The 144,179-nt window shown below is 41.3% G+C and overlaps 1 protein-coding gene across 2 annotated transcripts; it reads left to right on the forward strand.

The window, feature by feature from the left end:
• Nucleotides 1-9,574: 9,574 nt before the first annotated feature.
• Dipk2b (divergent protein kinase domain 2B) lies at nt 9,575-76,255 on the forward strand. 2 transcript variants are annotated; one of them, XR_006068048.2, is made up of 6 exons: nt 9,575-9,959; nt 21,729-21,993; nt 56,588-56,761; nt 59,634-59,922; nt 61,042-61,591; nt 66,038-76,255. XR_006068048.2 is itself a non-coding variant. In XM_006993933.4 (5 exons), the coding sequence occupies exons 1-5, from the start codon at nt 9,724-9,726 to the stop codon at nt 61,380-61,382; spliced, it is 1,305 nt and encodes a 434-aa protein (XP_006993995.1). In that variant the 5' UTR covers nt 9,575-9,723; the 3' UTR covers nt 61,383-76,255. The 2 variants fall into 2 exon arrangements, 1 of the variants encoding a protein (XP_006993995.1); XM_006993933.4 differs by having other exon boundaries at nt 61,042-76,255.
• The last annotated feature ends 67,924 nt before the right edge of the window (nt 76,256-144,179 follow it).

A 144,179-nucleotide genomic window follows, 5' to 3' on the forward strand; every position in this document is an offset into this window, starting at 1 on the left:
CTGATCAAGCTAGTGTAGCTTGTGCCTATTCTGATGGGAATGGCTTGTTCCTGGGTGATAGAAGTCCACTGGGGTTGAGAGGCAGCATCCAGTAGTGGGGCTATGATGAGCTGGGCTACCATGGGCTGTAGGAAAGGTCTTGGGATACAGAATCTAGGGAGTGGGGCAGTTTCACTGGCAGGTAGGTCACTCACTGGTTCTGACGGGTGTGGCCTGCCCCTAAGTGGTGGAAGTCCCCTGGGGTTAAGGGTAGCCCCAGCAGTGGAGCCAGGAATGATCTCAGTCAGTGTAGGCTGGCAGAAGAGTCTTAGGGGGCAGAATACAGAAAAGGTGGATCACTCACCAGTTCTGAGTGATGTGGCCTGAGCCTGAGTGGCAGAAGTCCACCAGGGTTGGGAGCAGGGCTCAGCGTTGAGGGCATGGCAAGGGGACAGGATGACATGGGCAGGGAGAAAGGTCTTGGGAGCAGAATCCAGGGAGGAGGCTGCTCCACTGACAAGCAGATTACTCACAGGTTGTGCCTGGTGTAGCCTACACCTGAGTGGCAGAAGTCTGTTGGGGTTGTAGGCAGGACCCAGCAGCAGAGCCAGCAAGGTGCTGGGATGCAGTGGGCAGGGGAAAGGGTCCCAGGGAACAGCCTGATGCAGTTTTATTTGATTGTTTCTTTCATTTCTAGAACTTCTGCTTGGTTCTTTTTCAGTATTGCAATTCCCTCTGTATTTTATTTTTAACTTTGTTCAGTTTACTTTTGTTTCATTCACTGTGAAGATTGTCTTGTCAAGTCCTTGAATCAATTTTCTAAATTCATTCATATGTTTATTTGAGTCTTCCACATGGCCCTCAAAGCAGGATTCTGGAATATTTCTCAGACAGATCAACTATCCTGATATTTTCGAATTCCATTAGAGGGGAATTGGAAGGTTAGGAATATGACCAAGGTTGAGAGCAGCACAACTCTATAAATATTTAGAAAATATTTTTGACATGACCATTTGATGAAACAACAGTAATATGTCACCACCCACCACCACCATGGCCTATGACCTCCTCATTCATAGGCTTTTGACTATGTTTATATTACCATACATAAAATCTCTCCTTCAAATCCAACTAGAAAGTTGTTGGTGACCTCAAAAAATATTATGCTACTATTATGCCAGTGGTCATATCTTGCCTCACAAGTTGTTATTGTAATATTTATGGTTTACTGCTGGGAAGACCATGCAGCCTATATAGCACCTTCTAGTTCTATGAAAGGTAGCCATCAGGGAGTTTCTTGGTCAGTTGAGGTTGCTTTCTCTATGTCCTATAAACAATGTGAATTGTGTTTTCAGCAATATGGTCTTACCATTTAGTTACAGTGAGTAACCAAGAACAATGAAAATAGCCTATGTTGTTTGGGTACCGTTGGAGGCCTTCCCACCAATAATTCATAAAAAGATATCCCATGTCTGACACTGAGACTTTAATAATATGTATCTTTTGGAAGCAGCATTGTCTATCCATGCAGGGTACCTCTGTTCAAACCCTTCTTTAATATACTATTTTTAAAATTAGCTTTAAAACTACTGGATTTTAATAAGGTGTCTCCATACACCCTTAGCTTTGCCTAACCCACCATCTATCTCCTTTCTTCATCCCTTGTTCCCATCCCTACTTAAACATATAGTATCCACACCCCTATATTTCACATCACCTATATTCTACTATACCTCATAATATATTTTAACTTTGATTGCAAAATCATGGGTTTCCATACAGCCTTTTCATATACCCTTCAGTTTAGTTAGGCCTTCTTCCACTTCCTTTTTGCCCTATACCCTACCTCCCTTCATGACTGAACCTTTTCTCTCTTTTCTATCATTTTACCTATATTTTATTACCTCCCCTTCTTTACTATGCCTTCCCCCAATGACTCATTTTTATTTTCCTTCTTCCACATATACTTCAAGATAAACATACAAAACAAATATTCAAATCTTGGCTCCACATATGAGGGAGAACATGTACAATTCTAGCCCTAGGTGACCTCAATCACTATCATTTTTTCATGTTCTATCCAATTACCTGTAAGTTTCATTTTTCTTTACAACTGAATAATATTTCATTGTGCATATGTATCACATTTTTCTTATCCATTCATTAATTGATAGACATCTGTGTTGACTCGATTTCCTGACTATTATGAGCAAAGCAGCAATGAGCATAGATGTGTGAGTATCTCTGCAGTAAGATATAGTATTTTGTGAAAATGCCAGCAGTGGTATAGCTTGGTCATAAGGTAGTTCTATTTCTAGGTTTTGAGAACCCTCCAGATAAATTTCCTAAGTTGCTGAACTCATTTATACCCCTACCAACAGTGTATAAGGAGTCTCCTTTCCATATATCCATGACAATATTGATTACCATTTGTATTCCTAATGATTGCTATTCTGACCAACTCTTATATTTGAAACCAAAAAAGTTGAACTCATAGAACCAGAGAGTAGAATGGTAGTTGCCAAAAGGAGAAGTACTTCAGAAGACAATGGGGAGATATTTCTCAAATGATACAAAAATGCTGTTTATTATTTTACAACATGATTATAGTAGATAACAATATATCATTTTTAATTGCTAAGACAGATCTTTTATTTTATTTTATTTTTCTTTATTAAGAAATTTTCTACTCACTCTTCATGCTATCCACAGACCCCCCCTCCTCCCTCCTCCCTCCTCCCCCCAGCCCTCTTTCCCAAGCCACCTCACATCCCCCATCCCCCAAATCGAGGTCTCCCATGGGGAGTCGGCAGAGCCCCGCACACTGAGCCTAGGCAAGTCCAAGCCCCTTCCCACTGCACCAAGGCTGTGTAAGGTGTCACACCACAGACACCGGATTCCCAGAAGCCTGCCCATGCACCAGGGACCCAATCCCCCTGCCTTGGTGCCCACCAAACAGTTTAAGCCAAACAGCATCTTCCATGTCCAGAGGGCCTAGTCCAGTCCCATGGGGGCTCCACAGCCACCAGTCCACAGTTCATGGGTTTCCACTAGTGTGGTCCATCATCTCTGCACATCTTCCCATCATGATCTCAATGTCCTTTGCCTGCAGTATCTCTCCTCTCTCTCATCAATTGGATTCCTGGAACTCAGCCTGGTGCCTGGCCGTGGATCTCTGCATCTGCCTCCATCAGTCACTGGACAAAGGCTCTATGATGACAGTTAGGTTATTTTCTAGGCTGGTCACCAGAGTAGACAGGTCTAGGCACCCTCTGGACCACTGCCAGCAGACCAAGGTGGGGTCAACCTTGTGGATTCCTGAGAGCCTCCCCAGCACCCTGCCTCTTCCTATTCCCATGATGGCTAAGACAGATCTTATGAGTTCTTACTGAATATGATGAATAGTCTGGTTAATAGAAGAATTCATACTTCATACGTGAATAGAAAGAAAACATGTTTGTTTATTATACTGCAAAGATAGTAGCAGTCATGACAGTAACAGAAGAACCAGCTTGAGATTATGAGTAGACAGGATCTCCATTTTGGAGGAGTTCTAATATGGTTAGGGTGGGTCACTTTGTGTTCAGTTCCTCTGCATGTAATGACTGCCATGAAAATGAAGGCAGTCCAGATTGGTAAGTGTTAGGTCTTGAGAGGGTAGAGAGATTGCATGTAACTTCCTGTCATGTGATTCTCACCATGCAAATGAGGGTAGCTCTATGATAGTCCATTGAATCTAAAACTTTTGGTCAGCCATTCTTCTGCTCTACATTTCCAATGTTGGAGTGAGTGAAAGACTCATGGATTTTTAAGGATGCTTTCTGAACCAGCCTTCTATTGGGAACCTCTTCCGTTTCTAATCTCTTGATGATGGCCTTCCTTCCACAAAGTATATAGTAACTATCTTGGTTTAGTCTTCTCTCAGTGTATACATATTTTGAAACACTATATCACACCAATAAATATATACAATTATTTATCAATTTAAATGTATAAGTTGTAAATACAATAGCATTTACAGGATTAGGAGTCTGCCAAGAATAAAACACTAACTTTTTTAATTAAAAAAACATCTTGTAACTAAGTGAAGAGAAATGAGGTGTTCAAGGATTTGCAGACAACATAAGAAAGAAATTGATTCTCTTTGAAAACTGAGAGAAAAGGCAGGGAGGTATACATATTTAACCTAGACCCTAGCAAAACTCTGCAAGGTCTTTGGTGATACAGACTAGAATGTTCTAAAATATATTTGGAAAGCCAGGTAAACTAGAGGAGTTGACAGACTTTTGAAAAAGAACAAAGTAGGAAGAATCACTCTACAGAGTTTCAATATTTATCACATAATTATAGCAATTATTATTAGTGTGATATCAACAGATAAACACATAGCTCAATAGAACACAGGCCCAGGCACAGCCACTTACAAGTACAGACAACTAAATTTTTATAAATGTGCAAAAGCAGTATCAATAGAGAAAGGACCTTTTCAATAGATGGTGATAGAATCACTGGACATCCACTAGCACAAATACAAACCTTGCCCTATGGGGTAAAATGAACTAAAAATACATTATAAGTTTAAATATATAAACATACATGAAATATATTAGAAGGCTCAGGATAAAATCTTTAGAACACAGTAGCAGAGCAAGTTTAGGTATAGGGTATTTGGGGATCATTTGTTTGTGGCAGTAGTAGTTAACAATTTGTGAGATTTTGGAAATCAAGTTCACCAATTTTGGCTATTGGTATGTATAAAAGCTAAGCTAATAAAATAAAATCTAAGTCCGTGGAAGAGAGGGGGGTCGCAAAGTGGAACACTGTGCAAGTGTATTCCTATACATTTCAAGGGGAAGTTGAGAGTGAAAGTGAGCTGTGGGACTGAAAGTGGAAACTGAGAGATACAGTAGTGGGCCTGCAGTCTGGCTGCAAGGTGAGAGAAAGTCAGGAAGGAGCAGAAGATAAGGGAGGGCTCCACATGGGTCCACAGGCCACAGGGGCCAGAGTCACATGGGGAATAAAGTGGGCTAGAGCTGAAGCAGTGGGTCTCCCAGACTGCTGGGAAAGGGGAGAGAGAAAGAGAAGAGATGTCAATGTGGGTGCAAGAGGCTACAGGAGACGGACAAGCACACATATGCCCACATAGATGGTAACACAGGGCAGAGGGAAGCATCAGCTGAAGAATTGGACTCTAGAAGTTGGAATCAAATTTATAGACAAATGATTTGTACATACTTTATTGACAGTTAGATCAGTAGATGCTGCAAGGGAGAACAGGCATGTTGTGGGCACGAAGCAACTGGCCTCTCCAGCTGACTCCCATGTTGTAACAAATGTAAGGATGGGACATTTGTGCAGTTTAGGGTGGGAGAACAGACAGAAAAAAAGAGAACAGATCTGTTGCAGATGGATGAAATCCCAGCATGGCCAGAACAAATGCCAGGAAAGCCTAGTGAGTAAAAAGGCAAAGTGGGTACTTTTTGGCAGGCCCTGACAAGATGTACCACTAAGAGAACACACCAGGAACAACAGAGTTGGTGCAAGAGGTTTGTTGGGGGATGGGGAGAGTGAAAGAGTGAAAGACCATCTTGGAGTAGAGGGTGGAGGCATGAGAGAGGCAGGTAGGCAGACAGAGGGAAGAGAGAGGGGTGGGTGTGCAGAGCTCAAAAATCCTGGATAAGGGAGTTCAAACCATTTGTCATATGGTGTGAGACAGTCCCAATTTGGATAAATTTCATAGTAGACACCCCAGGGATGACTGAGGATCAGGTTTAGACTCAGAGTTGCCCATTTCTAAGCCTGTACCAGAGACTGATGACCAGGATGGGTCATCCCCCATGAGAGCCTGGGTTGAGTGGTGGGTGTGGGGTAGCCTTTGCCTAGGATACCTCTCCCCACAAAAGTTCCATGGAACAAAGATGGCCTTTGCTCCAGAAACAGATCAGAATTGCCCTAACATGGCAGGAACCCCAAAGGTCTTGACCCAGAAGGGGTCTTACCCAAGAATAGGTACCCAGACCTCTGTAGGCAGTGGCTTGGAAATGGATAATTTACCCCAAGTCAAAAGTTGATCCTGTCTGGCAGAGAGGGAAATAAAAGAGGAGTGGCCTCCTACATGGCCAGGCTCAACTCCTCCCTGGTTTTGGCACCAAAATAATAGGTTGTCTGTACCCTGATAATCGGTTTCTCTGCCAACCCAGTAAGTCGGATCAAACCAAACTAAAAGGAAAAGATCAGGTTTATTCTGAGCAAAGCAACTCCTGGGTGAGTCCTGCAGCCCTCAGAGATTGGGACGGGGGAAGGGACAAAAATCACATGGCCAAACTAAAGGAGGGTGCTCACATACCCTGTAGTCAAAAGGTGATCACGTGTCCTCCATAAGCTGGGTTTGTGCCCCATTATAACACTTTAGGTAGGGGTTTGATCACTGACAACTTCAGGGGAGGATCTCACCAAGCAGAACTGGGCTTTTTGGAGATTCTCTGAGAGGGCAGGTTTTGGAGAGGCAAGAATGGAGCAGGAGTTTGGAGGTTCCAGCCAAATACACAGGACTCAACAGAATTCTTTTCTTTTTTTGACAGTTAATTTTATGGACATGTGCTTGCAACACCACCATAATTATTGGGAGATGAGAGAATAACTTACAGATGTTCCTTCTCTCCTTCCACCATGTTGTTTCTGGGGATCAAATTCAGATTTGGAAATAAGAATCTTTACCCACTGAGCCATCTCACTGGCCCTGACTTTAGCAGAATTCTTAACCAAAAAAATGTAATTGAAAGGCCATGAGACTGGAGACACTCTAGCACTTTAAATTCCTACATGAACATAAGAAAGCCTAATGCAAGCAGTCAGTTGAAATCAGAAACTATACCAACCAGAAGCTGGGTGTAGGGGTCACACTGCTGTAGTCCCAGAATTTAGAAGTCTATGCAGAAAGATTGTGAGTTCCAGACCATCCTTCGCTATATAGTGAGACCCTATTTCAAACAGAAGGAACAGGGAGGGAGGGAGGGAGGGAGGGAGGGAGGGAGGGAGGGAGGGAGGGAAGGAGGGAGGGAGGGAGGGATTAGGGAAGGAGGGAGGGTAGCAAACGGAGCCACCAATTAACTTTTAGGTAATATGCCACCTGAGAGAAAATATTCACAAGCCACTTTTTAGAGAGCTTTCCATTGCCATGACAAATACATAAGAAAACCAATTTATAAAGAAAAAAAAAAGGTTTATTTCTGTGTAGCATTGGGGGGGGTTTCAGTACATGGTTGAAAGACTCAACTGGAGTCTGTTGTGAGGCAACACGTCACAGCAGGAAGCACGCAGTAGAAGAATATCTCATAATTGCAAAGCAAAGAAAGAATGGTGAAGAGACCCATGGGCCAGGCCTGCAAGGACCTCCTACTAGGCCCACCTCTAAAAGTTTCTATAACCTTCCAACAGCACCACAGGCTGAAGAACAAGACTTTAACACATCTGTCTAGATCCAAACTATAGCATCACATAGCCACCAAAGACCTAAGATCTAGAATGTGTTTTTGAAATCTCAAAAAATAATAATAGGAACAGGGAATTCATTGGGTAACTTGACACACAAGAATAATGATCTGAGTACGGCTCTCTGGATCCCATGTAAAAACTGGACACCATGGCACATGCTTGTGATCCCAGTATTCCTATAAATACTGGGAGGTAGAGATATGAGAAGCCCCTAAACCTTAGAGGCCAGGTAGTCTGCAATAGGAGAAGCATGGCAAAACAAGAGAGATTCTACCTCAACAAGACAGAACACCCAAAAGCTGTCCTCTGACCTCTACATGCATACTGTGGCACAGAACATGTAACATTGTATGTACATATACACAAAAATAAATGAACACATTTTTTAAATCAACAATAAATAACAAACATGATCAGACATTTCACCAAAAACACAAAGATAGCTAATAAGTACACGTTTAATCCCTAGAGAGCTGCCCTTAGCCTGTCTCATTACTGTTTAACCAAACTGTTCACTTCCCTGATACCATCCCCAACGCCTCTCACGTTCCTTTTCCCCTGCCCCAGTCCTGTCCTCCTACACACAGTAGCCTAGCAAAGTACTCCCAACCCTTGTGCAAAGTCAGGCAACCTGATTTGGTCCTCACAGACTATTCCCATCTACACTATGCTGTGAACCTCATCTTAGTATCCAGAGGAAGCCAATCCTGGACACTTAAATTGTCCCAAGTCAGGCAGCAGCTGATAAATGAGGCAAGGTGGTAAAGAAAAGAAGGGCTTTCAGCCCTACAAAGAGGGCTAAACACGGCTGGGTACAGCAGGGTTCTTTCCGCTACTGCCCTCATCAAGCTGCAGAGGCCACAGGCTTCTTCCCCCTCTCTTGTTCTCAAATCAGCAAGAAATGGACTAATCTGGGGTTTTCTATTCTGTAAGCAGCAAAAAGCTTTTAAATGAGTGTTAAATGTGCTGTTGCTTAATGGCCAGCAAACTAACCTCTAGTTATTTCACTATGGAATTTGGTAAAAGTCAGGGAGTATGGCTGGTTAAGTGCAGAACAAATTATCCACTTCAGAGAAGGGAAAAGTTAGTGTGGGGTGGTGGTGGTGGTGGTGGTGGTGTGTGTGTGTGTGTGTTTGTGTTTGTGTGTTAAACTCTGTGTATGTATGTGTTATGGAGTTTGTGTTGTGGGGTGTATGTATATGTGGTATGAGGTCATGAGGGGGTGTGGGGGGAGATGTGGGGTTGTGTGTGTATGTGTGCTATGGAGGATGGGAGTAGGGGTGTGGTGTGTGTGTATTAAACTCTGTGTGCGTGTTATCGGGTTTGTTGTGAAATATATGTGCTGTGAGATATGTATGTGTGTTTGATGTGGGTGGTACCTGTATAAGAACTGGGAAAAGGAGTGTGGTGTGTGTGTATCTCTGTGTATATGTGTGTGTTGTGGAGTGTTTTTTATGTGTGTGTTGTGTGGTTATATGTATATGTGATATAAGGTGTATGTGAGATGTGGAGTGGTGTGCGGGTTGTGGGATAGGGATTTGGGATACAATGCGTGTGTTTGTGTGTGTGTGTGTTGTGGCATTTATTTTGTAAGATGTTATATGTGTGTGTGTAGTGCATATATATGTGGTGTGAAGTATGTGTATATGATGTGTGATGGAGTAGGGTGGGATAGAATGTATGTGTATGTTGATGGAGGTATGTAAGGGGTGGGTGGGTGGGTGTGGTGTGTGTGTGTGTGTGTGTGTGTGTGTGTGTGTGTGTGTGTGTGTGTGTGTGTTCCACAGGGACAGATGTACCCAGAATGGAAACAGTGGAGGGTGGAGGCCTTCAGGATTCTTTGAAACTCCCAGGTGGAACCTAGGTCCTACACACATCCTGCATGGACTTTTCCTGCCCAGCTGGGATATCCTGTGTTTGTCGAAAGGACTACACAGGGAAGCCGTAACCATTGTCCTTCCTGAAATCTGCTCGTGTACACCTCCCCAGACTGAGGCAGCCGCCCCAAGCAGAGGAAGAGTGACTTTGGAAATGCGTTATCAGCATCCTCCATGGATTTCCTCCCCTCCTGCCCAGCCCCATTAGCTGCTAGCTCCTCAGCATCCTCAGACAGAAACCTCAGAGGCTGGGATAGGGTCATCATCCTGAGGCCGGTTGCTTTGGACAGTTTCCTTTCTGGTCAGGCCTGGCCTCTTTTTGTGCAGCTCTGAGTGTACTGCTGAACACTACAGCTGCAGCACAGAGAGCAGGATGGAGTTCTTAGCTGGAGCAGAGACTGCCGCCTTCAACCAGCGCTGGCCAGTTCGGCTGCTGCTGTGGGTCTCAGCCCTAAGCTGTTCTTTCTCCTCGCCAGCCATTCTCCCTCCTTCTCTGATACCCCGAGTCAGAAGCAGCTACACTCTGGGAAGGACGTTCCTCGGTCTTGACAAATGCAATGCCTGCATCGGGACATCCATTTGTAAGAAGTTCTTTAAAGAAGAAATAAGGTCAGAATTGCCATCAAATAACTCTGAGGAGCAATTTGAGCTTCTCTTAGTGTGAAGATATCTAATTTATGGGTTGGAACTAGAGGAAGGCATTTAACAGTGGTAATGACTTGACATAGGAGGGTAAGAGTGGAAGCCAAATTCCAGCCCTAAATGCTAAAGTCGAAGTTTCCTTTTGAAATTGAAAGCTGAAAATTCTTTTCTATGACTGGAGTAGCGTGAGACTGTTAAGGTTTCCTACTCAATCTTCATGATGGGAAGAATAAAATATATAGAAAGCAGACATTTTAAACCATCTCGATCCTGGGTGTTGACAGTTTGCACCCATTATTCAGATACTAAGCAGATATGGCAGAATTAAGGGACTTGCCCAAGGTAAGCCTGGGATACAAACAAAGACAGTTCGCTCCAATATTTCAGAGCCTGTTTTCTGTTGTGTGATACTGATCTGAGGAAAATCAGAGTTTAGTTCACTGTGATGAACGTGGGTCTCACCAAAAAATGGCATTCATGCCTATTAGCACACAGTCATGGAGCGTTTAACGAGGCTAGGAACCAGCAGAGACCAAGTGGGAACAGCCACCACAACTTTGCTCTTTTCTTCTAGGTGGTCAGGAGAAGAGACATTACAAATAATAGTGAGGTTTGGTCTGATGCAGGCCAGAGTACAGGAGTGCCAGACAAGGGACACTGATTACAGAGAGAGATTTCCTGGGGAGAGGATCCTGAGCAAGGTCTTACAGGATAGACTGGGGGTTTGGGGAAGGGGAAGGCAGAGAGGCTTTCTAAACAAGGGTGGAAGTATGGGAAGAGATGAAAGGTGCTGTGGCTGAAGCCCTGGATATAGGTGGATATGGACAGAGACGCCTGGAATGACATGTGAGATACAGTCCCTTGAACGCTAGGCCAAGAAATGGGGAACTTAGCTCAGGAAGCAGTGGCTCCTAGTTTTTTCAGCACCAAAGACCTTTTGTTCTACACTCTTTCTCCCCGCCCCCCGCCCAAAAAAAAACCTAACCTTCTGCCTGTAAGATTCTGTGACCAAACAAAAGATATAAGCAAGGATGAAAGGATATGCAATCTCTCTATTAGCCAAAGATACCTGTGATTGTTACACTAAATTACAAAAAAGAGACAGTAAACAGAAAAGTTCAATCAAAAATATTTAACTTTTTTTTCTATTTTTTGTTTTTTATTACTACATATTCATTATACAAAATAATGGGCTTCCTTATGACATTTTCATTATTATGTGCCTTAATGATATTTACCCCATTACTTTTTCTTGCTCCCCCTTTTCCCAATACCTTTTCTCTTCTCAAATAGTCCCTCTTTATTTTCATTTTATATATTTAAAAGAATGTAGCTTCTACATATGAGAAAAATGTGACATTTGTTTTCTGAGTCTACCTTATTTCATTTAATATGATGATCTTCAATTTCATCCATTTTCCTAAAGATGATATCATTTTGTTATTCTTTATGGATGAATAAAATGTGTGTGTGTGTATGTGTGTGTGTGTGTGTGTGTGTGTGTGTGTGTGTGTGTGTGTGTGTGTGAAACAGAAAACATTAAACTTCATTTTTATGTTACTTTATTTCATGTATATGAATGTTTTGCCTGCATGTGTGTCTGTGCATCAAATGCATGGCTGGTACTTGAGGAAGCCAAAGCATGGTGTCAAATGCCCTGGGACTGGAGTTACAGACAGTTGTGGCTGCTGGGACGCTAACCTGGGTCCACTGGAAAAGTGTTCTTAACCCCTGAGGTATCTCTCTAGATCTATTAAACTTCTTTTTAAGAAGTTTTAGGGAGTTTATGTGAACTTTTGCTATTAAGGATTTTTGGTTTCTCTTTTGTTCTTCCTGGTGATTAAACCCCAGGGCCTTTCAAACGCCAGCCAAGTATTCTACCACTAAACTATTTTTCCAGCCCTCTCTATCAAGCCTTTTGTAAACACTTCGTGAAGGTTGCAAAGTTGAATGACCCCTAATTAAGACTGCTCTGTTGCAGACAATAGGGAAGATGTTAAGCTGGGAGATAAAAATCCATGTTTCAGGGGGATCTCACAGGAAGCCATAGGCAGGGTGGCCTGGGGTTGCTCTGAGGCACTAAAGAACCAGAAGAGAGGTCACTTCAGACAAAAGAGGGAGGAAAGGAGACATCTGGATTCAGCTCTGTGTTCATTTTGCTAACTGACACAATGTGAAAGAAAGTAATATAAATATGGAGATGTTGAATTTGAACTCAGAAATTCTCACCTAGGAAGTGGAGTGCAAAGAACAAAGAATATAGTGAAGTATGCTGATTACTCAGAGAAAGGAGCGGTGAGGATATAGATCTAGTTTAAGCTGGAAAAGAAAGAAACTGCAAGATTCCAATAAGGAGCTCTAGGCTCTCATTCTCCTTCATCAAGTTTAAGATGTTTTTCTTGCAACGCTGTTTCACACAGGAAAACATCAAACAGGGCAGGTCCATGAGGTTACAGCACTCTATGCTGAGAATGCTTAACCTCAACATAAAGGGGCAGAGAGGACCTAAGGTTATGGACCTACTTATCATCTGTCTCACTACCTTAGAAATAATTTTCTTTTATTATAAGCACAGTAGTTACTTATTTCAGAAATATTAAGAAAAATTCAAAATAAAAATCATATATAATTCATTCTCAAGTAGGTTAGAGAGATGGATCCATGGATAAAGTGCTTGCTGTGAACTTGGATTCGCAGCATCCACACAAAAATTGGACATGGCTATGTGGGCTTGTAACTCCAGAACTGGCAAGTGGTAACAGATGGATCCCTAGAGGCTCTATTAAAAAATAAATAAAATGTAAAAATAAAAAAGCATAATCTTAGTATTGGGAAGGCAGAGAGGGGCAGGATCCTAAAGCTCATTGACCAGTTAGCCTCGGTGAACCAGAAAGCTCCAGCTGTCTCAAAAAAGAAAATGGGGAGTGATTAAGAAAGGCACCTGACATCAACCTCTGACCTTCACACATACATACAAACAGGAGCATCTGCACCCAAATATGCATGTGCACAAACACACACACACATACACATACACACACACACACACACACACACAAACATCCAATCATTCTTATATATTCTTTAGGGACTTTAATAGTATGTGAAGAATATTTGTTCACATGATTAATATTCCACATAATCTGATTTTTAAAAGCTTCATGATATTGAGTTCCATCAAACAACTATAATATATTTAACTAACCAACAACCATGAGACAATGGGATTTTTTTTCACTTTTCATCATTATAAACAGTGATGTGTCAAACATTACTGCACCAAGATCTTGTGCATCTCTTATTAATTCCCTGTGACAAACTCTTAAATATGGTATATTTGGATGAAAAAAACTAATTTTTAGGATTATATGTGTATATATACATTTTTATATCTTTAAATGAGTAATTGTAACTACAAAGATCATTTCTTACACATTCACAAATATTTGTTTTGATATTACTAATAATAATATATTAAATTATATATATTATTACATATATTAATACTACATAATAATACACTAGAGAAAATAATACATGTATATTGTATAAGCTAGATCTATTAATATTTGTCCATATTATGTATGCAAGGGGGAGGGTACTTAGTGACAGTGTTTTAGAAATATTGACAGAGACCCAAAAAATGTGATTTGTGCAAGGGTCAACAGTGACTTGGTAAGACAAAGCAAGTTTATAAGGGGAACAGCAGATAGTGGGCCTAGAAAGATCATAGTGAAGTATGTTAAGTAACATGACTATATCCTAAGAGTTTTGGAAATTTAATTTTGTGTGGTCTATTTATTTATGGAATATATATTATTAATATCAATCTTTCTTTAGCTTGAATTTCCTCCAAGCTTTTTTTCCAATCTGATTTTTTCGGATTTACTGGCCCTTTGTGTTTCTTCTTTGTTAAGCTGCAAGTTCACGTCTTTTACATGTCTCTGTCTGTCTCTGTCTCTCTCTCTCTCTGTCTTTCTGCCTCTGTCTTTCTGTCTCTGTCTCTGTCTCTGTCTCTGTCTCTGTCTCTCTGTCTCTCTGTCTCTCTCTCTCTCTCTCTCTCTCTCTCTTTCTCCTCTCCCCTCTCTCTCCCTCCCTCCATCTTTTGCTTGCTTGCTTTGGTGCTGAGGATGGAACCAGGGCTCATGGCATACTCAGAACATGTTCTATCTCCAAATATTATGGCCTCCCTCTCCTCTACCTCTCCTGGGGTAGTTGTTCATCTTGGTCTTTTTTTTTATTTTATAATTTATTTAATTTTACATATCAGCCACGGATTCCCTTCTTCCCCCCTCCCCCCCCACCCCGCCTTCCTCCCAGTCCACCCCACATTCCCATCTCCTCCAGGGCAAAGACTCCCCTGGGGATTGAGTTCAACCTGGTAGATTCAGTCCAGGCAGGTCCAGTCCCCTCCTCCCAGGCCGAGCCAAGTGTCCCTGCATAAGCCCCAGGTTCCAAACAGCCAGCTCATGCACTGAGGACAGGTCCAGGTCCCACTGCCTGGATGCCTCCCAAACAGATCAAGCTAATCAACTGTCTGACTTATCCAGAGGACCTGATCCAGTTGGGGGCTCCTCAGCCATTGGTGCATAGTTCATGTGTTTCCATTCGTTTGGCTATTTGTCCCTGTGCTGTTTCCAACCTTGGTCTCAACAATTCTCGCTCATATATACTCTCCTCTTTCTCGCCAATTGGACTCCTGGAGCTCCACCTGGGGCCTGGCTGTGGATCTCTGCATCTGGTTTCCTCAGTCATTGGATGGGGTTGTTGTCTTATTGTTGTGGCTAGAACTTCAAGTACTATATAGAATAAGTATGGGGAGAGCAGACAGCCTTGCCCTGTTCCTGATTTCAGTAGAATTGCTGTGAGTTTCTCTCCATTTAATTTGATGTTGGCTGTTGGCTTGCTGTAAATTGCCTTTATTATTTTTAGGTATGCTCCCTGTATTCCTGATCGCTCCAAGAACTTTATCATGAAGGGGTATTGGATTTTGTCAAATGCCTTTTCTGCATCTAGTAAGATGATCATGTGTTTTTTTTTTTTCTTTGAGTTTGTTTATATGGTGTATTACATTGATGGACTTTCGTATGTTGCATCCCTGGGATGAAGCCTACTTGATCATGGTGGATAATTGTTTTGATGTGTTCTTGGAGTCTGTTTGCCAGTATTTTATTGAGTATTTTTGCATCAATGTTCATGAGGGAGATCAGTCTGTAGTTCTCTTTCTTTGTTGTATCCTTGTTTGGTTTAGGAATCAGGGTAAGTGTAGCCTCATAGAAGGAGTTTGGTAATGTTCCTTCTGTTTCTATTATGTGGAACAATTTAAAGAGTATTGGTATTAACTCTTCTTTGAAGATCTGGTAGAATTCTGTGCTGAAACCATCTGGTCCTGGGCTTTTTTTGGTTGGGAGACATTTAATGACTGATTCTATTTCCTTAAGGGTTATTGGACTATTTAAATAGTTTATCTGGTCTTGATTTAACTTAGGTATGTGATAACTATCCAGAAAATTATCCATTTCTTTTAGGTTTTCCAGTTTTGTGGAGTAGAGGTTTTTGAAGTATAACATGATGATTCTCTGGATTTCCTCATTGTCTGTAGTTATGTCCCCCTTTTCATTTCTGATTTTGTTAATTTGGATGCTCTCTCTCTCTCTCTCTCTGTATTTTGGTTAGTTTGGATAAGGGCTTGTCTATCTTGCTGATTTTCTCAAAGAACCAACTCTTTGTTTCATTAATTTTTTGTATTGTTCTCTTTGTTTCTGTTTTATTGGTTTCAGCTCTCAATTTTATTATTTCCTGCCATCTATTCCTCCTGGGGGAGTTTGCTTCTTCTTGTTCTAGAGCTTTCAGGTGTGCTGTTAAGTCACTAGTGTGAGATTTCTCCAACTTCTTTATGTGGGCATTTAGTGCTATGAATTTCCCTCTTAGCACTGCTTTCATAGTGTCCCATAAGTTTGGGTATGTGGTATCTTCATTTTTGTTGATCTCTAGGAAGTCTTTAATTTCTTTCTTTATTTCTTCCTTAACCCATTGGTGATTCAGTTGAGCTCTATTCAGTTTCCATGAGATTGCAAGTTTTCCATAGTTTTTGTTGTTGTTGAAATCTAACTTTAAACCATGGTGGTCTGATAGAACACAGGAGGTTATTCCAATTGTTTTGTATCTATTGAGATTTGCTTTGTGGCCAAGTATGTGGTCAATTTTAGAGAAGGTTCCATGGGGTGCTGAGAAGAAGGTATATCCTTTTTTGTTAGGATGGAATGTTCTGTAGATATTGATTAAGTCCATTTGAGTCATGACATCAGTTAAGTCCTTTATTTCTCTGTTATGTTTAGTTTTGGGAGATCTGTCCAGTGATGAAAGTGGGGTGTTGAGGTCTCCCACTATTAATGTGTGGGGTTTTATATGTGGTTTAAGCTTTAGTAATGTTTCTTTTACATATGTGGGTGCCCTTGTGTTTGGGGCATAAATGTTCAGAATCGAAACTTCATCTTGGTGGATCTTTCCTGTGATGAGTATGTAATGCCCTTCTTGATCTCTTTTGATTGATTTTAGTTTGAAGTCTATTTTGCCAGATATCAGTATGGCTACACCACCTTGCTTCTTAAGACCATTTGATTGGAAAGTCTTTTCCCAGCCTTTTATTCTGAGGTAGTGTCTATCTTTGAATTTGAGGTGTGTTTCTTGTATACAGCAGAAAGATGGATCCTGCTTTTGTATCCATTCTGTTTGCCTGTGTCTTTCTATAGGTGAATTAAGTCCATTGATATTAAGGGATATTAATGACCAGTGATTGTTCATTCCTGTTATTTTTTGGTGGTGGTGTGTGAGTACTTCTCTTCTTTGGGGTTTACTGCTGTGGCATTATCTATTGCCTGTGTTTTCGAGGGTGTATCTGACTTCCTTAGGTTGGAATTTTCCTTCTAGTGTTTTCTGTAGCGCTGGGTTTGTGGATAAGTATTGTTTAAATCTGGCTTTGTCTTGGAATGTCTTGTTCATTCCATCTATGATGATTGGAAGTTTTGCTGCATATATTAGACTAGGCTGGCATCCATGGTCTCTTAGTGTCTGCATTACATCTGTCCAGGTCCTTCTGGCTTTCAAAGTCTCCATTGAGAAATTGGGTGTTATTCTGATGGGTTTTCCTTTATAAGTCACTTTGCTTTTATCCTTTGCTGCTCTTAATATTCTTTCTTTATTCTGTAGGTTTTAATTGTTTAATTATTATGTGGCGAAGGGACTTTTTTTGGGGGTCTAGTCTGTTTGGTGTTTATAGGCTTCTTGTATCTTCATAGGCATTTCCTTCTTTAAGTTGGGAAAATTTTCTTCTATGATCTTGTTGAATATATTTTCTGTGCCTTTGAGTTGGTATTCTTTTCCTTCCTCTATCCCTATTATTCGTAGGTTTGGTCTTTTCATAGTGTCCCAAACTTCTTGAACATTTTGGGTCATGACTTTGTTGGCTTTAGTGTTTTCTTTGACTGATGAATCTATTTCTTCTACTGTATCTTCAATGCCAGAGATCCTCTCTTCCATCTCTTGCATTCTGTCTGTTATACTTGCATCTCAAGTTCCCGTTCATTTACTCAGATTTTCTATTTCCAGCATTCTCTCTGTTTGTGTCTTCTTCATTTTTTCTATTTCCCTTTTCAGGTCTTGGACTGTTCCCTTCACCTGTTTCATTGCTTTTTCATGATTTTCTTTCAGGGATTTATTGTTTTCTTCTGCTTTATTTGTCCTTTCCTCTAGTTTTTTATAGTGTTCTTTCCATTTTTGTTTGTCTTTTCTTCTATATAAGCCTCTACCCTCTTCATGATGTTATTCATAAGGTTGCTTTCTTCTGCTTCTTCCATTTTGTGATGTTCAGGTCTAGATGTTGGAGGAGGGCTAGGTTCTGGTTATGATGTATTGCTCTTCATTTTGTTGTATGTACTTCTGCCTTGACGTCTGTCCATCTCCTTGTGGATTCGTTCTTGGTCTTTTGGGCACACTTGGTCCAGACAGAGCTGACAGATTCAGGAAGCCTCTCTCTCTTGTCCAGATGGGAGACCCGGAGGCAGGTTGGGAGCTGGGGGCTGGTCTCTAAGTCTCAGGAAGTGGCTGGAGTCTCAGGCAGATGGGTGTGGGGGCAGGGCATGGAGATTACAGGGTCTGCCGGGGATCTTGGAGAAGGGGAACCTTCCTGGTGGGGGTGGAGGGCATCCTGCTCAATGGCCAGAACCTGGGGCCAAGTTGGGCAGGTCTTCCCCGGAATGACTGGTGCCCAGGGATGGGATCTAGGGGCAGACCTCTCTGGGTCTGAGCCCAGGCACTCACCTCTTGTCCAGATGGGAGGTCCGGGGCCCATCTTGGTCTTGTTTATCTCCTCTCCAAACATTCTTCTGTTTTTAAAAATAATTCTCATTGTGCCTCAGGAGAAAGCCCATCTCAGACTCTCATAAACCTGAGTGCAATTCTCTATCCTGGTCTTTCTATGTACGTTCCTGATCCTCATTCAGGACTGCACAATGCTAGGATGCAAATGACAGACAAGCTTCCCAGGCTAGCTGAATGAACTCAAGATCCACAACTGACAAATGAATATACTTTGCCATCTTTGTTTTATCTGTCCTTTGTAAGGATGCTTCTCATACTCAACCACTGACTATTGAAAATTGGAATGTGGCCCAGCAGTGGTAGCACACACCTTCAATCCCAGCACTTGGGAGGTAGAGGCAGGTGGAGCTCTGAGTTTGAGGCCAGCCTTGTCTACAGAGTGAGTTCCAGGAGAGCCAGGGCTACACAGGGAAACCCTGTCTCAAAAAAAAGTTGGAATGTATTCTGACCAATTTTGCTGTTCAGTCTGTGTTGACTTTTGCATTCTACATTAAAAAAAAAAAATATGTTGTAGGAAACTAGGAAATTAAGTGGGCCTGACTGACATGCTCCTTCTACTGAAAATATACTTAGACAAAAAACTCTGTAGGATCCCACCAACCAGGAGGGCCTACTAGGATCTGCTTGGCACATATTGTATATGCAAGGGGAAGGAGTACTTAGTGGCAGTATTTTAGAAATATTAACAGAGGACCCCCCAAAAATGTGGTTTACACAAAAGTCAACAGTGACTTGATAAGACCAAAGCAAGTTTATAAGGAGACAGTGGGCCTATAAAGATCATAGTGAACTGTGTTAAGTAACATGACTATATCCTAAAAAGCTTTGGAAAGGTGCTGTATGGTTTAAGGGTTCAGTGTGGTGTAGAGATGTATAAAAGAGAGAAGAGAGGCAAGACGCATTCTGAGAGGCATATATGACCAGGACCCCTCCTAGGGGTTCTTGGGCCCTTACCAGGACTGATTAATTATGGCATCCTCCTGACTACATGTAATTGACGTAACATCCTTAATCCCTACTCCCAAACCCTTAAAGAATGTTCAGACAACTCTTACTGACTAGTGATGGGCTTGCCAGAAAACAAATGATAAGTTAGGTTTTGTTTTTGTTTTTTGCCTTCCCTTCTCCCTTGCCTTTTCTTTGTCCCCTTCACAAAAGATTTGGCATCTCTTCCTCTGCTCGGTGCAGGCGGTGTCTGTGTCTGAGAGTGCCTCTCTTGTTCTAATTTTTAGTCTTGATTCACTAGGAGTTCTTGGTTAAATTGGTGCTGTTGGGCTGTTTCTTCAGGGGCAGCTAATCTCATCGGTGAAGTATATACTTATGATTCTGGTGATCTGGTTTGGTGGCTGGGCAGTGCCTTCTTCTGTGTTCCCAGGTCACGTTTTGTTCATTCATCAACTCCTCAGCTGATCTTGTTTCCTCAGACTTCAAACTGTAGGGATCTGAATCCTCTCCCAGATGGATTTCAGCTGAGCAGGGTAGTCTCACCAACACCTCCAAGTTGTTGGGTTTCACAGGATCAGCAGCTGGGCCCTGGGTTGGCCTCAGACTGAGTGTTCAAATTCGTTCTGGTTCCGTCCCATGGAGATAGCTTCTTTCCTGGGTGTTGGGATTAAAGGCGTCCCTGTTCCAAGCTCTTGATTAAGAGCTTGTTTTCACTAGCTCTTCAGCGGGTAATAGCTCTGTTTGTGGTCTTTATTGCAACTGTGTTTCAGCTGCCGCCTGCTGGGCCTGCCTGCCTCTGTGCTGGGCCTGTCTGCCTCTGCTGGGCCTGCCTGCCTCTGCGGGCCACCGCCAGGTGTACCTGCTTCTGCGGGCTGCCACCAGGCCTACCTGTCTCTGCCGGCCACCGCCGGGCCTACCTGCCTCTGCCTACCACTGCCACCGTACCTGTCTACCTTTGCGGGCCACCGCCAGGCCTGTTTGTCTTTGCCGGCTGCCACCAAGCGTACCTGCCTCTGCGGGCTGCCGCCGGGCCTGTCTGTCTCTGTGGCAAGATTCTTAAACAAAACCACTTGGGCCTGCATCCATTGCAATTTGCATCCTTGCACTGCAGAAACAGTTTGCTGGCAGCACTTTCCCAACTCTAAGAAGCTGGAGCTCTAATGCAAAAAGGACTCAGAAACTTGGGATCTCCAGCTATTGTTCCTTGACCTTGACCTTTTGTCCTTGAAATTTTTCTGTGGCTTGCCTTGCTATCAAAATACTAACAATGAACTGATGGTGTTAGGTAGCATACACAAGGCCTTGAGATTCCTCCCAGGCACTACAATTAACAAACAAACAAATAATAAATAAATCAGTGGAAAACTTGTAATCTCTTTGAGCAAAGATGAATTATATGAGTAAGAAAACAAAACAATATACAGTTTGGGACTCATCAAAATGCTAATTCACAGAAAATATACCTGCTAAAACTCATTACCATGGCCTGTCCAATAGTGTTCAATAACAAGAATATAAAACTCCCACTTAAGTTCAGTATTTGATATAGTCTGATTTTCACTTGCAATATGACCTTCAGTTAATAATAATGAAGGCAAACTTTTTTTGAGTAATTTTTTCAGACATAAATCAAAAGCAGATTCGACATTCTTCCCTAATGGAAATGTCAGCACACAGCTGGAGAGGTGGCTCTGCTAGAAAGGGTAACCATGGAGCCTAGGAAATCAGCAGATGACAATAGGCCAGTGCCTGTCCCCTGAGGAGGATTAAAAGCGGATCGAGCCATAGTGCACTGTCACCTACCTACTAGAGCCAGATGGCTTCAGATTTGATGGACATGAAGCAGCCATGGGTGCCTGAAATTTGCTTCATGCTGATGGCTTAAATCAATGTTGATGGGGCTCTTTGGGGGTGGAGTAGTCTCTCAAATTCAGGCCCTAGAGCCTCTTGGAGAACTATGTTTCCAGGACCCAGGCATTGGTCAAAGTTAGAGTGGTTTGGACAACTAGAGTATGTAAAGGGTGGATTTGGGGTTTTACACCTCTGATTGTCAACACTGCATTCAATTTTGAGCAAGATGCTTAAGCTCTATAAGCCTCAGTTTCTGCACCAGTAAGGTAAGAGTAGGGCATGAAAAGAAGCAAAAGTGCAAAGCTATTGTCTTTAAATGGGGTTGAAGTTCAAAGAGCCACAGTTGACCCTTCTATACATTGTGGGGAAAGAACAGTTTCTGTGTGACTTCTTTTGACATCATATATACACTTCGGAGTTTGTCCAAACACAGATAATCCTCTTGTAAAAGGAGTTTGGAGTAAATCAAAGGAAATGGTCAGACAGGCTGTTGTTCCATCTCCCTGCCCCTCCACCCTGCTGGCTTCTGGCTCAGAGGCTTATATCCTATGCTTCCCACAGGTTTGACAACTCAATGGCTTCCCACTTGGGATTGCCTCCTCAGGACTTGCCTTCTTATGCTGCCAATTACTCAGATGATTCTAAAACCTGGCGCCCTGTGGAGATTTCTCGACTGGTCAGCAAGTACCAAAGTGAGATCTCTGACAGGAGAATCTGTGCCTCTGCATCAGCTCCGAAGACCTGCAGCATTGAGCGCATCCTGCGGAAAACAGGAAGGTTCCAAAAGTGGCTGCAGGCCAAACGACTCACACCTGACCTGGTGCAGGTGAGTGTGGGCCTTGGGTATATGGGAGGTGGCAAGAGAGATCCACTCATACCTCGGAGTTCAGTCCAACACAGTAGTTCTCAATCTGTGGGTCATGACCCCTTTGGGGGTTGAATGACCTTTTCGTAGGAGTCACCTAAGGCAATCAGAAAACCCAGATATTTATATTATGATTCTTAACAGTAGCAAAATTACAGTTATGAAGTAGCAACAAAATAATCTTATGGTTGGGGGTCACCACAACATGAGGAACATTAGAGGGTTGCAGCATTAGGAAACTTGAGAACAACTGGTCTAAGAAAAAGTTGTGGTCTATCTAAAGTGTGACAAAATAATCATAAAACAGAGTAGCTTGTGACAAGACAGGAACATGAATATTTGCTTGTAAAGCTCTGTCCTATTGTCACCTACCACTCCCTTCTGTGATTCTCAGTGATTATTTGATAAATAGTCCCTAGCTGTCACCTTTGAGCTGAAGGATGACCCTTACCAGTGCACTCCCCTGACAGGGTTAAAATAATCTGCATCTTTCCCCCTGGATACCTTCCCAACCCCCAGGTGCTGTGAACCTCTGTCTATATAAGCTCCCATGTAAAGGCCAGGCATGGTGGCATGTGCCAGTAATCCCAGTACTCAAGAGGAAAAGGCAGGAGGAGCATGCCACAATTTGGAGGCCAGTCTAAGCAACACAGTGAGCCTGTCACATACACACACACACACACACACACACACACACACACACACCATTGACTCTGCTCTACTCTTTTAGGAACCCTGACTAGTACATGTGGAAACTGTTTTGAAATCAGGTGTCAGGAAGAGTACAGTGTTGGTCTTAAAGCCACCATCTGACACTGGATAAAGCTGAGCTTTCCAAAGTTGTACTTCTCCCCTGCCTTCCTGTTAACATGTTCCTACTGAGGTACACAGTCCCTTGAGGCAAGACTATTTCCATTTGGAAACTAGGAAACATAGCAAAAGAAGGAAGTTCATAGTGTAGAAGCTACATTCCAAAGTCTGTGGGTATCTCTACTATCACCACAGCCAGTAGGGTAACAAATCTGATCCCAGGTAAGCAAGAAAGTAGTTTGGTTCAACACTCAATCTCATGTGCACAAGAAAGCTTAAGATATGGCTACATTGATAGATACTCTTTGTAAAGTACATGACATCTTCCAGAAAGATATGTCTTATATATTGACAAGCTCATGTCTTGGCCACATAGTGGAAAAGTCACCACACTATTAATCATGTCTGCTCCCAGCCTTCTGGGTGGAAAACAGGTTATGTATCTCTCGATTTAAAGAGACAACCCTGTGTGTTTAACATTCCTGGTTCCTCTAGTGCTTGTTTGTGAGCACAAGAACCTCCATACCTCCCACAAAAGTCATTATAATGTGGCTAGATGGGCCTTGGACTCTAGATCAATGTGGTTCTCAACCTCCCTAATGCTGCAACTCTTTAATACAGTTCTTCATGTTGGGGTGACCCCCAACCATAAAAGTATTTCATTGCTACTTCATAACTGTAATTTTGCTACTATTACGAATTGTAATGTAAATATCTGATATATGACCTCAATGGGGTCACAACTCACGTGTTGAGAACCACTGCTCTAGACTAAGGTAAACTCTTTTCCCCTTGTGTTCTAGACACTTCCATAAAAACAAGACTGTAGTGTTGATGTATGTGGACACCAAGGCATAGGCCAGAGACCCATGGGACATGAAAACTGTGCTTGAATCTCAGATCTGCCACTAAAAGCTGTGGTGGAATGAGAAGAAACATAGTCCCAGGAAGAATTGTGTGCTTCTGGTTCTCATTCATATAGTCAACAAGTTTCAACAACTGTGCTGCAGCTGCAGATTTGGAGATGAATCACAAACAACTTCCTCTCCTAGGAGTGTTTGGCTCAGTAGTGGAGACAGATAAGACCACAAACTACCAACTCTTTCATGTTGTGATGACACTTTCTATGGGGACAAGGGACAGACTACTGATTTGAGTCTTTTGTTCACTGAGCAGTGGCCTTGAATTTAAGTCTTAGACTTGTACCACTCCACTTTGACATTCCTGCTGAAAAGTGGGGTAGAAGGAGGGCTTCTGGATAAGCTCAAAATTCCTCCAGGCCCTGACATTCTTCAACTTTTGTGGCTCTGCTGTGCTTACTTCACAGACAGACCTGACATCTACTGTCACCAAGTGCTGATCTGGGCTTGGATTTTCTAGTTTCTAAAATGGCAGTACATGCTCCTTGTTCTGCCTGATTGCTTCATCCTAATATGTTTAGAGATAGGAAATGTTTTAGAAAAAGCCCATCACTATAGAAATACATGTGGCATTTTGGTAAGAAGTGAGCCCCTTCCTTTTATTTATTATGAAAAATTCTTCTCTATCTGTTTTTCATTGTGTATTTGACATGTAGCTTACAAGTTTCTCTTCTTATATCTTACCAACACTCAATAAGACAGCCCAAACCATAGCTATATTCACTTTTCCTCAGCCCTCCCCTAACCCATCTTTTCATCCCCACCAGACTTTCTCCTTCCCTATTATAAAATAGAAAAAACATCAACAACTACTATAAATTCAGGGCAAACCTCATTGTTTTTCTATTCACAAAGATCAGAGTCCTCACTACTCTTTGCTGGCAGCATCTTCTCCCTTCCTTGCCATACTTTTTCCCAGAGACTCTTTGCTCTTGGAGTCTACAAACCATCTGCCCTTGGATGTCTTGCTACTCTTTTCTACTCCCAGGACTCATCTGACTATCACCCTCAGGCCTGTTCTTTGCTTTATCAAAACTTAGTTTCAAATAGATCCTTCTCTACTAACACTGGAGGGGAAAAAAGCATCACCTAGCCTAACCCAGGAGAATTGAAAACCAGACTTTAAAACAGTATCATAGTAAATATTCATAAGAGTGCTACTTATCATAGCCAAATGGTGGGAACAGCCCAAACGTTCATCAACTGATGGACGGCTAAGTAAAATATGTTGTATCCAGACCATGAACTACTTATCAGTCAGCCTTAACAAGGGAAAAAGTACCGATTCACACCACCACACAGATACACCTTGAAAACATGCTCCATAAAATAGGCCAGACACCAGAGGGCAAGTATGATTCTATTTATAGGAAATGGGCTCAGCAGGCAAATGAAAAGAGACAAAAAAAAAATTAGTGGTTGATATGATCTAAGAATAGGAGAGAATTCAGAGTGAGTATTGTTGGGATAGAGTTCCTTTGTGGATGAACAGATTCTAGAACGAGGTATTGATGATGTTTTCATAGCTTTGTGAATGTACTTAAAACCCATCAAATTGTATAGTTTAAAATAACTAAAGTGGCCAGGCACTGTGGTACATGCCTGTAGTCCCAGCATTTGGGAAGGTGAGGCAGGAGGCTGGCAAGTTTGAAACCATTCTGCCCTACATAGTGAGACCTTTTATCAAAAGAATCAATAGTTAAAGTGTTAAACTTCATGTTATATGAATTTTTTTCTCTGTATGTGGTTTTTCAAGACAGGATTTCTCTGTGTAACAGGGCTAATGAAAAGCTCCTGCAAACTGTGGTTAAATATGATTCTCTGTTCATTGGATGTGACTTCCCTCAGGGTCCTGTCTCTGTCTTTCATGCTCACTGAACATGAAACTGGATGAGAAAACATATCTTTAAGTGGAAATGGCAGGTCACTGCCTTCTGATTTGTTTGATTCTTTAAAAAAAGATTTATGGTGGTGTTGCACACCTTTAATCTGAGCACTTGGGATGCAGAGGCAGGTGAATCTCAGTGTGTTCTAGGCCAGCCAGGTCTACAGAGTGAGTTCCAGGACAGTGAAAACTACACAGAGAAACCCTGTCTCGAAAAATAATAAAATAAATAATAAAAACATTTATGTTATTTATTTTATGTATATGAACACTCTATCTGAATGTACAACCTGTCATCAGAAGAGGGCACCAGATCCCACCATGTGATTTCTGGAAATTCGAGAAATTCCATCTCTCCAGGCCTGAGTCTTTTAATTTTTTCCTACATGCATATATCAGTAGGAGATTGGGTTCCTGTATATTGATGTGTGATACTGCAGGCATGGGGTGGGTGGTAGTGGCGTGTGGCATCCAAATCCCGTGTGCCTGTGGGGCCAGCAACGGAAGCTCCATGCCATCCAGATCCCTTTTATTTCACTTTGTGTTTTATTTAAAAAGAAAAGGAGCCAGGCAGCGTTGGCACACGCCTTTAATCCCAGCACTCATGTGGGAGGCAGAGGCAGGCAGATATGTACGTGTTCCAGGCCATCCTGATCTACAGAGTGAGTTCCAGAACAGCCAAGACTACACAGAGAAATCCTGTCTTGAAGAAGAAAGGAAGGAAGGAAGGAAGAAAGGAAGGAAGGAAGGAAGGAAGGAAGGAAGGAAGGAAGGAAGGAAGGAAGGAAGGAAGGAAGGAAGGGAGAGACTCACTTTGCCATCAGCATCTGGGCATCTTCTCATACTACCCTAAGTCCCAACACCACCAGAACTTTCTCTGTTCTGTATACTGTAATGAATCCCTGTGTACACACACACTGCTGAGATCAGAACCCTAGACTAGCTCAGGTTCCCAAACCAACATCTGTAGCTTCATCTCATCCCCAGGCCAGATTCCCTTTGCTTTTATTAATTTTTGTCTTTATTAATGCCGGGTTAGTTAATTATTTTAATTTTAATTTTTTTAATTGTGTAGGGAGGCCAGAGGCTTTGGATTCTATGGAGAAGAAAGAGAGAGAGAGAGAGAGAGAGAGAGAGAGAGAGAGAGAGAGAGAGAGAGAGAGAAAAGAAAGAAAGAAGGAAGGAAGGAAGGAAGGAAGGAAGGAAGGAAGGAAGGAAGAAAGAAAGAAAGAAAGAAAGAAAGAAAGAAAGAAAGAAAGAAAGAAAGAAAGAAAGAAAGAAAGAAAGAAAGAGAGAGAAAGAAAGTTAACTGGGCTTAGCTGTTCTGAAACTCGCTTTGTAGACCAGACTGGCCTGGAACTCACAGAGATCTACCTGCTTCTGCCTCCCAAGTGCTGGGATTAAAGGTGTGTACCACCACACCTGGCTGTGAACTTTTTTTTAATGTTATGTGAGCTTTAGCTCAGTAATAAATGGAAGTATGATGGGAATGAGCATGATCAAAGAACATTGTGTCCAAGTATGAATATGTCCTTGTTAAACTCAGTGCTAGGTACACTGAATGTATGCCAATAAAAAAAGGAAGAAGGAGTCATTAAAATACTAGCCTATCTTGTGACTCCATTCTTTTAGAGCCATGTGACAGAAAGCTAACCTCCTAAGCCAAAATTATAATAGCAAAAGCATTTCACTATTAGCACTCCAGGAAACAATTTGAGTACAAAGTCAATAGTGTAATTCTCTGGCATAACAATAACAATAGTGTTTTGTTAACTGTCTCAGATGTTCCTAATATTGCCAACCTTCTGTATTAGTGTACTCCATTTCTGTGGATTCTACCAATCACAGATGCAAAATAATCTGTGTTACTCACTTGTAGTCCTAGTTACTTTGGAGGCTGAAGCAGAAGAATCCCTGCAATTCAAACCAGTCTATGCAACATAGTGAGAAACCACCTAAAAACAATCTAAAATGAAAGTGTCTGTATTAACAGTAGGCATACTTTCTTTCTTTTTGTCTTTCCCTAAGCAATATACTGTAACAATTTGTATATGATTTAGGTTATTGTAAGTCATCTAGAGATGATTCAAATGTTGGAGTAGATGAGCCTAGACTCAACACAAATGCTCCAGCATTTTCTATAAATAATCAAGTATTGTGGAAGATCATAAACCCAACCACATACCCATCCATTCTTATCCTATAGGCCAGATACAGCCCCAGAATCCTTCTCACCAGCATTCCAATCAAGCAGCCTCTGTCCCTAATCTCATCCAGAATAAGATTTGACTGAACATCTCTTCCCTGATTTTCTGACAATACATCAGGTGTAAAGTCTTCACTTCTGGTTGGGAAATCCTGTCTATACTAATGTGGGACATCTATGGACCAAATGGGGAGCTATATGGGATGGATTGGAAGGAGACATACCTCATCTTTCAATTGACACCAAATAGCCCAGAGCCAGCTCAGCTTACCTGAAAAACTAGCCCTGGCATTCTGTCAGTGTTAAGCTGCCCACACCAACCCCCATTTCCTCAAGAGCCACTTTCTAACAGTGACCTAGACCAGACCCCTTAAATGTGTGTGTGTGTGTGTGTGTGTGTGTGTGTGTGTGTGTGTGTGTGTGTGTGTAAGAGAAAGACAGAGAGACAGGGAGACAGAGAAAGAGAGAATGTACATTTGTATGTGTTAGTATGTTTGGGGAAGGTAGAAAAAGGCCACAATAAACTAACAGGCCTTGTTCAGAGAACTGACAAGGCAAAAGAAAGGGAAGGAAAAATTACAGAAATGGAAGTGAATTGAGCCAAGGAGTGATCCAGCTGGCATAGATCTGTACACTGTGTCTAGTTTATTAATAAAGTCGGCATGGGTGAAAAGCGCAGTGGTCATGATCACAGGCAGAGTCTGGAGTCAGGGGCTCCCCTCCTGCAGGGCCAAGTACAGCTCTGTCATAAGGACACTCCCTGGAGCCACAGAATATTTACAGCAGAAGCTGCCAAAGATGGTGGCAGGACCAAGAATCAAGAGGAAGTTGAAAATCAAGGGCATGTGTGGCTGTGTGTGCCCAGTGCTTACAGTAATTAAACCGTGGCTTTTCTGCATTGATCTGATGGAAATATCCCACAGCCTAAATTGCTATTCCCCGAACAGCAACGTAGCCAAGAACACCACACTGTTTTTCACGATTCGCTTGTTTGTAAAACTACAAAGAAGGCTTCGTCTGTTGTTATGCCAAGTGCAAAGAAGCAAACACCCCAGTCAGCCAGGGGTTGGAGAAGGAAAAGCACTTACCCTCCATCGTGTCTGCCTTCCTTCAAGAACCATCTAATCTGTCTGGAACATGGTCCTAAATGCAGGTGGGGAAAGCTCCAAGGAGAATGGGCTAGATGGACGAGAAGCTTTTTGACCACTAGATGGCAATATAGAGTCTTTCAACCGCTTTGTTTAAACCAGGACTGCGGGCAATTTTATTTCCTAGTTTCCATTATTTCTTTGAATAGACAAAATCGGGGAAATAAGCAAACTCACCAAAATTCAGTTTAGTCATTAAATCAAAATATAGGCTTATATGTAACTTATGAACAAGGTAAATTCATTTTTGCTTAAATTTAGCTCAAAAATACCTAAGGGGTGTTTACAGGAACTGGAAGGACACTGGGAGGGAACTAGGTCCCTGAACTCTAGAGGATGGCACCTCAGTGTGGTGACAGACTGCACTACCTGCATTCTGATACCAGTCAGGGAATGACAAAATGGAGATGCAATTTTATATTAGATTCACAGCTATTTTTCAAAATATAAATTTTTAATTCCTCACAAGCTACCAGGTCAAGGACCCTTCCAGACAATTCAACAGGTTTTTGTTTGTTTGTTTCTTTGTTTAAATATTAGCATGACTATACTGATGCTGCAAAATAAAAGTAGTTTGCTGCTGGCTGTATCATTTTCACACTTGTCTAATGCTGGAGTCAAAATTGAAATGACTAGCCTAGCACAATGGGATGCATCTGTCATCCCAGCATTTGGAAGGCTGAGGGCAAGTGGAGAGCCAGCCTGGGCTATGTAGCGAGACACTATGTCTAAAACAAACAAACAAACAAAGAGAATGACCGTTAGTGGACAAGAACAGTCAAGCAACCAAAAGTGTCTTGCCAGTAGTACCAAATGGGACAGTTTTGTTTCGTGCATGCCCTTTGCTGAAGTCTTTCAGATCAGAGCCCCATCAGAGGCACATCAGAGGCATCATAAGATCTTGCTTCTGTGGCCCCTTGAGAAGTAATCGCTGTACTGTTTGTTGCCCACAGAAGTTTTGAAGGTACACTGGATAGGTGCTATGAGATGGATGTAAGTGTCTCCACAGCATGATTTCTCCTGCCAACCATGGAACTGCTGAGAGTTGAAACAACTAAGATTTTAAATAATGGGATCTGTTTGGTATTAGAATCATTGAGGCTTAGCCACTCACATTTGTAACAAAGAAGTTGTTTGGAATAGAACTGAGACCCTGTGCGGTGGTTTGAATGAAAATGGCCCCATAGGCTCATATTTTGCTGGTAGAACTGTTTGAGAAAGATTGGGAGGCTTGTTGGAGGAGCTGTTTCACTGGGGTTGAAATGAGATTTGAAGTTTCAAAAGACTCCTGCTATTCTCAATCTCCTATCTATCTATCTATCTATCTATCTATCTATCTATCTATCTATCTATCTATAGCTCTATATCTCTCCCTCATTCTCTCACACTCCCTCTCTCTGCTTCCTTCTTGCAGATACATCTACATAAGCTCTCAGCTGTTCCTGCCTCTATGCCTTTGGTCTACTATCAAGGACTCTCTCTGAAATCATAAACCCAAATCAAACATTTTCTTTTTTAAGTTGCCTTGGTCATAGTCTCTTATCACAGCAATAGAAAAAAATTTATCTGGGAGGTGGTGGTGCATGCCTTCAGTTCTAGCACTTGAGAGGCAGAGGCTGGTGGATCTCTGAGTTCCAGGACAGCCAGGGCTGTTGCACAGAGAAACCCTTTCTCCAAAAACAAAACAACAACAACAAAACAGAAACAAAATTAAGACACTTGACATACTCATTTCCAGGCCCTCTTGGCATTATGGATTCTCGAAAAAAGGACAAGTGAGTCACCCACTCAGTCTGATAAAATAACTCCCAAATCATTCTTCATGGACGTCATGAATGAAAACAAAGCAAAACATGCTGAAAGGCTTTCCCAGGCTTCACATGGTCAAGTTTAAGAAGAAAAAGGAGACAAGAGAAGACTAGGTTAAGAGGAAGCATAAGACAGGCCATGGGCCTGCCCACATGGTACTCAAATGTAGAAAAGAGGAGGTCCCAGTTGAGGCAGAACTGAAGTCTGGATAGTCAAGACAGATCATGCAAGAGGGCCTGTCTTCACAGGGCTTTGAATTTTCCCAGCATTTACACATTAGTGAACCAAGCCCCCTCAAAAGACATCAAGCCATCCTCCATTTTTGCTATGAAATCCTTCCTTTGAGATCTCACTACCCCTCTTTTGACATACAGTAGCCCTTCCCTTTATTTGCAGTTCCATTTTATAGTTCCCATTACCCAGAGTCCACCATTTTTTAAAATATTAAATGGGAAATTCCAGAAACAAGCAATTCATAGTTTCAAAATAAGTCATATTACAGTATGTTGTTATAATTATATTTTTATTTAATTGGCATCAGGATGTCCCTAAAGCAAGTTTCTATGTTTTATTTTTTGTGAGACAGAGTTTCTTACTTAACCTAGAGCTTACCACTTTGGCTAGACTGACTGACCAGGCAACCCCCAGGATCTACCTGTCTCCATGCCCCAACTTTCAGGTTACAGATGTATGTCACCATCCCCAGATTTTATATGGGCATTGGTAATCCAAACTCAGGCCCTCATGCTTCCACAGAAAGTGCTTTATGCATGGAGACAACTCCATAGCCCCACAATTATTGTATTTTAGTATTAGTTATCATTAACCTTTTACTGTGACTAATTTATAAATTAAACTTTTTCAGAGTTCTTTGGATATTGGGAGAAGCATAGTTCATTTAGAATTCTTTTATATAGAACTGGTGCTATATATGGTTTTTCTCATGCACAGAACAGCTTAGATGAACCTACCTGCAGATAAGAAACAGATACTTTTCCTGTAAATGCAGCTTGGCTCAGAGGCCTCTGGACTGGCTGTGTCTGTCTGTATGTTCACATAACACAAAGGAAGCAGAGGCTAAGCATTGTAATTACAGAATAGTTTCTATATATAAAGAAAGTTACATGGGAGAAAAAATTGTAGAACCAGCTTATGTATTATGTTTAAAAAGTATTTATTAGACCATAAAACCTCTCAATAAATTTTTTGGAACTAGAAATATTAAAGACCATTTTCTCTCATCAAAATGCAGTAACATCAGACAAAAAATGAAAAGATAAGAAAAACAAGGATTTAACAGCATTATCTTTAGATCACAGAGCAAAGTACTGAAATTGAAATATGGAGACTATAACAATGAGGAAAATTCCACATTAGCACTATGTATATGATTTATTAGTCTCTACAAACTCACTGTTGAGAGAGAAATCAGAAAACAGTGCAGTGTTGTGTTGCACAGCTGTCAAAAGAGTTTGCTCATTCATGTGGAAGAGTAATACAAAAACGATACAAAGTGTATGTTAGCTCAGTCCTGAATCAGGGCCACTTAGAGTAGACAGAATTTTTCCAACTGGGTTAACTCTCCTCTCCAAATATTATCTAGACTTCTGTAGAAGGCATGAGTCCTAAACCTTTCCTGTCTCTTAAGGGGCAAATTTACTCTCAGTTTATATATGACAACAGGCCACAGGGCAAGATCAAAATAGATTTCTGAGACCAGTAAGATGGATCAGTGGGTTAAAGCACTTGCCACCAAGCCTAACGACCTGAGCTCAATCACAGGAATCCTTATGCCGGGAGACAACTGACTCCCACAAGGTATCCTCTGACCTCCACATAAGTGCCATGTCATGTGCTCCTATTATACACACACTAATTAAATAATTAAATTTTTGAGAGAGAAAGGGAGGGTTTCTTAGGGGGCACAGGTTTGGGTATACAGTCAATCACACTGGGGATAGCATAACTACAGGAGTGGGAAGCAGCTGGATTTCTGTCATACATGGCATAGGTTCTTAAAACAAACTTGAACCGTCACCAGTTAAAGTAAGGTGAAAACAACAACAAAAACAGGTTTGGCTACCTTACCACACAATGACAGAAAATGCCTTCCTTCAGAAAAAAAAAAAATGTTTTCTTGGGACAGAAGAAGTCCCCTAAAAATTCACTGTCAACTTATCTTCTTGTAACTTTCATGAATATAAATTATTTCTACTCAATTCCCCTAAAGCCTTCCTCCTGAATTGTTGCATCTCTAGTCTAAACATCCCCAGTTCTATTTCCCATCTGCCCATTGCCCTCATATTGAAGTGTATTAATCTTTATATCAACTAAAAACTCTGTGGCTAGATTTTAGTTTATTAAAACAGAACATTTCATTTATCCCACTAAATATTATCCTAGATTAAATCCATTACTCTAATCTATTAGCTTAATCCTGATCAAAAAAAGAATATTTATTTATTTTTATTTTATGTGTGTGTGTGTGTGTGTGTGTGTGTGTGTGTGTGTGTTTCACCTATATGTGTATGTGTGCCTGCAGAAACCAGAAGCAAGTTTTTGTATCCCTGAAATCCATATGGTTGTGAGACACCATATGAGTACTGGAAACCAAACCTGGGTCCTCTGGAAGAGTAGCCAGTGCTCTTAACTGCTGAACCATCTCTCCAGCATCCCAATTCTGATTCTCTATGATACTACTATCATCCCAAGTACACATCATCTTCAGTTTTAATTAACAAAACTTTAGTTTAAGTTGTTAAAATTTTTACATAGGACAGAGTCAGGAAAAGCCTTATTCTTCCATGGAAATTCATCTATCAGTTTTTAGGCAAACCCAGCTAGGCAATTATCTTTGTTTTGTTATAGCCAAAATGTTTAGTGTTATACTAAGAATCACTGTTCAGTGTCTCACTGAGTACATATATTCTAAGTTCATTTCATTTCTGAGATTTAAAAAAATCAAATCACCAGGTTAAAAAAGGAAGTCAGTCAGGAAATATTTTACTAACAGAATTCTCAGTGGCTCTATAATATCAAGTCTCCTCGCAGAAGTTTCTAAATTATCCCACTAAAATCTTATTTTAGAGATATTTACCATGATCCATGATGAGCACATTAGTCACCAATTTCTCTAATCCACCCCTTGCTCCTTTGTAATATCAAAAAAAGTTTTTGAGTCTTTTCTGATATTTGCATTCACTGCCCATTGTTCAGAAATATGTTTGCAAAGTCACTGTGGGTCTTTGTGCCAGGGAACTTGTGCAGAATAATGCAAGCTTGTTTGGTGCAGCTGCCTTTCCATTCCTGCTCACCATACTTTGTTCCACCCTTTTCAGATAAGTCTCATCATCTGGCAAAGAAGACAGTCAAACATTAAACAAAAGCAGAGCCTTCAGTTTGTTGGCCACCAAAATTCTTCCCATGACCCTATTCAACTAGCCTTTGCTGTTTTGTTTTTTGTAACCTCTGTACAATGCCAAGTATCGAGATTGTTTGGTTTTGGATTTGCTTTGTTTGTTTGTTTGTTTGGTTGGTTGGTTGGTTGGTTGGTTGGTTGGTTGGTTGGTTTGGTTTGGTGTTGTTGGGACAAGGTCTTACTATTTATCTCAGACTAGCCTTAAACTCATGATCTTCCTACTTCACCCTCCTGAGTACTGGAATTTCAGGCATGTGTCACCATACTCAGCTCAAATAGCTATTTTTAAAGACTTATAATTAAAGTATGAAGGATATTAGAATGTCATCAAGTCATGGTATGTATCCATACTATCAACAGTTTGTTTTCTTTTTTCTAGAAGTATAATAATTTACTTTTGATGATATAAGTTACATATTCTGCCATTGATGAACATTGGAGTTGCATTTACTTTGGGCTATTGTCAATTGAAATTGATGTCAACATTCTTTTTTTAACTATATTTACGTACATAAATATATAAATTTTAAGTATATTGAGTAAAATTTAACATGTGGGTTCATTCAGAGACACCACTCACAATAAGATCCTGGATGTTTCTGGCTCCTCAGAAGGTTTTTTCATGTTCCTTTCCCAAAAAGGTCCCTTCTTAGAATGACAAACCATCCCAACCTGCTCAGAACTATTTGATTTTAGCAATGAAAGTACAATATTCCAGGCAACCTCTCAATCCCAGTTCAACTGAAGCAGTAGCTCATGCTGAAAGTAGTCACTATTCTGGGCTGAACCACCTTAAATAATTTTTGCCTGTTTTTGAACTTCATTTAAATGGAATAATACAGTATTAGAATATTATCAAATCATGGTATGTATCCATGCTATCAATAGTTTGTTTTCTTTTTTCTGGAAGTATAATAGTTTACTTTTGATGATACAAGTTACATATTCAGCCATTGATGAACATTTGAGTTGCATTTACTTTGGGCTATTGTCAATTGAAATTGATGTCAACATTTTATTTATCTATTTGTTTGTTTTTTTACATCCCAGTAAAATAAATTTAGCCGGGCGGTGGTGGCGCACGCCTTTAATCCCAGCACTCGGGAGGCAGAGGCAGGCGGATCTCTGTGAGTTCGAGGCCAGCCTGTGCTACCAAGTGAGTTCCAGGAAAGGCGCAAAGCTACACAGAGAAACCCTGTCTCAAAAAACCAAAAAAAAAAAAAAAAAAAAAAAAGCCGGGCGGTGGTGGCGCACGCCTTTAATCCCAGCACTTGGGAGGCAGAGGCAGGCAGATCTCTGTGAGTTCGAGGCCAGCCTGGACTACCAAGTGAGTTCCAGGAAAGGCGCAAAGCTACACAGAGAAACCCTATCTCGAAAAACCAAAAAAAAAAAAAAAAAGAAAAAAAAATAAATTTATTTGTTTGTTTGTTTGTTTATTTTACATCCCAGCTGCAGATTCCCCTCCCTTCTCTCCTCCCAGTCCCTCTTCCCCATCCCCACTCTGTTCCCACCCTCCAATGCACTCCTCCAGTTTCTGTCCCATGAATATCATCAAAACGTGGCATATCAAGTCGCAATAAGACTAAGAACCTCCCCATATATTAAGGCTGGGCAAGGTGACCCAGTATGAGGAGTAGGGTTCCAAAAGCCTGTAAAAGAGTTGGAGACAGTTCCTGTTTCTGCTGTTAGGAATCCCACAAGAGGACCAAGCTACAAAACTGTAACATATATGCAGAGTGCCTACGTCAGTCCCATGCAGGCTCCCTGGTTGTTGGTGAGTCCCAGTGAGTCCAGGTTAGTTGATTCTATGAGTTTTCTTTGGTGTCCTTGACCCCTCTGGCTCCTACAATCCTTTCTCCCCCTCTTCTGCAGGATTCCTAGAACTCTGCCTGATGTTTGGCTGTGGGTCCACATCTGTTTCCATCAGTTGCTTGACACCTCTCTGATGACAATTGGGCTATGCACGAATCTGGTCACAGGAGATGGCCAGTTCAGACTACATATCTGCTATTGCTAGGAGTCTAAGCTGGGGTCTTCCTTGTAGATTCCTGGGAGATTCCCTTGTGTCAGGTTTTTACCTGACCATGAAATGCCCCCCTTTCCAGTATTCTCTTTCAGTACTTTCCCCCTCTGCCCCATCCCCCCAACCTGATTGCTCATGTTCCCATCCCAACCAGTCCACTCACAAAATCTCTTCTATTTCTCCTTTCCAGGGAGATCTGGGTGTCCCCCGCCCCATGAACTCTCCTTGTTACCTAGCCTCTCTTGTGCTGTGGATTGTAGCATGGTTATCCTTTATTTTACAGCTAATATCTGTTTATGAGTAAGTACATACCATGTTTGTCTTTCTCAGTCTGAGTTGTCTCACTTAGAATGATTGATATCAACATTCTCGTATGTGCCTACAGTTGAACTTAAGCATGTCAAAGTGAATTTCCTGGGTCATAACATAGCATATGGACAGTCTGAAGGGACTGCCAAACAGTTTTCCTACATGCAGTATGCAATATATGCTTCTGCCTATATGTAATGGAAGAGAGGGTACTGACTGCTCTTTCCTGTCTTCATCAGCTCACTATTGTTAATTTTGAATTGTGAATTTTTCAAGTATTTTAGTGGGTGTCTAGCAGTATCTCACATGGTCTCACTTGCATTTTCTGATAACTTATGATGTAGGGCCTGTTTTCATGTATTTATTGGCTTCTTTGATCTTTGATAAGGTACTAAAGTTGTCCATTTCGTAAGGTTTTCTGTGTTTATTATTGATTTTCACAAGTTATACAAATTATATTTATGTTTTGAATACAATTCTTTTATCAGATATGTGTATTATAAGTAGCTTCTTATAGATCTCTTTATTTCTGCATAGTCCTGCTAGTATGAAGAAGATTCTTCCAACCAAGCGATCATTCTACACAGCACCCTCAGTCTCTGTTCACTGGGAGGTAGAAAGACAGGCTAGTCTCTGTTCATTGGGAGGTAGAAAGGCAGGCCAGGTCTCACAATCTGAGACTGGAACCAGGAAACACATTAAACCTTCAATGACCTACCCACAGTGACCTACCAGCTAGGTCTCACCTCTTAAAAGTTTCACAGTCCCCCACCTGGGGAACAAATGTTCAAAACATGAGCCTGTGGGGGAACATTTTCAATTCAAACCAATAATAGTATTAGAAATGATTTAGACATGGTTTAGCATCTATAGAAGGATGCAAAGCCTAGGTTTTATGTAAATACGTTGCCATTTTACACAAGGGACTTGTAGTACCTATAGGGTAGTACTGGCCCTAATCCCCCTTGGATACTGAGGAAACACTATAGTCATTATAAAAATTCATAGTCTTATCCAGCATGGTGGTGCATGCCTTTAATCCCAGCATTCAGGCAGGTGGCTCTCTGAATTTGTGACTAGCTTGGTCAACAGAGCTAGTTCCAGGACAGCCACGGTTATTACACAGAGAAACCCTGTCTTGAAAAAAATTGTGTGTGTGTGTGTGTGCGTGTGTGTGTGTGTGTGTGTGTGTGTGTGTATCAAGGTTGGAGTTGTAGATCAGTTGTAGAGTACTTGCTTAGCATGTGCAAAGCCCTGAGTTTTATACCCAGCACTATAAAATAATGAAACAAAACATTGGGTAATTAAGGAGGTGAAAATCACCTATAACAGAGGCAACAACTATGAACATATTGCAGTTCTTCCTTCTAGACTTTTTCTAGTCATATTTAACTTGGCTATAGATGAGTTCTACATGTAATGTTCCCCTATGGCTTTATTGAATATTCCATAGGGGATAAGCAGCATTTCATCATGTTGATACAACACAGTTCAATTTACTATTGTTGAATGTTGTTAGTGCTTGATTTTTTTTCACTTATCAAAATATACTTTGAAGAACATGTTAGTGCAAAGACTTTGTCTGAATCTTATTATATCCTTGAGACAAATTCCCTTTTCAAAGCTTCCACAAACTGACTACTTTCTCTGGGCCAAGCACACTTCATACACATTGATGATAGTTGGTCTTTGGCACCTGAGACATTCTTGTTCCCATTTTATAGATGGGGAATCTAAGACATGTGTTCAAAGTTTACACAGCTAGTAAGTTTTGGAACTTAGATTTGAACACAGGCCTTTCTCCTGACTCCAGAAATTACAACCTTAAACACTGCCTACTCTCTGTTGCTTCATTATGTTACTGTAGTAGAACTACTGACCACAAGGATGTGAGCACTTTTACACTAGAGGTGTGTGTGTGTGTGTGTGTGTGTGTGTGTGTGTGTGTGTGTGTGTGTGTGTGCCATATCAGACGACAATTTGCAGGTGTTAATTCTCTCCTTCCACCATGTGGGTCCCAGGCATCAAACTCGGAAAGTGTCAAACCATCTTGCCACCCACCCCTCCTACTAAAAGTTTTAAAGTATGCACATAGCATCTTCATGAACTATAACCTTTGCCTCTAAGATTATGTACACTAACTACAAAACCTAAAGTCTTAAACATAGCATTCAAGAGACTCACTGTTTGTTTCCAGCTTGCTTTTCCAGTCTTCTCCTTGGGTGGCTCTATGTCTGTATCTTCTAGGCAGGAGATATCCTTGAACTCTATTCCTTTTTTCTTCTATTCTTTGTTCAGTTCTGACCCTTCATCCTGAAATGCATTGACATGGGAAATCCACCTACCCAAATCCAACTCAGTCTTCAACACCAGGCGCATATCACCACTTCTGTGAAGCCTATCCAGATTCCTCTATTGCTCTGCTTTCCACAGCACCTGATTTACACCTCCCATAGCATTTGTCACATTCTGTCCCACAGTAAATTTTGTGGCAGACATTTTACTCTGGCTCACAAGAGTACCAAATCCTTAGAGGTAGGGACCTTCTTTTCTGTATTTTATGACCCTACTTTATATAAGATACTTTACATAAATTTTGACAAAGTTTTGTTGAATGAATGACTAGCTGCACCCTCAGTGTGAGCTTTTTTCCTAACATATGTGCATGACTGGAATGGTCTGTTTGGGTTGGAGGAAGAATTTCCCAATTCTTTCTGATTGTACGTGAAATGCAATGCCAGGAGCTGAACCTAGAGTGAGTTTGGACTGCTAACACTTCCTTCTGGGGGGCAGGGGGCTTTGTGGCCTCTCTCTCCATTGCTTCTGGGACTACTATCTCATGCCCAGGAAGCTCCTTACTTTTTCTCTGCCCTCAGTCCTTCCTTCCACCATAAAAAAAAGATATAGTAGATGGCACTCTATGAAGCCACGCAAGGTGCACAGGAGTGAGGATACTAACAAGAAGGAACATAGGCTTAAGATAGAAAGTGGAAAGAAGACGCAATGGCTGGGGCTATAGTTCACAAGCAGAGCACTTACTTAGGAGGTGCAAGACCCTGAGGTCCATCCCCAGCACCAAAGGAAAAGTGCCATGATTCTACCTCTCTATTTGAACCCCCTGCCTGAGACGTGTGGTACAGTCTCACCTGAAGGGATCAAGGAGGGGTGGAGAAAACCTAGCAGCGCCCTCCCACTCTTAGGCCAACAAAAGTGCTTTACTGACAATCAGAATTCTCAGGGCCTCCTGGGCCAGAGTTGCTAGGCATGTGTAACTTCCTATTTTTTTATTAGAAGAAGAAAAGAGAAAATCCCATAGAAAGAAATGGCCCAGTGGAGAATTATGATCCACCTTAGCATACCTGAATCAAAATGACAAATCATTAAATAATGTAGCTGCCCTGCCTACCCCAGCTGTCAGCTGCTTTGCCTGCCACAGTGATGATTTCATCTGGCACAGTGAAAATCTTTGAGCAACCCACAGATGCTTCAGTGGCAAAGCCCCAGGCGCTTTGGGATAGAGGAGGTGCAGGACACACCAAGAGGTGGGAGGAAAGAAAGAAGAGTCCCCAGCAGAAGAGGAAAGCCAGCTAAGACTTTCACCTGCCAGCTAGTCTAAGATGTTGACCACCCTGTGAGCACAACCAGGTGAGATTCTGGATAACAATGGCTTGTCAACAAGAGACATGGAAACACAAAGGGGAAGGAGCCTGACTAGGGCTATGGCTACACAGATATGAAGCATGACAATGTAGGATGTTGAGCTAAAATGGTCCTCTACTTCAACATGACAAGGCAAATCTGCTAAGCAACCATTTGTTTGGTGGTGCTGCTAATGGTGTTTTTTTGTTGTTTGTTTGTTTGTTTGTTTGTTTGTTTGTTTGTTTGTTTGTTTAAACAAGACCTCACTCTGCAGCCCAGGCTGGCCTGGGACTTGGTCTTCCTACTTTAGCCTCCCCTGTGCTGGGATTAGAAGAGTGTGACACTACATTCAGCTTTTTGTTTGTATCTTAATCAGGATTAAGGTTAGGGTTAGTTTAGTTACAGGATCAAAAAGTGTGCTCAAACCAATTAAAGTCAAAAAGGGGATTACTATGATCATTAGTCTCGATTGTGAATTTGACTGAATTTAGAATCATGTAAGAGACACACATCTAGTAATGACTATAAGGGTGTTTCTAGAGAAGTTCCAGAGGAAGGAAGATCCACCCTGGATGTAGTAGCACCATCCCATGGCCTGGAGATCTAGACTAAATTTTTAAAAAGGGAAAAAGTGAGCTGAACATTCATCTGTCTCTGATTCCTGGCTGCAGATATGATAATAGCCAAATGTCTCATGATCCTGCTGTCATGCCTCGTTGCCATGATGAACTGTCTCTTCAAGCTGAGGTGAAACAAACCCTTCCTTTAGTTGTCTCTGTCAGGTAATGAGAAAAGTAACTAATACAATTAATGTGTTGGAAATACATCCACCTCTGCCTCCTCCAGGGAACTAGGAAGTTGCAAGACATTTCCCTCAGTCCACTTATGTCTGTTTCATAGCCCATTTATTTCTTGTATATGTTCATTTCTGAACCATGACCTGTGGTGTCAACTGGATCCTTCCATGTTACTTGTGCTTCCTACTCCTCCAATATCGCCTGAGGTCACAGTTCCAGAACCAACTACCAGCTGACTTACTCAGCCTCTCAGGATTTGAAGGTTGGGGCAGACACCCCAAGTAAGTACCCTGCATCAGATCAGTCTGTGGACAAGGATTTACTTCTTAAGATTTCATAGCTGTCTACACACTACTAGGTTACAGAAGTATGAAGATCCAAAGTCCTGGCCACAAGGCACCAAATAGCTAAAGAGAGATGTGATGAGCACACAGCCTAAGACCTATGAGGCACAGTCATAGGTGTGCTGTAAGAAAAGGAGTGCTGTAAGGGCCAGGAAACTGCTTGGAGGAGGTGTGGCCTGAAGAGGAAGGATGAAGCAGAGAAAAGCTGCACAAAGGGAATGGAAATAAGTGTGATTGTGGAAAGTGGCATGGCCTGTTATCATTGTGTTGGAGTTACAAACATTGTGATGACCAGGCTGGGGCTAGGAGCAGGGAGCTAAACATCATTGGTTGGAAGTAGTTCTCAGCTGCCAACATGCATCAGGAATCCTGGAGGGCTTCTTACCACATATATTGTTGGGTTCAGGCCCCAGCAGTGCTTCTTCAGGAGATCTAAGCAGACTCTGAGATTTTGTATAGGAAGGGAAAAGTAACTTGAGGACAGTGGGGTCTTTCCATAAGGAGGCCTAAGTATGGTATACAGGTTGGACAGGAAAGGACCCAGAAAAGGATTAGAAAGGCTTCATGGCAAAAGTAGGTCAGGATGCATGCACATAGAGTGTGGTTCACACAAACTGATGGAGAAAGTAGGGAGGGGATAGTAGATCCTATTGTTATGGCATGTACAATAGGAATACAATACCTAGGAGGGGTGTTTCTGGAGAAATGAGGGCACATGAGCTCCAGTTCCTACATCTAGACTCCCTGACAGTACTGGAGAGAAAAGGCCCAACAAAGAGACTAAAGATTCAATACAAAGAGGGAACACGACCTGGCACTCAGACAAGCCTTGGTTAGAATTCTGGCTCCATCACTGTATACAAAATTCTGAATCTGTCTTTCGACTCCCTGGCAAACACATCCCCACTGTGGGTTACCACCAAGTCTGTTCCCCTGAAAGTATAAAAATTAACACAGCAACATATACCCAGCACAGAACAACCATTCAATAATATTAGCTACTGTTTCATTCTCACAAAGCCAATAGGCATAATACCTATTAGCTTTCCCCACAGTTTGACCCTTTCAACACACTCATGAGCATGTATCATAATTAATAGAGTTGTTCAGACTTGTCTCAAGTAGCCTCAGTGCATGCTTACTATACTGATTTCATTGTTAAAATCACCTTTTTGAGTGTGATGAGAAAAGGAAGGCTAAATGACAAGAAAGTAAAAATGTTGAAGTAAAAGGGGAGAATCCTTGGATAGAGAAGGTTTCAAGGAAAAAGGGAGGAGGTGGATAAGAGAAAGGTTGGGATTGGGGAGATGGTCAACCAAAGCTAAGGATGTATTGAAAAGCCACAAAGAAACTTACCACTTTATGAGCTAACCATGATGACTTGAATGAAAAATATATAGGCTCATGTATGTGAACACTTGGTCCACAGTTGGTGGGATGTTTGGAGAGGCTATGGGACCTTTCAAAGGTGGAACACTGCTGGAGGAAGCTTGTCATTTGGATTTTGAGGGTTTATAGCCTGGCCCCACTTCCTGCTGGCTCTCTCTGTTGCCTGTGTGTGGATGAAGATATTATCTCTCAGCTTCCTGCTCTTGTTGCCATGCATCATTTCCCACCATTATGGATATACGTCCCTCCGGAAACTTAAGCCAAAATAAACCCTTTCTTGTATAAATTGTATATATGTATATGTGTGTGCAGCTTATATTTATTAGTTATTTTTATATTACTATGATAAAACACCATGACCAAGGCAATTTGTAAAAGAAAGCACTTAATTGGGCTTAGAGCTTCAGAGGGTTAGAGTCCATGATGGTGGAGTAAAGACAATAGGAACAACTGAGATCTCACATCTCAAACTGTAATCTGGAAGCAGAGATCACACTGAAAACAGCATGAGCCTTTTGAAACCTCAAGCTCACCTCCAGTGACACACCTCTTCCAATAAGGCCACAATTCCTAATCCTTCCCAAACAGTTCTACCAACCAGAGACTAAGTATTTAAACATATGAGCCTATGGGGGTCTGTTCTCACTGAAACTACCACACAGTTTAACGTGGATCCCAGAAGCCCATAGTTTTTCTTTTATTTTCTCTTCTTTTCTCCCTTCCTTCCTTCCTTTCTCCCCATGGGGGCGGGGTGGGGGGGGCGTTTCAAGACAAGATTTTGCTGTGTAGGCCTGGCTGTCCTAGAACTTCCTCTGTAGACCAGGCTGGCCTCAAACTCAGGGACCCACCTGCCTCTGCCTCTCAAGTGCTGGGATTAAAGACACGTGCAGTCATGCCTGGCTCTAGAAGCCAGTTTTTCAAACCAAAATATGAGTAGCTGGTATAGGATACCTCCCTATGAACTTTTAGGCAGCTAGCTAATCTCTAGAGCACCCCAAAATAATAGAGGCTATGTCATTTCTCTTGGTTGTCCACTAGAACTAGACAGTAAGACCCAATTGCTGAAGATACCACACATTCCATATACCAAGCTGAAACTGAGCTAGAAGCTTCTTCCCTGTTGGCTGATATTCATAGTACTGGAAGGTGCTGTGTAGGCCATTGGATGATAAAAGTCATAAATAATCATACCTGTCTGTGGACCCCTCATGCTAAAATGATGAACTGCCTGGAAAGATATTCCCAGTGGTGCAACAGTCACATGGATGCTCTGGAAGTAACGAATCACTTCTTGATCAGATCTGAGGCTCATTTTATAGGAAGAAATACATGCCCAACACTTGACCAAAAGTCTTGGACTAGGGAGGCCTTATGCTAAGTGCCTTCCAAATATTGATGTTTATATTCACAGACTAGTGCAGTTCTCAGATTTGGTCAGAAAAGCCTCTTTTGGCAGTGGGTGATGGTCAAAGCAGGGACCCATAACTGGTCAAAGTGCTGAGAATAAGTAACTTCTGAGTACTTAGATCAAAAAGGGACACCTGTGTGACCCTCCCCCCTTTAAAATGCAGGGAGTGTTGAGGACAGAGGGGGTGGGCGGACTGTGAGAACTAACCAGGAGGAGTGCAGTGGAATGCTGTCTTCTGGATATGACCCCGCTATACAATCAGGAATACACAGAGGCTGTGACTGCCTGTGTGGGCAGGGGAAGGGAAAGAAGGACACAAGGGTAGGAGGGCAACTAATTGGAAAGAAGGGGTCAACAGAAATAGAGGAGAGATGAGAGAGGGTAGTGGGGTGAATGCAATCACAATGCATTGTATACAAGTATGATTATCTTTTTTTAATTAATTAAATTTTTGAAATCACTTCTTTCATTCTCAAAAAAAAATCAGGTTCAGAAGATAAGACAAAGGATCCCCTTAACAATTATCCCTCAGTTACATGTAAGATAAAGAACTCCCAGGCCAAACAGTCGTTAAGTGACAGATCTGGGATTCAAACCCTGCCAGCTTGACTGTAAAGGATATGCTTGTAACTATTTCATCATACTGCATTATGGAGGTCTGTGAAATCCAAACTTGGGGTGAATGTTGTCTAACCATCCAAGCAGAAATCCCTCCTCAGGTCAGTGGAGTACAAGGTTAAATAAAGAGAAATAGTTTGGAGAGGAAAGACAGAAATGTGTTGGAAGGCTCTGGTCGAGGCAGGAAAAAGGATAAAGCCACCTATACAACTTCACACACTTGGGTGGCTCCTCATTACTCATCTCCTGGGAACTTTCCCCAGCAACTAAAATGGAACAAAATCTCAACCCCTCTGCTCCTCAGAGAACAACTTAGAGTCTCTGCAAAGTACCAAGAATCTATACAAAACAGAAATCCTGCCTAAGAAAAATGTCACTGGAAGTGAGAGGACCTGTTTTCCATAGAAACTAAGTCTTTGAGAGACTGAACTTGTGATATGAGGAATACCTTCCATATTATTTACCCATCCCACCAAGTCATTCAGGTAATTGAATATGGCTTTAATTTCTGCTCTACTGTACCCAAGATGCTATCCACTCTAACATGATCTAAGACAAACTACAAATTCAACACTCGCCCTGGGCTCATTTCCTCCTCTACCTCTACCCTTTGCTAGTGACTTTGCACCAGTGACTTAATTTCAAGGAAGCTGGGTTGATCAGCCTGTATAACAGAGAGCAACTTCCTAAGAGGAAAGAGACCTAATCATAAACCTGCTCTAACTTATGGATTTCAAAGAAAAATTGAAATAATTTAGGGACCATCTATTTACAGTTTCCTCTCCCCCCTCCAGTACATGTAACAGTGAGCTAAGAAAATGAGCTCTGCCTGGAAAGTCACCTGTCTGAGAGTAACAAGGTTGTTACTGGATTTCTAGATCATCCATGTGGCTATTTCAAAACCATTACCATGCTAGCAGATACTTATAGAATGGTATCTGACACACCAAAACCTTCACTGTTGTGTTGGCACTTCAGAGAGAAAAAAAAAAAGAACTTTATTAAAAGAACAAAATTAGAGTAGGCATAGAACTGTCAGTTGTTTATCCTAATAAAACAAAACAGGAGTTTCACATTTTGAATAAAGGGAGGCTTAACTATCTATAACAATTGAGAAAATTATTAAATTTCATTGTCTTAATGGTAGCCCACTGATTAACTGTGATGCATGATTAACCTCAGCTTTGTTTTACAAGTGTACTTAACAGCAAAATCATGTAAAAGATGTTTAGGTATATAACTGGAAGTAGGTTTATTCAAATTAAAGTTTTCTTTTCTCCTAGAGGATAGGAGAGCTTGAGAACAGCTGATTCATTCAAAGTAAAACTTCATTTGTTGGACATTTTTTTCAACATTCTAAAGCCAGTTGTTGGAGGTGACTTTACTTAAAGCCAACTTCTAGTCTTAGGGTAAAAAGCCATACTTCTGGTCCTAGATTTTCTTTCTCAGAATAACCAATGTTCTTTTCTTTCATACATTTATATTTCCATCAGAACAAATATTCAGATGTGTTTAGCAGTGATAAATCTTCATGTTTAGAGCAATATTTGATTTGGGAAACATGAAGTCACTCAGAACAATCTTGGGTGATTAATATACTAATTAGCTTGAACATGATGTGGTTTTATGGAACCCAAAATGCTGAATACTTAAGAGAATTTTTTGAAGGTTCATTCCTGTGAGGTGAGAGAAAGGCATCTCTATCCTCCTTAGGCAAAGGTTAAGTTTGAGTAGGCTCAGGACTTCCTATCTTAACCCACTGCCTTTGCTTCAGTGCCTCAGTAAAGCCTCAGTTCCCTGAACTGGTAAGGCTGCTTGGCTTCCCCGGGACAATAAACAAAGACTCAGTGAGCCCACTCTCTGGAAAAGGAATTTGTAGCAATGCTGTCTTAGTCTGTTTTCTGTTGCTATACATGAACACCACCACCCCAATTTTTTAAGAATAGCTGTTTGTTTCACTAATGGTTTTTAAGGCTAGAAAGTTCAAGAATTTGATATTAGCATCTGGTGTGGGCTTTCATGCTGTATCATGACCTGGCAGAGGCATCACATGATGAAACAGAGCAAGCGTGCTAACTTAGGTCTATTGGAGAAATTATTTTGGCCACTCCACGTAGTTAAAAGGATATTTATTAAATGGCGTAACTCACAAATTAAGTAATGGGTAGGTCGCAGGGTCTGGGGAAGGTGTATCGCAATCCAGCGGTGTTCTCCGGAGCTCTGCACAGTCAATCTGCACCGGTCAGCGTTCCGGCACCGAGAGAGCGCCCAGAGCGAGCGCTGGCCCATCCAGCTCTCGGGTCCCCAGGCGCCTCCCCTCGCCCCGCCTCGTAGGCGTGACAGTTGCCAGAGTCTCAATGGGGGTTGGAACTTCCAGAACCAAGCTGGAATGGCTACCCACTACATCTCCCCCTTTTTGTCTAAATAAGAAGGTTCTAAACTAATACAAGACTATATACAAAGGAATGGTTATCAAATATTGTCCAGAAATAATGAGAGATAATGACCTAGATAAGATGTAACTACAACCAATGCAAACAATATCAAGCAAGAAACACATACTAAAATCCAGAGAAGTATAGAGCATAGGTAAACAGCATGTTATAAAGATCATTCAAAGGTGTCCTATCCTAAAGAACCTGAACCTAATATTTAATATGTTCTATCTAAGATATTATATATACTAAGTTGTAACTATAACTGCTAGTCTTCAATCCCATCAAAGACCTGAGAAGGAATATAATGGTCCCTGAGAAATGGTAGATGGATGCAAGCAACTTTCAGGAATCTTGCAAGAGTAGACCAAGACAGCTGGCAGCCTGGACAGTCACCTAATGTTTCTCAGCATTGTTGGTGCATTCAAATTGGCTACAGGCCTAGAGTATCTGACAGACCATTTTCAGAAGCAGGATTTCTGAAAGACCATCTTACCCTGTCTTGGCAGAGTACAGTGGTCGCTTTCCTTGTGTCCCGCTTGTCCAGAAAGGAGAGCATTGCATTTGTACTGTCAGCCATCAAGGCAAGGGCAGTTCTTTGCCCAGTAGGCCATTTTGTGCCAAAAGACAAACTTCCAAATGGAAATGTCTTAGAAGCCCAACATTCTCTCGGGATCAATTGGTGCAGCCAGGAGCAATTGTGTCTCACGTCAACAGAATTCTAAGTTATTTAAATGCCATATTCTCCAGGTCTATGAAGTGTTTGAAGATTACCTGCCCATCTGACCTATGTATCTGTAAATCTGGATAACCTAACTAACGTAACTATAGAGATGGCAGGCATAGGCGACTATAAATCTATAAATCTTATCTATCGAAATAACCTAAGGACTAAGGTTTCACATAAATAAGGTAAACAGTCTATAAGCAAATGTATGGTGAAGAACGATGACTTCAAAATTGTGACAATACACAAGATATTTATAACAGAGGTAGGAATATATAGTGCGATATGCAATATGACAATAATATTAAATATATATCAATATACCGAATATCCTAAACAGAAGTAGAGCATATATAAAGTATGACAGATATAAATTTACATTTGTATCAATATAAATATGTTTCAAATGAGAGTAGAAATATATGTACATTATAACAAATATAGTTCTGTATTTGTATCAATATACAAATTATCTTAAACAGGAGTATAAAAATAGATTACATTTGTATCAACATGTAAGAATCTATAACAGTACAAATTACAGTGCAAATTATCTAAGGTTGCTATTTTACTAAGTTTGTTTACTAGTATATACAATGATTTACCATCATATCTTATACCTATCTGTTCCATTTCTTCTCCCCCCCCCTTTTTTTTTTTTTTTTACAATACTGAGTTAATATTTTCTTCCACCCCCAACTCTATAACCGTCATCCATAACCCTGAGAATTATGAAACCTAAGGGAGAAGGGGCGTCATTTTCTTAGAATTGCTTCCTGCCGTTTAGGGGGTGATGTTATCTGTTGAGTACTGTGAGAAAGCTCAGATAGTTAAATCTCAGTTAGACTAAGTGTAGGTTCTGCAGCAAGTTTTAGAGTAATGGGTAAGATTGTCTGAAATTCTGGCAAGAAGTGTAGTATGATGATGATTACCATGGCATCATTCTGGATTGGGTAGAGTTGTTGTTGTTGGGGCCCCATCTTCCTTCTGGTGACTTCTGAGATTGCTATTGGAAAAACTTATTTGTTATCAAAAATGGGAGGTTTGGATTTAAAGAGGACATAGCATGTAAGAAAGGATTCTGAGAAATCAAGAGTAAGCATGGAGAGAATTAGAATTTAGAAGACAATGGTCCCTTTTTATTGGTTTCCTTCTGTCTCACACCAGAGGGCTCTTCTGATATGGGACTGAAGAATCTCTTAAACTTTTCTTTTAGCAATATGCTTGGGTTTAGAGAAGGAGTGAGCCAATTCCATCTCCAAAGCCAGCTTGGCTATAATTGAATTGGAACCACAACTTTTCTAGATTGATAGAAAGATGTTAGACAGTGAGATTTTACCATGTGTAGATTGGTACCAATAGATTCTTCCTTTCTGCTGTAAACATCCGGATATCCAAGGCCTTGTAAGTTTTGGAAGATGGGTATTTCCATTATCCTGGAAAGACAAAAACAGAACCCTACCCCACCCTTTGATTGTTAAATTTTTCTTACAACTTGTAGAGATGTCACATTGATGGATGATCTTTTACTTCTCTTCATCAAGGGGTTTTTCCTGTTCGAATCGAATTTTTATTAATTTTGTTGGTATCCATAGCTTTTCTTCTCCTGCAGAAACAAAGGCAAAACCCCTTCCCCAACGTAGAACATATCCAGGTTTCCATTCTGAGGTCAGCACATCCTTAAAATAAACTGGTTGGTTTAGCTCAGGAGTTTTGTCTGTTGTCCAATGTCTCTCCGCAGCTGTTGTTCCTTTCTCATTAGCATTGAGAAAATTCAAGGTTAATAAAGCACTATGCAGTCTATTTCTAGGAGTCATTGTTACCTGTTGCTGTTTATTTAGCATATCCTTTAAAGTTCGATTGGATCTCTCTATGACGGCTTGGCCTGTGGGATTGTGTGGTATACCTGTAACATGCTTTATATTATAATAAGCAAAGAACTGTCTCATTTTATTGGAGACATATGCTGGGGCATTGTCTGTCTTAATTTGTACAGGTATTCCCATGATGGCCATAACTTCTAATAGGTGTGTAATCACAGAATCAGCCTTTTCAGAACTCATAGGAGTTGCCCATTGAAATCCTGAATAGGTGTCAATGGTATGATGTACATACTTTAATCTTCCAAATTCTGCAAAATGAAACACATCCATCTGCCAAATTTCATTTCTTTGTATACCTTTTGGATTACTCCCTGCAGGTAATGGAGTTTGGTTATAGATGGAACAAGTAGGACATTTTTTCACAATATCCCTAGCCTGTTGCCAAGTGATGGAGAAATCCTTCTTTAAACCTTTGCTATTTATATGGTGTTTCTTATGATATTCTGAAGCTTCTAGCACATTACCTATTAGTAACTGATCAATCTCATCATTACCTTGTGCTAAAGGTCCTGGCAGACCTGTATGGGATCTGATATGTGTTATATATATAGGATGTTCCCTTTTTCTGATGATTTCCTGCAATTGTATGAATAATGAAGTTAATTCTGTATTATCAGGAATAAATTCAGCAGTTTCAATATGTAAAACAACTCTCTCTGCATATTGAGAGTCAGTGACTATATTGAGGGGTTCTGTGAAGTCCATCAGTACCATAAGAATGGCATACAGTTCTGCCTTTTGTACAGAGCTATATGGACTTTGCACCACTTTACTTAAGTCTCCTGATTTATATCCTGCTTTCCCTGATTTATTTGCATCAGTATAGAATGTGAGGACTCCAGAAATTGGCTTTTGTCGTACAATGTGAGGAAGGACCCATTCAGTCTTCTTTATGAATTCTATTCTCTTGCTTTTGGGATAGTGGTTGTTAATCTCTCCCAAAAAGTTACTGCAGGCTCTCTGCCAGTATTCATTATCTTTCCATAGTGATGAAATTTCCTCATTAGTTAATGGTACTACAATTTCTGCTGGGTCCATTCCTGTCAACTGGCGAAGTCTTAATTTACCCTTTTGAATCAAATCAGAGATCTTTTCTATATAAGTCTTTAATTTCTTATTTCGTTTACGTGGTAGGAATATCCATTCCAATATAATATCTTCCCTCTGCATCAAAATACCTGTTGGGGAATGTCTGGAGGGGAATATGACAAGAATGCATTTAAGTTCTGGATCCACACGATCCACATGTGCTTCTCGAATTGTCTTTTCTACTAGAGCCAATTCCTTCTCAGCTTCAGCTGATAATTCTCTTGGACTATTTAATTCTTTGTCCCCTTCTAGAGTATTAGCCAAATTTTGTAGTCCATCTTTGGGTATTCCCATGATACCCAGTAAGTTGGAAATGCTTCCTAATAACTTTTGAAAATCATTAAGAGTCTTCAATCTATCTCTTCTTAGTTGTACCTTTTGGGGTCTAATTTTTTGTAGCTCTATCTTATATCCTAAGTAATTAATAGAATCTCCTCTTTGTATTTTTTCAGGAGCAATTTGCAGTCCCCAGCGAGGCAAAACTTTTTTTACTTCTTCAAACATGCTTTCCAATGTATCTAACTTTGGATCAGCTAATAGGATATCATCCATATAGTGATAAATTATGGATTGTGGAAACTTTACACGAATTATCTCTAATGGTTTCTGCACAAAGTATTGACACAAAGTAGGGCTGTTTAACATTCCCTGTGGGAGGACCTTCCATTGATATCTCTTGACTGGCTGAGAATTATTATAATTAGGTACTGTGAAGGCAAATTTTTCTCTATCATTTTCCTGTAAGGGTATGGTAAAGAAACAGTCTTTTAAGTCAATAACTATTATAGGCCATTCTTTTGGTAGCATAGAGGGCAAGGGCATCCCAGTCTGTAGGGAGCCCATTGGCTGAATTACTTTATTAATAGCTCTCAGATCTGTCAGCATTCTCCAATTACCAGATTTTTTTTAATAACAAATACAGGAGAATTCCAAGGACTGGTAGATTCTTCAATGTGTTGAGCATTTAACTGCTCTTGAACCAGCTGTTCTAAAGCTTGTAGCTTCTCTTTTGTCAAAGGCCATTGTCCAACCCAGACAGGTTTATTAGTTAGCCATTTTAAAGGTAAGGCAGTTGGTACTTCTGAGAGTTCAACAACAGTCGTGCTCTGTTTGTGAACAGCCTGAATGGTTGGTGACTGATTTTTATAGCATGTTATGATATTATTCCTAGAAACATGCATTGGTCTGTATTCCTTTTCTGAAAGTGTAGGAATTTTAATCTGGGTATTCCACTGTTGTAACAGATCTCGGCCCCAAAGATTTACTGCTACATTTGCTACATAAGGCTTCAGCCTTCCTCTCTGTCCTTCTGGCCCTATGCATTCAACCCATCTTGAACTCTGTTTTATCTGAGATAGGGTGCCAATCCCTAACAGTTGGACATCTACCTCTTGAAGAGGCCAATTCGGATGCCATGATTGTGGTGTAATTATAGTCACATCTGCACTTGTGTCTACCAGGCCCTCCAGAACCAGGCCATTAATTCGAATTCTAAGCTTTGGTCTTTGTTCATTTATGGAAGTCTGCCAAAATATTTGTTTTATAGTGTTCTTTGTAAACTGTGATCCAGCTATCAAAGCTGTTTTATCATCCATTGCAGTATCGGTTTTTACATTAGGCATTGGTTTATTCAGTTGTCCTGGAGAGGAATTTCTTCCACAGTGGCAGGGAATGTTCGTACTACGTTTGGTTTGGGGGCCTGCAAGAGGCCCCCTGAGGCGTTTCCCGCCAGTAAAGGGTTGCCTTGTATATCTATTTTTGATCTGCATTCACTGGTCCAATGTCGGCCTTTGCCACATCTTCTACATAATCCAGGAGGCGGTTGGGGTCTCCTGTTTAGGCTATTCCTAGAAGGAGTATTGCTTCTAGGAGTACCCCATGTACAGTTTTTACTTATATGACCTGGTGTACCACACTTAAAACATTTGGTAACACGGGGCCTTCTTTCACCTCTGGGATTTGTCTCTCCTATCCAAGCCTCATTACTGTAGTTAAGAGACTGAACACCATTAGTATATTGAATCCATTCTTCCAAAGGAGCTGATCTGATCTTTAATGGTGTAAGTATTTTTCTGCATTCTGCATTAGCATTGTCAAACGCCAAGGACTCAGTTAATACTTTTCTTAATTCTTTGTCTGACACAGCTCTTGTTATAGCTCTGTTCAGTCTTTGTAAAAAATCAGTGAAGGGTTCATGCGGTCCCTGAAATATCTTTGTGTATACCTCAGTTGGTTTTCCAGGTTCTGGAATTTTTTCCCAAGCATTTAGAGCTGCTGTACGGCATAGGGATATTGTATGCTCATCATAAGTGGCTTGTACATTCCTGTCAGCGAAACATCCCTCACCAAGTATTTGATCTTGGGAGATCACAAAACCTCTGATTTTACCTTGTTGTTCTAAATTTTTTGCCTCTTCTCTCAACCAGCTTTTCCACTGTAACTGCTGACTATATTCTAGAACAGCTGAAATTAACTGATGCCAGTCATCTGGAATGATTCTATGTGAGGTAGACCACGAATTTAACATCTGTTTTACATATGTGGATTGTATCCCATACGTAACTACTGCTTCCTTTATATTTTTAAAGTCCCTTGTTGAAATTGGTTGTAATGTATATGTCATATATGGCTCGGGGTGTGTGTCATCTGCTGGCTTCTCATGGACAATAACAGGATAAGCCATTGTATGAGAGCCATTTGGAGATGTTACAACCTCTATGGTCTTGACCTTCTGCTTATTAGTTCCCTTGTCATGTTTACTGAGAGTTTCTTCTAGGGCTTGCAAACGAGCACCTAGGGTCTGTTCTAGGGAGTGAACCTCCTCTCTTGCAAGGGACTCCATATTTCTCATGGAATCATAGAAGTTTTTATGTTCCTCAGAAACACATGATTCCATGGACCTTATCCTATCAATTAACGATAATCTTTCTTCCTTATATACTGTCTGAGTAGCCACAACTTCACTCTGGAGAGTTAGTGTTCTATCCATTAAATATTCATATTTATTATCAATAAAATCAATTTTGGGTACAAGCCTGTTTTGTAAATACTGATTAGCAGATTCTAGAGAAAGAATCTTTTTCTCTAAGCCTTCATTGCTATCTTTGAAAGCAGATTCCAGAGAGAGAATCTTTTTCTCTAAGCCTTCATTGCTATCTTTGAAAGCAGATTCCAGAGAGAGAATCTTTTTCTCTAAGCCTTCATTGCTATCTTTTAAAGCCTGTATCAGTCCCAATAATGACTCATCTTTGTTCTTAAACCAGTGTTTGAACACTGTGTGAATTATTATGATGAATGCCAAAATGGTATAGCCCAGATATGTCTTAGGAATGTCGTATATTTCCAGGAAGATGTCATTCATCATATAGGCAAAAAGGTTTTTAAACTCTTGTGAGGTAATGTTGTCGGCCATATTACACGAATTACTCAAAATTTGTTAGTCAATTTTAAGGTGTAAAATTATCAAGTACCTTTACTTGAAACAATATGCTTACCTTTCGTGTAGTAGCACTTTTCAGCCAGCAGGTGGCGTTGGTACAGCTCCGAAACAGGGCCTGCTTTCGATCTTGGCTGGAGTCAGAGGGAGATGGCAGAAATCGGAGCTAGCACTCTCCTACCTCTTTCGCTGCTCTGGGGCTAGGCTAGGGAATTGAGATCGGACTAGCTGCTCCCTTTTTCGGGAATGGAACCGTGTAGGTGTTCCCTGGTTGTATGGAACTTTGCAGGCGGGTTTAGGTACCTGCCAGCTAGGGAGGAGACGGCGGGAGCCGCCCAGGCCTTTGGAGTTTGCCCCACGTGAGCGCCAGATATTGGAGAAATTATTTTGGCCACTCCACGTAGTTAAAAGGATATTTATTAAATGGCGTAACTCACAAATTAAGTAATGGGTAGGTCGCAGGGTCTGGGGAAGGTGTATCGCAATCCAGCGGTGTTCTCCGGAGCTCTGCACAGTCAATCTGCACCGGTCAGCGTTCCGGCACCGAGAGAGCGCCCAGAGCGAGCGCTGGCCCATCCAGCTCTCGGGTCCCCAGGCGCCTCCCCTCGCCCCGCCTCGTAGGCGTGACAGTTGCCAGAGTCTCAATGGGGGTTGGAACTTCCAGAACCAAGCTGGAATGGCTACCCACTACATAGGTCTCTCTTCCTCTTCTTTTTTTTTTTGTTTGTTTGTTTTTTGTTTTTCGAGACAGGGTTTCTCTTGTGTAGCTTTGCGCCTTTCCTGGAACTCACTTGGTAGCCCAGGCTGGCCTTGAACTCACAGAGATCCGCCTGCCTCTGCCTCCCGAGTGCTGGGATTAAAGGCGTGTGCCACCACCGCCCGGCTCTCTTCCTCTTCTTAAAAAGCCACTAATGCCATTATTAGGACTACCCTCTTGACTTTATCCAGTCCTAATTACCACTCAAAGATCCTGCCTCCAAATACCAAAATCCTATGACTTTGGGAATTAAAGTTCTGATCATGAGATTTGAGGGACAAAGTCAAATCACAGCACCATCTCTGACTTAGAATTTAATATGGCAGCTTATAGGCCTCGGGCTCTAGAATGAAACAATGTTGTATTTTTTATTCTAAATTTTCTTTCATAAGTCCCCAATCACTTTGGTTCACATCTCTTACTTTCTTCATAGTTCTATCATAGACCATCTTTCTCAGATAGATCTCCAAATCTAAATCCTCAGAGGAAGTCTGGGTAATGAGCTAACTTTATCAACTGCCCCACTAAGAAGAGTCCTTACATTGGACCTTCTGTATCCATCAAAGACAGCCTTATCTTCCTTCTCTAAGCAGGCAGCCATGGGAAAGGAGCTTCCACTAGAAGCACATGGACAGCACATACAGCTGGTACTATTGATTCTCTTTTGAAGCTATCCTTGCTGTGTGGGAGCCAAAGAAGAAGAAGAAGAAGAAGAAGAAGAAGAAGAAGAAGAAGAAGAAGAAGAAGAAGAAGAAGAAGAAGAAAAGAAAAATAAAGAAAGAGAGAGAGAAAGAAAGAAAGAAAGAAAGAAAGAAAGAAAGAAAGAAAGAAAGAAAGAAAGAAAGAAAGAAAGAAAGAAAGAAAGAAAGAGAGCTTCAAACTTTCAGAGAGGCAGAGAGGCAGAGCTGGTCTCCACACCCCCAGTGCCCCAATTCCTGCATAGCCCACTGTGCCATCTCCTGCCCCAACCTGCAGGAGTGTTCCATCCTCGGTGCTCCACCCAAGAGTCTCCATCCTCTTGCTCAGGATCCTCCTTAACCACCCATGGATCTTTCCTCCACCATCCATCTGGACTCCTAATCCGATGTCCGTGTCCCTTACAAGAGTCCAGCAGCTTGACTATTTGAGACCTATTTCATATGGTGGCATGCCTCACTCAGCCTTGATGCAGTGGGGAGGAGCTTGGTCCTGACTCAACTTGATATGCCATGTTTTGTTGTCTTCCATAGGTGGCCTTACCCTTTCTGAAGAGTGGACTGGGGGGTAGAAAGGAGATGAGGGGGGAACAGGAGGAGAGGTGGAAGGGGAAACTGTGATTAGTATGTAAAAGGAAGGAAAGAAGGGAGGGAGGGAGGGAGGGAGGGAGGGAGAGAGGGAGGGAGGGAGGGAGGGAGGGAGGGAGGGAGGAAGGAAGGAAGGAAGGAAGGAAGGAAGGAAGGAAGGAAGGAAGGAAAGAAGGGAGAAAAAACTCCTCCCCATTCTGGGTCGCTCTCATGTGTCTGCAGGGCCTGCCCAGTCCCTTCCTGCGCTGTCCTTCACAAAGACTCTTGGATCGTGTGGTTAGACGCTATGCTGAAGTGGCTGACGCTGGCAGCATCTTCATGGACCACTTCACCGACCGTGACAAGCTGCGCCTCCTCTATACACTGTCTGTCAATGCACACCCCATCATTCTTCAGGTACTCAGTGACCCCCACAAGTCCTCCAGGTTATGTCACCACCTTGGACTTTCAGAGGCCATCCCTAGGTTGATTTTTTTTTCCTCCTCTTCTTGCTTCATGTCTTGGGGCCACAAGTCTGTATTAGTACATTTGCAACATCTGGTAAGTGTTTGACTGTCTTGGCAGCTGGTGAGGAAAGAGAAGAGCTGGAGATGTGAGTAGCAGGGAACAGCAGCCAACTATACAAGTTGAGGCAGCCAGGAAGGGCTTTGTGAAGGGAGGCAAATTTAATCTCTGCCACTAAGTAGTGATAAATAAGATTTAAGTAAGCTCAGGGACTAGTGAAACAGCCACCCAGAGATGCACTTTGAAGCTGGTTTGGAAAGGAGAAAAAAAAACCTGAAAGTGACGTAATTGAAAAATGGTCAAAAAATGAGGATGTACTGGGACCTGGGGACACACTTAGTCAAAAAGATAGAGACACTTACTATGTTAACAGACATCCATAGAACTTGTGGAGCTAAATTCCCCAGACCAAGGGTCAAGACAAGGACACCTAAGTCACATAATGAACAGAAAAGATACCAAAAGTCAGAGGGGAGGAGAAGGGGGTGAAAGAAGACTAAAAGGTGGAGGAGTGGGTCAGAGAGGAGGAGGGAGAGAGAATAGTAAGGGGAAGGGAGGAAAGGAAGAAAGAAAGCTGGACATAGTGGTATAGGCTGTATAATGAAATCATCTTTTAAAATACCATAATATAAAAACATGGGTAGAGAAAAAAGAACCACAACAAAGACAGTTCCTAAATATTTGCCAAAAAGTTAATGGTTGACTACACAATGAAGACTGTTGAAGGTTATTGGATTCTTGCTGCATGCCAGGTGTTGTGCTGAAGATTTGCTCTATTGTTAGTTCCCACTACAAGCCCCCCAGAATGATATTATGTTTCCCATTGGGGCTCAGAAAAAAAGAAGTGTCTTAGCCACTATCAGCCATGAAATGTAAACCCAAAGATGTCTGACATCAGAGACAAGAGACGCTGTACTCTACCCACTAAACCCTGCCCAGTGTCTTTGCTATTTGACATACTAGTGGCAGAGAAGGAGCTGCTATTTGCCCTACATGCTCAGGGATCTTCTTGGAGGTCTGTTACTCACAGTTCTAACTTTTGTTGGCATCTTGATTACCCTAAGGTCTGGCTCCTGAGAGACTTGACCTGGGACACTCCACTCAACCCTGGTCTTTATACAGAAAGAGTACAGTATGAGACTAAAGAGTGGCTTTGTACATTTAAACAAGGGCAGTGGGTCCAGGTTGTCCCCTGGAGACACATAATATGTAAGGTTCCCCAGTTACGGAAAGCTCAAAGAGCAAAGAGCATGATTCTTTATAATGTGACGTATAAGGGGTAGAAGATACCAGAAAATTAAGAGAGAGAGAGAGAGAGAGGGAGAGAGAGAGAGAGAGAGAGAGAGAGAGAGAGAGAGAGAGAGAGAGAGAGAGAGAGAGAGAAACTTTGAAATCTACTTTTTGTTTTATTTTCTGTAGTTCTGGGGATGGGACCCAGAACCTTGTGTGTGCCAGATAAGCAGTCTGCTACTAAAATGCATCACCCAGACTTACTTTGTTTTCTTAAAAAGATAAACAAAGGGGAAAGAGGTGTTCATAGTTTTTGTTATCGGTTCTAGACACAACTTCATTGAAAAAATGATCAACAGTTGAGATTCTAACATGGACAGGGAATATACCACATGGTCGTACCAACAGATGAATACAGGTGGCCAGTGGTTACTGAGAGAAAGAGGATCAGTCTTCTCCATGGACAAAAACCCACATAAATTGTCCAATTCCAAATGGCCAGCTCTGGTCACATATACATATGAGTAACACTAAATGGACTCGGTAGATAGTATATATACGTGTGATTATATATGTATCTATGAGTAGCAGTAATAAAGAACAGATCATGAATTTTGAAAAAAAGGGGGGACACAGGAGTTAGGAAGGGAGGGATGAGAGTGATAGAGATGCAGGGTTCATTTATGAAGCACAAAAACAAAAAAATGCAAAAGACCTATTTTTTAAAAAAAAATGGTCAAGAAAAATCCAGCTAGAGTTCCCTCCTCACTTTCTATCTCCCAAATCCACAAGTTGAGAGCTTTTACAAGGAGACAGACTGGGCTATGCTTCCCACCAGTGGAGAAGAATCTTTGAGTGTGCAGTTATCTGAGCCAGGCAGATTTGCTCAGCCTAGCAGTGGGGACAACCACCTGCATTATTCTTGTCCTATCCCAGAACCAGGCACTTGCATTGTTCTATTTATTCATTCATTTATTTATAAGCTCTGTTGACTAAACTGATGTCAACCCTCCCGCCTCGTCCTCCTGAACAGCTGGAACTAAAGACACACATGATACCCTGTTTGTAATGTTTTTACTATTATTATTTTTATTTGTCTTTCAGTTGCCCTGAAGTTAATGTTTTGTTATTTTTTCCATGGTCTCTTCCTAAGCAGTGGTATCTTGGAAAGTGCAGACTAATCATATTTTTAATGATATAACTTGAATCCTGGATACCACAGAAAATCATGAAAGGTTGGTTAGCATTCTCAGCTCCCACTTAGAGAAACTTGTAAAATCTAATACACTGCACTAATGAGAGCAGCCTCCTTCCTAAATCCTTCCATTAGCAATACACTACAAAAGTGGGAGAAAGACAGGGGCCTTACCATGTCCCAAAAGGTATAAAAAGATGGAGAAATGTTTTGCCAGAATGTTTTGAGAGCCAGGCTGGCAGTAAGACTTATTTGTGTGGGCTGTGGGCAAGAGGTAGAAAACAAGCTGCCTATGTGAGATTTCTCTGTGTCTAATGCCTGATCCTTCTGGCTTGGCAGATCTTCCCCGGGGCGGAGGGCTGGCCACTGCCCAAGTACCTGGGCTCCTGTGGTAGATTTCTGATCAGTACGAGCACCAGACCACTGCAAGAATTTTACGATGCACCTCCAGAGCAAGCTGCTGACCTTGCCTACCAACTCCTTGGGGTCCTGGAGTCCCTGAGGAGCAATGATTTGAACTATTTCTTCTACTTCACCCATGTTGATGCAGACATGTTTGGCATCTTTGACAATGGGCATCTGTTCATCCGCGATGCCAGTGCACTAGGCATCATCGACAAGCAGGAAGGTACTCAGCATGGGCTTGACTAAGCATCTGTCAAGGGGATGTCAGGATGACCAAAGCTAAGGAGAGGTGACCTGGGCCTTTGTACTCTGTATGTCACAGAGAAATCCAAGTTTTAGGAACAAAGAACAATGTCCCCTCATGCCCATCTGAATTTCTGTTTCATCTTCATTTCTGAAGGGAAAGTGAACTTGGCCTTGCCTGTAAGGGTCATTGTCCATGGTGGTATGGACTCCCATGAACCTTCCCAGGGCAATTCTGAATCACATTCACATACAAGTCGCAGGCCCCTCTCCCCCTCAGAGCCTTCCTTGTCAGATGCTCTTAGCCTTGATCTAAGACATAATTGCTGGCCTGATGCACTAGTACACTTTGCAGTGAGTGTTGACATACTGACTCTGTAAAGATTGAAAAACAAGAAACCGAATGAGGTGTGTGAGCAAGTCACGTCTCTCGCTGTTGACAAAGGCTCAGCTAGTGTTCTAGAGACCATTAAGCCCCAGTTTCTCAAGGTTACTAAATTTGCTGAGCCCAATAATAGGACAAAAGATTTTCCCATTTCTGACACTTTTTTTTAACAAATTCTGCAAAGATAGAGAAAACAAACCTTTTCCTCACTTCCTGATTTGCCTTTATTAAGAAGAATGAAATTAGAAGAAAGGTTGGTTCCAGAATATTCAGGCTATGCCAACATCAGTCCCATTGCAACCTACTGAATGCATGTTCTGGATGGCATGTTTTCCTGCCTGACTTTCTATCCTAAATGTGCAATGAGACCAATCCTAATACCATCCTCACTTCCCTAATTCAGTAATAACAGGAAAGTAACAGTGTGCTTATAATTTCTACAATTAGAGACCAGCTTCTGGTAGGCACAAGTGGGTTTCCCAAGCTTGGGCCTTAGCCTAATTGTAGGACATTGTTACTCAGTGCTGTTCTCCAAGGGGGCTGTTGTGTTCCTGAGCCCTAAATCTTCTGGTGACAGGGCAATGCTTGGAGATTAAAGCACTTCCCTGAGCAGTTCTAATTGGCAGTCCTCCCTCCCCATCTCCCTTCCCTCCCCATCCCCTCCTCCACAAGAGTAGGTTGTACAGTATCTGATATTTCCCATTTCTCTCCTAGGCAGTCAAGCAGCTGCCAGGACTGGAGAGAAGGAAGACATTTTTAGCTGCCTGGTTTCTGGCTGCCAGGTCCAGCTGTCCTCCTGTGACACTGTCTCTGAGAAGCAAAGCCTGGTGCTGGTGTGTCAACAGTTGCTGCCTCAACTTCTCCGGGGAAAGTTTCCCTCCCCTGTGCAAGAGGAAATAGAGTCTGCTCTCAGCCTGTGTGGCAAAGATGCTAGCACAGATGTGGAAGTGTTGGGGGCCACCAGCCAGCTGAAGGACATCTTGAGACCACTGAGAACCTGCGATCCTAGATTTGCCTACCGCTACCCAGACTGCAAGTATAATGACAGGTTCTAAGCAGCTGGGACCTAACGAGCCCGGGGGGGACAATCCACAGGCTCTTTCATGTCCCTGGTTGAATTGATGCCAAATTGGAAGAAGCAATTTTAAACATTTTAAACATTGAAGTATATTCCTTTCCTAAGAAACACTCGAAACTAGTGAAAAAAACCTCTGACACTGCATAATTGACACCACTGGTTAGGACACCGTGGCAGAGTCAGGAGGTGAGCACAGGAAGACCCAGGTGTGAATGTGCCATGTCTTTGAACCTCCACTTTCTCTGTACTCTACCAGGCTTTCACAAGTTAAAGAAAACAGATGTGAGGGGCCCAGACATATAGTCGTGACCTACAAAACATGTATTCCAGAAGCACATGTCATGAGGCTGGTCTAGGTTGAAGGCAGGACTTTAGGCCACTGGAATTTAAGCTCTCATTCCTACTCTCTTGCATCTGTGAGAAGGGATGTGCCCACTCACCACCAGCTACTGAACCCTCTGAGGACCTGGGACTCCTTATGCATGTGCAGAAGTCACCTCAGGAAGTGGGAAGGAGCCAAGGATAAGAAAAGAAGGGGGACAGCTGAGGTCAATGTGTTTGCTCAGGTCCTCTAAAAGGCAAGTGTCAAAACACGATTACATGAGTTTGCTTAGAGCACATGCTTATGGGGGAGGCAAGACAGAGGGAAACAGGCAAAGGTTGACCCCCAGCAAAAGGTCGGCAATGCAAGAAAGATTGTCCGGGTGTCTACAAGACCATACACCAAAGGAGCTCCATAGCTGCCACGAATAGATCCCTTTTATTATCCCTGTGTTCTGACTAGCCAGAGTAGGCTATGGTAAGTGTGACTTCCCCTTAGCTGCAAAGACAGATTTCAGAGCACAGCAGCCTGGGGGCACCAGATAGGTTCCACTGGTAGTTGTAGCTATAGCCTGGGACTGGGGCCTGCTGTCTTCCACACCATGTGCTTCAGTGAAAGACTAAGGAGTCCTAGAAATGTCATCCAAATATGGCCTTACAAGTTATTATAAAGAAAAAAAACATTTTTTTCAAGGTCAACCAGTGGAATATATTTTCCTCAACAGTGACTTTACTGTACCTTTAAAATATTTAAATACATGGCTTATGGGTTTCTGTACATGCCTCCTTAACAATCATAAAGGGCTCTTAGACCTTTGCCTAGTCTCCCTACTAGGCCTGTATTCCTGGGGACTGTTCAGTCTACCTCCTTTCTTCTACCTCTAAATCATAACCTTGGAGGTCAGGATACCTAGCTAACAGGCCTCACTGCACACATCGGGAAACAGAGGCCCAGGGAGAAAGTGATTTGCTGAGATAATGCTGAAACCCTCCCTACCAGTTCATTCCCCTGTTGCCTTTCCCATCATTCTCAGACTCCCATCTTGGACTGTCAATTCTAATTTCATTCACATTTAAACACTATCTTATGGTATAGTGGGTGACCTTTTGATCTTGCCTTTTGACTGCTCCAGACCTTGTCCCCTGGCAACCACAACAGTGAGGATGACAGGCCAAGCTGGTGCAAGAACTGGCTTGTCATGCCTGAGAATCTTTAAAACTGATATCCTCTGGCTGGCTGTTGAGAAGGAAGTCTGATCACATCTCCTACCTGCAGTATCATGATCTGCTCTCCCTACTGACTTGCTTGCAGTATGTGTTCCTAGCCAGTCTCCTGACCAGAACCTAGGAAAGGGGCTACAGCCTTAGACTCTCCAAAGACACACATGAACATAAGACTATCCCCAGGACTCTCCAGCACACATGCCAGGGCCAGCCTCTCTCAACAGAAACATTGTTTTTCCACTGAAGACTGTGAGTGACTTTGAGTGAAGCCCCAGGGGAGTTGAAAGATGGGGTTTACAGTAACCCTCCTCTTACCCCTCTACCCTATATCTGTGGGGACAGCAAGAAGGACGGGACACATGAAGACCTCTTCTCTGGACCAGTGACCTGGGACTCTGAAGAGTGGATCTGCTGAGTCTCAGAAGGAAACAGAGCCCTAGACACCTCCTGAATCAGGACAAAGACATTTTATGTCCTCCTTGATCAAGTCCCCAGAGAGAGCAAAGAACAAAACTCCCTGAGTACCCCCAGGAGGATAGTGGGATATTTAATTTTTGTGTGAGCTAAAGCAAGCTCTATGTGTTTGTGTAACTGTGTGCACATTCACAGTGCAGGCCAAAGGAGGAAAACTAACTACTAGGCAAGGCCTAACACTTTGGAGTGGCCTGGAAATGGCTCCCCAGCTAGTGGCTTTTTGCAAGATCGGGACTCCGGTTGAGAAGTCCCTTTTCTCATACATTTTGAGGACAAAGCAGACTTGTTCTTGTCATCATGACTGAAGATCACAGACCCCTCCTAGGTGCTCTCTCCACTCCCTGCCATCTGTTTATTCTCGGCTGCTCCCTATCTGTGATAGACAGAACAGAGATGCCAGGCCTCCCTCTACAAGGAACATCTCTCTCCCCAGGGCAGGCGTGCAGTTAGCAGGCAGCACTGACCGCCAGCCCTTTAAGTTCTGCTTTGGTCACTCTGTGGCATCACTCCAGGCCACACCCATCCTGAGGCATATTCATACCTAGTCACTGGGCTTGGTGAGATGTGATGTCTCAGTCAATTTGGCCCACTTGGCTACAACTCTGATGAGTAATTTTCATTCTAAAACTCTGAGTGCATCAGACCAAGACTTTACCAGGCTTGCATCATAGTCTAACTTCCACCACCCGACCTTTTCCTCTGAATTCTTTTCACATGTGTTGACTAAACAGCTTGTGCCCATTAGTGTCCTAAATGGTAGCTCCAGAAAAGTATGTCCACATTTTAATCCCCAGAAACTGTGACAATTACCTTATATGGGAAAAGATATGGCTAAGCATCCTGGGACTTTCCAGGATTATCTAAGTAGGTCTTAAATGGCAGCCAATGTGTCCCCATATGAGGGATGGGGCACTTTTAAGAGAGAAGAAGCAGTGATGTGAAGACAGAGGTTAAGATTGGAATGAGGGCAACTATAAGCCAAGGACCTCCAGCAGTCACCAGAAGCTGGAAGAGGCAAGGAATGGATCCTCCTGCCAGATCCTCCAGAGGGAACATGGCTCTTATGCTACCCTAATATCAACTCAATAAGCCCCAAGAATGTGAGAGAATATAATTCTATTGGTTTGCACCACTTCCTTCATAGAAATTTGTTTAAATACCTGCAGGAATTCAATAGACACTTGAAAGTCTATTTGATTATCAGCTTCCCGAGAGCTCCACCTGCAATACTCATCCACAGTCTACTATGAGCAAATGAGCAAATGGAAAGTAATCCTTGAGCTAATAATGTAGTACACTGGTAGAGTATTTGCTTAGCATACTCGGGGCCCTAGTTTTAGCCCCCAATACAGCAAAAGCATGACCTGGCATGGGGAAGCATAGGATGTAACCCCATCCAGGGCTGAGGACTTCCTTCCTTCAAAGCTCTAGACATCACTGAAGACCCTGCTTAGTCCTACATTTATGCAGAACCTTTCTTGATAGGCTAGCCACCATAGCTCACTTTCTGAACCTTGTCCCTGAAACTCTGGTCCACATGTTTGTGCCTCATTTGAGTGTGGTTTCAGGAAGATCTCTGTCCTGCTTGCCCATCCAACTGGGAGCTTCCTGAGTCTGGGGGTGATGTGGGTAACTTTGTGTTCCCCATAACAAGGGAGGGCTGGACACAGAGCAGATGCTGAGAACAATGAATGCCTTCTTCAGCCCTTCCCTACATTGTTCATACATCATACTGGCTACCCATAAAATGGAACCACTTCTCAATAGGCAAGAGACAGATGAGTCAACAGTCAAGAGACTTCAATCAGAATAAAATTACCACCAGCTATTCTCTGCTCCCTGGGATTTGAGTGGAGACATTATTTTGCCAGCTTATATCAGCCACACCTTTCAGCCTGTAGGACTGGATGTATGATTTGTGGGACCCAAAGAAAAATGGAAATATGAGCTAGACCTATACAGAAACAACTAATAGTTGCAAGGTGACACAGCAAAGCTAAGCTGAAGCCCTCTACTGTGTAGGTTACAGGCTCACCAAGATTGCCCAGGGGACAGAGTGAAAACATGGATCCTCCTTACACTTGGCACTGAGTATTGCTGGCATTTGCTGAGGGGTCATTTAATCTACACACCCAAGGGGAGCAAATATAGAACAGGGGTGAAATATAATATATGCCAAAGACCTGTGAGATCAGACTCATTCAGCTGCAGTTATCAGGAGGGTATAACAACAGCCCAGCCCACAAGTCTGACTCAGCACAGGAGAATGCTTGCTTCAGGGTTTTGTTAAGTGTGGCAGTTTTTGAGCTTCTTGCCTGTGGTCTTGCAACATGTGACTTCTGCCTATAAGTGGTTTCCCTAAGTCTGAACATTTTCTCTGGTGTTGACATAAATACTTTGTTGGAGCTCAGGTCTTTGAGGAAAGTCCTGATCTCTGGGAACAGACTGGCTTGCTATCAAATCATGACTGTCCTGTTACTGTGTAACTTTTGCCATGTTATTTACGTTTTCCATGACTCACTTTCTGTGTGTACAAAATAGGGAGGAATAGCTTTACTCTTGCAGAAATATTGGCCCTCTTTAAGTGATATGATCTTTTTTTTTTTTTTGAAGGGAAAGAACAGAGGCATTCTCTATAGAGAATATAGTGACATCTTGGAGGAAATTCTGATTCCTACACAAGGAGACCCTACAATAAATACTTCTGGCTGCTGACAGTCTGACTGTGGCCATTTTTGGTGCTTCTCCCATCCAGAACCTGGGTCAGTCATGAAAGGCAGCTGAGCAGCCTCCATCTCCACCTCCCTCCCTTGCCTGGCCCTCCAGCAGGCTCAGGACGGAATCTTCCAGCAAACATGGTACAGGGAGCCTTACCAAGTCCATATATGCTCATTATGGGAAGAGAAATGAAGACATGTTGGCCCAGTGAGCACCAGCCTCCTAGCTAGTTCCTGGTGATGTGGCTCCCTATGCACTTTACCCCTGCTATTCACATACATTGGCCCAATTGAGATTACAAGAACATAGGATATTCTCTGATCAGCTTTCAGCTCTTGAAGGAATTTCCAACCATAAGAAAAGCTTGATTGTAGATGAACAGTCTTATTAAATAAGAAACACAGAGTCAAATTCAGAGTTAAAAGCCCAAGAGGTCAGAGCACTAGCTAAGAGCTAAAAACCCTTTCTTACACTTCGCTGGCGCTGCTGTCCTTCCCCTCAGCAAAGAGGCCTACTTCCTGTGTGTTTGTCCTTTTTATTGACTTTCTGTTCTGCCTTCTCATTGGTTGTAAACCCAACCACATGACCTCCTCATCACTGCCCATCTATACAGACCTCCAGATCTTCTATGGTTGGTATTGAGATTAAAGGCGTGTGTCTCCATGCTGGTGATATCCTTGAACACACAGAGATCCGCCTGTCATGTGATCAGGATTAAGAGTGTGTGCTACCACTGCCAGACTTCTGCTATGGCTTGCTGTTAGCTCTGACCCCCGGCAACTTTATTTATTAACATACAAATAAAATCACATTTCAGTACAAATAAAATACCACCATACTTGATACCCAAGCAGGGGACAACAGCATTAAGGTGAACAGAGAATGGCTTCAGGCCTGGACTGTAACCCTAGAGTCAGCGTGGCAACCCCCAGGGGAAAATTGGCTCTGGGAGCAGACATGTACCCCTTTGGATCCTGCCACAGTCAGAATATATTAAAAAATCAATATATCGAAGTTATTGTTTGCAGGAATGTTATTCATTGAAATTAAATAATAAACATATCATTTGTGATAAATAAACAATTATGCACTAGAATAGCAAAATGTTGGAAACACCATAAAGATGGTTACACAGAATAAATTACAGTGCATCCACACAATGGGGTGCCACACCCTGTACAGAAGGATGATGAAGGGCTCTATGAACTCACATGAGGAAAAGCACCATGGGCATTTATAGGAGGCTGATTTTTGTGCAGGGAAGAAGAGATATAAAACCCCATTTATATGCCTGCTCACTTGAAATACTCTAAACAGCATGCTATGAGGAATTGGAAGAAATTATATGATTGTGTGTCTCAATATATCCACAGTACAGGCTAGGAAAGATGAAGTGTGCCTGGAGGTCCATTAGGAAAATGGCAGCCTTCGTTTAGCTTCTTCATGGTAAAGGTCATTCTGTCTGCACAATGTTCATGTTGTTGTTTGTATTCAGACATGAGTACAGAGTGGCCTTGTTTTGTCTTGATCCATCTTAGTCAAAGAGGGGCCTTGTTTGATGTTGGCAATCTGAGAAATTGTTTATGTCTAAGGAGAATACAAGGGCTGTGCTGTATTGGCCAAGCCAGCTGTGGGTAACACCGAGGCTAAGACTTAACTAATCATGCCAATCCAACTCCACCCTTTAGGGTGCACATCTCCTTCTCTGTAGGACAATGGGTAGAATTCAAATAAGGTCTATAATTCAATAAATAGGACTGCTATTGATATTAATTTCTGAGTGTCAGTAAAGTTGTTGGTTAAGTGATGTGTTAGCATATGAGCAACCTGAATGAAGAGTATAAATGGATTCTGCATTCTGTTTTATATCTTTGTTATAAGTATAAAATTAGTTTAAAATGGCTTTTTGTTGTTGTTGTTTTGTTTTTTGGGTTTTTTGTTTGTTTTTGTTGTTGTTGTTGTTGTTGTTGTTTTTCGAGACAGGGTTTCTCCATGTAGTTTTGGTGTCTGTCCTGGATCTCTCTCTCTAGACCAGGCTGGCCTCAAACTCACAGAGATCCGCCTGGCTCTGCCTCCCGAGTGCTGGGATTAAAGGCATGCGCCACTGCCGCCCAGCCAAATTAGTTTAAAATGTTTTTTTTAAAAAAAAACAAAACAAAAACATTTATTAGTTAATCCTGTGGTGTGGTATGTTGTGGTGTGTGTGTGTGTGTGTGTGTGTGTGTGTGTGTGTACCACAGCATTCATGTTGATGTCGATTCTTTTCTTGTACCACGTAAAGCCTTCAGGATCAAACTCTGGTTGTCAGTCTCAGTAACAAGAACCTTTACCTTCTGAGTCATCTTGCTGGCTCAACGGGTTTTGATTTTATTTTATTATTTTACTTTATTTTATTTTTAAACTTTAGCTCATGGAGCAGAAATTAATTCAGCACCATGTAGAGAGGTTGGCTTGCATGTCAGGGTTGTGCTGTGCAAAACAAAATAAACATCTCAAGATGCCAAAGCATTATCTGTGTGACAAAATGGCCCTAACTATGAGAAACACATGAAAACTGATCTGGTATCACAAGAGGATTCAGGTCTCCCAAAGGATGGATAGTCGAAGACAGTATTAATTGAGTAGAAACATTACTGTTCCCATTTCCATTGTTACTTCCATTTCTCTCCATCTCTTTGGTCCAATCTGTTTGTGTGAATGTGTCCATCCTGGGACCAGAGCTACTTGTAACATAGATGAAGGTAGCGGAGAAGGGCCAAGATCCTTTCCTTGCTATCCACAAACAATAATGCTCTTTGGAGGGCAGCTGCCAAACACAGTTTAATCCATCCCCTACCCTGCCATCACCACTGTCATCCTTTAGCCAAATCCCTTTGCATCTTGCCTGTACCTGTAACAACTCTCTGAAAAGAAAATCACTCTTTAAGCGGAATTGTGCCAAAAGTAAGTCAGTAGTATTTGGCTTGTCAAAATAACAAGCATTTTAATATGTTATTTTTTAATGATCCTACCCAGAGCAGGCAAAATTTCAGGAAAAGAGTCAAGTCATGGAAACTTTGTAAGAACATAATCCTATTGAAATGCAATTTGGCAAAGTTCATCAAGAGCCTTAAAAGGGGAGTAGTGGGGAGAGGTGGGAAAAAAGGAGCCTAAAAAGGGATGGCACACTCTACCCAGTAATTCCACTTCTGGGATGTTATCCAAAGGAAGTCATCCAGAATGCAGAGAGATGTGTATGCAGACCGGCTGCAAAAATCATGTATTGAACATTCATGACCTCCACTGAATGAGAATAAGTGGTATTTTTAATAGGTCTAAACTATAAAACAGGATAACATGCAAGAGGAGAAAACAGAATGACAATTTTGGGAACCCAAAAGCCAATAATTTAGGACCAAAAGAACAGGATCCTAAATTGGCAGCAAAGAATGTGAGAACCAGCTCAATTCATACCACAAAACCCTTCCCTCCAAAAGTTTGAAACTGACAACATCAGATTGCATCAGAAATGAGGCCTAAGAGGTGGCTGAAGTCTGTATAAGGCCTCTTTTTAGAAGCAGTTGGATCTCTGCCCTATTTCCCAGCTTTGAGATCCAAAGTTAAGGCCCTCGAAGATCAACAAAAAAATAAGACACTCCTTCTCTAGACAATGTGCGTGCAGAAAGGGCCTGAAAGCTTGTGTTCATGAAGACTGTAAATTCCCCACCCTCTCCCATACCTACAGGCTAGAGAATAAATGAGTGATCCCTGCTACCGGGACCTCATGGAAGAGACTGACATCAGAAACTCCTCAAATAACCCACTCACCAGGTCCCCACCAGAAGGTCACTTCCTACAAACCCCATGTGCTGTCCAGAGCACTCAGTCATCTTTTTCAGTTCCCTGCTCCTTTTGTTTTCTTTCTGGTTTTGAGTCCCAACATTATTTTGAAATGACCTCAAGCCTTCAGAAAAGCTGATACAAAAGTCCAAATACCTCCCATGTACCCTGCATCTGCACTGCTGGCCATTTGCTTTCTTCCCCATGCCTGCTTTATCATGCCTCCCACCCCCCTCTTCACCTGTCTCCTTCCCTGGATGGCCCTGATGCCTTCTGCTCTGCCTCTTCTATCCCTACTGTTTTCTGAGCTATTTTGGAGCAACCACACATGTGCCCCTACATGCTTGAGTCCATTTCCTAAAAGCAAAGGCTTCTATAACCACAATTTGAGGACCCAGACCAGAACAGTATTACTGAAAAACTGCTAGCCAACTCCAGCACGTCTTCAAATTTTGTCAATTTCCCCAAAACTGCCCTTCAAACAAATTTGTTTTTTCCTTTCCCAGGACCCAACCTTGGACCACCCATTACACACAGCTGTTATATGACTCTGGTCTCCTTTAACTTGAAATGATTGCTCCACCTATGTATGTGTTTCATCACTTTGATGCCTTTAAAGTGGAAGGGCTGCTTGTAGAATGTCATTCAATTGGGTTTGTTTGATTCAATTTGGAGTAAGAATGCCTCAGAAATGACACTGCAATTTCTTCACTGCTTCCTATCAGATGGCATATGAGGGCAGTTTATCTTTTTTTTTCCTTAATCATTTTTTATTAAGAAAAATTTTTCATTCATTTTACACACCAACCAAAGATCCCCCTTTTCCCTTCTCCTGCCCCCCAGCCTCCCCTTCCAACCCATCCCCCACTCCCTCCCCACAAGAAGGCAAGGCCTCCCATGGGGAGGCACATTCAGTAGAGGCAAGTACAAGCCATTCTCCCTGCCTCAAGGCTGCATGAGGTGTCCCATCATAGGTAGTGGGCTCCACAAAGCCCGCTCCTGCACCAGGGATGGATTCTGATCCTACCACCAGGGAGCCTTCCAATCAGATCAAGCTACACAACTGTCTGACCATGAGGACGTTTATCTTATTATTGGCGATGTTGATGTGTTTAAGGTGATGTGTACTTGCAAACATCTACTGTAACTGAAGAGGTAATACTTGGAAATTATCAAAATATTCTCTGTTCCTCAAACTTTCACCTACTAACTTTGGTATCCATTGATAATTCTTATCTGAGTCAACTGTTAGTTGACTTTTCAAATTCTATTATTCATTTTACATTGATTAGTTACAATTCTAGTGTGAAAATAACTTTCCCCCTGCTTACTATTTATGCATCTATATATGTATGAATTAGTGAATTCATATTCAATGGGTTATAATTTGATTTGATTTGTTTTAATGCTTAAATTTTTCCAAGAGGTGGTGATCGGGTTGCCAGGAACACTAGACACCAGAAGACGATGACTTCAAGTTTCTTTTGTTGTTGTTGTTGTTTGTTTGTTTGTGTTTTGTTTTGTTTTGTTTTGTTTTTTGGTTTTTTGAGACAGGGTTTCTCTGTGTAGCTTTGTGCCTTTCCTGGAACTCACTTGGTAGACCAGGCTGGCCTCGAACTCACAGAGATCCTCCTGGCTCTGCCTCCCGAGTGCTGGGATTAAAGGCGTGCGCCGCCGCCGCCGCCGCCGCCGCCGCCGCCGCCGCCGCCGCCGCCGCCGCCGCCGCCACCACCACCCGGCGACTTCAAGTTTCTAAAGGAAAATTATTTCCAACCTTGAAGAATCAGTTATATATCTATTCAAGCTATCCAAAATATTTCCAGATATTCAAGGTCTGAGGTTTTTCTTCTTAAGTGCCCTGTCTTAGGAAACTATCAGCGGATGTGTTTGGCTAGTAGAGCACAGGTTGTGATGAAGGAGATACGGGTTGTAGGAAACCAGAGAGCTGGCATGCAGATGGGCAAGGATCCCAGGACACTAGTAAGGTAGTTCCTAGAGTCTTCTCTGCATAAGGCATGGACACACCCAGAGGGCCAGGTCAAACTAACTCAAAAGATATTCCTTCAGACAGGAAACACAAACCCAGTGTGTCTACTGATTCCAAGAAACTTACTCTGGTAAAGAATTTCGATTTAAATTAAAAGTAAATACAGCTTAAAAATGCAAGCAAAGGCATTAACACCACAATTAACTTTTGAGCAAAAAGTTATACAAAAAATTAAAAATAGGTATTGTATACCTAATGGCTGAACTTCAGTGGTATTTATGCAGCCATAAAGCTTCAGACACAAAATATTTATTTAACTGAGGTAATGGTATAATCTATATTGGGGATATTGCAAAGATCTTTATGAGAGGAGTGGGCCAAGGAGAAGATAATAAAATGAAATGAACCTTCATTTATCATAATAGAATTTCAAAAAGAAAATGCTGACAGCAGAGAAAATCAACAAGTTTCCATTCAAACCTGTTATTTAAAGAAGTGTAGTAAGTAGGCAAAAGAACTAGCTAAAAGCCTGTGTGGCAAGGCAAAGGGAGGGGGCAGCTGGTTTTCATAACCAACTCTGCAGTGCTACATAATTCCAGACATATACTGTTTTTAGAATTGCAACACTAACAATTTAACTGAAACTGAAAGAAATGGAACATGCATGCATTAAAATGATAATCATGCCATTATACTTAATTACCATATAAAGCAACAGGTTCCACATGGCATTTTCATACATACTCTGTTTTGGTTGATATCACGTATCATTTTAAATAGCAGAGTTGTTTCAGCTCAAACGAATAGGGAAATAGCTCAAGAATTTGGATTGCATCCACACAATTATATATGCAACTAAACTGAAATGTTGCTAGAGAGAGATTATGCCACAAGAAAACACTTCTGAACCAATGCTAAGTGAAACTAGCATGTCACAAAATACTCCATATCTGTTCAGTACTTTAGATTTTTCTGTCTTGAGTTGGAGTTTTTGTTTTTAAATAAAAATTTACATAGGAAGAATAGAAATAGAGATAAAGTATTGCCAGTAGTTGTATTCAGAATATCCAAAATTATTTCCACTTTTCTGTCTTTAACAAGTGTTGATTTGGAACTTCAAAAATATTTCCAGGACTGTAAAGTGGTTAAGAACACTGGCAGCTCACAACCATCTGTAACTCCAGTTCCATGAGATCCAACATTCTCTCCTGGCCTCCTTGGACACTGCATGCAGCTGGTGCACAGACATACTTGCAAGCAAAACATTCATACACATAAAACAAAAATAAACAGTTGAGCATGGTGGTGAATGCCTTTGATCCTAGCATTTGGGAGGCAGAGGCAGGTTGGTCTTTGAGTTCAAGGCCAGCCTGGTCTACAGAAAAGTTCCAGATGAACTCTAGGATGGCCAGAGCTATGTAAAAAAAAAAAAAACTAAATAAATAAGTAAATATTTTTAAATTTTTCAATAATATTGATGTATTCGTCATTGTAGAAATTTTGAAAAATATTAATACAGACTAAGCAGAAAATAAAATTAATCCAGATGAAAACTGCAGATAATTTTAAAATATGGGATTGTCTCGGTGATAGCATGAAGAGTAGCCATGATTGTCAGAGGTGCCAAGATAACCATTAACTTTAAACTGTTTCAACCTGATGTAACAGTCTTGCATGCCTTCCTGGTGCTAAATGTATAACAAAGTATTTGAAGTATAGTTGCTGTAGCCTGCTTCTATAATCCCAGGTTGAGGTTGAAGTTGAGGCAAGGATTACATTAAAATTACATCTTTAAAATCAGTTTGGAACACAGGGCAAGATCTGAAAACAAAACGAAACCAAAAAAGTGAAGCAATTTCCATGTTTATTTTCAAGCCGCAGGAATTAAAATACACATGGGGGCGCTGGAGAAAAGGCTAAGGAGCCAAGATAACTTGCTGCTCTTGCAGAGGCCTGGAGTTCAGTTCTGAGCACCCATGCTCACATCCACCTGTAACTCCAGCTCTGGGAGATCCAATGTTCTTTTTCAGTCTCAGCACCAGCCTGCATGTGCACATACCCATACGCAGACACAGACAAACAGATAAATAAATAAAATAAAAATACCAATGCAAAATTTAAGAAAAGTTGGAAAAATTGTTTTCCTATTTCTCATTCCTTTTGTTTCAGTTCTAAATCTGGGGCATGATTTCCCTAAGTTTCTGCTTAACAGTGTGTGTGTGGAGAACCAAAGCTTACAGTTCCTTTATGTATTTTGAGGGAACAGACCTGATAATAGTCATACGTTTTATCTGGTTTGCATGTGCTTGCTATTTGGTTTTTGTTATATTAAGGTTAATTGTCCACCCAGATGTCACCTGTAGTAAGAGAGAAGGAAGGAAAGAAAGGGAGGGAAAACCCCACACTACTAGGAGCAGAGGAATCAAAGAGAACCAAAGGCAACCCTGGCCTGAGAGAAAGACATGGAACGAAGGAGCTATGAAAATACAGCTCAGAGGACTTGAGGTACAGCTCCAGGGCAGAGCACTTCCTAATGTGCATCACATCCAGTTAGATTCCTAGCACTGTAGAAAGAGGAAGGGTGGGGGGAGGAAAGGGGCAGGGAGTTGAGAGAGAGGGATGGAGGGGACACTCAAGGTAAGGCAACAGTGTTAGTGGGAATGAGGGGGGTGGAGATAGAAAGGAGGCAGAGAGAGCACGACCCTGCACTCCCAGTCATTTCTTTCCTATTCTGTGCTTCAGAAAGTGAGAAGAGGCAAGTTCTGCATCCGGTGTGGAACTCAGCTAGGGCTTTCTGAGATACTCTTCTCTTCATTAAAGCAGACTTTGGCATTGAACTATTACTTCTTTATTTTTTTTTTAAGTTGCCATTTTCTTTCCTGCTTGGCAGCCAGTCTGTGGGATTAGTGCCCACTCTGTTGTGCTATGGAAATTGTTTCAGCTCACTCTGCACTGCTCCTGAAGCAGCTGCCAGGAGGTTAAGAAGCTGAAATGGGCCTGGCAAAAGCTCATGTCATTTCTACAGAATTATCCGTCTTCCCAGAAAGGCTTTAATAACTGGTTCTGGAGGGTGAGGAGCCTGTGTGCTGGTAGAGACAATCCCTGTCTCAAGAGTAAGCCATGGCTCCCTCCCCCAATCTTGGGCCAACTCTACAGTAGGCACCAGCAGAGAGCAACCAGGCAGGGCCTCTGGGCTACAACACTGATTCCCTTTCCAGGGTGCCACACAGCAGCTGCCTTCCTCCCCTCAGCTTAGCACACACTGCCTATTCAACAGATCCTACTACCGTTCCTTTGTGCTTTGTTGGGCATATTGATGGCTTCATTTCCCACTTTCCACTCCTGTTCTTTGGTTTTCTTTCCTTCTTTTTTCCTTTGAGCTGCAGTATAAGAGCATTTTAAAAAACATACATCTTCAGTGTATTGTCAGCCTGATGAAGTGCCCCCTCACCCCATCTCTCTGTTTTTCTCTGTCCCTCCCTCTCCCTCTCTCTTTCTCTCTTTCATGTGCGTGCGCGCGCGCGCGTGCACGCGCACACACACACACACAAGTATCATCAAGATGTAAAGCATTGTCTTTTTTCAAGAAATGTCAGGCAGGCCTGGTAGCACAGACCTATAATACTAGCTACTCACGAGGCTTGGGCAGAAGTTCAAAGCCTTCCAGGACTGCATAGCAAATTCAAGGTCAACTCTGGCAATTTAGTGAGACACTGACTCAAAATAAAATGTAAAAAAAAAAAAAAAAAAAAAAGAGTCCCCGGGGTGTAGCTCAGCAGTAGAGTAGTTACCTAACATGTGGAAGGCCCTACATTCAATCCCAAATATCCCACACACAAAACAGTTCTGTGTACAATTTCCAGTGGACACCATGCCTCACAACAAAAGCAATCATAACTTTGGATTCCCTCATCACAGATTACATTTTCCTGTTTATTGTTTGTTTTCTGGGTTTGTTTTTTTCAGACAAGATCTCAATATGTAGTGTAGACTGGCCTCCAACTTGCAATGCTCCTGCCTCACTCTTCCAAATGCTAAGATTATAAACATAAGCAACTATAGCTAGGCATAATTTTTACATGTTCCTGAGCTTCATGTAAATGACATTGTTTAGTATGTCCTTTGAGGGCTCTAGCTCTTTGACTCAGAATGTTTTTGAGATTTGTCTACAATGAGTATCTATAGTTCATTTCTTTCTATTGCTGAGTAGAATTCTGCTGTATAGAGATCATATGGGATTGAGTCATTCTTTGAGGGACATTTGGGTTGCTGCCAGTTTGGAGATATATGATTAAAGCTGTAATGAATGTTGTCGTGCAAGTCTTTGGCATACATACACTTTTTTATGATACTAAGCAATCCATTCTCCTGAGCAACACAAGGGCAGTAAAATCTGTGTTCAAGACCATTGTCTATTTAGCACACACCTATAATCCCAGCACTCAGGAAAATCAGAAGTTCAAAGCCACTCTTGGTTATAAAGTAAATGTAAGGCTAGCTTCCGCTACATGACACTCTTTTTCAATACAAAAATTAGGTAAAATAGCAACAGGACAATGCAGAGTGTGTGCACACATATGTGTGTTTGCGGGGAGGTGAGTGGGGGGAGCAATCTCCCCAGAGCCTGAGGTCACTGATAGATTTAGAGTCAAAGAAACTGCTTCATTTTGCCTCAGTCAAGTAAGTTGGCCAATGCTTCTACTAGTTTTGAGGCGTGGTGGCTATTCTTGGTTGTCAATTTGGCTACATCTATAATCAACTAAAATTCTGGGCAGTCTGAGGGAAATTTTCTTGACAGGATCATTTGAGGTGGAAAGACCCACCCTAAATCTGGACCACACCTTCTGATGACAACCCACATAAAAGGACATGAAAAAAGGAAGCTTTTGCTTTTTGCCCGCTTGCTCTCACTTTGGCAGGCGAATTCATCTATCCTGTTGTTTGGACATTCCTTCCCTGGTGTTAGACCCTACTGCTTCAGGATTCCAATGCAGACTGAAGATTGGCAGCTCTCTAGGAATTCCCTGAGTGCCTAGCATACACTCTGGGGACAATCTGTTTCTGGATCCTGGATTCTCTCCATTTTAATCTATCTTTGAAAAGATACTTTATTCATTAATTGCCAGACTGCCCCCTAATTTTTGTATAACTAACATCATTTATTATAATGAAAAATAAGTAAAAGATACATTTTAGTTCTACATTTGCATTTTAAAAAATGTAGCACATAAGAATGGAAGCACCATCCAAACAGAACCTCATGAAAGCCATCTATGATTAGAAAACTGAAAATAAAAGTCATGCACTTGAGTGTTAGGATGTCTTTTATGTTGTATTCGTTTTATGGCCTGTTTTGACCCCCCCCCCAGAATTATAGAAAAAAAATAAAAGATGTGTAAAGAGTTTCAGTATCTAATACAATGTTTTGTTATAGCTATATGTTGTGAGATTATTGGCACAAGTAAGCTAATTAACATATCCATCTCTTCATATATTTTTTGTTTGTGATGCAGATAGTTATGATTCAGTCTCTTAGAAAATTTCAACTGTACAAGATAATACAGTACTTTTAACTGTCACCATGCTGTACCTTAGATTTCCAAAACGTCTTCATCCTGTGTAACTCTATAGCCTTTCATTACCATCTTCCCATGGTAGTCCCCTAAGTACCATTTGTCTGTGATCTTAAGAATAAACTCAGCTAAGTAACCCAGACTAAGAAAGACATAAATTTCACATTCTGTCACATATGTGGATCCTAGCATGCAATGTTTATGAGTATGTATATAAGTTGATGAGTGTGAGTGTAGGCTACAAAATTAGAAAAAAAGACCACAAGAAGGGGAAAGGAGGAGATGTAAAAAGACTGGGGGTAGGGGGCAATAGAACACATGTGATGTAAAAGAATAAAGGATGCTATGGTAAGTAGAAGGGCAAAAGAGGGGGTGAGAAGACATGGGGAAGAGAATTAATAAAAGTTATTTTGCTTGAAAATGCCATAATGAAACCTAACACTGTACATGCTAATAAAAAATTTAAATGAAAAAATAAATTAAAAAGCTCAGCTAGGTTTGGTGGTACACACATAATCCTAGCACTTAGGAAGCAGAGGCAGGAGAATCCACATTTGGAGGCCAGCCTGGGCTATATAGTGAGTACTACTAGGTCAGGCAAGATTTTATCTCAAAAATTAAAAACTAAAACCAAAAATCCAAATACTGTTTTTGCTGTTCAAAGACAGCCTGCAGAATTCTGTGCACAATAAACAAATTAATCTATGAGTGGTAAAGCACAGGATTAGTAAGCATAAGACCCTGAGTTTATTTTCCAAGATCTCTAAACAAAATAAGACAGTATAGCTGATACAAGTTTAAGTTAATTGTCAATGTTGTGTCAAATTGATGAGATCAAGAATCACATAGAAAATAGGCCTTTGGGCATGTCTGTGGGGAATTATCTTGAGCAGGCTGAGGTAGGAAGATCTACCTACTCTGAGTAGCATCATTCCTGGTGGATCCTGGATTATACAAAAGTGGAAAAAGTAAGCTGAGCACAAGTATGCATCACTACCTACTTCCTAACTGTGGATACAATATGACCAACTGCTTCAAGCTCCTGCTAATGTGACTTTCTTGACATGATAGACTATACTCAAACTGTATAAATGAGCCAGAATAAACCCTTTCTCTATTAAATTATTTTTGTATTTTATATGAACATCAGAAAAATAACTAAAAAACTAGTTTTAGAACTGCAAAACAATGAATATATAGCATTGTGAAAGTATTAGCCAGCATAATAAAACAAAACACTGAAGTGTTTGTCTAATTATTCTTTATCAATAAAAACTTGGGAATCAGATATTAGGGTAAGAACCTTAAATGGTCAGAGAAGCAGCAGAGAAGCAACCAGTGATCTCTCTCTCTCTCTCTCTCTCTCTCTCTCTCTCTCTCTCTCTCTCTCTCTCCCTCATTCCTTGATCTGAAAGGGCTGGGACTCTATCTCTGTCCTGCCCTACTACTTCCTGTGTGTCTCTATCTGTCCTCGGTCCTCCAAAACCTCTATGGCTAATTTTCATCACCTACAAGTTAGCTCCACCCTCTAATTCAAAGCAAACTTTATTGGCAGTCTCAGCCTCTCTGAGATCTGCTGCATATGACATTTGAAATATTTTAAGTTTTCTGCAGTGAACTGTAACCATTCTTAACAGCAACCTTTGAAATCTCCAAAAGGATGTTGGAGCCCCACAATTAAGATTCCACCTAGATTGTACTAATGCCATTAATCTGACAAATGTAACACAAATTTTAAAAAGTCTCATTACTAAAAAAAAAATATGGAACCAGATATTGGGGTGAATGCTGGAAGATCAGAGAAGCAGAACAAGCCACACATAACCTCACCTCTCCAACTTCTCAGCCAATCCTGTTTCCTCAAACTGGAAGCCTCTGAATCCTCATCTGGAATGGATTGCAGCTGAACTGCTACTAAAAAGCCTAAAAGCTAAAAAGCCTCTAGTTCCTAGTCCTCATGCCTTATATACTTTTCTGCTTTCTGTCACCACTTCCTGGGATTAAAGGCATGTGTCTTTTCTAAGCAAGACATGAGATCTCAAGTGCTGGGATTAAAAGTATGTGTCACCATGCCTGGCTGTTTCCAGTGTGGCCTTGAACTCACAGAGATCCAGATGGATCTCTGCCTCTGGAATGCTAGGATTAAAGGCGTGTGTTATCACTGCCTAACCTCTATGTTTAATATAGTGGCTATTTTGTTCTCTGACCCCCAGATAAGTTTATTGGGGTGCACAATATGTCAACCACAGACAAACACCACCCAAAGATCAGCTCAAGACAATTTCAAGGTTGCTGAGATGGTCCTCGCAGATTACTCCAGTTAGGAATTCAGACAAGCCCTACACTTTCCCATCATACAAAGACTACACCACACCTAGCTCTCCTAGGACTTGACCATTATCTCAATTTTCTCAGGGTCCCCTAAAGATGCCACCACCCCCAAACAACAGGAAGCAGTCTATAAAACATGGTGCCCACATTCCCAAGTGGTTGGATGGATGGTTTTTGGTTGTTTGGCAAATTATGGGTGTTTATCATCATTTAGGGGGTTGATCACAAGTTGTTATTTGTCATAGTCAGGGATAAAACTAAGCAAAGGAGATTAGATTCAGGGATCTTGCTCTGAAAAGAAAAAGGGGGATATAGGAATGATACAATAAAAGGGTAGATTATTGGATCTACATTTGAACTAAAAAAGCAACTACTAGTCTTTAATATTATACATTGGTATGGATTTTTTATATTGATACAAATTTAAGGTTATTTTAATTAGAACATACTGTACATGTTTCTACTCTTGCTTAAGGTATTATACCTATACAGCTCATTTAACAATGTAATGTAAATTTCTAGTCCTTGAAAGCTGTCATTACAAACTATCTAGAATAATAAAGAAATGCACGTTAGTAGTTAGTCACCTACAATAATCAAACTTGTAGTCATGTTAGGTATCTTTTTAAGATCAAACAGTGATATAATTTAGATAGACAGGTGATCTTCAAACACTTCAGAGACCTACAGAATATGGCATTTAAGATGTTTTAATAACACAAGGCTTTTTATGACAATGAGACACATCTGATTCTGGCAGCACCAATCTACTTCAGAGAAGATTATGGGCATTGAAGAACCTCTGTGTGGAGTTTGCTTTCTTTGTGGCAAAAGTTAGCCACTGGGCAACAAACTGCCCTTGCCTTGACTGCTGACAGTGTTCTGTCCAAATTGAACAAGCAGGACACAAAAGAGGCTGCTGAACTTTGCCAAGACAAGATGTGGAATTCCTTCAAAATTCTTGCTCCACAGCAAAGTCTGTCAGATATTTTAGGCATGTAGGCCAAAAATCGATGCCCCAACATTGCAGAGAAACCTTGGGTGACTGTCCAGGAAGCCAGATGTTTCTATCATTTCTATAGTTTTGGAGGTTGTTTGCTCTACACTTCCCATTTACTCAAGTAATATTATATCCTTCTTGGGTCTTTGATGGGGTTGAAAAGGAGACAGTTATAGTTACAGTTTTCCTTGCTACCAAATTCAGAAAAGAAACTCACAAAACAGGTGTGAAGTATATAAGGTTGAGAGACATAAAAGCTTAAATTGTTTATCTAAGAAAATGCTTTGAGATTTAAAAAAAAAAAAAAAGTGCCGGGCGGTGGTGGCGGCGGTGGCGGTGGCGTCGGCGCACGCCTTTAATCCCAGCACTCGGGAGGCAGAGGCAGGTGGATCTCTGTGAGTTTGAGGCCAGCCTGGTCTACCAAGTGAGTTCCAGGAAAGGCACAAAGCTACACAGAGAAACTCTGTCTCGAAAAACCAAAAAAAAAGTTTTGTGCTGGAGTCCACCTCCGGATGAGGGCAGGGTCTGAAGATGGGTGGATGCAAGAGTGACAACAGGAGGAATCAAACACAGAACACTTCTTAGTTTTGTTTTTGGAGAGATGAACAGAGAGGAAGCACATCTTGGTATGGCTTGTCCTACTCTGACGGGAGCCATCCTTGGAGGGACAGGTCTCAGCAAAGGATGTAAGGGGTTGGTGAAGAAAGGAAGTGAGCCAGGCCATGGTGGTTGGGAGACTCTTGCAGCCTGACTGACTAGCAGCCAGAATGCTTCTTTATTTATACAGAATTTAATAAGTAGAGATACATTCATGATGTTCCAAAACATGGATCATATCATTTTTGTTTTTGCACATGTGTTTCACCTCCTTTTGTTCATCTTTTAGTCATCATTAATAAACTATGACAGAACAGAGTTATCATTTCCAATCATTTTCCCTCAAGTTTTAGCATCACTAATAAACAGTTATCATTCTTACTCATTAACACCAAGCCCAATTTTTAAGAGTCTATAGAACAGAGTATAAGACAGCCTATTCTTGGGCTGGTAGCTCTGGTTGCTTCAAGGATGCTAGACCAAAACAAAATTTCCAAGCCAACCCAGGCCTATTGCCATGTCCCAGCAGTGTATTATTAATAGGAAAAGTCCTCAAGCCAAATCTGATGCAGTTATTATTCAAATTCTGGCATAATACAATGTTTTATGTATTTTTATATCTTTATAAAATATCTTTATAAAATTTCTTTATAAGTCCAATCCTAGCATTCTGTTGTTCTTCGGTCATATGCCACCATAGTGGCTCTGCATGAGCTAACTTTTCTAAGAAAAGGAGGTCCTGACATCTCATACTTTTATCATCTTTCTACATCATTCTTTGCCTATCAGTATAAGTCTCTATGTAGGGCAAAGGTAACTTCAACTAATCTAACTTTGTTACTGTATATGCCATGTAATTGCCTGAGTATATAGTGGAAAGAGGCTTGCAATCAGAACTGTGACTAACTCCTCTAGCCCACTGAATTTTTTTGACTTTTTTGAGTTTACTTTGTTTTGAATTTCTTGTTCCTGTATAAATACAGGGACAGATGTTTAAATAATGTCTCATAGACTCATAAAAAGGACTCTGGCTTCTTTATGTGTATCACAACCTTCAAGGCATAAGGAAGTCATTCATGTAGATAAGAATATCTCCCTAAAAGCAGGAGCGGTAGTATGTTCAGGACTTTCCTGGGGAAGCTTGCAAGCAATACTCCTGGGAGAAGGCATAAATGATTCATAAGAAAATTTCCATCAATCTAATATCCCCAAATTGTACAAATATTAAATGTGCCCCAAGAATACAACAAGTGGAGATGAAAACCAAAGGTGGCACAATGGCCATTATATGGCTCAGCTTTGCTAGATCTTTGTCAAGCAGCTATGCTGGCTTTATGACTTTTGCTGTTCCCATCAGATATGGCTGTGCCAGTTTTGGGTTGGTAATACAAATTAGGATAAAAAGTGAATTATGTACAAAACTTTGGACTTACCAAGATAGGATAGATAATGGAGTATTTTCTATGAATTTGCCAAATGCAAATGGACCGGACATTGTGAATATAATTCTTCCCTGATAATTGTTCTTATTGTATATAGTTTTACTGTGTTAGACTTAAAACCTTTCTTTTTTTTCTTTAGACAAAAAGGGGAAACATGTGAAATAATTTTTTTGTACACTATAAAGATGTGTCTTTGCCAAGGTGTCTTCTGATTGGTTTAATAAAGAGCTGAATGGCAAATTGCTAGGCAGGAAGAGGATAGGCAGGACTTCCGGACAGAAAGAAAAGAGGAGGAGATAAATCTAGGTGAAAGAGAGACAGAGGAGATGAAGAGGAACCAGGACACACAGGAAGAGAGGTAAAAGCCATGAGCCATGTGGCAGCATGTAGATTAATAGAAATGGGTTAAATTATAAGTACTAGTTGGGAACAAGCCTAAGCTAAGGCTGAGCTTTCATAATTAATAATAAGTCTCTGTGTCATGATTTAGGGGCTGGTGATCCATGAAAGCATGCTACACAGCATTATTCAAAGAACTTTTTTGTTTTTTGTTTTCATTTGTTTGTTTATTAGGATAAGATCTCACTCTGTAGTCCTGGCTAGCCTGAAACATACTATACAGACCAGGCTAACCTTGAACTCACAGAGCTCTGACTGCTTCTGCCTCTCTAGTGCTAAGATTATAAGCATGCACTGTGATGTCCAGCCCACAATTCAAGAAATTTAAAATTTAGTTTACATTAAAAACAAAAACAAAACAAAATAGATTTATTGCCCTCTTGTCTGAAACAAGTAAAAAAAAACTTAACAAAATACATAAAACTTCTTTTCAAACATTAATATGTCTGAAAATGAAAACTTGTGAGCATCACAAGTCAGTGATCCCTGAGAAAAGAAAAAATAGTGAAATTAGTCTTAGAATGGCACCATCTTAGTGCTAGCAAAGAGTTTCTAGGCCACATCCCAGAAAGAGAGCTGCACTAATTCTAAACTAGTGTTTCCCTTGAAAGTCTCAGTTGAAATTTCAAGAAGTCCAAAACAACTAAAAGTTCACAGGGCAGAATGCCAGAGTAGATAGAAATGCATAGAAAGATAGCTCTGGAGATTTGTCTAGGATTCCTTTCAAGTCTTAAAAAAAGGATCAGTATGAGTATGAATTTGCTACTGAGGCCTATCTAGGCATGAGGGAAGGGAATTACACAAAAATATTAGTCAAGGATGTTGGAGATATGGCTCTGTAGTTAATAGCACTAGCTAGTCTTTCAGAGGACCTAGATTTGACACCCAGCACTCACATGGTGGCTCACAACTTTGTGTAACTCCAGTTCCATTGAACCTGATATCCTCTTGGCTTCTGCAGACACTACATGAGTGTGATGCAAGCAAAACACTCACATAAAATAAATAAAAGTTTAAAAATATATTGATAAGAACTTCTTCACACAGTCAAATAAGCTACATCCTTCTCCAAGATAGAGCCCACTAAGTCTGCCTAACCTTCCCACGATGCAGCTTTCCCAACCTGACAGATATATCCCAGGTCTCACATCTAATGTCCCAACCTAACTCAATCACCCCTGCCCATGCCAAAATCAACCTCTAGGCTTCTGCCAGTACCTACCCTGCCTGCTCCCAAGCCAAAGGTCCCTCAAATACTAGGTTTAACCTCTCCACTCAGATAGATCTACCTCCATACTCCAGGCTTCAACCAGGAGGTACATCCTACACACCAGCCCAGTCCTCTCTGCCTACTTAACTTCATTTCTATAATGGGATCTAATGCCCTCTTTTTTTTTTTTTTTTTTTTTGAGACAGGGTTTCTCTGCGTAGCTTTGCGCCTTTTCCTGGAACTCACTTGGTAGCCCAGGCTGGCCTCGAACTCACAGAGATCCTCCTGGCTCTGCCTCCCGAGTGCTGGGATTAAAGGTGTGCACCACCACCGCCCGGCCTAATGCCCTCTTCTGATGTTCAGGTTTATATGCAGATAAGCACTCGTATATATAAAATACATAAACAAATAAACCTTAAAAAAGAGAAAAAGAAAAGAAAATCCCCAGGGCAAATAATAACTAAAATACTTAGTATAAAAAACAAAGACATTGTATTGAAAGCTACAAGAATAAAAACACATATAAAGAGAAATTATCAAAATAACAGCTGATTTCTCAATGAAACTTTGAAAGTCAGAAGAGCCTAAAGCAATGCATTCCAAGTTCTAAAAGACCATGATGGTAAGCCTAGATTAATATACCCAGCAAAACTATATGCCTTATTTGAAGGAGAAAGAAAAACTTTCCATAATATAAACAGCCCTAAAATTTTTATATCCAACAAACCAACCCCCCCCCAAAAAAAAATACAGGGAGCAATATTTTGGGCTGAAGAAAATGAATGAACATAACAGAGAGACTATAAAAAGAACTATGAAGCTGTAATTACTAAAACACAAAGTACCACTGAAAACACAAACAGCAACACCAAAAATCAACAACACTATGACCACATTTAACATAAAAATTTCAATAATAACTTTAAATAGCAGCCTCAATTCCCCAATCAAAAGACACAGACTGGCTGGATGAAGCAAGAAACAAAATTCATCTGTTGTCTACAATAAACACACCTTAGCTTTAAAGATAGGCACTGCCTTAGAGTAAAGGGATAGGGAAGGTATGCCAATCAAATGGGACAAGGTAGCAAGTCACTATCCTAATATCTGACAAAATAAACTTCAAACTAAAGCTAATCAAAAAAAATAGAGAGAGATATTTTTCTACTGAAGGGAACAGTTAACCAAGAAGACATTTCTATCTTAAAAATATATACAGAACTCTGGTGCCCCAGATTTCATAAGAAATGTACTAGTAGATTTAGAGACACAGGTTAACATCAATCCATTAGTAGTAGGTGGTTTCAATGCCCCTCTTTCCCCAATATACAGGTTATCTAGACAAAAAATAAACAGAAATATCGCATATAAATTACATTATACATCAAATTAAATTAACAGATATCTACAGAATATTTCACCCAAACACCAAAGAATACACATTTATTTTACTCAGCAGCACACAAAAGCCTCTCTAAAATGGACTATATCCTGGGACACAAAACAAATCTTCCCAAAGTAAAAAAAAATCAAAATAACTCATTGCATCCTATCTGACCACAATGCAATAAATCTTAAAATTGACAGTAAACAAATTTCTAGTAAGTGCACAAAGTCATGGAAATTAAACAACTCATTACTGAATATGAATGGGCCAAAGAAGAAATCAAGAGAGAAATAAAATATTTCCTGGAACTAAATGAAAACACAACACAACCTCTGGGACACATTGAAAGCAGTTCTACAAAGGAACTTTATAGTTCTAATTGCCTTCACTAAAAAATCAAAAAGAACAAAGATAAATTACTTAACGGTGTAACTCAAAATTTTGGAAAAATAAAAACAAACTAAATCAAAATTCTATTAATGTCAAGAAATAATAAAAATCAGAGCAAAAATCAATGGAATAAAAACAAAGAAAATAATACAAGAATTAACAAATCTAAAAGCTAGTTCTTTGAATAGATAAACAAAATTGACAGACCCCTGGCCCAACTAATCAAAGAAAGAAAGAGAGGATGAAAATTAACAGAATCAAAAATTAATGGGAAAACATTACAATAGACACCAAAGAAATTTAGAATATCATAAGGTAATAATTTAAAAACATGTATTCCATTAAATTTGAGAATCTAAAGAAATGGATGTTTCTAGATTGAGCCAAACCACAAAAATTAAAACCAAGAAGTCAACAGTCTAAACAAACCCAGAACAAATGAAGAGATTGAAATAATAATAAAAAGCCTTAAACTTAAAAAAAAAAAAAATTCCAGGGCCAAATGGATTCACAGCAGAATTCTATCAAATTTTAAAAGAAGATCTACAGTCAATCCTTTTCAATGTGTGGGGGGGGGAAGAAGGAGGGAGGGAGGGAGGGAGGGAGGGAGGGAGGGAGGGAGGGAGGGAGGGAGGAAGGAAGGAAGGAGATTATGGACACACTCCCACTCACAATAGTCTTCAAGAAAATAAAATATCTAGAAATAAATCTACCAAGAAGTGAAGACCTTTACAATGAAAACAGTAAACCTCTGAAAAAAAAAAGATAAAGACACTAGAAAATGGAAAGACATCCCATGCTCATGAATTAGTAGAATTGATATTGTGAAAATGACCATTTTACAAAAGATATTTGCTGATTCAATGCAATCCCAGTCAAAATTCTCATCTCATTCTTCACTAAAATAGAAAACCTATCCTAAAATTCATATGGAACCACAAAAGACCCCAGATAACTAGCCAAAACAATCCTGAAGGAGAAAAAGTGCTCTTGTAATTACTCCATATCTCAATATCTATTACAGAGTCATAATAATAATAACAAAATGGTACTGGCACAAAAACATAAATGAAAACTAATGGAACAAAATTAAAGACCAAATCATGAGTACCCATAACTTCAGCCATGTAATATTTGACATAGATGCCAAAAATATGCTCTGAAGGAAAAGCATCTTTAAGAAATGGTTCTCAAAAAAATTAGATGTCCACATACAGAAGAATGAAATTAGATTCATATTGTTTGGAGCACAAAGGTCCTTGCACTAATGGGTAAGCACTTAAGGAAGCCAGGAATGCTAAATATACAGAGTGGTCTTTTAAAAAAAAAAGAGATGTATATCCTGTCTTCCTATTCAAAAGACGATGAATAGAGGTGATTAATAGCCAGGTGATCTGTGTTATCTGAAGGGCCAAGCCATGCCAAGCTCACATAACCAGGACTAAAGATACTTAATAGTCTAGGTGACCTTTGTGTTATCTGTATGGCTAGAGGCTCCCCTAAGCTCCCACAACCAGAACTGGAGGTGGCGAATAGCCCAAATGACCTCCACACTATTTGTATGACTGAGACCACACCAGATCTCCCTGTATGTCCTTAAGATAATAAATGTAGCCTATCTCTAGAACTCATCTTCTTGGAAGAAGTGCAAATGTACATAGAGTTGAGTTTCAATGTAATTATGCCTCCTTGTGAACAGGGAATTATATTACACCAGCAAACATTTTTCCAAACTGTACTGTGTTTAAATATGCTTACAATAAACTGCTTGAGGTCAGACTCTTGAAGTTTGAATCAGTACTTTGCTCACTAGGTCACGCTGAACTGGATTTTCTTATTGCCTCTTACAGATCATTCCTCTGCTGATCATATCATTTGCAGGGAACACACACACACACACACACACACACACGTCATATTTATCACCTTGCATAAAAACTAACTCCAAATAGATACAAAAAAAAACCTAAGCATGAAAGCTGAAGCACTGAAACTGCTAGGAGAAAACATAGGAAATATGCTACATGATATATGCATAGAAAAGTACTTCCTGAACAGGACTTCATTTGCCCAAGAATTAAGGCCTACAATGACAAGTGGGGCCTCATAAAAATAAAAATCTTCTGCACAGCTAAAGAAACTGGTGATATATTGTGTTCCCCAATATATCATGCACCCTAATAAATTTATCTGGGGTCAGAGAACAGAACAGCCACTAGACAGACATAGAGGCCAGAAAATGGTGGCACTCACTCACACCTTTAATCCTAGCATTCCAGAGGCAGAGATCCCTGTGGATCTCTGTGAGTTCAAAGCCACACTGGAAACAGCCAGGCATGGTAACACGCCTTTAATCCCAGGAAGTGATGGCAGAAAGCAGAAAGATATATAAGGCATGAGGACCAGGAACTAGAGCCTGGTTAAGCTTTTAGGCTTTTAGGAGCAGTTCAGCTGAGATCCATTCAGATGAGGACACAGAGGCTTCCAGTCTGAGGAAACAGGATCAGCTGAAGAATTGGCAAGGTGAGGTGGCTGTGACTTGTTCTGTTTCTCTGATCATTCAGCGTTCACCCCAATACCTGGCTCCAGGTTTGTTTTTATTAATAAGACTGTCTAACAATTTGTGCTACAAGAAACAATCAACCAGGTGAAGATTAATCTCACGGAATACGAGAGAATCCTTGTCAGCTATACATCTGACAGAGGATTAATATCCAGAATATGTAAAGAACTTAAAAAAAACTATTAAAAAATCAGCCTGAGGACTGAACCAAGAGTCCTCGAAAGAAGAAAAAATATGGCTAAGAAATGTCTAAAAACATGTTCATTGTCCCTAGTAATTAAAGAAACGTAAATTAAAAATAACTTTGAGATTTAATCTTACCCCAGTCAGAATAACTAAAATCAAGAAAACTGACAGAAAATGCTGATGAGGATGTGGGGAAAATGGAGCCTTCATTCACTGTTGGTTAGATTACAAACTGGTTTGGCCTTTGTGGAAATCAGAGTAGAAAATTCTCAAGAAGCTAAGCATAAATCTACCATATGGCCCAGCTGATATATGCCCAAAGGACTTGACATTCTGTTCCACAAATATTTGCTCAGCTGTGTTCATTGCCACTGTGTTCACAAATAGTCAGGAAATAGAAACATCCTGAATGTCCTTCAACTGACAAATGGATAATGAGAATGTGGTACATATACACAATGGAATACTACTGAGGTGTAAAGAAAAATGAACTTTTCAGGTATATAAATGGGACTAGAAAAGTTCATATTGAATGAGATAACCCAGACCCACAAAGACAAACATTGCATGTTCTTTCCCATCTGAGACTCTTCATTCAAAATCTTCAGGAAAGAGCATATAATTTGATGTAACTGCAGAAATCCCATTGCACAGGGTTGGGGGAGGATAGAGGAGCAGAAAGGGGACTACTAGGGTACAAGAGATCACTTGGGAAATGGGAAAAACAGGGTTGGGGTAAGAATGCTCTAATTAGGGAGGCAAATAAAGATAAATACAAAAGAAGGAAAAAGGAGGGTAAAATAAAGTTAAGGATATCTGAAAAAAGTTACAAAGAATCATACTATTATCTAAATAAAACTACCTATAATACATGTGTCTGTATATACATATACATTCATAGTTGAAATGAAAAATTTCCCTTCTAGACAAAGAACCCCCAGGAGCAATGGACTATTTAACATTAGATGCCACCTTTTGAATTGTTGGTCAGAGTTGTCCAAGGGGGGTACCAAAACATTATAGGCTGTTGCTATTGCTCTTGGTTTGTACCCCAGACGTGGAAAATAAATCCCTATTGCTAAAGATATCATGTGCTTCAGACGTAGGACACAGAGACCCCTGAGCTATATCTAATCTGAATGACTTCTCCCTGAGGAATAGCTTTCATGGTACCAGAAGAAATACTGTAAGCTTCCAAGGGAGGGCAACAACCAACAGTCCTATTCACCCATGATTCTTATGAACCACAGGGACCAGCTTGTCACAATAACCCTAAGGGTTCAGAAGTGGCACACATACTTTAGCAGTAACTAAAAGCTCCCTAATTGGAGTTAAGATTCACTTAACAAGAGAGAAACCATGCCTGGTACTAGAAACATAGCCAGTGACCCAGTGAAGTAATGGATCTTGGAGGAGAACCTACAAGTAGGCAACTGAATTATAGATATTCCATCTCGTGAAAGTATTCCTAAGAATACTTGAAGTGCTAAAATTTCTTGGGGAGGGGGATGTTAAAACTGGTCTCTGATCATTTTGACCAGCCAAATTTCTCTGTACCAACCATAAATTTCTATACAATGTGACCCTGAGCTAAAGTTGACTGCCTGATCATTTAACTACTATCTCTCCTCATTCTGTAAACAACACCTGCTTGCTGAAGGTGTACAGAACTGCCTTTCTATATTTTTTGTCCTTAAAAACTTGAAAAACTGAAGGTTAAGGCCAGCAACTCTTCTTCTGACAGTTTGACTGGTGGTAAATAAAGACTTCATTTGGCTCATTTGGGCATATTGGGAGTTTCTCTCTTCAGGTACCCCATAACAACTAAGCCAACATAAACCCTAAATACACTCTAAATATCAATATACCCAGAGATAGGTGTAGTTCTCACTGAATGAAAATGAGGACATGGTTGCTTCTGGGTATGTTCAAGGAAAGGAGTTTTATTTTAGATACTGTTGATCCCACTGAGTGAGAATAAAGACCACCACCCAAATTGAAGTCAATTAAGCAAGCTTTACTTACTATGCATAGGACTAACTCTCCAAAGTGGGATTTGAGAGAGCAGTATGGGTTTTCAGGTCCCTTTTTATAGGGAAAAGGGTGAGATCAGGGGATTTTCAAAGGAATTTAATAAGGACTTGGCAAGCAAGTTTTACAGAAGCAGACAGCAGATTTGATTGTAGATAATCTTGGCAGAGCATATCAAGATATCTCAATATTCCTTGGCAGAACACCTTATCAAGGTATGTTCAGGGTATGTTCATTCAAGGTATGACTCAAACCCCATAGGTTGGGGAGCTTGTCAAATTGCAGTAACAGGTTAAAGAAAGGTCCAACTTGAATTTTGCCATAAACAGAAATGAACTTATTTTGATCTTATAACAAAATGGCTTCTAACCTTAAGATGGAGTCAGGCTGGTCCATCTGAGGAAGAAAACAGACAGAGACATCTGGAAGAGTCCAGACTGAACCAGGCCATGAGAGAAGAGAGAAGGGGGAGAATGATAATGGAAAATAAGCAGGGCAAGCAGATCAAGAGAGGAAACATGATCCAAGAGGCCAAGAGAACATGTGGACCAAGACAGCTCATAGTTAAAATACCTTAGTAATATAGGGATCAGAGGCTGGTGGAAGGGAAACCCAGTCCCTGGGCTAGAGAGGTTCAGGGTAGGGGGGTGAGTAAGAAGTGCTGGGAGTAGCTACAGGTAGTGATTGATATTTTTGCTAGATTCCTACGGGATCTGACATTCCAGCCTTTTGTTGATGATAAGGGGCAATGTAATTTCTTCTGTAACTACTTCCTGCTGAAATTGGGGTATCATTGTCAGGGCCCAGGAAAGTTGGAATATTGGTCAAAGCTGGGAAGGGAGCGATGAGTACAGACTAGGGGGCATCTGTTTTTCTCTCTGTCCATGGTCTGTGGGACTACCTGGGATTAGTGAACTGAAGCAGCATTGGAGAAGTCTAGGATGCAGATTCTGAAGGAACACCAGAGAGTGGCAGTTTTGGAGCAGTTTGAAGTCTAAAGTTGTTTGGAAATTGCTGGGTCCAACCCTGCCTGTGGATGGTCCTTGGTATAGGGGAGTGTGGACTGATAAATAATAGATATGAAAAATAGAGGTATAGGCGTAAAAGAAAGACAGAGACACGGGATAGCTTTGGGAGGGTTCTGGGTCAATACCTCAGTTACCCTGAATTTATTCCTAATGGGATTTTTATACACCAGCAAGGGGAGAGGCAAAAGACCTTCCCCTTTCAAGGTCAAGGTACAAAGTACAAACAAGTGTAGACCCTTCTTTAATTCTCAAAACACCATGCCTTTGGCCAAAACATCCTATTATGCAGCCTTGTGGGGCAAAGCAAAGTGAGACTCTATGACCCTGAGTCAAGATGGAATAAGGCCTCACTATGGAGTCTCTGTGGGCCCCCACAGATTCCCCCTTCTTTATAATATAAAGGGTCCCTTGGACCCCTCAGATGACTTAGGTCTCCTTCTTCAACAATTCAGTCTTACTCTTCAACCATCCAGTCTTACCTGTCATTGGTACACACATTCCACCATGCATGCCCTGTATTAGGTTAACAAGTGGTAAAAAGGACTTACCTATATTTGACTACCAGCCTCTAGCAAGGGAGGGTGCAGAGCCTTCCTCTATGCAGCTCTGAATCAGCTTTCCACCAAGAGTTCACAAGTAGCTTGAATAATCATAGCAATACACATGTTCCTTATGGCTTGCTATATCTCCTAGTAAAGGAGAAGAAGATGATCAAGAATGGAATGGCCTAGACGCAGGTAGGCCTGTGGCGGGGGCCCGTGGAGGTAGACGGGCCCAGCGGCGGCAGCCGACAGGGATATTCAGACCCGGCGGCAGCCGGCAGAGACATCCAGGCCCAGCGGCGGTCCACAGAGGTAGACAGGCCCGGCGGCGGCGGAGACAAGCAGACGCAGGTAGGCCTGTGGCGGGGGCCCGTGGAGGTAGACGGGCCCAGCGGCGACAGCCGACAGGGATATTCAGACCCGGCGGCAGCTGGCAGAGACACTCAGGCCCAGCGGCAGCCCACAGAGGTAGACGGGCCCAGCAGCGGCCCGCTGAGGTAAACGGGCCCGGCGGCAGCGGCCAACAGGGACATTCAGGCCCGGCGGCAGCGGCCAACAGGGACATTCAGGCCCGGTGGCAGCCGGCAGAGACATTCAGGCCCAGCAGCGGCCCACAGAGGTAGACAGGCCCGGCGGCAGAGACAAGCAGACGCAGGTAGGCCTGCGGCGGCGGCCCGCGGAGGTAGACGGGCCCAGCAACAGCCTGCTGAGGTAGACGTGCCCAGCGGCGGCAGCCGACAGGGATATTCAGACCCGGTGGCAGCCGGCAGAGACATTCAGGCCCAGCGGCGGTCCACAGAGGTAGACAGGCCCGGCGGCGGAGACAAGCAGACGCAGGTAGGCCTGTGGCGGCGGCCTGTGGAGGTAGACGGACCCAGCGGCAGCCCGCTGAGGTAGACGTGCCCGGCGGCAGCGGCCGACAGAGACATTCAGGCCCGGTGGCGGCCCCCAGAGGCAGACAGAACCAGCGGCAGCTGACAGGGACCACAGGCCCGGCGGAGGACCGCAGAGGTAAACAGGCCCAGGGACGGAGACAAGCAGACGCAGCTTGGAACAGGGACGCCCCTAACCCCAACAACTGGGGAAGAAGCTATCTCCGTGGGTCAGAACCAGAACGAATCTGAACACTCCATCTGAGGACAACCCAGGGCCCAGCTGCTGATCCTGTGAAACCCAACAACTTGGAGGTGTTGGTGAGACTACCCTGCTCAGCTGAAACCCATCTGGGAGAGGATTCAGATGCCTACAGTTTAAAGTCTGAAGAAACAAGATCAGCTGAGGAGTTGACAAATGAACAAAAAGTGACCTGAGAACACAGAAGAAGGCGCTACCCAGACACCAAACCAGATCACCAGAATCATAAGTATATAATTCACCGATCGAAATCAGCTGCCCCTGAAGAAATAGCCCAATAGCACCAATTTAACCAAGAACCACTACTAAACCAAGACTAAAAATTAGAACAAGAGAGGCACTCTCAGACACAGACACCACCTGCACCTCACAGAGGAAGAGATGAGCAGATGCCAGTGCAAAAATACAGGCAACAACATAAAGACCTATATGGCAACATCAGAACCTAGTGATTCTACACCTGCAAGACCTAAACATACCATGACAGAAGAAGCAGAAGAAATCAACCCTAAAAATGACATTAAGAAGATGATAGAGGCCCTTAAAGAAGAAATAAAACATTCCCTCAATGAGGAAATAAAAACTTTCCTTAAAGAGGAATTGAAAAACTACCTTAAAGAGGAAATAAAAACTTTCCTTAAAGAGGAAATAAAAAACTCCCTTAAAGAGGAAATAAAAACTTCCCTTAAAGAGGAAATGAAAAACTCCATTAAAGAGGAAATAAAAAACTCCCTTAAAGAAATGGAAGAAAAAACGAACAAAAAATGGGAAGAAATCAAAGAAAGCCAAGAAAAAGCAATTAAACAGATGAAAGAAACATTCCAAGATCTGAAAAATGAATTTGAGACAATAAAGAAAACACATGCTGAGGGAATGCTGGAAATAGAAATCCTGACAAAACGAACAGGAACTACAGAAACAAGCATAACCAACCGATTGCAAGAGATGGAACAGAGAATCTCTGACACTGAAGACACGATAGAGAAAATAGATTCGTCAGTCAAAGAAAACAATAAAGACAAAAAAGTCCTAACACAAAACGTCCAGGAAATTTGGGACACCATGAAAAGACCAAACCTAAGAATAATAGGGATAGAAGAAGGAGAAGAATACCAACTCAAAGGCACAGAAAATATATTCAACAAAATCATAGAAGAAAACTTTCCTAACCTAAAGAAAGAAATACCTATGAAGATACAAGAAGCTTACAGAACACCGAATAGGCTGGATCCAAAAAAAAAGTCCCCTCGCCACATAATAATCAAAACACTAAACACACAGAATAAAGAAAAAATATTAAGAGCTGCAAAGGAAAAGGACCAAGTAACATATAAAGGCAAACCCATCAGAATAACACCAGACTACTCAATAGAGACTATGAAAGATAGAAGATCATGGACAAACCTCATGCAGACACTAAGAGACCATGGATGCCAACCCAGACTATTATACCCAGCAAAACTCTTAATCACCATAGGCGGAGTAAACAAAATATTCCAGGATAAAACCAGATTTAATCAATACCTGTCCACAAACCCAGCCCTACAGAAAGCACTAGAAGGGAAAATTCAACCCAAAGAAGCTAAACACATCCATGAAAAATCAAGCAATAGATAATCCTACACCAACATACACCACAGAAGGACAACACAACACAACCAAAAAAATAACAGGAATTAACAATCACTGGTCATTAATATCCATCAATATCAATGGTCTCAACTCACCTATAAAAAGACACAGGCTAACAGAATGGATTAGAAAACAGGACCCATCCATATGCTGCATACAAGAAACACACCTTAACTCCAAAGACAGACACTACCTCCGAGTAAAGGGATGGGAAAAGGTTTTCCAAGCAAATGGACCTAAGAAACAAGCTGGTGTAGCTATCCTAATATCTAATAAAATAGACTTCAAACTAAAATCAATCAAAAGAGACCAGGATGGACATTACATATTCATCACAGGAAAAATCCACCAAGATGAAGTCTCGATTCTAAACATTTATGCTCCAAATACAAAAGCACCCACATTCATAAAAGAAACACTACTAAAGTTTAAAACGCACATCAAACCCCACACATTAGTAGTGGGAGACTTTAACACACCACTCTCACCAAAAGATAGATCTACCAGACTGAAACTTAACAAAGAAATAAAGGACCTAACAGATGTTATGACTCAAATGGACCTAACAGATATCTACAGAATATTCCATCCTAACACAAAAGAATATACCTTCTTCTCAGCACCCCATGGAACCTTCTCAAAAATTGACCACATGCTTGGACACAAAACAAATCTCAACAAATACAAAAAAATTGGAATAACCTCCTGTATCTTATCAGACCACCATGCCTTAAAGTTAGAACTCAATAACAACAAAAATTATAGAAAACCCACAAACTCATGGAAACTGAATAATACCCACCTGAAACATCAATGGGTCAAGGAAGAAATAAAGACAGAAATTAAAGAGTTCCTAGAATTCAATGAAAATGAAAGTACAACATACCCAAACTTATGGGACACTATGAAAGCAGTGCTAAGAGGAAAATTCATAGCTCTAAATGCACACATAAAGAAGATGGAGCAATCCCATACCAATGAATTAACAGCACAACTGAAAGCTCTAGAACAAAAAGAAACAAACTCACCCAGGAGAAATAGACGCCAGGAAATAATCAAATTGAGGGCTGAAATCAACGAAATAGAAAACAAGAGAACAATACAAAAAAATCAATGAAACAAAGAGTTGGTTCTTTGAAAAAATCAACAAGATAGACAAACCACTAGCCAAATTAATCAAAAAGCAAAGAGAGAACACCCAAATTCACAAAATCAGAAATGAAAAGGGAGACATAACAACAGACAATGAGGAAATCCAGAGAATCATCAGATCATACTTCAAAAACCTGTACTCCACAAAAATGGAAAACCAGGAAGAAATGGACAATTTTCTGGACAAATACCAAATACCAAAATTAAATCAAGACCAGATAAACCATTTAAATAGACCAATAACCCCTAAAGAAATAGAAACAGTCATCAAAAGTCTCCCAACTAAAAAAAGCCCAGGACCAGATGGTTTTAGTGCAGAATTCTACCAGACTTTCAAAGAAGAACTAATACCAATCCTCTTCAAAGTGTTCCACACAATAGAAACAGAAGGAACACTACCAAACTCTTTTTATGAGGCTACAATTACCCTGATACCCAAACCACACAAAGATGCAACAAAGAAAGAGAACTACAGACCAATCTCCCTCATGAACATTGATGCAAAAATACTCAACAAAATATTGGCAAACCGAATCCAAGAATACATCAAAACAATCATACATCACGACCAAGTAGGATTCATCCCAGGGATGCAAGGATGGTTCAACATACGGAAATCAGTCAATGTAATACACCATATAAACAAACTGAAAGAAAAAAACCACATGATCATCTCCCTAGATGCTGAAAAAGCCTTTGACAAAATCCAACACCCCTTCATGATAAAGGTCTTAGAAAGAATAGGAATACAAGGAACATTTCTAAACATAATAAAAGCAATTTATAGCAAGCCAACAGCAAACATCAAATTAAATGGAGAGAAACTCAAAGCGATACCACTAAATTCAGGAACAAGACAAGGCTGTCCACTCTCCCCATATTTATTCAATATAGTACTAGAAGTTCTAGCTAGAGCAATAAGACAACAAAAGGAGATCAAAGGGATACAAATTGGCAAGGAAGAAGTCAAACTTTCACTATTTGCAGATGATATGATAGTATACATAAGTGACCCCAAAAACTCTACCAGGGAACTTCTACAGCTGATAAACTCCTTCAGTAAAGTGGCAGGATACAAGATCAACTCAAAAAAATCAGTAGCCCTCCTATACACAAATGATAAAAGGGCTGAGAAAGAAGTCAGAGAAACATCACCCTTTACAATAGCCACAAATAATATAAAATACCTTGGGATAACACTAACTAAACAAGTGAAAGACCTTTTTGATAAGAACTTTAAATCTCTAAAGAAAGAAATTGAAGAAGATATCAGAAAATGGAAGGATCTCCCATGCTCATGGATAGGCAGGATTAACATAGTAAAAATGGCAATCTTACCAAAAGCAATCTACAGATTCAATGCAATCCCCATCAAAATCCCAACACAATTCTTCACAGACTTGGAAAGAAAAATACTCAACTTTATATGGAAAAACAAAAGACCCAGGATAGCTAAAAGAATCCTATACGATAAAGCAACCCTTGGAGGCATCACCATCCCGGACCTCAAACTCTACTATAGAGCTATAGTAATAAAAACAGCTTGGTACTGGTATAAAAACCGACATACGGACCAATGGAATCGAATTGAAGACCCTGACATTAATCCATGCACATATGAACACCTGGTTTTTGACAAAGGAGCCAAAACTATACAATGGAACAAAGAAAGTATCTTCAACAAATGGTGCTGGCATAACTGGATGTCAATATGTAAAAGATTACAAATAGATCCATATCTGTCACCATGCACAAAACTCAAGTCCAAGTGGATCAAAGACCTAAACATAAATCCAGTTACACTAAACTTAATAGAAAAGAAGATAGGAAGCACTCTTGAACGCATTGGCACTGGAGACCATTTCCTAAATAAAACACCGACAGCACAAACCCTGAGCACAACTATTAATAAATGGTACCTCTCAAAACTGAGAAGCTTTTGCAGGGCAAAAGACACAGTCAATAAGACAAAAAGACAGACAACAGATTGGGAAAAGATCTTCACCAACCCCACATCTGACAGAGGATTGATCTCCACAATATATAAAGAACTCAAGAAACTAGACATCAAAGCACTGAACAGTCCAATTAAAAAATGGGCTAAAGAGCTAAACAGAGAATTCACAAAACAAGAACTACAAATGGCTGAAAGACATTTAAAGAAATGCTCAACATCCTTAATCATCAGAGAAATGCAAATCAAAACGACTCTGAGATACCACCTTACACCTGTTAGAATGGCTAAGATCAAAAACACCAATGACAACCAATGTTGGAGAGGATGTGGAGCAAAGGGAACACTCCTCCACTGTTGGTGGGAATGTAAACTTGTACAACCACTGTGGAAATCAGTATGGCGGTTTCTCAGAAAATTAGGAATCGAACTACCTCAAGACCCAGCCATCCCACTCTTGGGCATATACCCAAAGAATGCTGATACATACCATAAAGATACATGCTCAGCTATGTTCATAGCAGCACTATTTGTAATAGCCAGAACCTGGAAACAACCTAGATGCCCATCAACGGAAGAATGGATGAAAAAAATGTGGTACATATACACAATGGAGTACTACTCAGCAGAGAAAAACAATGAAAGCATGAAATTTGCAGGCAAATGGATGGAACTAGAAAAAATCATCCTGAGTGAGGTAACCCAAACCCAGAAAGACAGTTATGGTATGTACTCACTCATTGGTGGATTCTAGATATAAAATGAACAATCAGACCACAACCCATAGAACCATAGAGCTATATATATAGCATGGAGGTCCCTAGGATGACTGTGGCATATAATCAATTTCAGTTTTACTCAATTATTGAAAAAAAATAGCCAAATGAATGGAAACACATGAACTATGAACCAAAGGCTGAGGGGCTCCCAGCTGGATCAGGCCCTCTGAATAGGTGAGACAGTTGATTGGCTTGATCAGTTTGGGAGGCATCTAGGCAGTGGGACCAAGTCCTGTGCTCATTCCATGAGTTGGCTGTTTGAAACCAGGAACTTATGCAGGGACACTTGGCTTAGTCTGGGAGGAAGGGACTGGACCTCCCTGGACTGAGTCTACCAAGTTGATCACAGTCCTCGGGGGAGGACTTGTCCTGGAGGAGGTGGGAATAGAGGGTGGGCTGGGGGTAAGGGGAGGGCGTGGGAGGGGGGAGAATAGGGGATCCCATGGCTGATATGTAGAACTGAATGGTATTGTAAAATAAAAAATATATATCACAAAAAAAAAAAAACCAAACAAACAAAAAAAAAAAAAAAAAGAATGGAATGTCCTTTTTAAATTGTTCCAGGATGTCTACAGCAGTTTTAGCTGCATCAAGCCTTTCTTAAAAGACTCATTAGCATTATACCAAATTCCTCTCAGATGAGCCCTAACCTTTTTCTCATCCAGTAACACTTTCATTGTAAATAGAAGAGATTACACACACCCAGTTATATTTATCATGACATTTCAAATGAACTATTATCATCTTTAACCCTTGAATCTCATCTACTAATAACTGCACTGCTTCAAATAAAGCATTCAGCTTATGCTCCATTTATACATCAATATCTTCTTGAGTTCCCAGGGTCATAGATACATTTTGAGATACTTGATACACATACCCTGCAGTCTGAATAAATTGAGACAATTCTACTGCAGCAGTAGTGGTGGTAACTATCAAGGAAATTAGGGCCTGGCAATTATTCTGCAATGTCTACTCAAGGCCTTTTGAATTCCCTGGCAGAGTCTGTAACCCCTTATCATCATACCATGGTTTACTAACATCAACAGGTTAACATCATAATTCTAGCATGAATATTAACAATGGACACACAATTGGTAAAATTACAGTCCTCACAATCTACATCAAAAATATGGTGCATTAACACAAACTAGTACTGATCCATTCAAGGGACAAGAGAATGTTTTTGTGGTGGGATGAGATATGAGTAACTCCAATAATTCTGAACATTTTCTTTTCTCCTTTCAAAAATCCAACACATTGCTGCCACCAACTTCCAAAGATACATTTGAGCTGCCCAGTCCCCAAATACCAAATAGCAGCAAAACCTTTGACCCAACTCCTGCTTAGCAATCTGGGGGGCCTCTTCAGTACCTCCAACTTGATTTCCTGACCAGTCTAGTACATCGTCTCTATAATAGTGTTTGATTGCACCAATGAGTCTCTTTCCCACAGAGGGATGTCTCTGAGGCAGCTGTTCTCCAGGCAGGCCTTCTATTTCTTCTGGGCAATCAGCAGATGAACACTATACTGGTAAAGGTGACCTCCACATTCCAAGATGTAGTGTGGATAAATGGCCAAACACCCAGTCACAAACAGATAGGCATTCCTTGGCCAGTTTCAAAATAATTAGAACTCACAGAGGTCTGGGAAATTTGTGCAGCAGGTCTATCAGAAATCGAGGAATCATTCCTTCCCTTCCAAGACTGCAGGATGTAACATCAGAGGACCAGGAACACTGGTTCAGCAAATCTCACTCCAATTCCTCTGGGGGAGCATGAGCAGCTACAGTGTCATCAGAGCCAGCATTCCTCTGTTCCACACACTGCAAGTGCTCAAGAAGCCATCAAGCTTCATTTTCTTCCGTGAAAAAAAAAAACACAAACATGCCCTTGATCCCATATTAAAACAGTGTTGTGACCCTTCCATAATCCAGTGCAAGGGTCTTTCCATTTGACCTGAGCAAAAGTCACTCAGGTGCCATCATGCAAAAATCTATCTGCAGGAGATTCCTCATGGGCATCCACATTTAAAAAATTCAAAATGAAGAAGGCATGATTCAATGCATTATGCAGTGACTGGGGGTATAACTCCCCCCTCTTAATTTTTTGAAGCTCTATCTTGAGACTGCCATGGGCTCACTCAACAATGCCTTGTCCTTGAGGATTATAAGGAATTTTTTTTTATGTTCAGTTTTCCATTGGGAACAAAATTGCTGAAATGCTTTACTAATATCTCTGGATCCATTATCCATTTTTATAATTTTAGGATGAACTATTTGCAAGAATCTGGAAAACCATAGTCACAGCTCATAAGTCTACTATTTTAGCTGAAGCTGGAGTTGTTTGTACTATGTAACATTTACCATTGATAACATAAGCAGCTCTCCCATTGGAAGAATCATCAGTAAAAACTAGCATAGCATCTTTTACAGGAACCTTCATCACAAACTTAGGAAATATAAAGGAATGCATTTCGGCAAATTGCAACAATTCATCAGCTGGAAAATGACTATCAATTTTGGCCAAAAACTGAGAAAAAGAATTGCCCAAAAATCATCATTTGAAATAACTAATCAACTTGTTGTTTAGTAAAAGGAACACTGATCCCATTTGGTTATCTACCAAATATTGCCTAGATTCTATCTGGTTTTTCTGTACTAAACAAGCTACTGCTTCATCATAATTTCCAATTTCTGAGGCTTAATTTCTTTAGGATACAAATTATGTCCCAGATACAGAAAAGGTGTCTGTCTTTGCACTTTCTCTGGGGCAGTTAGTAATCCTGCATGGGCAAGGCTCTGCTGAAGCTGCAAATTGATCTAGCTTGGTCACTTTTCAGCCTAGAGCACAGTTCCAATGGGACCCCGGGCTCTGCCAGTGTCAGCAGCTCCTGTGGTGCTGCCACTGCCTGTGCCAAAGTGCCATGCCAACAGCCCACCTTGAGTTCCTGCTCAGGCTGGGCATGCCTCTGTGTGTGTGTGTGTGTGTGTGTGTGTGTGTGTGTGTGTGTGTGAGAGAGAGAGAGAGAGAGAGAGAGAGAGAGAGAGAGAGAGATGGCCAAGCCATCCCTGTGCAGTGACAGAATGACCAAGCTCTCTGACCTAAAGCCTACTGCCCCCTCCAAGACTCCACTTTGCCTCCATGGCTGCTTTGCCCTCAGGGGCTCAGTCACTGCCACCTCCACTGCCTCAGCTACCACCACCCCTTCTGCCTCAGCTTGGTCTCTCTGGAAACAGAGACTCCAGCCACACCAGCAGACCCCCTAGGCCGTTCTAATCCAGCCACCACAGTAGGAAGAGGATTGCCCTTTTGAGAAGAGTCTCCAATTTCTGTGAAAGGGAAACTACTAAATCTCTCAAGCCCTTCAGCTCCTCCTTAGTCTCATCACAAGGTTTCTGTTCCCCAAACTCAGCTTCATAAAGGTGTCCGCAACTAGCAGCTCCAATAACTCTAGACCCAACTCAGGCCTGCATCCTCAGTACATCTAGATCATTCATTCAAACTCATACCATCACTCATTCAAACCTACATGACATATGCAGACATTCACAATATCAAATTACTTTCTCAGATCTAAAAAAAAATCACAAACTCAAACCTTTGTGCCTTATATACTTGCTGCAGCCCTAACTTTAGCTTCTCTGGCTTTTATCACATTTTTAAACAGTTGTCTACTATTACCCTGATTTATATTCACAATTCTACTCCAGAGCAAAAACACCACTGTGGTGGTATTGTGTTCCCCAAAATATTGTGTACTCTAATAAATTTATCTGGGGTCAGAGAACAGACAGCCACTAAATACAAAGGCTAGAAAATGGTGGCACTCACACCTTTAATCCTAGCATTCCAGAGATAGAAATCCCTCTGGATCTCTGTGAGTTCAAGGCCACATTGGAAATAGCCAAGCATGGTGACACGTCTTTAATCCCAGAAAGCCAGCCTTTAATCCCAGGGAGTGGTGGTAGAAAGCAGGAAGATATATAAGGCATGAGGACCAGAAACTAGAAGCTTTTAGCTGGTTAAGCATTTGGCTGGATAAGCTTTCAGGCTTTGGAGCAACACAGTTCAGCTGAGAGCCATTGGGATGAGGACACAGAAGCTTCCAGTCTGAGGAAACAGGACCAGCTGAGGAATTGGCAGGGTGAGATAGCTGTGGCTTGTTCTCTCTCTCTGATCTACCAGCATGGACCCCAATAACTCGCCTCGGTTTTGATTTTATTAATAAGAACTTTTAAGATTCCTGCTACACACCACACTACCACGTTTGACATTCGAAGCACTCACTTCAACTTGTCTGATGTCCATCACTGGAATCCCCTGTATACCAGGCCCCACCATCTGGGCACTATCTGCCAGGTCTAGCCCGACCTTTGGATGGTCCTTGGTATAGGGGAGTGTGGACTGATAAATAATAGATATGAAAAATAGAGGTATAGGCGTAAAAGAAAGACAGAGACACAGGATAGCTTCGGGAGGGCTCTGGGTCAATACCTCAGTTGCCCTGAATTTATTCCTAATGGGATTTTTATACACCAGCAATGAGAGAGGCAAAAGACCTTCCCCTTTCAAGGTCAAGGTACAAAGTACAAACAAGTGTAAACCCTTCCTTAATTCTCAAAACACCTGGTAACAAAGCCTTACAGCAGAGCATCTTGTAATTAGGCCTTGAAGTATAAGACACCTGGTAACCACGCCTTTGGCCAAAACATCCTATTATGCAGCCTTGTGGGACAAAGCAAACTTGGACTCTCTGACCCTGAGTCAAGATGGAATAAAGCCTCACTATGGAATCTCTGTGGGCCCCCACAAGAAATCTGCTGGAACAGATGTAGACTAGGGAAAGAAGATAAAGTTAAGGAGCTTATGGAATAGTCTTTTTCTTCTTTTATTTTTTTATTATTAAGAAATTTTCTATTCACTTTACATGCCAACCACAAACTCCCCCCTCTTCCCTCTTCCCAACCCTCAACCGTCCCCCCCAACCCACGCCCCATCTCCACATTTCCAAGTCAAGGTCTCCCATGGGGAGCAAAGCCTGGCACACTCAGCTGAGGCAGATCCAAGCCCCTCCCCCCTGCACCAAGGCTGTGCAAGGCATCACACCCTAGGTACTGGGCTCCAAAAAACCTGCCCATGCACTAGGGATGGATCTCAATCCCCCTGCCTGGGGGCGCCCCAAACAGTTTAAGCTAAACAACTGTCTCCCATATCCAGAGGGCCTAGTCTAGTCCTATGGGGGCTCCACAGCTATTAATCCACAGTTCATGGGTGTAGCAGGATTCTTAAAAGTTCTTATTAATAAAATCAAACCTGAGGCGAGTTATTGGGGTCCATGCTGGTAGATCAGAGAGACAGAACAAGCCACAGCTATCTCACCTCGTCGGATCCTCAGCTGGTCTTGTCTCCTCAGACTGGAGGCCTCTGAGTCCTCATCCAGAATGGGTCTCAGCTGAATTACTGCTCAAAAGCCCGAAGCTTAACCAGGCCAAATGCTTAACCAGCCAAATGCTTCTAGTTTCTGGTCCTCACGCCTTATATATCTTTTTGCTTTCTACCACCACTCCCTGGGACTAAAGGCTGGCTTTCTGGGATTAAAGGCGTGTCACCATGCTTGGCTATTTCCAATGTGGCCTTGAACTCACAGAGATCCAGAGGGATTTCTATCTCTGGAATGCTAGGATTAAAGGTGTGAGTGCCACCATTTTCTAGCCTTTGTATCTAGTGGCTGTCTGTTCTCTGACCCCAGATAAATTTATTAGAGTACACAATATTTTGGGGAACACAATACCACCACACATGGGTTTTATGGAAAAGTTTTTATCTTGGATGTACACTTGAAATTTCCAGGCCCATGGTCCTGGTAGTTGGTTGGGGGTGGGGTTCCCAAGACCAAGGGAGAAAGAGATCCCACCCTCAGGAATAGGCAGGTGGGAAAACTTGGGCTGTTGATTGGCAGGGGTACTTATCTGGAGTCCAATGGACCTATGACAGGGGGATCCAAGTCTCATGACTCCCTGAAGCTTACATGAATTTTTTAAGTTTATAAAGAGACTAAAATTTTAGACATAAAAATTTTAGTCATATTAGCATTATCATTGTTTATAATCTTTGCTGAAATCTACATTGTAGAAAAAGCCTTTGAATCATAACAAAAGCTTAGGGATCCCAAAATGATTCTTGATTAAAAGGATTAACAACAGAGATGTTCATCATGATGAGAAGTGCTTTTAACTCTATACTTAGAAGACAAAGGAAATTTAACATTTTGAGCTTGTGACTATGGTAATAGTAGCAGTGCTTTACCAGGATTAGATTAATAGCTTAACAGAACTCCATTGATTAATGTTAAAACTCAGAACTTTTGAAATCTTACTATAACAATACCACAGCAAGAAGGAAAATAATCTGAAACAGTTTTATACCATTACAACTTGTATACTTAAGCTCTCACTCTTACCATGCATCAAGGAAACTTCTCTTTGCAACAGAGTAACCAACGAACTTCAGAGTTGTAGAGCCTATTCCCATCTACAACACAACTCTTGCAACTAAGGCTGCAGGATCACTGTGGAAAAAGAAGTTGGAAGAGGAACAGAAAGTTTGATGTGGGATTATATCTCCTAGAAAAGTCAGAGAAGCTATGCCCTTGAAGTTAACATGAAGTGTATCACCAAAATGTCTGCTCAAACATATCTGAAACAAGTAGGATACCAATAGATAGGCTAATTCAGAAAGAGGAAAGCTCAAGAAGCCTCAACTCCAGACAAAGAACTACAGGCAACTAAAGAATGTCAAGAATGCAGGCAATAGTCTTCCCCAAGGTAGAGCAAACCAAATGATCAGCCCTGAAAACATAAACAAACAAGTTATATGGACTGAACAGGCTATATTTATATAATGTGTGTGTATGTGTGTACATAAAACAAGAGCTAAAAGAAAGAGGCCATAACATTTGAATGAGTGCAGTTGGGGGAGGTACATGGTATAGGTTGCAGAGAGGAAAGTGAAGAGAAAGAATTATGCGGCTATAGTCTCAAAAAACATTTTAAATGCACTAAGTCATATGACACAAGTTTAATTGTGATCTTATTATCTCATAATTGATTGTGTATGGGGGGCGGTATCCCTGAAAAAAAATCCAGCACCATCAAAATGGTTCAGCAGGTAGAGGAGCTTGCTGTTTAAGCTTGGTGACCTGACTTTCATCCCCAGAACCCACATAGAAGGTTGGAAGGAGAGAACTGACTCCACAGAGTTGTTCTCTGCCCTCCATATACACCCTCCATACATATATCATGCTACAACAATAAAAAATACTTTAAAATAAATCCATAGCAATTAGTCTGACAAAATAATTTTAATGTACATAATTTATAGGAATTTAAATTTTTTATTGACATAAAACATTTGTGGTTTTTTTCCTTTTTTATTTTATTTTATTTTACAATACAATTCAGTTCTACATATCAGCCACAGATTTCCTTGTTCTCCCCCCTCCCGCCCCCCTCCCCTTCCCCCCAACCCACCCCCCATTTCCACCTCCTCCAGGGCAAAGCCTCCCCCGAGGACTGAGATAAACCTGGTAGACTCAGTCCAGGTAGGTCCAGTCCCCTCCTCCCAGGCCGAGCCAAGCTACCCTGCATAAGCCCCAGGTTTCAAACAACCAACTCATGCAATGAGCACAGGACCCGGTCCCACTGCCTGGATGCCTCCCAAACAGATCAAGCCAATCAACTGTCTCACCTATTCAGAGGGCCTGATCCAGTTGGGGGCCCCTCAGCCATTGGTTCAAACATTTGTGTTCTTATAGGTCTTCAGGAGTACCAAGTCTCTCAGCTGAACCTCATCAAGATAAGATTCCTGGTCAGTGTCTGACTGCCTAATAAAATGTCCCAGAGGAACTTATCCTGTTGGTTTTAATGTGGTGGTGCAATGTTATTCATTAAGCAGCACTGTTACTGTGCAAGAAAAGCCACAAGGTATGACAAAACCCACTATAAGAGTTTTATTAGGAGAAGGGAGGGACAGAAGAGAATGTGAGCAGGCCTATGGAAGACATGTGCATGGAGATGGGGGAGAAGAGGAGGAAGAGGGAGGAGTCTGTGATCTGCTTCTTATGGATTCCCCTGCACATGTGCATATGGGCTTATGGAGCTGCGCCACGAATGCACATAGATTGTGTGATCACATTGCATGCAAATTACATGATCATGCAGCACACAGATTATGTAGGATGTAAAACCCCTTGCTTGGCTACTGAACTGTGCATGTGCAGTCATGTAGCTGGGGGAGTGGTGAGGAATTCCAACATTCCAGACTTTTTGCTTATTATTTTTTTAAAAAAAAAAGGTAGGTGAACAGGAATAGGTGTGCTGTGTCTCCCAAGAACTGCTTCCAGCTGACTTGGTGGGCATCAGTTGACTCTTGGGGGGTAGGGAAGGGGGCTTCTGAGGTAGCCAGACGTTCTGGGATGGTGGAGTGTCATCTGCTGCTTTGGAGTCATCCATTATCTTTCTCAGCTTGGGACTTCTGTCTGCTTGTGTCTGAGAGGGTGCTGGTGAGACAGAGAAAAGCTTAGAAAAAAGAATTATATATATATTTTTTCTTTGGGGGGTCCCAGGGTGAGGGAGGGGGTCCTGGGACCAGGAAAGTTTGGATTATACTTATCTGAAGCAGATCCGACCTGTCCAGATGGATTCAAGCTGGTTTCTGGAGCTCAGAAGAATTTTTAAATATATCAACAAGCAGCCATGGGAAATTCAAAATCTTGGGCTGGTGACCATGATATTGTAACATTTAGTACTCCTATATTGGTTAGTGTGTGTGTGTGTGTGTGTGTGTGTGTGTGTGTGTGTGTGTCAGAGAGAGAGAGAGAGAGAGAGAGAGAGAGAGAGAGAGAGAGAGAGAGAGAGAGAGAGAGAGATTTGGAACATGCTTTTAATTTTTACCTGAGATAAGCCTTGTCTGAGATATTAATTTAAGGCACCTGTTTCTTTTATTAGTTTAGCATCCAGGAAACACAGGTGATCAATTACTGAGTCCAGACCATTTTGGGTCTGTGGGTGTAAATACCTCTGAACTGTTACTGTTCCTTACTGCCTTGATATATTTATTTGATGGATCTCGGCCTCCAGCTCTATGGTGGTCCTGTAACAATTAGCTGAGTAGTTAATTAGGAGTGGGAACCAGGAAGGAAGAAATGGGGTGAAAGAAAGGGGTGAAACCTCATTCTTCTAGAATTGGTGACAAGGCAGTGGATCCTGGTGTCCTCGGGAACTTGAGAGAGAGCAGGACCCTGTCTGTGTCACTGTGCATGAGGAGGAGAAGAGGCACCGCTGACCGGTCTGGAGTGAGGCACATGGAGGGAGCAAATGAAATTAAAGCTCCTACCTTAGCTGGGAAATCTTTTCCCATTAGGTACCCCTGAAAGTACAATTAAGTGGTGGAGTCTAGTGAGGTGGGTTAGGCTGTCCCCCTACCCTAACAATAAGGAAATGAGGGAAGTTGGCACCCCAAAACTCCCTCAGGATTGAGTAAGCGGCTCGGGGTCCAAAAGGAAGGAAATGGATCACCCCATGCTGCAATGGCTATCCTAGGTTCCCTGTGAGCCCATGGCCAAGCCTAGGAGATAGCTGGAAGGTAGTCTTGGTTTGATGCCCCCATGCCATGAGGTTCATGGGGGGCGGGGTAGTCAGCTGACCAGTGTCTCTCTCGGTGGCTTTTCAGACAAGGCTCAATTGATGGCCTGTGTGGGGCAGGGTACACACAAGCCCAATGGCTTTTTCTACCACACTTAAAACAGGGGAGTGGCCAGGAATTCGAACACATCCTTCAGGCATGAAGTGTCCAGATGAGTGTTGGTGAGTTTCCTAAAGGCCTTAAATAGCCTGTTGAGAAACAGTTAAGTGTTTTCCTCCCTTCCTTGAATAACCTTTCTGATCTTGTTAGTGTTAACAAGTTTCTTAATTGTCATATGGCTCAGGTCCTGGAACCCTGACTAAAAGTCTCAAGGAAGAGAGAAAGGACAGACACACAGACACATACATGTACAGTAAAGCTGAGATCAGAGGGGAAATTTCTAACTTGGTTCAACATTAAACTTAACATGTTTATTAGATATAGCACAGTGAGAGAGCTTAGCTAATTTCAGTAGAGAGATCTCTATAGGTGAGCAGTATCAGGCTATAAACTTCTGGGAGAAGGAAACTGCAGTTACTGGTCTTTTGTAAACACTCATACTTCGAATACTGAGAACTTGCCTATTCTTCTTGAGCCAGACTTACATGGTGTGATACTTTGAATGTAGTTGGCCCTCATAAGTTCATAAGGAGTGGTACTATAAGGAGGTATGACTTTGTTGGAGTAGGTATGGACTTGGTGGAGGAAGTGTGTCACTGTGGGGGGTGAGTTTTGAGGTATCCTATGCTCAGGATACTGCCCAGTGCCTGGAGTTACTTCCTGTGGCCTTCTGATCAAGATGTAGCCAGCACCATGTCTGCCTGCATACCACCATACTCCCTGTCATGATGATAATGAACTGAACCTCTGAAACTGCAAGCTACCACATCAATTAAATGTTTTCTTTGTAAGAGTTACCATGATCAGTGGCACACACCTTTAATCCCAGCACTCGGGAGTCAGAGCCAGGTGGATCTCTGTGAGTTCAAGGCCAACCTGGTCTACAGAGTAAGATCCAGGACAGGCACCAAAACTACACAGAAAAACAATGTCTTGAAAAAAATAAACAAAGAAACAAAAAGAGTTGTTAGGGTCACAGTGATTCTTCACAGCAATAAAAACCCTAACTACCTCCCACCCCCTCACCAAGAAAACCATCTCTGCAACATCAGCAACCACTGGAGTCATAAGTGCACCCTGCACCAACTGGGAATAGAATCCATCCATGGGGAACAGGTAAGACCCCATCTCCAGACTGGGCAGACAAGGTCTCTAGGCCCTAGGCCCCAAGGGCATATCCATGCTCCTCCCCCGAGCCATTGGAGCCCCAGGAATCAGACAGCTGCCTCTTCTCCCACCTCCTCACCAAGAAAACAGGCCCCTGTTGACACCAGGAAAAACCAGAGTCATAAGTCCACCCTGTACCAATTGGGAACAGGTAAGGGCCCATCTCTGGACTGGGCAGACCAGGTCCTTTTTTGTTTGTTTGTTTGTTTTCAAGACAGGGTTTCTCTGTAGTTTTGTGCCTTTCCTGGAACTCACTTTGTAGACCAGGCTGGCCTTGAACTCACAGAGATCCACCTGCTGGGATTAAAGGTGTGCATCACCACCACCTGGCATAAGCAGGAATTTTGAAAGACCATCTTACCCTGTCTTGGCAGAGTTCAGTAGTTGCTTTTCCTTGTGTCCTGCTTGTCTGGAAAGAACAGCGTTCATACTGTCAGCAGTTGAGGCAAGGGCAGTTCTTTGCCCAGCAGGCCATTTTGTGCCAAGAAGAAGACAAACTTCCGAACAGAAATGTCTTAGAAGCCCAACATCCTCTCAGGATCAGATCGGTGCTGCCAGGAGCAATCATGTCTCACGTCAACAGAATTCTAAGTTATTGAAACATTTAAATGCCGTATTCTCTAGGTCAATGAAATGTTTGAAGATTACCTATCCATCTGACATAGCTTTCTGTAAATCTGGAGAACCTAACTAACATAACTATAGAAATGACAAGCATGGGTGACTATAGTTCTATAAGTCTTATCTACCTAAAGAACCTAAGGAATAAGGCTTCACATTAACAAGATAAACAGTCTGTAAGCAGATGTACCGTATAAAGGCCAATGACCTCAAAATTGTGACAATACACAAAATATCTTAAACAGAGATATGTATAGTACAATATGCAATGTGATAACAATATCCTTAATATATATCAATTTTTAAAATTTCCTGAACAGAGGTAGAACATACATACCATATGATAAATATAACATTACATTTGTATAAATATAGAAAATATTTCAAACAGGAGTAGGAATATGTGTACAATGCAACAAATATTGTTTTGTATTTCTATCAATATACAAATTATTTTAAATAAGAATATAAGAATAATTTACATTTGTATCAATATACAAGAATCTATATCAGTGCAAAATTATCTAAGACTAATAGTTTGCTAAATCAGTTTACTAGTAGATACAATAATCTACCTAAATATACTATACCTATCCATTCCCTTCTTTCTTTTCTAAAGGAGAATACTGAGTCTAAAGTTTATTGTTCCACCCCCAACCCTATGACTATCCATCCACAACCCTGAGAAAAATAAAACCTTTAGGAGAAGGGGCATCATTTTCTTAGAATTGTTTCTTGCTGTTTTAGGGGGCAATGGTACCTCTGTAGGGTCCTGTAAGAAAGCTTAGATAGTTAGGTCTCAATAGGGCTAGCTGTAGAACCTGCAGCTAGTCTCAGAGTAGTGGATAAGCTTGTCTGAGATTCTGGCTAGAGGTGTATTATGATGGACCATCTCATCTTAGAAGTATCCTGAAGAGTTTTCAGTCCAAAGCTGATCATTGAGTAATGTTCTTAGGTACAATGGCATCTTTCTGGATCAAGTAGAGTTGTTGTTGTGGGGTCCTACCTTCCTTCAGGAGACTTCAGAGATTGCTATTGGGAAGACTTATTTTTGCTGTAAAAAAAACCTTGAGCATTATTACTATTAAAATGGAAAGTTTGGATTTATACTGGATTGAGAAGGAATTCCTAGAAAGCAAGGATGAGCACAGAAAAAAAATAGAATCTTGACAACAATGATCCCTAGATTATTGGTTTTCTTCTGTCTCACACTAGTTGGCTCTTCCAATATGAGACAGAATCTCCTAATTTTTCTTTTAGCAATATGCTTGGGTTTAGAGAAGGAAAGAGCCACATTCCAACTCCAAAGCCAGCTTGATTTATAATTGAATCAGGACTACAACTCTTCTAGAATTAAAGAGATATTGATGTTAGGCAGTAAGATATTACCCTGTAGAGTATATTGATACCAATATGTCCTTCCTTTATGCAGTAGACATCTAGGTGTCCAAGGCCTTATGATTTCTTGAAGATGGATATTTCTATTATCTTATAAAGACAAAAAAATAGAACCCTGCCCAACTCTTTTCTGTTGAGTTGTTCTTATAAATTGTAGAGTTGTCACATAGATGGATGAACTATTACTTCTCTTCATCATCCTGTTTGAAGAAAATTTTTATTAATTTTATTGGTATCTATAGTTTTTCTTCTCCTGCAGAAATAAAAGCAAAACCCCTTCCTCAACATAGGCTGTATCCTGGTTTCCATTCTAAAGTCAACACATTGGTTTAGCTCAGGAGTTTTTTTCATTTTTTTCTGTTGTCCAATGTCTCTCCATAGCTGTTGTTCCTTTCTCATCAGCATTGAGAAAAAGGTTAATAAAGCATTACATAATCTGTTTCTAGGAGTCATTGTTACCTGATTCTGTTTATTTAGCATATCCTTTAAAGTTTGATTGGATCTTTCTATGACTGCTTAGCCTGTGGGATTGTGTGATATACCTGTAACATGCTTTATATTGTAAAAAGAAAACAATTGTCTCATTTTATTTGAGACATATGCTGGAGCATTGTCAGTCTTAATTTGTACAGGTATTTTCATGATGGCCATAACTTCTAAAATATGTGTAATCACAGAGTCAGCCTTTTCAGAACTTGTAGGAGATGCCCATTGAAATCCTGAGTAGGTGTCAATGGTATGGTGTACATATTTTAATTTTCCAAATTCTGCACAATGAAACACATCTATCTGCTAAATTTCATTTCTTTGTATACCTTTAGGATTATTTCCTGAAAGTAATGGAATTTGGTTATAGAAGGAACAAGTAAGACATGCTTTTACAATTTCCTTGGTTTGTTGCCAAGTGATGGAAAAGTCCTTTTTCAAACCTTTGCTACTTACATGCTGTTTCTTATGAAATTCTGAGGCTTCTAGCACATTACCTACTAATAATTGATCAATCTCATCATTACCTTGTGCTAGAGGACCTGCCAGACCTGTTTGAGATCTGATGTGTGTTATATACATAGGATATTCCCTATTTCTGATGATGTCCTATAATTGTATAAATAGTGAAGTTAATTCTGTGTTATCAGGAATAAATTCAGCAATTTTAATATGTAAAACAACTCTCTCTGCATATTGAGAGTCAGAAACTATATTTAAAAGTTCCATAATTATTACCATAAGAATGGTATACATTTCTGCCTTTTGTACAGAATTGTAGGGGCATTGAACCACTTTACTTAAATCTCCTGATTTATATCCTGCCTTTCCCGATTTATTTGCATCAGTATAGAATGTGGGGATATCAGTGATTGTTTTTTGTCATACAATGTGAGGAAGGACCGATTCAGTTCTTTTTATAAATTATATTCTCTTCTTTTAGGATAACTATTGTTAAACTCTCCCAAAAAAGTTACTACAGGCTCTTTGCCAGTAATCATTATCTTTCCATAAAGAAGAAAATTCTTCATTAGTTAAATGTACTACAATTTCTGCTGGTTCCTTTCCTGCCAACTGATGAAGCCTTAATTTTCCTTTTATAATCAAATCAGAGATCTTTTATACATAAGTCTTTAACTTCTTACCCAGTTTACATGGTAGAAATATCCATTCCAATATAATATATTCCCTCTGCACCAAAATCTATGTAGGGGAGTGTCTGGAGAGGAGTATGACCAGAATGCAGCTAAGTTCTGGATTCGCATGATCCACATGTGCCTCTCATATTTTCTTTTCTACTTGAGCCAATTCCTTCTCAGCTTCAGTTGATATTTCTCTTGGACTATTTAAGTCCTTGTCCCCTTTTAGGGTATTGGCCAAATTTACTAGTCCATCTTTAGGTATTCCAATGATGGGCTGTAAGTTGGAAATGCTTCCCAGCAATTTTTGAAAATCATTAAGAGTCTGCAACTGATCTCTCCTGAGTTGTACTTTCTGGGGTCTAAGTTTTTTTGTAGCTCCATTCTATGTAATTAATAGAATTTCCTCTTTGGAGGAAATGGAAATTTCCTCTTTGGAGGCAAATGGATGGAACTAGAAAAAAATCATCCTGAGTGAGGTAACCCAAACCCAGAAAGACAGTCATGGTATGTACTCACTCATAAGTGAATTCTAGATATAAAATAAAAAACAATCAGACTACAACCCACAGAACTATGGAGGCTATATATATATAGCATGGAGGTCCCTAGGACGACTGTGGCTTATAATAAATTTCGGTTTTACTCAATTACTGAGCAAGCCTCAATGAAACATCTCACTATTAAGATAAGAATACATACTCTATCAAGATGATAATAGAAAAATAAATTAACTAATTAATTTTAAACAATAAAAAATAAATAAAAATAGAAAAATTTGAAATATTAAACAAACAAACATTTTACTAAAGTTAAAAAAGGGAGAACTAGGGACTCATCATTCCTCTCCACATTCTATTCTTTCCTTTGTTTTATATATTTTAAATTTTTTTATCAGTGGATTCTGCTGGAGTTTATTGGTGGATTCTGCTGGAGGATCCAATGCAAATAAGCACTGGAAGGCTCCTGTTGCAAATCACCCTCTGGACCAATGGAAGGATCTTTCTACTAGCACGTGGAGGAGACCTGATCTAGTGTTGGTATGGCCCCGGAGTTTGGTTTATGTCTTTCCTCAGGACAATGAGGTTCCTCTTTGGATTCCTGAGCACTGAACGTGCCCTGTGGTTGCTGCTGAAGCCCAACATGACAGAGACCTAATGGGTCTTCATGAGAAAATCTACCCTTCTGATGCCAATGGAGATTGAGAGCCTAATATGGCCAGCTTTGGCAAGCATTAATGTAAGCCTAGGAACTGTAGCCATGAGATTGGATTCTCCAGAAGAGCTGCCAGCCAAAATCACGCTGGGATCAAGAAAAGGGGCCTTGGCGATTCATGTTCTTGGAGTTGTACCCATGCCAGTGGATGTCCACACAATCCAGAAGAGAATTTGACATTGCTGCTGCCACTGTTGCTGTTATAACAATGGCTCACACCGCTGCTACTGTTTCTGGGATTACCATTTCATAATTGCTTACTACAGCTAGCACAGTGGAGACCCTAGCAACAAAAGTAGCTACCACAGTTAGTTAATCTTTCATTCTATTGGGCATGATAAATTTAATTAAGTAGTTATATACATCTCAATTGGCTTTGAAAATTATAAATTTATAAACTCAAGTTCCAGTTGCTTTGGGGATACTATTTTACAAGGACTCCAACATACAGTATGGCTCGATAAGGAAGGGAATGGCTCAGTTGCCTTTAGCCTACTGGCTGTGGGTGAGATAGGACTTCTGTTGGTCTTTTCTGTATTGAACATGCAGATTGCAAGCCCAGTGCCACTTTGAGATCTTTGGCAGCAATTAACCATGTAGCTCACACACGATTGAGTAATGCCTGGGGGGCACCCACCAACCTAAGACAGAGCACCTGTGTGGCCTCGGCAGTCGTCTCCATGACAGGTAAGGTGACCTGTTGACGTCCCACACAACCCAAGTCAGAAGCTCATTTTTTAATAAAAGGGGGACCTGCAGGGTCCTGGCCCCCGTTTTGGGTAACTGTTGCCTTGCTTGCAGACCTTGACCTTGATATCCTCCCAATGCTAATTCCCTGCCGGGGTCCACCCTCCTGAATGCTTAAGGGAAGTTCCTTGTCTGTGTATCCTGAATAATGGGCGTTAACAGCTTAGATGCAAGATTGTAAAACATCAGTAGCAAACTTCTGCCCTCCGGGGTCCTCCCATTGTGCGCTAAGCCTGTATTTAAGACCTCCTACCCCCTTCAAGAAATGACATTCGATATTTAAAATTAAATATATATATATATATATATATATATATATATATATAATTGAATGGATACTGTGAATGTAATCTATGAATACCACAAATGTGATTAATATCATGAGTGTAATTTTAAAAATAAATAAATAAATAAAAGCAGTTAAAAATTTTTGAGCTAAAATATTTAGTGTTCATAAACAAATCAGTAAGAAAAACTTAAAAAAAATGAGCAAAGGCTATGGACAGGCAATTTAGACAGGAAGGGGGAGGGAGGGAGCTTGTGTGACGATGATGCTCAGTAGCAGACAGGAGAGCAGAGACTGGAATGACTAAAGCTGAGAAACTCAGAGGACCCCTGTGAAGTTGAAACTGCAGACTTCTGAGAATGGATGACTGGCTGGTGCTGGTATTCCGACGTCATGTTTAATAAAATGGGTTCTTCAAATAGGAAAAGAAAAAGAAAATGGATTTGTTTGACTCATCACTGTGAGGAAGTCAAGGCAGTAGGAAATTGGAGCAACTAGTCACACTGTAACCATAGTCAATAGCAAAGAGCCATCTCATTTTCTTCAGTCTTCAAAAATTTAGAGTATACTGGCCAGGAAATGGTGCCACCCAGAGTAGGGCTTTTCCTCTCACCTCAATTAATATAAGAAAATCCCCCACAAATATGCCCACAGGCCAACTTAGAGTGTGAGTTCTTTCCCAGGTGATTCTAGATTATGTCAAGTTGACAACTTACATAAAAATTGACAAAAAAAAAAAAGCAACCTGTCACAGTTATTTAAGAACCAAGCTGTGGTATTTGATCCTTATTAATAATCAGGTTAGGCTCTGTGTGATTAAAATTTTTTAAAAAAGTTTTCTACTTTATTTACATTAACAGTCATATCTTTGAGAATACAAATTTTGGAGTTAAGATTGCTTAATGTTATTTAAATAAAAGTTCTGAACAATAGTTTAATTTAAAGCTGACAAAAGTTAAAAATCTTCAGTATTGGGCTAGAGAGATGGCTCAGTGGTTAAGTGTTGTGAAATATTCCTTTATACTGTGTGAAGATGTGTCACAGTAATTAGTTTAATTAGGAGCTGAATGGTCAGTAGGCAGGAAAAGACTAGGTGGGACTTATGGGTACAGATAAGACTTGGAAAGGAAGAAAGGTGGAATTGCCAGCCAAATGCAAAGGAAGCAGGATGGTCAGTATATGGTAAAAGTAACCAAGCCACATAAAAGAATGTAGATTTAAAATATGGGTTAATTTAAGTTACAAGAACTAGTTAGGAATAAGCCTAAGCTGAGGCTGAGCTTTTATAACTAATAATAAGTCTCCGTGTCATTTTTTTGTGAGCTGGCAGCCCAAAGAAAATTCCATTTACACTTAAGAGAAGTAGCTACTCTTCCAGAGGACCTGGGTTCAATTCTCAGCACCCACATGGTGGTTCACAATTGTTTGTAACTCCAGTTCCATAGGATCTGATGCCATTTTCTGACCTCCACAGGCACCAGGAACTCATTTGGTACACATAGATACATACATGCAGGCAAAACACATACATACATGAAATGAAATAAAATATTTAAAATCTTGAGTATTTTTAAAATATAGTTTTATGTATGAATATGTATGCATACATTATTTACAAGTGTATATATTTTAATATTGTTTACATGGTAGCAAATTGGCTTACAACACACATTTACATTAAAGCTGTTAAATTAGCCCAAAAACCTTTTAGTTCATGACATAACTGGAGTTTAAAGGAAAAAGTTACAGCTCCAACAGCCCCATGAGCTAGACCATAAATTCCAATATGCATTCAAAGAGATGGTGACAGAAATAAGAAATTTAATCTATGTGGTGACATTGGGGGAATCAATAAACAGACTCAACAATCTCAAGTTTGTCTGTCTTTGGGATAAAGGTATGAAGTTTAAAGTTAAATAAGTAACTAAAACAAAGCACAAGGTATATATATAATAATAGGCAGGCCTGGACAAGGTGTGGTCTATTTGATAATTTTCTTAGTTCTAGTTTTACACGTTGAGCCATAGACGTACCTATTTGTGAGGGAATGGACTGGTTCTTAGAAAATACTGATCCTGTTCTGGGATACAACTTTGTCCTCATGGATAATTATCCTCATCTTAGAGATAGTCATGCTAGGCTTTACCATTCTTAGAATCCAGGAACTTGGACAGAATCTTATTTTTGTGCTTTTAGCTTTCCTTGAGTAATTAATAAGATTGCCTAAATGGTACTGAAGTACCTCAAAAAGAAAAGAGACTCAAAAATAAGAACAGAGATGCCAGAACCTTATTTTACTTTGGATGCCTCATCACCCCAAATGAAAAGCAAATGCTTTTTAACAAAAACAATTTCTAAATACTTGTTACAATAAGATTTAAATCATTAATGAATTGGTTGATTTGAATTTGTTGCTTTAAAACAGCTTCAGGAGTGTTAACACACTTTGCCTGTGTTTCAGATACAATTTCCTGTGTTTCATTAAAACATAAAGTTGTTTTATTAAGAATAAAGTGTTTTCTAAATTTTGTAAAGAAAAAATAGATAAAAGGAACTGTGAAGTAATTATGGATATATAAAATGCTACAAATATAATAGAGGGAGAGGGAGAAAGGAGAAATAAACATCACTAAGGGGAATTGAAAAGGCATAGAGAAACATAGCTTACTTAAAACACACACACAGTTTAAGTGGAATTGTATCACTTGGGGTGATAATGTTCTCCACAAAAACCTTAATTCCAGGTATGGGAAATGTCCTGTTTATTGTTGGTCAGGACAATCCAAGAGACTCCCAAAAACATATAGGCTAATTCCATTGCCCTTGGTTGCCTCCCAGAACTTGAAGGCAAGAGTTCATTGCTGACATGTCACACACTTTAGACACAGGACCCAGAGGAATCCAACTGAACTGACCTGGAAGCCTCCATCCTGAGGACTAGCTCTCACAGTACTAGAAGGTGTTATGCAAGCTGCCAAGGGAGAAAAGTAATCAGTAGTCCTAACCAGCTGTAAAGTCTGTGAATCACAATGGTCATCTTGGCAAGATAACCCCAATGGTGCCATAGTGGCATTTTATCTTGAGAGTAACCAACAGCTGCCGAATTGTACTTAACATCTGCTCAATAGGAGGAAATTTATGCCTGGTACTGTAAGCCTAGCCAACTACCTATACCTATGGCTGGAGAGGTCATAGACCCTAGACGAGAACCTACTACTGTCACTTTCCTAAACAAATATAATTTTTAACTATAGTCTAAATGTGTATGTTATACCCACAGGTAAGTATTACTGTCACCGTTCACCAAAGAAGCTTCTTTTTGCAACAGATAGAGATTACAGAGACCCATAACTGGTCAAAATGAAGAGAATAAATGACCATGAGGTGTCCAGCTCCAATTGATACATCTAAAATGTAACCCCTACACTAAAGACACAGGAAAAATCACAGAAGAGGGGACAGAAAACTTGTAAAAGCCATAGGACCAGTATGCCCACTGCTAGTTAGTGTCTTCTAGCCATGACAGGAAAGCTGTGCTCATGAAATCTCAATAATACAGCTGTCTAAACAAGACCTGAATAATGACAATGCCAGTTGACATGCCAGTGTGGGTGGAGGAAAGTTCACAAGGTCCCACCCCTACATGAAGAGCAACAAGACAATCAATGGCTGCTGAGAGAGGGTGTATTAGTTACTTTTCTGTTGCTGTAATAAAACACCATGGCCAATGTAACTTATAGAAGAAAGAGTTTATTTGACTTATAATTTCAGAGTGCTAGAGTCTATAATACTTTTAGATGAGAAAGGGAAAGCATGGGAGCAGGCAGCAGGCATGGCGGCAGGAAGCTAAGAGCTAATATCTTGAATCACATTGTATGAAATAGAGAAAGTGAGCTGGAAACCATGCAAGGCATTTTAATCTCAAGGCCTGCTCCTGGTGATATATTTCCTCTAGCAAGACCACACCTCCTAAACCTCCCCCCAAAGTACCACCAGTTGGAGATCAAGTGTTCAAATGCCCTATGGGGGAACATTTTCATTCAAATCACTACAGAAGAAGATAGTTTTCTCTAGACAAGCTCCCTGGTAGGACATATACATATATATGTAGTAATAATAATTAATGAGGAGGTTATAAACTTTAGAGGGAGTGGAGAAGACACAGGAAGACTTGGATAAGAGACAGGGATGGCTAGAAAGTATATAAATACAGTACTCATGTATGAAATTCTCAAAAAATTAAAAATTTAAATTTAAAAAGTTGCAGATATAATTTTGTTTTTAAAAAGATTAAGGAGAAATCAAATACTTTTAGATGAGAAAGGATTTTGTATGGAGATTTATCCTAAAGATAAAAGATTATTCCAAAATGGAAGTAAAGTGAGATTAGAAAAAAAACAAAGTGTTTAAGTGTGTCACAATAATACTTATGAAAGTTACAACTTAAAATAGTATGGGTTTGCAAAAACTTGTTTAAAGAGCAGATATTTTATGTTTTATAAAATAATTGCTTATAGTTTCTCCTGAGTTTGCCAGGATTCTAATTAGAAAAATCTAGCTTAGTCAAGATTTATCTGTCATATGGCAGGTAAAATTTAAACCACATTTTGTTCTTCAATAACGATGGAACTGAGATTTTGGGTGTTCAGTAGCTGTACTTGGAGGCTAAAAGAACCAGATCAGCTAGGTATCAAGGGATAATGGGACACCTCTAAACGCATGCTATAGCTCTGGTAAGTCATTTGTCCTTTTGATCAGTGAAAGCATGGAGATCCCAGAGGTTAGACATTCTCCAAAGAGGAGAATCAGCACAGAGGGAAATTTCCTCAATGCTTTCAAGAGAAGCTGTATGGTTAGCAAGATCCTGGTTTGCCCCAGCAGATGGCACACCTGATAGAGGAAAACTAAAGGACTTAAGGGAATTTGCCCGAGTCCCTAAAAGTCACTCCTAAGGAGCCTCAATTGACCTTAAAAGTGAAAAAAAAAAAAGGTTGAGGCTACAGAGATAGATCATGGGTTATGATTTCCTGCTCTTCCAGGAGGTTTAAGTTTGGTTCCCAGTACCTTAAGTTGGGTGGCTCAGAACTATTTCTTCTAATCTTATTTAAAGTTTCAAAATAAGACCTGAAAGATTCAAAGTGCTTCGAAGTAATTCAACTCCATTCTTGAGGTAACCTAAGAATATTTAGAGAAATAAAACAATACCCAGACCAATTGCTTTCTGATTGGTTTTAAGGCCCATTCCACAGGAGGAAATGCATGCCCAGTATTGTATTGTAAATTTCACCAAGAATGAAGGGTTTACAACACGCTCCCCCACGGTCCCATTTACCAGGCGGACACTTCCGCCTAGCCATTTCCGGGTCAAAGCGTCTCTCGTAGCCAGGATACCCGGCGGACCCGGACATCTCCGCCTAGCAAGTTCCGGCCAAGGCATCTCGCGTGACCAGAATCCGTGACGTTACATGGCTACGTAAGCGTGCTACGTGACCATGTGATCTACGCACATGCGTGGAGTAGTGATGTGTCCTGGCCACGCCCCCAGCCGGTTTTTAAAGCGGAGCGCCATATTCCCAGTTCTCTCTTCTCCTCTTCCTCTTCTCCACGCACGTGTCTCTCCCACAGGCCTGCGCACTCTCTATCCCTGTATTTCTAATAAACTCTTATAAGTGGATTCTGTCGTGTTTCGTGACACTTCCTTGCAGGGTAAGAACACAACGCAGCTAAATAACTAACATTTTGGTGCCGAAACCGAGCGGGCACTCCCGGGTGCTCTGCGCCTGGAAACCCGCGAACCGGGGAATCTGCTCCGTATGCAACAGACCACTCTCCATTCGCCTGAATCGCATCCAAATTGCATCCAACACCGCTTTCTTCGATTGGTGAGTCCCCCCATTTTTCGGCCAGTGTAAACAGTTTCCTGAATGTGTGAGAATGACCATTGATTGTCCGGCGCCTCACACGTGTTCTTGAGACTGGGGGAACCCCCGACCACGGTCTTCATTGGCTATGGTCGGCCCCTATCGCAGGCCTAACTTTTCTAGCCGTCTCCCACGTCTGCAGCCTGAGATATTTCTCGAGTTAGGGCCACCACCGTTGGTGCGTTCTGGGAGCCACGTGAGGCCAGCACGTCCACCTCCTTGACGAAGGGGCAAACACTGTCTGGATTCCCGGGGAATCCTTTCCTCACCGTGGAGGGGGCCCCTGCTTCTGTGGCTGACGAGCCAAGGAGCAGCCTGCGCCCGGTATCCGCCCTTGGCCTTGGGGACGCCTGGGGCCTTGGCTCTGGATCACGTTTATTTTTTATTATTGTTAGGGCTGCCAACGTTGGTGCGTCCTGGGAGCCACGTGAGGCTGGCACGTCCATCTCCTTGACGAAGGGGCAAACGCTGTCTGGATTCCCGGGGAATCCTTTCCTCACCGTGGAGAAGGCCCCTGCTTCTGTGGCTGACGAGTCAAGGAGCAGCCTGCGCCCGGTATCCACCCTTGGCCTTGGGGACGCCTGGGGCCTTGGCTCCAGATCACGTTTATTTTTTATTTTTCTGCCTCCGCTGCAGACATGGGAAACAAGGCTTCCAACCCTGTTAGTCCTTCCTCTCCGTTAGGCTGTCTTGTTGAAGCTTTAAAACCTCTCAGTTTAATGCCTTAGGTAAAGATTTCTAAGCTAATTTGTTTAAGTTCAAAAAAAGTGGCCAAAGTATGCTTTAAAAAATAACAAAGAGCCGCCGAGCGGCTCCTTAGATCCCGATATTTCACGGGAGCTATCCAATCACTGTCAGCGTTCAGGCAAATGGAAAGAGTTGCTTTCTTCTTTCTCAATGCTAAACTGTCTCTTCTCATTTCCTTCTCTCCTGCTCATATGATGTTAGCTATGCCTAAACCGGAGGATTCTCTGACTCCGGACTCTCTAACTTTAGACCCTGCTAATGAACCTCTACCTATCCGACCTCCGGCTCCAACTCCTAGAACAACCGTTCCTTCCGCTCCAGACTTTTCCTCTTCTAAAGCTGTTTCTTCCTCTGCAGTGGCTGCTTCCAAAGGCCCTGCCCTGGCTCCAAACTTCACTCCCCCTACCACCCACTCTCGAGCTGCTAAATCGGCTGATTCCAGCCATCCAGAACCTTCCATTGTTCTCCCTTTGTGAGAGGTGGCGGGTGTGGATGGACTGGTTAAAGTTCATGTTCCATTCTCTCTAGCAGAACTCTCTCAGATAGAAAGTAAGCTGGGTTCTTATACGTCTAATTCTGCTTCCTTTATTAAACAATTTCAATATATAACTCAATTTTATAGTCTCACCTTTCATGATATATATATATATATATGATACTTTCTAATAATTTACTCCCGGAGGAGCGCAGGCGGGTATGGGAGCAGGCTAGGATTCACGCAGATGAAATTCATCAAACTAACTTTTCACACCCCCCAGGAGCCGAAGCGGTTCCTGACCGAGAGCCACACTGGGACTACAACACACAGAGTGGCTGTCTAGCCAGAGATAAGTTTATCACCTGTCTCCTGACAGGCCTCCATAAGGCTGCCCTAAAACCAGTAAATAGTTCAGGATAAATATGAAAATCTGTCTCTTGTTCCCCAGACCTACCTGACTAAAACTTAAGCATCTGGAGAGCGAGGCTCCTGACCCCACAGGCAAAAGAGTCACCTGTGGCATTTAAGGTGTGCCAGGGAAGAGATAATAGCCCGAAAACAAAATTGCCAAGTGCTGGCACTCGCTGACTTCCAAAAGCTGTTGGGTCCCTGTTTTAAATGAGGAAAAGGCCACGGGCTAGCGAATGCCCTGCCAGGCCATCAACAGCCTTGTTAAAAGTGCCGCCTAGAAAGACAGAGTCCGCTGACTGCCCCCAGGCACCAAGATGCATGGGTACATCAAGCTAAGACCTCCAACAGACCTAGGCTTGGCTACAGACATGACAGGGAACCCAGAACGCAGCAGGGAAGCGATCCGTTTCTTTCCTTCTGGACACCAGAGCCATTGACTCAGTCCTGGGAGTTTTGGGATGCCACTTCTCCTTTATTGTCGGGTACAGGGGACAGCCTTATCTACCTCAGCAGACACCGCCATTTAATTGTATTTTCAGAGGCATCCCTCTCACACATACATTCTTAGTGGTGCTAAGTTGCCCTGTACCTTTAATGGGGAAGGATCTCCTAGCTAAGGTAGGAGCATCCATTTCTTTTCACTCCACACATTTGCCTCCTCCCAGACACACCAGCAGCTCTCTTACTTCTCCTAGCCACTAACTCTACAGACTCCAAATATGCTTTTCATATCCTCCTGTCCCACGCTGCTATTTGGAGGGAGCGTGGACTTCTCACAGCAAAAGGAGGATCCGTGTATAACTCAGGCCATATAATGGCCATGCTGGAGGCTTCCCACCTCCCCAGGGCTACAGCTCGATCTTACCCATATGCCCACCATCAGGAAAAGTTAAATATCTCCTCAGACCAGTTCTAACACCAGGTCTTTTTTCCAAGCCTCCAACTGTTCCAGATAGACTGTTAACTCCTCTTTTATGCCACCTAAGGCCTATTCTATGGAGCTATGCGGACTGTTCACTGCCTCAGCCGTGTGACAATCCTTGCCCATCTCCAATACACATTGGGGATCAGGTTCTTCTCTTTCCTCCAGGCCAGCGCCCTTTACCTCTTTCCCTTAAGTGGCAGGGACCCTTCAAGGTAATTCTTGTAACCCCCACAGCTGCTAAACTCGAGGGCTTTCCTCATTGGGTCCACCTATCTCATCTAAAACCTTTTATCTCACCTCCATCCCAGAAAAATCGCTCTTCATATACAGTGAAACAAACAGGGCCTTTCATTCTCAAGCTCCAGAGGACATCAGGATCCACTGCCTTGTCACCAATTCCAGAGGAATAAGGTATCACCCCTCCCTTTCCCAACCAGGGCCACACAGAGCCGGAGGCAAAAAGGACCATCAAAAATATCCAGGTGGTAAGGAATAATGTAATACAACAATCTATCATTGTTCAATACTCAGCAACTGATCACCTGTGTTTCCTAAGTGTTAACCTAATAAGGGAAACAGGTGCCTTAAATAAACTACCTCCAGCAAGGCTTGCCTAAGGAAAACAGGTGCCTTAAATGAACTACTTCTAATGAGGCTTGTCTCAGATAGAAATTAAGCAGGGTACTAAGACCAGATCTACCTCAGGTAAATGTCACATGCCTCTATCTGGACAGGCCAAAGCTACCTCAGACAAATGCCAACTCCAAAATAAAATAATAATGATTCTTTCTCTCTAAGCTCTATGTCAACAGTATCTTGTTAAATGGGAGGTCCCCAGCAGCAGCACGGATGGACAGCCGCAGAAACAGGAGACGGCAGAACGTCGTTCCAGGACCTCCACCATCATCCCCGGACTTCACAAGATACCCCTCACCCCCCCAAGAGCCAACCAACGCCCACTATTCAGCTGGAAGCAGTCTTTGAGAGAAACGTCGCCCCCGTACCCAGTCAACCACAATTTTTTCTTTTTTTAAAAAAATAAGAGTCGGGAATGAAGGGTTTACAACACGCTCCCCCACGGTCCCATTTACCAGGCGGACACTTCCGCCTAGCCATTTCCGGGTCAAAGCGTCTCTCGTAGCCAGGATACCCGGCGGACCCGGACATCTCCGCCTAGCAAGTTCCGGCCAAGGCATCTCGCGTGACCAGAATCCGTGACGTTACATGGCTACGTAAGCGTGCTACGTGACCATGTGATCTACGCACATGCGTGGAGTAGTGATGTGTCCTGGCCACGCCCCCAGCCGGTTTTTAAAGCGGAGCGCCATATTCCCAGTTCTCTCTTCTCCTCTTCCTCTTCTCCACGCACGTGTCTCTCCCACAGGCCTGCGCACTCTCTATCCCTGTATTTCTAATAAACTCTTATAAGTGGATTCTGTCGTGTTTCGTGACACTTCCTTGCAGGGTAAGAACACAACGCAGCTAAATAACTAACAAAGAACCCAATAGCTGCAGGGCTCACAGGCCCCAATAGTGAATCTACTACTAATATTCTGCTAAATCAGAATAGCATTAAATGGCTCTCTAAATTCATATTTATACTCATAGATTAGTGCAGCTTTCAGAACTCATCAGAGAAGTTTCTTTGTATAGTAGGTAGTAGTCAATGCAGACACTCAACATTAATAAAAGTACAGAGAATAAGTGTTAGTGGCGTTCTTAGCCACAAATAAAACATCACTCCTACAGCTCTGGGTCAGGATTCATCCCAGAAGTGAAAGCAGAAAGAATGGAAGAGCAGAGAAGTCCAAGTGAAGTCGAAGTGGACCAGAGAGAAACTATCTTTTGACATAACAGGATAGCTGCATTTATGAATCACAGCAGCTGTGGCTGCTTACATAAGACTTACAGAATATCAAGCCAGTCAACATTTAGACATGGAGTAGGGAGGGGTCATGAGCCCCCATCCTGTAGCGATAAGCCTGCACTACCACCACCCATTCACCATGTCCAAGCGAGGGGCTGTGGATTGAAAAACAGAGACAAAGACAGTGGGTCACTCGCCTCAGCAGAAGGCCAAATGCCGTTTATTTAAAGAGGGAAGAAACCTTAAATACAGGCTTACAGCACAATGGGAGAACCCCAGAGGGCAGAAGTTCGCTACAGAACGTTCTACATTCTTGCATCTAAGCTGTTAACACCCAAATATGCAGGATACACAAACAAGGAACTTCCCTTAAGCATTCAGGAGGGTGGATACTGGCAGGGAATTAGCATAGGGAGGACATCTGGTCACGGTCGGCAAGCAGGCAACAGCTCACTCAATATGGGAGGAGGCCAGGGCCCTACAGGTCCCTCCTTTTTACTAAAAAATGAGTTTCTGACTTAGGATGCATGGGATGTCAGCAGGTCACCTTACCCATCATGGAGACACCTGCCAAGACCATACAAGCACTCTGTCTTAGGTTGGTGAACACCCCCATGCATTACCCATCTCTGAATACTCATTATCATACAGGCTCAACCACGTGAGCTGTAGAGTTAATTGCTGCCAAAGACCTCTAAGTGGAGCTGGGCTTGCAATCTGTGCGACACAGAAAAGACCAACAGAAGTCCTAACCCACCCATAGCCAGGAGGCTAAAGGCAATTGAGCCATTCCCTTCCTTTGAGCCTTATGCAAATTGGAGTCCTAGTAAGATGGTATCCCAAAAGCAAATGGAACTTGAGTTTTATAAATTTCAAAGCAAATCAAAATGTATATAACTACTGAATTAAATTTATCATGCCCAATAGAATGAAAGAGTAATTAACTGCAGTAGCTACCTTTGCTGCCAGGGTCTCCATTATGCTAGCTGTAGTAACCAATTAAGAAATGGCAATCCCAGAAACAGTAGCAGCAATGGCCACCACCGCTATAGCAGCAACAAGGCAGCAGCGATGTCAAGTTCTCTTCTGGAGCGTGTGAGCATCCACTGGCATGGACACAACTCCAGGAACACGAACCACCAAGGCCCATATTTCTTGATCCCAGCACAACTTAAGCTGGCAGCTTTGCAAAAGAACAACTAAGAACCATAAAGAAAAAACAGACAGCACACAAGGAGCAGAACTAATGGTCTCATAATGGCTACATTCAGGCTCACAAATTTTAAAGGTATCTTCAAAGGAGGCTAGATGAATTTCAGGAGGCCAATAAATGTTGCACAGAGCCACTCCTGAAAAGTAGGTACTACACCAGCTTGAAGAGGGTTGCAGAATGTGAAAGGCTTAGCTGGCAAGCTACTGTTAACAAATAGAAGTCAGTGACCTTCATGGTTATCCTTAATCTCCAAGGTGTCTGAGTGACACGTTCTCAAACATGCTTGAAAGAGCAGTTACCATACATTACCTTCTGAAGAATCTAACCGCATGGCTACATTTCCTAGGCTTACATTAATGCTTGCCAAAGCTGACCATATTGGGCTCTCAATCCCCATTGGCATCAGAAGGGGAGAGTTTTTCACGAAGGCCCAATAGGTCTCTGTCATGTTGGGTTTCAGCAGCAGCCATAGGGTGCACACAGCACTCAGGAACCTCATTGTCCTGCAGAAAGACACAAACAGATCCCAGGGCCCACACCAACACCAGATCAGGTCCCCTCCAAATGCCAGTAGAAAGATCCTTTCATCGCATCAGAGGATGATTTACAACAGGAGCTCTCCAGTGCTTATCTGCAGCAGATACTCCAGCAGAATCCACCAATAAAAAATTTAAAATATATAAAACAAGGGAAAGAATAGAATGTGGAGGGGATAGATGAGCCCCTAGCTCCCCCTTTTTTACTTTAGCAAAATATGTTTTTAAGGTACGATGACAGCGTTCTACTATAGCCTGTCCTTGAGGAATATAAGGAATACCAGTCTTATTAACGATAGAAAAATCTTGGCAGAATTTTGAAAATCCTGTACTGCTGTAGGCAGGATCATTATCAGTTTTTATGCATTTTGGCACTCCCATGTAAGCAAAAGCATGAAGACAATGATTCTTTACATCTTTAACCTTTTCCCCTGAATGGGCAGAAGCAAAAATTAGAGAGGAATATGTATCAATAGACACATGGACATATTGTAATTTTCCAAATGAAGGCACATGTATGACGTCCATTTGCCACACATGATTAGGTAAAAGTCCTTGGGGATTAACTCCCAAATGAGGAACAGGTAAAAATTCAGCACAAATAGGACATGATTTAACTATCTGGATGGCTTGTTCATGGGTTATGCCCATATGATAACAAAGAGATCCAGCATTAAGATGATAATGTTGATGCAATTGAGTAGCCTTTTCAAAGGCAGAACAAACTAATGTGCCAGCCATACAAATAATGGCATCAACCCTTTGATTACCTTCACTTAGAGGTCCAGGCAATTGAGTATGAGCTCTAATATGGCCCACATAAAGGTTATGTGAGCGGGACCATATAAGTCCTTGCACTTGCAATAAATATTCATGAATGGGAGAAATAGATGGTATGTAGGCTGCTGTCTCCAAAGGCAATAACTGCAGGTGCCACATATTGGCTATCAGTATAAATGTTTAGAAGCTCATCAGAAAACATCTGTAAAGCAAGCAACAGTGCCTGTACCTCCGCCATCTGGGCAGAAGTGCCCTGGACGTTCATTCTCTTCACTATGTTACCAGAAACTACCACAGCAAAACCACATGAAGTGCCATCAGTAAAAACCAAACAGGCCTGAGGAATAGGAGTCATCTGTACTATCTTGGGAAATATAACAGGATACAATTTAAAAAGTTTACACACATCACTGGAGGGGTAATGAGTATCAAACTGACCCTGCATGGAGCATGTCAATATGGCCCAATCATAATCATTAGCTTGCAACCATGCTATTTGAGACTGGGTGTATGGGGTCACCACATTATCTGGCTCCTTACCAAAAGTTTGAACACTGATCTTGATTCCCTTAAATATAATCTGAGCAACAGCCTGAGGATAAGGAGTAATGGTTTTCACTGGAGAAGCTGGGGAATGTACTCATAGAATAGGACCTGTTTGCCAAAACAATCCAGTAGGTGAATGAGAAAAACAAAATATCAAATAGAATAAGGGAGAAGAAAGATCTATATACTGCACATGAGCCTGCTTCAGGGCCTCTTGCACACGTTGTAGGGCTGTATGCCCTTTAGCTGTTAATTCACGGGGAGATAAAGGGTCAGGGTCACCCTTTAAGACATCATACAAAGGACAAAGTTGACCTGTTGGAATCTTTAAGGTGGACCGAAGCCATTGAATATCTCCCAGAAAGGTTTGGAAATCATTAAGTGTGTGTAGCTGATACATAAGCAGAGTAATCTTTTGTGGACATATGCCTATGCATAACAATTCATGACCTAAATAATGATAGGGAAAGGATACCTGTACCTTTTCTGGGGCTATCTGTAAATTAGCCAGGCTAAGAACCTCTTGCTTTAGAAAAAGCATCAAAAACAAGTTTTTTTTTTTGTTTTTTTTTTTTTTTGGTGGTGGGGGTGCACGCTTTTTTTTTTTTCAACAAATATAAGATTTTTATTTCTTCAATAATTGATAAATATAAACATATTCATGAATTGTTTTTCTTTTTTTTTAAGCTGTGATTATTTACAATGTTTCACTTCTTTTTTTTGTGATATATATTTTTTATTTTACAATACCATTCAGTTCTACATAACAGCCATGGGTTCCCCTATTCTCCTCCCTCCCACGCCCTCCCCTTACCCCCAGCCCACCCTCCATTCCCACCTCCTCCAGGACAAGTCCTCCCCCGAGGACTGTGATCAACTTGGTAGACTCAGTCCAGGGAGGTCCAGTCCCTTCCTCCCAGACTAAGCCAAGTGTCCCTGCATAAGTTCCTGGTTTCAAACAGCCAACTCATGGAATGAGCACAGGACTTGGTCCCACTGCCTAGATGCCTCCCAAACTGATCAAGCCAATCAACTGTCTCACCTATTCAGAGGGCCTGATCCAGCTGGGAGCCCCTCAGCCTTTGGTTCATAGTTCATGTGTTTCCATTCATTTGGCTATTTTTTTTCAATAATTGAGTAAAACTGAAATTTATTATATGCCACAGTCATCCTAGGGACCACCATGCTATATATATAGCCTCTATGGTTCTATGGGTTGTGGTCTGATTGTTCATTTTATATCTAGAATCCACCAATGAGTGAGTACATACCATGACTGTCTTTCTGGGTTTGGGTTACCTCACTCAGGATGATTTTTTCTAGTTCCATCCATTTGCCTGCAAATTTCATGCTTTCATTGTTTTTCTCTGCTGAGTAGTACTCCATTGTGTATATGTACCACATTTTTTTCATCCATTCTTCCGTTGATGGGCATCTAGGTTGTTTCCAGGTTCTGGCTATTACAAATAGTGCTGCTATGAACATAGCTGAGCATGTATCTTTATGGTATGTATCAGCATTCTTTGGGTATATGCCCAAGAGTGGGATGGCTGGGTCTTGAGGTAGTTCGATTCCTAATTTTCTGAGAAACCGCCATACTGATTTCCACAGTGGTTGTACAAGTTTACATTCCCACCAACAGTGGAGGAGTGTTCCCTTTGCTCCACATCCTCTCCAACATTGGTTGTCATTGGTGTTTTTGATCTTAGCCATTCTAACAGGTGTAAGGTGGTATCTCAGAGTCGTTTTGATTTGCATTTCTCTGATGATTAAGGATGTTGAGCATTTCTTTAAATGTCTTTCAGCCATTTGTAGTTCTTGTTTTGTGAATTCTCTGTTTAGCTCTTTAGCCCATTTTTTAATTGGACTGTTCAGTGCTTTGATGTCTAGTTTCTTGAGTTCTTTATATATTGTGGAGATCAATCCTCTGTCAGATGTGGGGTTGGTGAAGATCTTTTCCCAATCTGTTGGCTGTCTTTTTGTCTTATTGACTGTGTCTTTTGCCCTGCAAAAGCTTCTCAGTTTTGAGAGGTCCCATTTATTAATGGTTGTGCTCAGGGTTTGTGCTGTCGGTGTTTTATTTAGGAAATGGTCTCCAGTGCCAATGCGTTCAAGAGTGCTTCCTATCTTCTTTTCTATTAAGTTTAGTGTAGCTGGATTTATGTTTAGGTCTTTGATCCACTTGGACTTGAGTTTTGTGCATGGTGACAGATATGGATCTATTTGTAATCTTTTACATATTGACATCCAGTTATGCCAGCACCATTTGTTGAAGATACTTTCTTTGTTCCATTGTATGGTTTTGGCTCCTTTGTCAAAAACCAGGTGTTCATATGTGCATGGATTAATGTCAGGGTCTTCAATTCGATTCCATTGGTCCGTATGTCGGTTTTTATACCAGTACCAAGCTGTTTTTATTACTATAGCTCTATAGTAGAGTTTGAGGTCCGGGATGGTGATGCCTCCAAGGGTTGCTTTATCGTATAGGATTCTTTTAGCTATCCTGGGTCTTTTGTTTTTCCATATAAAGTTGAGTATTTTTCTTTCCAAGTCTGTGAAGAATTGTGTTGGGATTTTGATGGGGATTGCATTGAATCTGTAGATTGCTTTTGGTAAGATTGCCATTTTTACTATGTTAATCCTGCCTATCCATGAGCATGGGAGATCCTTCCATTTTCTGATATCTTCTTCATTTTCTTTCTTTAGAGATTTAAAGTTCTTATCAAAAAGGTCTTTCACTTGTTTAGTTAGTGTTATCCCAAGGTATTTTATATTATTTGTGGCTATTGTAAAGGGTGATGTTTCTCTGACTTCTTTCTCAGCCCTTTTATCATTTGTGTATAGGAGGGCTACTGATTTTTTTGAGTTGATCTTGTATCCTGCCACTTTACTGAAGGAGTTTATCAGCTGTAGAAGTTCCCTGGTAGAGTTTTTGGGGTCACTTATGTATACTATCATATCATCTGCAAATAGTGAAAGTTTGACTTCTTCCTTGCCAATTTGTATCCCTTTGATCTCCTTTTGTTGTCTTATTGCTCTAGCTAGAACTTCTAGTACTATATTGAATAAATATGGGGAGAGTGGACAGCCTTGTCTTGTTCCTGAATTTAGTGGTATCGCTTTGAGTTTCTCTCCATTTAATTTGATGTTTGCTGTTGGCTTGCTATAAATTGCTTTTATTATGTTTAGAAATGTTCCTTGTATTCCTATTCTTTCTAAGACCTTTATCATGAAGGGGTGTTGGATTTTGTCAAAGGCTTTTTCAGCATCTAGGGAGATGATCATGTGGTTTTTTTCTTTCAGTTTGTTTATATGGTGTATTACATTGACTGATTTCCGTATGTTGAACCATCCTTGCATCCCTGGGATGAATCCTACTTGGTCGTGATGTATGATTGTTTTGATGTATTCTTGGATTCGGTTTGCCAATATTTTGTTGAGTATTTTTGCATCAATGTTCATGAGGGAGATTGGTCTGTAGTTCTCTTTCTTTGTTGCATCTTTGTGTGGTTTGGGTATCAGGGTAATTGTAGCCTCATAAAAAGAGTTTGGTAGTGTTCCTTCTGTTTCTATTGTGTGGAACACTTTGAAGAGGATTGGTATTAGTTCTTCTTTGAAAGTCTGGTAGAATTCTGCACTAAAACCATCTGGTCCTGGGCTTTTTTTAGTTGGGAGACTTTTGATGACTGTTTCTATTTCTTTAGGGGTTATTGGTCTATTTAAATGGTTTATCTGGTCTTGATTTAATTTTGGTATTTGGTATTTATCCAGAAAATTGTCCATTTCTTCCTGGTTTTCCATTTTTGTGGAGTACAGGTTTTTGAAGTATGATCTGATGATTCTCTGGATTTCCTCATTGTCTGTTGTTATGTCTCCCTTTTCATTTCTGATTTTGTGAATTTGGGTGTTCTCTCTTTGCTTTTTGATTAATTTGGCTAGTGGTTTGTCTATCTTGTTGATTTTTTCAAAGAACCAACTCTTTGTTTCATTGATTTTTTTGTATTGTTCTCTTGTTTTCTATTTCGTTGATTTCAGCCCTCAATTTGATTATTTCCTGGCGTCTATTTCTCCTGGGTGAGTTTGTTTCTTTTTGTTCTAGAGCTTTCAGTTGTGCTGTTAATTCATTGGTATGGGATTGCTCCATCTTCTTTATGTGTGCATTTAGAGCTATGAATTTTCCTCTTAGCACTGCTTTCATAGTGTCCCATAAGTTTGGGTATGTTGTACTTTCATTTTCATTGAATTCTAGGAACTCTTTAATTTCTGTCTTTATTTCTTCCTTGACCCATTGATGTTTCAGGTGGGTATTATTCAGTTTCCATGAGTTTGTGGGTTTTCTATAATTTTTGTTGTTATTGAGTTCTAACTTTAAGGCATGGTGGTCTGATAAGATACAGGAGGTTATTCCAATTTTTTTGTATTTGTTGAGATTTGTTTTGTGTCCAAGCATGTGGTCAATTTTTGAGAAGGTTCCATGGGGTGCTGAGAAGAAGGTATATTCTTTTGTGTTAGGATGGAATATTCTGTAGATATCTGTTAGGTCCATTTGAGTCATAACATCTGTTAGGTCCTTTATTTCTTTGTTAAGTTTCAGTCTGGTAGATCTATCTTTTGGTGAGAGTGGTGTGTTAAAGTCTCCCACTACTAATGTGTGGGGTTTGATGTGCGTTTTAAACTTTAGTAGTGTTTCTTTTATGAATGTGGGTGCTTTTGTATTTGGAGCATAAATGTTTAGAATCGAGACTTCATCTTGGTGGATTTTTCCTGTGATGAATATGTAATGTCCATCCTGGTCTCTTTTGATTGATTTTAGTTTGAAGTCTATTTTATTAGATATTAGGATAGCTACACCAGCTTGTTTCTTAGGTCCATTTGCTTGGAAAACCTTTTCCCATCCCTTTACTCGGAGGTAGTGTCTGTCTTTGGAGTTAAGGTGTGTTTCTTGTATGCAGCATATGGATGGGTCCTGTTTTCTAATCCATTCTGTTAGCCTGTGTCTTTTTATAGGTGAGTTGAGACCATTGATATTGATGGATATTAATGACCAGTGATTGTTAATTCCTGTTATTTTTTTGGTTGTGTTGTGTTGTCCTTCTGTGGTGTATGTTGGTGTAGGATTATCTATTGCTTGATTTTTCATGGATGTGTTTAGCTTCTTTGGGTTGAATTTTCCCTTCTAGTGCTTTCTGTAGGGCTGGGTTTGTGGACAGGTATTGATTAAATCTGGTTTTATCCTGGAATATTTTGTTTACTCCGCCTATGGTGATTAAGAGTTTTGCTGGGTATAATAGTCTGGGTTGGCATCCATGGTCTCTTAGTGTCTGCATGAGGTTTGTCCATGATCTTCTATCTTTCATAGTCTCTATTGAGTAGTCTGGTGTTATTCTGATGGGTTTGCCTTTATATGTTACTTGGTCCTTTTCCTTTGCAGCTCTTAATATTTTTTCTTTATTCTGTGTGTTTAGTGTTTTGATTACTATGTGGCGAGGGGACTTTTTTTTTGGATCCAGCCTATTCGGTGTTCTGTAAGCTTCTTGTATCTTCATAGGTATTTCTTTCTTTAGGTTAGGAAAGTTTTCTTCTATGATTTTGTTGAATATATTTTCTGTGCCTTTGAGTTGGTATTCTTCTCCTTCTTCTATCCCTATTATTCTTAGGTTTGGTCTTTTCATGGTGTCCCAAATTTCCTGGACGTTTTGTGTTAGGACTTTTTTGTCTTTATTGTTTTCTTTGACTGACGAATCTATTTTCTCTATCGTGTCTTCAGTGTCAGAGATTCTCTGTTCCATCTCTTGCAATCGGTTGGTTATGCTTGTTTCTGTAGTTCCTGTTCGTTTTGTCAGGATTTCTATTTCCAGCATTCCCTCAGCATGTGTTTTCTTTATTGTCTCAAATTCATTTTTCAGATCTTGGAATGTTTCTTTCATCTGTTTAATTGCTTTTTCTTGGCTTTCTTTGATTTCTTCCCATTTTTTGTTCGTTTTTTCTTCCATTTCTTTAAGGGAGTTTTTTATTTCCTCTTTAATGGAGTTTTTCATTTCCTCTTTAAGGGAAGTTTTTATTTCCTCTTTAAGGGAGTTTTTTATTTCCTCTTTAAGGAAAGTTTTTATTTCCTCTTTAAGGTAGTTTTTCAATTCCTCTTTAAGGAAAGTTTTTATTTCCTCATTGAGGGAATGTTTTATTTCTTCTTTAAGGGCCTCTATCATCTTCTTAATGTCATTTTTAGGGTTGATTTCTTCTGCTTCTTCTGTCATGGTATGTTTAGGTCTTGCAGGTGTAGAATCACTAGGTTCTGATGTTGCCATATAGGTCTTTATGTTGTTGCCTGTATTTTTGCACTGGCGTCTGCTCATCTCTTCCTCTGTGAGGTGCAGGTGGTGTCTGTGTCTGAGAGTGCCTCTCTTGTTCTAATTTTTAGTCTTGGTTTAGTAGTGGTTCTTGGTTAAATTGGTGCTATTGGGCTATTTCTTCAGGGGCAGCTGATTTCGATCGGTGAATTATATACTTATGATTCTGGTGATCTGGTTTGGTGTCTGGGTAGCGCCTTCTTCTGTGTTCTCAGGTCACTTTTTGTTCATTTGTCAACTCCTCAGCTGATCTTGTTTCTTCAGACTTTAAACTGTAGGCATCTGAATCCTCTCCCAGATGGGTTTCAGCTGAGCAGGGTAGTCTCACCAACACCTCCAAGTTGTTGGGTTTCACAGGATCAGCAGCTGGGCCCTGGGTTGTCCTCAGATGGAGTGTTCAGATTCGTTCTGGTTCTGACCCACGGAGATAGCTTCTTCCCCAGTTGTTGGGGTTAGGGGCGTCCCTGTTCCAAGCTGCGTCTGCTTGTCTCCGTCCCTGGGCCTGTTTACCTCTGCGGTCCTCCGCCGGGCCTGTGGTCCCTGTCAGCTGCCGCTGGTTCTGTCTGCCTCTGGGGGCCGCCACCGGGCCTGAATGTCTCTGTCGGCCGCTGCCGCCGGGCACGTCTACCTCAGCGGGCTGTCGCTGGGTCCGTCTACCTCCACAGGCTGCCGCCACAGGCCTACCTGCGTCTGCTTGTCTCTGCCGCCGGGCCTGTCTACCTCTGTGGACCGCCGCTGGGCCTGAATGTCTCTGCCGGATGCCGCCGGGTCTGAATATCCCTGTCGGCTGCCGCCGCTGGGCACGTCTACCTCAGCGGGCTGTTGCTGGGCCCGTCTACCTCCGCAGGCCGCTTCCGCAGGCCTACCTGCGTCTGCTTGTCTCTGCCGCCGGGCCTGTCTACCTCTGTGGGCCGCTGCTGGGCCTGAATGTCTCTGCCGGCTGCCGCCGGGCCTGAATGTCCCTGTTGGCTGCTGCCGCCGGGCCCGTTTACCTCAGCGGGCCGCTGCTGGGCCCGTCTACCTCTGTGGGCCGCCGCTGGGCCTGAGTGTCTCTGCCAGCTGCCGCCGGGTCTGAATATCCCTGTCGGCTGCCACCGCTGGGCCCGTCTACCTCCACGGGCCCCCGCCACAGGCCTACCTGCGTCTCCTTGTCTCTGCCGCCGGGCCTGTCTACCTCTGTGGACCGCCGCTGGGCCTGAATGTCTCTGCCGGCTGCCGCCGGGTCTGAATATCCCTGTCGGCTGCCGCCACTGGGCCCGTCTACCTCCACGGGCCCCCGCCACAGGCCTACCTGCGTCTGCTTGTCTCTGCCGCCGGGCCTGTCTACCCAAAAACAAGTTTTTTATCTTTAGCAGCCAATAATATATCATCCATATATTGAATTATATAAACATCTGGAAAAGCTTTTCAAACTGGAACTATGGCCAGAGACACATAAATTTGACATATAGTAGGGCTATTGGCCATTCCTTGGGGCAAGACCACCTACTGATATCTCTGATAAGGTTCTTTGAGATTTTTTGATGGAACACTAAATGCAAAGCAAGGACTGTCCTCGGGATGCAAAGGAATGGTGAAGAAACAATCCCTCAAGTCAGCCACAATTAAATGCCAATGTTCAGGAATTGCCACAGGGGCAGGCAAGCCAGGCTGTGTTGCTCCCATGAGAAGCATGGTTTTATTTACAGCTCTAAGATCCTGTAATAGCCTCCATTTTACTGACTGCTTTTTAATAACAAATATAGGTGTGTTCCAAGGTGAAGTGGAAGGAATGATATGTCCAGCATCTAACTGTTTCTTAACTAATGCATTTGCAGCCTCCAATTCTTCTTTAGTAAGAGGCCACTGTTCCACCCATACAGGGTCATCACTTTTCCAAGTGATTTTTATCAGTTGTATTATCGAAGGCTGCTGTACAGTGACCCCTATGGAAAAGACCCTAATCCTCTAGTATCCCCAGAACATCTAGTAACACAGCTTTTGTCTGCCATGGGTAGTGAATTTCCTTGCAACATTTTCCCTAAGCCTCTGCCCGGGCAGTAGCCCTGACTCTTCAGCATCTGTTGTACAGGCTGTGTAGTAAGCACTGCTCCCATACCATCTAACACATCCCGTCCCCACAAGTTCACTGGGATGTCAGGTAGCACAAAGGGTTGAAAAATTCCTGCATGACCTTCCTCATCCTTCCAATTTAAGAGTAGCCTGCTCTGTAATGGCGTCTGAGCTGTGCCAATACCTTGTAGGTTAGAGGTGGAATTTTTAAGGGGCCAACCTTTGGGCCAATGTTTTATAGAGATAACTGAAGTGTCAGCACCAGTATCTAAAAGACCCTGAAAATTATGATCATTAATTTTTAAATTTAGCATGGGTCTTTGTTCTAAGGTGGAAACTCAGCAGGCTAGAGGGCCTGTAAAGCCAAATCCACACTCACCTCTATGTGGTTTAAGAAAAGGATTATTAGTTTGGAATCGAGGCATCAAAAGCAATTGTGCTATGCAAGCACCCTGGGGAATAATTGTCACCCCCTTACCAGCCTCAACCATGATTCTAATTTCACCTTCAGAGTCTTCATCTATCACTCCTGGAATTACTCTAATACCTTGCATAAGAGCACTGCTCCTGCCCAGAATCAGGCCTAAAGACCCTGCAAGTAGTGGGCCCATGACTCCAGTACTGAGAGCCTGGGGACCCATCTGAGGTGTTAATACTGTTCTGGTGGCGGAGCAGAGGTCCAATCCTGCGCTTCCAGGGGTGCCTCTGATAAGGTCTTGGACAAAAAGGGGTTCCTGCGAGGAACAAACTGGATGGGATGGTGGGAAACTGAGGTTGGGACAGGTGTATCCAGAGCTCTGTACGCCTGGCTATGGGGGGTCCAGAACAGCCCCCACTGCCTGTTTCCCGAAGGCGGTAATGGATTTCCCTGAGCATCAATCTTAGATCAGCACTCCTTACTCCAGTGACGGCCCTTTTGACATTGGGGGCAAAGTCCAGGTGTCTTTGCCATTGCTTGGGCTTCAGGACAATTTTTCTTAACATGACCTTGCTGGCCGCATTCAAAACAGGTTTGTTGGCAGGCTCCTGCAGAATTATTGCCCCTTATGCCTGAAGCCATTGTGAGACCAAAATGAACCATCTTAGAAATAAGACCAAAATGCTTTCACCCAAAAACTAAGGCCTAGATTCCTTCTAGGAATAGGCCAATAGTTATCCAGATCCAGAAACCAGGAAGTGTAAAAGTCCAGAGTCACAAGGTAGTCACGAGGTAATGACTGCCAGACTATGGAATGTCCTCTCCCTGGTTTCTAGGGTAACTGACCACAGAAATGCCCCCACCTGAGGGCAGCCAATGAGAAATGGTGGCAGGCAACCACTCCCTTAGAAGTAAGATTAAGCCATGATTTCTAGAAAGCCCCTAGAAGCGAGCCAATCAGAATTATACCCGTACTAGCACCCCTAAATGATGTAACCTTGTGACTTTTCCCTTTAAAAACTGAGCTTGCAGACAGGTGAGCACTTCCTCCAGCCTTCACTGCATTGGATGTATTGGACGAAGTCCCTGCCTAGGCTTGTATATCCAGAATTAAACCTTGCTTTTACATTCTGGCATGTTCGTCTTTGGTGGTCTCTCTGGAGGTCACGATCTGGGCACAACACCATTACCTGTCCCATGATATGATGCCCGTCTCTATCTCTACATAGCTTAAGATAATTATTTAAGCTCTTATTTTTATGAGGCCTAATGGCCTCCTTACAATATTTATTGGCATTTTCAAAGGCCAATTGCTTTACTATTGGCATGGCTTGATCAACATTCCTCAAATACTCTCCCTGCTAATTGAAGCAGCTGATCAACAAATTCTGCAAATGGTTCTGATGGCCCCTGAATAACTTAGATAGTTGTTCACCAGCAGCTTTATTGGGCAGGCCTTTCCATGCTCTGGTAGTGGCTATTCTAATCTGTGCATAAATTGCGGGATCATACAAAATCTATGCTTGAAAAGTGGCATACTGCCCTGTACCCGTGAGCACCTCAAGATTATGAGCTGGAAAGCCTGCAGTGGCATTTCTATTAGCTGTAGTTTGACAATGTTCTTGAAACTCACTCCTCCAAATTAAATAATCACCCCCAGAGAGAGCAGCATGACACAACTGCATGCAATTGCTAGGGGTACAATTTAAGGGAGAAAAAGATCCAAGTATAGCTGTGGTAAAAGGAGCATGGGGCCCATATGACATTAGAGCTTCCTTAAGCTGTTTGATGCTTTTAAAATCTAGGGCATTGTGTTCCCTTTGAATCTGACCTTCAGCATTTTGAGTCTCTATAGCCAGGTAAGCAACCCCCTCCCCCCCCCCCCCGTTAACCCCTCTATGGGTGCAGAAGGAAGGACCTCCGTGTTGCAAAAGTTAGGTTTACGGGCTGGAGGTCTATCCTTGTAAGAATTCTTCTGTGATTTCCCTCTTAAGCATCTAGTATCTTTTCTAATCTGACTTCTACATCATCACCCTCTGAAGACGACTCTGCAGAATCAGAAGACGACTCTGCCAAATCAGAAACATCGAAAGTTTGAAGGGATCTGAGAGCCTCCTCTATCTGAGACTCCTCCAACATAGCTTTAGCTTTAGTTAATTGTTCTTGAACTTTAATATCATCACTAAGCAACACATCTTTAACCAAGCGCCACAAAGAAAAAGTAGCTAAGGATATGTAATCAGGCCCTTCTTTATGCAAATATTTTTGTAAGTCAATCTTAACCTGTTCCCCATCTGATATATTAAATCCTCCAGAGACCAGAAAACAAGGACTAACATTCTGGAGGATTTGAACAAAATCTTTAGCCATCTTGCCCTTAATGATTGTGCCTTGCTGCCTCAGCAATCCAATTAATTGTTCCTCGAGGAGCAACTGTGAGCTAGCTGCACCCATATTCAATTCACCCTTTCTTCTCTTTTCTATTCTTTAAATTGCTGGCCAGCTTTACCGGGGCGTCCATCAGCTTGTTCCTTCTTTCTTGGATCTCGATGGGACCTCCATTTGTAGTGATAATGCCCACGCTACCACCACCCGTTCACCATGTCCAAGCGAGGGGCTGTGGATTGAAAAACAGATACAAAGACAGCAGGTCACTCGCCTCAGCAGAAGGCCGAATGCTGTTTATTGAAAGAGGGAAGAAACCTTAAATACAGGCTTAAAGCACAATGGGAGAACCCCAGAGGGCAGAAGTTCGCTACTGATGTTTACAATCTTGCATCTAAGCTCTTAATGCCCAATATGCAGGATATACAAACAAGGAACTTCCCTTAAGCATTCAGGAGGTTGGATACCGGCAGGGAATTAGCATAGGGAGGACATCTGGTCAAGGTTGGCAAGCAGGCAACAGCTCACTCAATATGGGAAGAGGCCAGGGCCCTACACCATCCCTGAAGAGTTAGGGCAGTTGTTGAAAGTTTTTGTTAGGTCTAAGTATTTTCTAGGGTAGTCTTTAACGTCTTTTTGCAAATAAGCACAGCTTCTTATTTTTATCCCTTTTATTATTTCTATTGTTTTATTGTTGTGGTTGTAATTTCAAGCATCATATTGAACATGACTGTTGACAATTCAAAGAATGAAACAAATTTGTTTTGCTCCTGATTTTTATTTTATATTATTCTGTTTCTTAAGAAACAGAATAATAATTCTGTATTATGTAGCTCTGGCTGTCCTGGAACTCGCTATGTAGACCAGGCTGGCCTTGAACTCACAGAGATCTACTTGCCTCTGCTTCCCAAGTGCTGGGATTGGTCTGATTGTAAAAGAAATACATTTACTTTTTCCACAGAAGTCTATTAAATTAGTTTGACTTATGGTGCAGCTTAATTATCAAGTTTGTTGTTGTTGTTGATTTTCTAGTTTGGATGATCTGTATACTGATGAGAGTAAAGTACTAAAATCGGTCTAGTGGTGTTATGTTGCTGCTGTTTTATGAAATGAGGTGCAAAAAATGCTTGGTGAATGTATGTTTACAATTGTTATATGTTATTCATTGACTTTTCCCTTTATTAATATGTATCAAGTAGTTTCTTTAGACAAATCTAATTTTGGCTTGAAATTTGCTTTTGGATTCCAGTTACTTAGAATATAATTTTCCATCATGTTTTTTTTTTTTTCAGTTTGTGCCTTTGCCAATGTGGCAAATTTCTTGGAAATTGCTAACAGGTGGATCATAGTTTTTATTTTACTTTAATTTTTTTTGAGACAGGGTTTCTCTGTGTAGCCCTGGCTGTCCTGGAATTCTGTAGACCAGGTTGGCCTCAAACTTACAGAGATCCACCTGCCTCTGCCTCCTTAAAGGCATGTACCACCACCACTTGTCAGATCATAGTTTTTAATCTCATTAGTTTGTGCATGTTAGCTGGAGAGTTAAGAGCATTCACATTTAGGGTTATTATTTAAAGGTGTATACTTACATCCTCTTTATCTTAGAGATTTACTAGTTTAAATTACTGAATAATGTTTGTTTGTCTCCTAATTCTCACATGTAAGTTACTTGGCATTGTTCTCTTGCAGTTTTCAGTATTCTTTGTTCCATTTTGTCATTTTAAACATAACACAGGATGTCTATTTGGGGTTCTAGATGCCTCCTGTACTTGGATGTTCATTTCTTTCCTGTATTTGAGAAATTTTTGTGTACAATTTCATTGAATTGGTTTTCTATGCCTTTATAGTCCTCCCCCATGCTACTCATATGCAATAAATTGATACATCTTGTCTTCAAATACTGATATTCCTTTTTCTACCTAGTCTACTCTATTAGTGATGCTCTACATCAGCAGTCTTCAACATGTGGGTCATGACCCCTTAAGGGTCAAACAACCTTTTCACCTGGGTTGCCTAAGACCACCCTGAATATCAGATTTTCACAATTCATAACACTAGCAAAATTACAGTTATGAAGTGGAAACAAAAATGATTTTTGTGTTTTGGGGTCACCACAACATGAGGAATTGTATCTAAAGGGTCACAGTATTAGGAAGGCTGAAAACCACTGCTAAACATCAACATTTTTTATTAGGTTTGTTGAGCTTTTCATTTGTAAGCTTTTTTGTCTACTTCATTAATCTGTTTGAATCCTCTTGGAGGTCACTGATCAGCTTTAAAAGTACACTTTTTTGAATTTTTTTTGTCTGGCATTTTAAGCAGTTCAGTATCTTTGGATATAATCATTGGAGAGTTGTGAGCTTTTTGAGGAATCCTGTGACCCTGCTTTTTGCTATTTCTTGTGTTGCTATGTTGTAATTTGCATATGTGTTGGATGAATATCTGGTTTTGTATGTGGATCTTCTTGGTGAGATGGTTTCTCTTGAGGGTTCACACAAAGTCCTACTCAGAAAGGAGAAAACAAACACTCTAACAACAACACCACTGTTGTGGGGTACTCACCAGAAAATAGTTGGACATGGGTTTAAGCCAATAGAAAGTCTTTGTTAGCTGGCCAGTGACTACATTGGGTATTTGGGATGACAGTGTAGCCCTAGCCTTTCTTGAGATGTTTTTATGTCAATACCAAGCTGTTTTTATTACTGTAGCTCTATAGTAGAGCTTGAAGTCAGGGATTGTGATGCCTCCAGAGGTTGTTTTATTGTACAGGATTCTTTTGGCTATCCTGCGATTTTGTTTTTCCATATGAAGTTGAGTATTATTCTTTCTAGGTCTATGAAGAATTGTGTTGGTATTTTGATGGGGATTGCATTGAATCTGTAGATTGCTTTTGGTAAGATTGCCATTTTTACTATGTTGGTCCTGCCTATCCATGAGCATGGGAGATCTTTCCATTTTCTGACATCTGTCCATTGTATACAGGAGGACTACTGATTTTTTTGAGTTGATTTTGTATCCTGCTATGTTGCTGAAGGTGTTTATAAGTTTTATCAGTTCCTGGGTGGAATCTTTGGGGTCACTCAAGTATACTATCATGTCACCTGCAAATAGGGAAAGCTTGATTTCTTCCTTTCCAATTTGTATCCCCTTAATCTCCTTATGTTGTTTTATTGCTCTGGCTAGAAATTCAAGTACTATATTGAATAAGTATGGGGAGAGTGGACAGCTTTCCTCGTTCCTGATTTTAGTGGAATTGCTTTGAGTGTCTCTCCATTTAATTTGATGTTGGCTGTTGGCTTGCCGTAAATTGCCTTTATTATGTTTAGGTATGTTCCCTGTATTCCTGATCGCTCCAAGACTTTTAGCATGAAGGGGTGTTGGATTTTGTCAAATGCCTTTTCTGCATCTAGTGA

Source organism: Peromyscus maniculatus, chromosome X (genome assembly GCF_049852395.1).
Source record: "Peromyscus maniculatus bairdii isolate BWxNUB_F1_BW_parent chromosome X, HU_Pman_BW_mat_3.1, whole genome shotgun sequence".
In the NCBI taxonomy this organism is placed as follows: Eukaryota; Metazoa; Chordata; class Mammalia; order Rodentia; family Cricetidae; genus Peromyscus; species Peromyscus maniculatus.

Bases quoted from the DNA above. Each gene is read 5' to 3' on its own strand.
- Dipk2b (XM_006993933.4), top strand. From the start codon at position 9,724: ATGGAGTTCTTAGCTGGAGCAGAGACTGCCGCCTTCAACCAGCGCTGG. The intron at 9,960-21,728 runs GTCAGAATTGCC...TGCTTCCCACAG, and splicing joins TTCTTTAAAGAAGAAATAAG to GTTTGACAACTCAATGGCTT. The intron at 56,762-59,633 runs GTACTCAGTGAC...CTGGCTTGGCAG, and splicing joins CACACCCCATCATTCTTCAG to ATCTTCCCCGGGGCGGAGGG.